The sequence below is a fragment of the Thalassophryne amazonica genome, chromosome 18, assembly GCF_902500255.1.
Source record: "Thalassophryne amazonica chromosome 18, fThaAma1.1, whole genome shotgun sequence".
Classification (NCBI taxonomy): Eukaryota; Metazoa; Chordata; class Actinopteri; order Batrachoidiformes; family Batrachoididae; genus Thalassophryne; species Thalassophryne amazonica.
The window spans coordinates 67,035,805-67,179,983 of NC_047120.1; the positions used below are offsets into that span (position 1 = coordinate 67,035,805).

General features: G+C 41.1%; 4 protein-coding genes across 4 annotated transcripts in view; all 4 read right to left on the reverse strand.

Annotated features, from left to right (window-relative positions):
• The window catches only part of LOC117531281 (retinol-binding protein 3-like), an 8,046-nt gene extending 89 nt beyond the window's left edge, over positions 1-7,957 (reverse strand). Inside the window, exons 1-4 of the mRNA XM_034194307.1 lie at positions 6,568-7,957; positions 2,681-2,871; positions 2,270-2,412; positions 1-656 (exon numbers count right to left, since the gene is read on the reverse strand). The exon at positions 1-656 is cut by the window's left edge and continues 89 nt beyond it. Of these exons, the coding sequence (XP_034050198.1) occupies positions 337-656; positions 2,270-2,412; positions 2,681-2,871; positions 6,568-7,761 (1,848 nt within the window). The 5' untranslated portion in view covers positions 7,762-7,957 and the 3' untranslated portion in view covers positions 1-336. The remainder of the gene's footprint in view (positions 657-2,269; positions 2,413-2,680; positions 2,872-6,567) is intronic.
• Positions 7,958-9,460: 1,503 nt separating this feature from the next.
• LOC117531280 (retinol-binding protein 3-like) lies at positions 9,461-12,360 on the reverse strand. Its single transcript, XM_034194306.1, is given in 2 exon segments — positions 9,461-10,312; positions 10,315-12,360. Coding segments are annotated over 2 exon segments (2,745 nt in total). The 5' UTR covers positions 12,275-12,360; the 3' UTR covers positions 9,461-9,527.
• A 7,939-nt stretch (positions 12,361-20,299) lies between these two features.
• gdf2 (growth differentiation factor 2) lies at positions 20,300-25,145 on the reverse strand. The gene is made up of 2 exons (XM_034194175.1): positions 24,794-25,145; positions 20,300-21,233 (listed from the first exon to the last, which is right to left on the reverse strand). Exons 1-2 carry the CDS (start codon positions 25,143-25,145, stop codon positions 20,314-20,316), a joined length of 1,272 nt encoding a protein of 423 aa, XP_034050066.1. The 3' UTR covers positions 20,300-20,313.
• Positions 25,146-28,981: 3,836 nt separating this feature from the next.
• On the reverse strand, positions 28,982-113,052 carry gdf10b (growth differentiation factor 10b). The gene is made up of 4 exons (XM_034193514.1): positions 112,889-113,052; positions 37,435-37,955; positions 32,023-32,924; positions 28,982-31,026 (listed from the first exon to the last, which is right to left on the reverse strand). Exons 1-4 carry the CDS (start codon positions 113,050-113,052, stop codon positions 30,835-30,837), a joined length of 1,779 nt encoding a protein of 592 aa, XP_034049405.1. The 3' UTR covers positions 28,982-30,834.
• Positions 113,053-144,179: the final 31,127 nt, after the last annotated feature.

Consider the following 144,179-nt stretch of genomic DNA (forward strand, 5'->3'; position numbering starts at 1 on the left):
TCGATTTTGTTCCTTTATACTTTTTAAAGGCTTTCTTAATCACATAATTCAACAGGAGCACATTCACACCCACTTATATAAAGAATTTGCTTTTCTGTGTTATTTTAACTCCCTAACAGCAAATTTTCTCTTTGAGAGTAACATCTAAGAGACAACAGAATATAACTAAATTCAGCTTCAAAACCTTTCCTCTGCATTATTATCTGGCTAAAAGTCTATATATTCAGAGAACAACAGATTACACTTAATGCTTTATTTGTAATACTTCATAAACAACTCTTAGTTCTGATCTTGGAACCATTGGGAAGTTAAATCATTACTGGGTTTGAGATTCACTCAGCCTGTGAGGTGTTTGCTGAGGATGCCTTGAGCAGTTTCTAGGGCAGCGTTAGCTGAAATGGGAATATGGGGCGCCACACCAGCGCCCTCCCAGGCCGGACCAGCTGCAGTATCGGAGTGGACGGTGGGGATGCTGAGGAAGATATCCGTATCGCCAACACGGAATGTCTTGGGTGGGTGGGTTGCCCCGGCGGTGGTTTCGCCGACGATCATTGCGCGGCCGAGCTTCTTCATGATGTAAACAAACTCCTCAGCGGCGCCGGCAGTCGCGCCACTAGTCAGGATGATCAGGCCGTTTTTGGAACCGTAGCTTTTGCCTGAGAAAGAGGATGAAGTCAGAAAAGGGAATAAAATAGCAATGACAACAAGTGGAAATGGTTGAAGAAAGGAGGAGGACGAGGTTGGAGGACATGATGATACAGAACTATAAAAGGCTATGTAAAAATGGGCCAAGAAGATAAAAAGCAAAACCTCAAGGTCAGCCATTCCCAGATGTAAGAACACTGCAGCCAACTTTGAAATTTGAAAATCTTCTCTGGCCCAACCAAACCTTGAATCACAATTTGTATAGAGGGTTTTCAATCACGTGACCGATTTGCTGCAGGACAGGTGCCGTCTCCATTCTGGATTACAAGGAGGCTGACGCGTGATAGAAAAATGAAGAGAATGTCCGGTTATTACGAGGCTTTAAATCCTCGAGATAAAGCTATTTATCGTGATAGATGTGTAGCAGTTGGTTCAGTGGATCCGTATCTTATACCAGATACTGAGTTTAGTGTTAATGTAACGAACTGGCCGACCGTGTCACACTGCGATATTGTGAACTAGGAAGCTGCCGACCAGGTCAGCCTCGCCGGCCTCCTGCAGAGCATCACAGCGGAGCTCTGAAAGCGGAGGTCGTCTTAAAGTCCTGAGTGATTTCTCTCACCAGGCGCTGGAAGGGCAGCTTGTGGATCAGCAGTTTGGTGCTCGAGGACCACAATGCAAATAAGCATCCGTATTGGAAGCGTTCTTGTGTTATCCTCTGCAGTATTTTTATGTATTGTTATATAATTTTATTGCCGAATAAAATAAAATAAAATTCTGGGAGCAGTGGATTTCTGTTAGTGGCGGATCTCTCACAGTGCCACGGTGCCGTGAGGCTTCTTCACACCGACGTTGAAACTTCTGCAATTGTTCGCCAAATGCACAAAGTGTAATCACAGCGGCCACCGCGTCGTAATCCAGAATGGCCGCGGGACACAAAATGACGTGACCGATACGTCACATGAAAACCCTCTATAGTGATCCCCAGGACTGATGGTATCAAGATTCATGCGTGGAGAGCATTCTGATGATTTTCTGACCAAATTGTTCAATGAATGTTTCTGAAATTTGGTAAAGATGATCCTTGGGGCACAGTCTGGACATGGTAAGATGAAATTTTCTGATTAAATACCTGAGGGCCCCCCAGGGCCCCCAAGAAGGGCAAAAATGCCAGACTGTATAATTTATAGAAGAAAACCTTTTTCTCTACTTTTGCATAACAATTATATGGGAAGCTGCCTATAGATTAAAAAACCAAGAAACACATTGTTCCTGAATCATTCATCATCAATCATTCATTGTTTTAATTTTTAATTATTAGCTAGTGATGGTGTGTTGTTTTTATTGTTTTGTTTTGTGCAGCACTTTGTTGGTGTTAAAGTGTTAAAAATGTTTTTATTCATTAATTTTTGATACCCGCTTACTCCAACTAAGGGTCACGAGGGGGGCTGGAGCCTATCCCAGCAGTGACAGGGTGAGAGGCGGGGGACACCCTGGACAGGCTGCTAGTCTTTTGCAGAGCATTATTTATTATTATTATTATTATTATTATTTTTATATCCTCCAGTACTTTCTGCACTTCATTGGCCACTCGTCTTTTTGATTTCATTTCCAGTGAAATTACCAGTGAGTTCAGAGAGGGTCCAGAGCTCAGTGGTGGTTCCAGATGGTCTGTCATACAGCTTGTCCAACAAGACCTGTTTGTCTGTGTCAAAGAAGTAAGAACAGAAGCCTGCGATGGCTGTTGTTGGACCTCCAAGGTTGTTCCTGAAAATACAGTTGGATACAAACAAATTTCAAATTTTCACCTCCATGGAAAATGCCTTGAACATTCCTTTTTTGTTGTTGTTTTGACAGTCATAAAAATGAATAAAATAGAAGTTGCACAAACAAGCAAAAAAGCTAAATCATTGTTAAATCAAATGTAGACTGGTACCACATTGACTGCACGTCCTGTGCACATTTACTGATGAGCTCGAGCCAATTTGTCAGATAGACACAATACGTTTTGGCCTCCGTCAGTAGGATTACCCACCTGAGGTCGATGATCATAGCATCAGTGTTGACAACTTTGTTCCAGACATGCTCAACGATAATCTGTGCAATGGGCTTGACCTCCTCGAAGTCTCCAAACATGTCGAAACGCAGGTAGCCGATGTTGTTCTCGAGCACATCGGTCTGGAAGGAGACTTTGATCAGCTCGATGTACATCTCTGGAGAATAATTCTGGCAAGAAAAACAACCCACAGGTCACATCTCGATACAGATTTCAGCAAGAGGTTTACTTAGGATGCTGCGTTCTATCAGCACCATACACGGCTGTCTGTGTGCACAGAGTGCGCACAGTAATGCACGCGGAAAAATGTGCATGCAGCGTGTACAGATGTGCATGCATCATCCCACATAGACCCCAAGGTGTGTGTGTGTGTGTGTGTCTCATCCACCTGTTACATATGGAGTCATGTGTTCTTAAAGAAATACACAGGAGATAAACCGTTAACATCTTTAAATATGCCCAACAAATTTTAATTCTGTGTACAAGGAGGCTGTGGGTCTCTGCGTTGGTGAAACAACAGTCTGTCAAGCGCAGTAAATTAACACCAAGGTTTTGTTAGATATACGAGGTCTGTGAGAAAAGTATCCAACCTTTTTATTTTATGCAAAAAATATATGGATTTGATTCATATGTTTTTACGTCAGCCAAGCTTGAACCTTTGTGCGCATGTGTGAGTTTTTTCACACCTGTCGGTTGCGTCATTCGCCTGTGGGCAGGCTTTGTGTGAGCACTGGTCCACCCCTCTCGTCGTTTTTTCATTGCGAGGAAAATGGCGGAATGATTTGGGCTTTGTTCCATCAGACTAACTGTTAGAGACAGGCAGGTGGAAACCATCTTGTCCTCTGACACTTGTCCCAACTTGTCCTCTGACACTCCAAAACGGAGGTGTTCTTTGTCTCGCTCCATCAGCGAATCCGTCGTGACGCGCAAAGCCTCCGCACGGCTTTCCATGACAAAATCTCTTATTAAAAGTGAAATCTGCCGGAAAATGGCTGATGTCCAGCTCTTGTGATAACCAGAGAAATTGCACACGATGGTCCCACATCCACACAGCCATCCGTTTAGAAATGAAATGGTCGTTTCTGCCTGTCGATCGCAGCCCGGAGCGCGGCGCGCTGTGCGCCATTGTGGGCCGTCCTTAAAGCGGTAGTAACACTCCTTAATCTCTGTGAAGCCCATTAAAATTTTCACTGAAAGCCATGTGAATTTTCTGAATGGTTTCCAGCTGCCTGTCTCTAACAGTTTCTGAAAAAATTCTGATGGAACAAAGCCCAAATCATTCCGCCATTTCCTCACAATAAAAAGACGACGAGAGGGGTGGACCAGTGCTCACTCAAAGACTGCCCACAGGCGAATGATGCAACCGACAGGCGTGAAAAAACTCACGCATGCGCACGAAGGTTCAAGCTTGGCTGATGTAAAAACATATGAATCAAATCCATATATTTTTTGCATAAAATAAAAAGGTCGGATACTTTTCTCACAGACCTCGTATTTCTGTGTTCAATTCTGGTTTTCTGTATTTGTTTTCTGTACTTGTTTTGGTATTAAGGTAGTTATTTTATTTAGGATTATACTTTTAGTTTTCATTCTTATTCTCACTTTCCTTTGATCTCTCTTGGTATGTGCATGTAGAACCGGATTTAACCACTTAGGTTACAATTATAAATCATATGCATCCTGTTATTGCGGGGCCTCGGGCAGGGGGGTGGACCTCCCTTGAATGCCCACGGGGGGCCAATAAGAGAAGGATTTTGCGAAATAAGGTCCGCCTCTGTCACGCATATGTAATCCTGTATAAAAACTGTTTGCATCCATTGTTCTTGGTTCTGTAAGAGCGGATCTTGTCTGTAAGAGAAGTTCTTGCAGGGCCCAGGCCTGGTTTTTTTTTTTTTTTTTTTTTTGCTGTGACTTTGATTAAATTTAAAAGTGTGGAATAGTACGAGTTTGTACTTTGTTAGGGGCAGTATTACGGAAAGAAATGGGGAAAGAAATAACAGTTTCAAACTTGCAAAATACAGATACAGTCAGCACCTGCTAAATTTCTGTTTCGCCTTGATAAACCATGTTGGGTGTGCAAAGTACCTCACCTATTTACATGCTACCTCCCAGAGTTTTGTGCACTCACATGGACAAACCACCATGGACAAACCCCAAATTGCATATTCATAAAGGCAAATGCGCTAAAGGAATTATACCTGCTATTTTGTATATTTAAAAGATGCAGCCCTCAGCACGCTGTCTTAATAAATTAGGCCTGAAGTCTTTATTGAGAATAAGTCCTACACAGGTCTTGAGGCCCAATGGTTGCTTATAACTGTAGTATGAAGCTGACTTCTCCTGGACAAGATGCCAAGCCATCGCAGGTTCATTCCCCAGCCAAAGCCACAGCTGGGTGGAATAAGACAATGCAGATGAAGTGTCTTTTCCAAGGACACAGACAGGTAGAGTGTCCAAGGACTCAAAGCCAGGTCTACATATTGGTAGCCTAGCTCTTATCCCACTGAGCTATCTGCTCTACATTGGTATTTTGGGATCCTCACCAAGAGAGAAGTCATTTATTTACTGTTTCAGTAAACCAAGAGTCTTAAGTTTTCCAATGAGCCCAAAGTTCACTTTCATTTATTGGAATAATTTGATCTGAACCAAAATGTGGACATAGATGAGTAGCATGACCAGGAATCAAACCCAGAGCTACATATTGGAAGGTTGCCCAACTCCTATCCCACTGATCTACCCACTCTTTATCTCTTTATAGAGGCAGACAATTTACTAAACTTAGCTTTTTGCTTTTGCCTTCATGCCATTTTGATTGTGTTCAATATTGTGGTGAGAGTTATGCCGTATAGTTGAACTGATATTAAATGACAGGTATTTGTGGCGATATGAAAGGCGGAAGTCCCTGCTTGTGCAGTGGGAATGAAATGTCAAAGTCATTGCTGATCACATTGAGATGAGGCTCAGGTTAGTTTAGACCACTTTGACAATAAGTCAAAGCAGGTAGCTGCTTATGAAATGGTATTTTTTATAACGTGATTTAAAGTAATCGAAAGCTCTAACAGACACTACAACTGGGATTCACCCTTTTACCACATTAATAGGCAAATTCATTGATTACGAAACCCAACTACAATTGTCTTTGTTCTTGTATGTTCTACGCCAGTTTTTGTTGTTGATCTACTGTATGTTTGTGGTGTTTAATTCAATATATGTAATTCAACTGCAGTTTTGTCTTGAGTTGCCACATTAAGTTGCTAAAAGCACGTCAGTATGCAGTTCTATCATAAAAAAAACCACTTAAATGTACACAACTAACAAAATAAAACAAAATACTGTGTTAAAACATTAGTGCTGTTCATGTTGTATAGTGAAAAAAAATAAAAGTTGTGAGAGACTTCGGGCCACATGTTGTTTTTGTTCCACTCTGGGTTTTATAGGTGGAGAGCAAATTTTAACTCAATCGGATAAGATTTAGAGGTCCCCCAGAGTGACACATTTTCTTCCCCCTCCGCTGGCAAGGCAACGTCACCCTAATGGGAGAAGACTCTGATGCCATTATTTTTTCTTTTACAGGTACATGTGATGGCTTCTAATTGCAAAAAGTGGTGGTTGACTGGTCACCCAGAGGAGAACATTACTGGAAGTCGTCTTACCGTTTTTGCTTGTTTGGGGAAAATTGTTGTTTTGTGGGGGACCCCTAAACAATATCCAAATACAATAAAATTTGGTTCAGATCTTTTATTTTATTAGTGGAAGAACAACATGTGGCTCAAAATATTTTGTAACATTTGACATTTTGAACAGGTCTATTAAACATAAGCAGTTACTCTCAATGAAAAACAATCATTTATATGCAAAAGTCTCACCAGTGGTGGCAGGGCTGGGGTGTCGCTAGTAGTCTTCAGGGTCTTGACCCCAGACAGCCTCTTCAAGTCATCAGACAACTTTGCCTCTAAACTGTCCTTGGAGACGACCATGCTGTACTCCCCACTTGCCAGAAGCTCTTTCAGCTTTGCGGCAACATCAGCTCCGACATCCTCAAAGGCATAATTTTCTGCAATCAGGGTAGCAGATCCTTCAATGATGGCTGGGACCTGGGTACGGAGGTTGATGAGCTTAATGGCAGTCGCTAGGGCATCTTCTGCATTGACCTCAACATCTGGTGTTACTCCTACAACCTCCCAGGTGGAGCCAGTGATGGGGTTGATGGACATGGCAGTTGGCACTGATACATAGAAATCTGTGCCACCCACTTTGAATTTGTCAAGTTTCACAGAGCCTCCAGCAGTCTTCTCACCCACTATGGTGGCCCTATTGAGGTTCTTGAGGCAATAGACGACATCCTCAGCGATGTCCCTTGTGTTTTTACTGGTAAGGATGATGAGTGGTTTGCTTAAGCTGTATCTCTGCCCCAGCAGAGAGGGTAATGACCAGAGATCAGTGGTGGTGTTTGAGGGACGATCGTAAATAGAGTTGATGTGAATAAGAGGCTCGGCTTCCGTAAAGTAAGACACAATGTAGGGGATTCCTGTTATGTCCCCTGTGCTGGTGTAGCGCAAATCAAAGATCAGGCCGGAAGTGGGTAAGATTTTATTCCATACCAGGTCCAACAGCAAAGCACCAACCTTGTCAGCAGCCTCTTCTCCAAGGATGTGATCAATCCTCAGGTAACCAATGTTGCCCTCGAGAATGTCAAGTTTGATTGAAGTCTGGAGGACAGCGGCAAGCTGCTCAGGTGGCAATGGAGGCATCTTTGGGGGCACCACAGGGGTATAGTTAGGCTCATAGGTGATTTTGAGGCGTGGGTCACCGACCGTTTTTTGGATTCCATCACTGAGGGTGTTAGCAAAGGATTCCAAATCTGCTGTATTTAGAATCTCCACATTATCTTTGACTGCTTCAATTGCCTCTTTCATCGCCTCCAGCTTCTCTGGAGAGCAGTAATTGTCTACGATGATCTTCACCAACTCCACGATGATGCTAGGAGAAACTGCAGCATGGATGATGAGAACATTTCCCAGAACGAGCAGAAATGTTGCCAAAAATAAAGCTTTTGCCATTTCTGATTGTTCAGGCAGACGTGGATCAATGAGGCAGTCGTTGAGCAAAACCTCCTTCTGTACAGAGGTTCTTGTTCAAGTGGTTCCGTTTTGGCTGCAAGGTTTCTGTTAACACACGTAAGAGGATTTAACCCACAATAAACCTCTAATCGTATTATCCTGGCTGCATTTGTAAGTGAGTAACAACCTTGCCAAGGTTTCCAAAGATACTGGGGTTATATTAAAACCAAGTATTTCGAGAACCTTTTTTTAAGCTCCTTGTGTCAATTAAAGTGGACATTGTAATTGACAAATATCTGGAAAGAGATGTTGGGATAATTCACCTTTCCTCCACTGAGACCTGTTGTTGTCAGTATGTAAGTGGAAAAGTCCTAAAATTCTGCCATGTTACAGAAATACTGTGAATCTGATGTGCAACTACTGCAAAACAACTCAAAATAAGCAATGACAGCATGATATGTGGATTCTTTATTGCTTTAAAAAATGTAACATTTAATTGCAATATGTCAACTCAATAGGATATGAGTAGCTGCAACATTTATGTTAGGTTTGTTTGCCAACTATTCCCCCTAGTGGTCATTATTTGTAGGTATGGGGGAAAAAAAAACACCATGGACATAATAAGTGAACAATGACTTTGAAAATTACAATGACTTAATATACATTTACATTTGACATCAAATAATATAATAATCACTAAAATAACTTTAAACTGACAGCATGTAAACAGTAAACTAACGTAGCACAAAAGTGAGAGATGGTTGATATGTTCTTAAGAAAAGATGCAACATTCAGTAATATAAATATATTACATACATAGTCTAATAGACGCATGTGTTCATGCATCTGTAGGTCATTGATTTGTACCTGATTATTAACATGATGATAACATAGCATTTCCACATACTGCATACTTGCATTTTGAGTTTTGCATTTAAAACACATGGAAGCAAATATTGTATTTTGCAAGAATACATTAAAAAGTACAATGTTTCCAAACTATATGATTCTAATGCATCTAAATTATTTTATATTTTCCAAAAATCTATGCTTTTAGAAAGTGAAATCTTGCAGCGCATGCACACTTATTAAAAACTTTCTTTGTTGACTATTAAATGCAAGTTTTATATATTTCAGCTGCAGCAACTAGATGAAGCTTTTGTTGTTGGTGGTGTCTTGAAGAAAAATTGAGCTGATTAGCAATTCCGTATTATTATTAATTAGAGTTTTCCTGGGCCATGGTCAGGTCTGACTGAAAGGATGAGCTGATGCTGCCCTCTGCAGTATTGAACATCTCACTGAGCTGCTTTGGTTCCTGGCTGTACTGGGTTGTGTTGTGTCGCACAAAATAAACTGTACAACTTTCTGCCATGACACCAAATCTATATTATACCCTTCATGTTCACACTACAATCAGCTCTGTTGTTAAGTTGCTACATCCCAACCACCTTCGGTCCTTCGGTTTCTTTTAATACGTCAAAACTTTTCATTTTTCTTTAATTTATAATTATTTTAGTTGTATACAGTTTCATGCACACCAAGTTATTTTAAAATTGGCTTGCTCTCCCCTTCCTATCCAGAAGCTCTTCAAAATGTCACAATCCAAACCTTCCAAGTTACAAAAATCCTGTTGACAAACAAATCTACAATCTTGAGTGGTTTGTGATATTTGCTCTGATGCCAAAGTCATGTGACTCTCAAAATGACTAGATACAAGACAAATCAACTCATCGGTGTTAAAGAAAATAAGGGAACACCGCGAGGAACTATTTCCCTTGTTGTCTCACTGGCAGCCGTGCTGCTGTGATCCTCTGTGCTACGGGAAGAGCATCATTTGCCTGATCAATAATGTGAGGCTCCACCCCTGAAATGCTCCAGGCTTTCCCAGTGATGGCGCTCAAAACAATCTGGTTAGGGATGGAAGCGTATAGGATGGTGTCCTCGATCTGGTAGGTTCCAGTTGATAAAGACCCTCCAGTGGTCGGCTCCCCAATGACCGTGGCCCGATTCAAGTCCTTCATAGTTTGAGTGAACGCTTCAGCCGCAGATCCTATCATATGACTAGTGAGGATGTAGACATCCCTGGAAGAGCCATATCATTGACACCTGACCTGGGGCAGTGTCGTGACCTCTGTCATGGTGGTTGTTGAGCGGTCGAAGATGGTGTAAAGGTGGCATAAAGGTTCGGCATCAAAGAAATAAGAGCACAGGAGTGGAATTGCTGTTGAATATCCACCTGTATTGTACCGCATGTCAATGATCAGGGCATCTGTGTTTACTATCTTGCGCCATACCAGCTTTATGAGCTGGGGACCAATGGCTTTTATCATCTCTATATCTGCCATCATATCAAACCTTAGATAGCCCACATTGCCTGGAAGTATCTCAGTTTTAAACAGAGTATCAATGATGTAACCTGCCTCTTCCACTGTTGGAATTTTTGGGACTTCCTGAAGGGACTCTGGCTCGACTTCACAATAGAATATATGGAGGCGGTGATCACCTGAAGTCTCTTTGATGTCCGCTGTCAACTGTGATGCCAGAGATTCAAACCCTTGGTCCATTTGCTCAACAGTACCTTTCTGACCTTTACTGCCACCTCAGGAATTGCATAATATTTTTCCAGCAGCTGCACTGTTCCTTCTATAAGGGATCCAAGCTGTTGGTGAAAGTCTATAATCTCATGAACGTGAGCTACAGCTTCTTCAGCGAGCACGATAGCATCAGGAACGACACCACCCCCAAGCCAGCACTCCCCACTGTTGTCGATAAAGTTTATGTAAGGAACACTGACGGCAATGTTCCTGCCCTCAACTTGGAATGTCTTTGAGTGCATCGAGATCCCAGACGTAATTTCACCAATGACTGTGGCATGATGCAGTGACTGTGTCAAGTAGGCAAACTCTTCACCAACACTTGCGGTGTAGTAGCTGGTCAACACGTAAACCCCACGGTTGGAGCCATAAGTTGAGCCTGTAATTCCAGGCACAGAGTTATATGCTGTTGTGGTGTTCTGAATTCTGTCGTATATTGTGAAAAAGTGATGTTTCTGTGACGTGTCCTGCAGATAAGAGAGCATAACGGCTAAGAAGGCTGATGACCCACCAATGTTAAAGCATAGATCAATGATCAGGTTTTTAGTATCTTTAAGTGGCTCCCACACCTTTTTAGCCATGAACTCTTCCAAATTATCAACTGCAGATGTTTCAACAAATTTGTCAAATCGGAGATAGCCAGTATTGCCTGCTAAAATTTCCACCTTGAACAGTGTCTCTAATGATTCCAGATCATCTGGCACTTTGTCCTGATCCTCTTCAGTGATGACAGTGCTGTCTTGTACATGTTTGATGACCAGTCATGGGTCTTCAGAGACATTCTGGAGATCTTGGTTGAGTTGGACTGCAAGGTCCTCCTCAGAAACAACAGATAATAAATCTATAGATTGCAGGCATTGAAGAAGAACCGGAACTCTGTCCATAAATGCATAAAACCTCCTAATTACATCTGAGATCCTGTGCACCACCTTTGGAATGGAACTCCTTATAGCCAGAAGGGACTTGGCTTTGCCCAGGGCTTCCTTGGCAATGACATTGACAGATGGAGAAACACCGCTAACTTCCCAGCTCTGGCCGGTGATTGAACTTACAGATCTTGCCACTGGAATTGTTATATAAAAGGTAGAACGGCCAATTTTAATCTTCCGGACTTTTACTGCCCCACCAGCAGTCCTCTCTCCAACTATGACGGCTCTCTTTAAATGTTTTAGTGTGTATGCCACAGCCTCAGCAGCCCCCGCGGTACGCTTGCTTGTCAAAATAATCACATCCTTCTTCATCCCATACCGTTGTCCCATTATTGATGACAGCGTCCACAGTTCCTTGGTTGTATTAGAGGGTCTGTCATAGACTGTGTCAATATGGACGAGGCGCCCGGGGTCTGAAAAATAGGAGATTAGGAAAGGTACTCCAGACAAGTCTCCAGTTGTGCTGTATCGTAGGTCAAAGATCAAAGAAGATGTGTGAGCAACTTTGTCCCAGATGTTATTTCTCAGCAGGGACCCAAGTTTCGCTGTGGTTTCCTCTCCTATGATCCGATCTAGCCGCAGATATCCCACGTTATTTTCCAAGATATCCAGTTTGACAGAGTTCCTCACCAGCCGGATCAGCTGTTCTTGGGGTAAGGACAGCAGCACCGGTGGCATCACTTGGACGAAATTTGGCTCATATGATACAGTCAGCCGTGGATCGTTCAGCGCCCCTTGCACTCCGTCCGTGAGCACTTTTGCCAAGGTTTTCCTGTCAGTAATCTGTAGGATTTCTCCACTGTTAATGGCTTGCTGGATGGCCTCCTGCATCCCAACCAGGTTCTCAGGGAAACAGTAGTTTTCCAGCAGTAGCTTAGCCATATCTAACACCAAGGTAGACTGGAATGTGGAGTTGGCTAAGGTAGTGCACAAGAGAAGCATCACCAGTAGTGATTGGCATCGCACCGCTGCCATTTTCTTCAACTTCATTAATGAATCGAGAACTTCTCCGGCTCCTCTTTTAATGGGCGGTTTCAGTTCATATGTCTGCGTAGAGAGATAGTGGCATTTGGAGGAGGGAGCATTTTCACTGTTGTGGGTTTTTTGGACAGCGTCGGTATAAGAGGCTTTTCTCTCCAATAAACCTTTAATCGCATTAACTGTGGCGCTTCAGCCAGCAGACAATAACAGACATAAAAGAAAATTACAAACGAAACCAATGTAATTTCTAAGTTAGTGTCGCACAGCCATAATACATTTGGGTTCTTACGTTCAGTCGTATTTGTTCAAAAGATACTACAGATATTACTCAAATCACTTGCAGTTTGCATCGTTTGAGTGTCAAATGCGAAATCAAGTACAACCCGCAAAACCGCCCAGTGAGAGTGGTGCAAAGGCCTGATCAAAATCTGAATTTAGCTTTTGTCTGCTGTTGCCGTGGCGGAGTATTTCAGCTCTGTCATTAGGTTTAAGAGGTCATGTCTGGGTCAGTTCACTGACTGCATTGTTACACAATTTGTTGACAAGTGGTGAAGCCATTTGGAAACATGTAGATCGGAATCTGGTTTTAAAAAACACCATTACAGACATGCGTATGTATATTTACTTCTATGCCCATGTGTCACCTGTCGCGGCACATAAATGGTTATTTTAGAGATGTGGGGATGGACCAGACATCAGTGTCATTGTGCTGTTTGATCAAACTGCAACATCTTAGAGTGAGCCTTGACTCTGACCAGTCCGACGCACATCTCTGCAATAATCATGTTGTTTATTCAGCATTTTGATTCGCCAAACCTGCCAGCTGGACAGATTCTCTTTGGCAAAGGTGAAGTGCTCACGAAGATGTATTGTAATAAATTGGTGAACAAAATTTGAGAAGAATACGCCTTTTGTGTGCACAGAAGGAATGTTGTATCTTTTAATTCAATGCATGAAAAATGGAAACAAAACAACAGTTGCTTCAACAAAAACCACACTACTGGGAGAAATCACTTACACCGTTTCACGCTATGAGGAGAAACCGGCACCGCTTACCCTGTTATGTGCTACTAGGAGAAACCGATTACACCATTTCACTACTAGGAGACACCACTTACACCATTTCACGCTACTAGGAGAAATCGCTTACACCGACCATTTCACGCTACGAGGAGAAACCGGCACCGCTTACCCTATTATGTGCTACTAGGAGAAAACGATTACACCGTTTCGCTACTAGGAGAAACCGCTTACACCATTTCACGCTACTAGGAGAAACCGCTTACACCGTTTCATGCTACTAGGAGAAACCGGCACTGCTTACCCTGTTATGTGCTACTAGGAGAAATCAATTACACCATTTCGCTACTAGGAGAAACTGCTTACACCATTTCCCGCTACTAGGAGAAATTGCTTACACCGACCGTTTCACGCTACAAGGAGAAACCGGCACCGCTTACCCTGTTATGTGCTAGTAGGAGAAACCGATTACACCGTTTCGCTACTAGAAGAAACCGCTTACACCATTCACGCTACTAGGAGAAACCGCTTACACCGTTTCACGCTACTAGGAGAAACCGTTTACACCATTTCACGCTACTAGGAGAAACCGCTTACACAGTTTCACGCTACTGGGAGAAACCGTTTACACCGTTTCACACTACTAGGAGAAACCGGCACTGCTTACCCTGTTATGTGCTACTAGGAGAAACCACTTACACAGTTTTGCTACTAGGAGAAACCGGCACTGCTTACCCTGTTATGTGCTACTAGGAGAAACCGCTTACACTGTTTCGCTACTAGGAGGAACCGCTTACACCATTTCACGCTACTAGGAGAAACCGGCACTGCTTACCCTGTTATGTGCTACTAGGAGAAACCGCTTACACTGTTTCACGCTACTAGAAGAAACCGACTGCACAGTTTCATGCTACTAGAAAAAATTTCACTGATTAACATCACTTTGAACAGATGGGATGAGTTCATCAGTGAAATCACCTGCTGAAGTCAGTGGCTGCAAAGAAAACCTGCACCCTCTTCACCCTTTCTGGAATGTCTTTGGCTTATACCTTTTCATGCAACTTGGAGAACCCACTTATACTGGTTCACTCAACCAGGAGAAACTGTTTATACCTTTTCACGCAACTAGTACCCACTTATATTGTTTCACAGAGAAACCGCTTATACTGTTTCACGTGACTAGGAGAAATCCCTTATACATTTTATGCTACAAGGAAAAACCACTTATACCATTTCATGCTACTAGGAGAATATGCTTCTATCATTACATGTTGAAATGATTTACAGCCACTTTTATATAAGTTGTAGTGTCATTAAAAGTGCTTTTATTTAGGGAATAACCCTGTTGAGTCTGATGATTTATGGATGTTTATGCAGTTTATACGGTTGCAAACTGAGCTTGAGGAGTAAAACGGATATTTGTGACCGTATAACAGCATGAACGGCCACAAATCATCAGACACAAGGGGTTATTCCCATTCTAATCCAATTCCATCATTTGCACGGTTTATTTTTCTGTAGGTAATTCGGTCGGCGAGGCTTACTGTGATGCAGCGTCGCTGCAACAGCGGTCAGAGCACGGACTAATCCATAAAATGTGAAAATCCATCAAATCCATCACATGTGAAACAGTGTATTAGAATCCACATCAGTACTTTCACCCATTTCACCCATTTTGGTGGTGGCGGCAGTATGCGACTTTCGCTTGCTGTCAGCTAATAGCGCTAACAGCTAACAGAGCTAACAGCTAGCAGTGCGCACAGCCGGTGTTCTTTCTAATTGTGCATCTCGTCGCATAAATCAACAGTTCTGTGTCCCGACAATATTGCACATGCGTGCGAACGACAGGAATGACATTTGACAGGAATGACATCTCGTCAGAACACAGGTCAGGGCGCGGAGTAATACATCCAAATTTGAAACGGATAAATATTTTGCTACCGTTACTCCAGTATTATACAGTCTGAAATCTCACATGATTAACCAATCAGATTTGTAGAAAAAATGTAATTGGATTAGAATATGGAGTATACAGCAAACATTTACACAACAGGCTCTTTTGTCTGATGTTTTTATAAAATACACTGTGGCCTGACTAAGGAAAGCTGGTTCACCAGGAATAATCACTGTGTTGGAATGAGGTTCAGGTCAATATGGTGTAGTGGATGATAACAGAACTGCAGCTTCTACAAATCCATCCATCCATCCATCCATCCATCCATCCATCCATCCATCCATCCATCCATCCGTCCATCCATCCATCCATCCATCCATCCATCCATTTTCTTCCGCTTTATCTGGAGTCGGGTCGCGGGGGCAGCAGCTCAAGCAAAACCGCCCAGACCTCCCGATCCACACACACCTCCCCCAGCTACTCCAGGGGAACCCCAAGGCGTTCCCAAGCCAGCCGAGAGATGTAGTCCCTCCAGCGTGTCCTGGGTCTTCCCTGGGGCCTCCTCCCAATGTGCCCGGAACACCTCTCCAGCGAGGTGTCCAGGGGGCATCCGGAAGAGATGCCTGAGCCACCTCACCTGACTCCTTTCAATGTGGAGGAGCAGCAGCTCGACTCCGAGCTCCTCCCGAGTGACCGAGCTCCTCACCCTATCTCTAAGGGAGCACCCAGCCACCCTGTGGAGGAAACTCATCTCGGCCGCTTGTACTCGTGATCTCGTTCTTTTGGTCATGAGCCAAATCTCATGACCATAGGTGAGGATCGGAACGTAGATCGATCGGTAAATCGAGAGCTTTGCCCCCCTACTCAGCTCTCTCTTCACCACGACGATCCGATACAGCGACCGCATCACTGCAGATGCTGCACCGATCCGTTTATCGATCTCATGCTCCATCCGTCCCTCACTCGTGAACAAGACCCCGAGATACTTAAACTCCTCCACTTGAGGCAAGGACACTCCACCGACCTGAAGAGAGCAAAGCACCTTTTTCCGGTCGAGAACCATGGCCTCGGATTTGGAGGTGCTGATTTTCATCCCGGACGCTTCACACTCGGCTGCAAACCGCCCCAGTGCATGCTGAAGGTCCTGATTTGACGAAGCCAACAGAACCACATCGTCCGCAAACAGCAGAGACGAGATTTTGTGGTTCCCAAACCAGACCCCCTCTACACCCTGGCTGCGCCTAGAAATTCTGTCCATAAAAATAATGAACAGAACCGGTGACAAAGGGCAGCCCTGGCGGAGGCCAACATGCACTGGAAACAGGTTTGACTTACTACCGGCAATGCGAACCAAGCTCCTGCTGCGGTCGTACAGGGTCCAGATAGCCCTTAGCAAAGGCCCCCAGGACCCCGTACTCCCGGAGCACTCCCCACAGGGTGCCCTGAGGGACACGGTCGAATGCCTTCTCCAGATCCACAAAACACATGTGGACTGGTTGGGCGAACTCCCATGAACCCTCGAGCACCCGATGGAGCGTGTAGAGCTGGTCCAGTGTGCTGTGACCAGGACGAAAACCACACTGCTCCTCCTGAATCCGAAGTTCAACCACTACAAATGACAGACGGAATGACAACAGAAACAGATCCATGGAATTAGACCGTATCATGACACTATATTGAGCCAATTATTTTCTTGGCTGTAAAAATATGTTGAAGTGGATTCTTTTTAAAATACTTGTGTTATTTTTAAACGAGAGCAATTATTTTCAGTTAGATGAAGTACATCCAAGTGTCTTTGTGAATTTCCGCCCTCGTTTGTTTGGTCTGATAAGGATAACTAGAAGACGGTCACTTCAGTTATTTGCACAACACATCATGCCCTGATAAGAAATATGAAAGTATGTGGCAATAATATATAGATTGGAATAATTTATTATTACTTATAACAAACAATAGATTAACATAAGTTACATTTCTGAATTATTATTTCCTTTATTTATTTGGTTCTAGCTTTTGAGTAGAATAAACAATTTAACAAAAGCAACAAGTCACATTTCACACACACACACACACACACACACACACACACACACACACACACACACACACACACATATATATATATATATATATATATATATATATATATATATATATATATATATATATATATATATATATATATATACGACATGATTTTAAAACTGCACATATGTTGCTCAACAGAAGAGAAATACTGAGAGTAAATAGTAAATTTTGAGTGAATTGGCACCAATGTAATGTACAGTCGATCATATTTACAAAGAGACAAGCAGAAGATTTTCACCTGAACTGTAATATTAGTAATAACAGTAATAACATCCTGCCAAGTCAACTGTAAAATTTTGTTCCTGTTATGAAAATACATTGTTACATTGTTGTGAATGCGTGTGTGTGTGTGTGTGTGTATATATATATATATATATATATATATATATATATATATATATATATATATATATATATATACACACTCAACAAAAATATAAACGCAACACTTTTGGTTTTGCTCCCATTTTGTATGAGATGAACTCAAAGATCTAAAACTTTTCCACATACACAATATCACCATTTCCCTCAAATATTGTTCACAAACCAGTCTAAATCTGTGATAGTGAGCACTTCTCCTTTGCTGAGATAATCCATCCCACCTCACAGGTGTGCCATATCAAGATGCTGATTAGACACCATGATTAGTGCACAGGTGTGCCTTAGACTGCCCACAATAAAAGGCCACTCTGAAAGGTGCAGTTTTGTTTTATTGGGGGGGGGGGATACCAGTCAGTATCTGGTGTGACCACCATTTGCCTCATGCAGTGCAACACATCTCCTTCGCATAGAGTTGATCAGGTTGTCAATTGTGGCCTGTGGAATGTTGGTCCACTCCTCTTCAATGGCTGTGTGAAGTTGCTGGATATTGGCAGGAATTGGCACACGCTGTCGTATATGCCGGTCCAGAGCATCCCAAACATGCTCAATGGGTGACATGTCCGGTGAGTATGCCGGCCATGCAAGAACTGGGACATTTTCAGCTTCCAAGAATTGTGTACAGATCCTTGAAACATGGGGCCGTGCATTATCCTGCTGCAACATGAGGTGATGTTCTTGGATGTATGGCACAACAGTGGGCCTCAGGATCTCGTCACGGTATCTCTGTGCATTCAAAATGCCATCAATAAAATGCACCTGTGTTCTTTGTCCATAACAGACGCCTGCCCATACCATAACCCCACCGCCACCATGGGCCACTCGATCCACAACATTGACATCAGAAAACCGCTCACCCACATGACGGCACACACGCTGTCTGCCATCTGCCCTGAACAGTGTGAACCAGGATTCATCTGTGAAGAGAACACCTCTCCAACGTGCCAAACGCCAGCGAATGTGAGCATTTGCCCACTCAAGTCGGTTACGATGACCAACTGGAGTCAGGTCGAGACCCCGATGAGGACGACGAGCATGCAGATGAGCTTCCCTGAGACGGTTTCTGACAGTTTGTGCAGAAATTCTTTGGTTATGCAAACCGATTGTTTCAGCAGCTGTCCGAGTGGTTGGTCTCAGACGATCTTGGAGGTGAATGTGGAGGTCCTGGGCTGGTGTGGTTACACGTGGTCTGCGGTTGTTAAATAAAGGACATGTGCAGAAGAGGTTACAATTTGCCAAAGGACACATCAACTGGCCTAAAGAGAAATGGAGGAATATTTTGTGGACTGATGAGAGTAAAATTGTTCTGGGTCCAAGGGCCACAGACAGTTTGTGAGATGACCCCCAAACTCTGAATTCAAGCCACAGTTCACAGTGAAGACAGTGAAGCATGGTGGTGCAAGCATCATGATATGGGCATGTTTCTCCTACTATGGTGTTGGGCCTATATATCACATACCAGGTATCATGGATCAGTTTGGATATGTCAAAATACTTGAAGAGGTCATGTTGCCTTATGGTGAAGAGGACATGGCCTTGAAATGGGTGTTTCAACAAGACAATGACCCCAAGCACACTAGTAAACCAGCAAAATCTTGGTTCCAAACCAACAAAATTAATGCCTCGCAGATGTGAAGAAATCATGAAAAACTGTGGTTATACAACTAAATACTAGTTTAGTGATTCACAGGATTGCTAAAAAAGCAGTTTGAACATAATAGTTTTGAGTTTGTAGCATCAACAACAGATGCTACTATTATTGTGAACACCCCCTTTTCTACTTTTTTTTACTAATAGCCCAATTTCATAGCCTTAAGAGTGTGCATATCATGAATGCTTGGTCTTGTTGGATTTGTGAGAATCTACTGAATCTACTGGTACCTTGTTTCCCATGTAACAATAAGAAATATACTCAAACCCTGGATTAATCTTTTTAGTCACATAGCACTACTATTATTCTGAACACTACTGTATATTGACAGTTCAGTATTTCTGTGATTCTGCCTTTTTGTGGCGGTAACACGGTGATTTAGTGCTTAGCACTGTTGTCTCACAGCAAGAAGGTTGTGGGACTGCTTCCCGCCCAGTCCTTTCTGTGTGGACTTTGCATGTTCTCCCCATGTTCGTGTGGGTTTGCTCCAGGTGCTCTGGCTTTCCTCCCACTTTCAAAGACATTCAGGTTTGGTGACCTGGGTACTTTAAAGTGTGACTGTTTTTATCTGTCTATATGTGACCCTGCGACAGACTGGCGTCCAGTCCAGGATGTACTCCGCCTCACGCAGTATGACTGCTGGGATAGGCTCCAGCCCCCCGTGACCCTTGATTGGAGTAAGTGGGTACAGGAAATGAATGAATGAATGACTTCTTGTGTTTACAGTGAATTTAAATGCATATTAAAATTACAATAACCCTGAAATTGCACATATAAAATACATGTCCTTCCTTTTACATTTGTCTTAAACTTTGTGTGATGACTGATGACGTATCATTGACATAACAAAGGAATAACTTGGGAATACCATTTGGAAGGTCCTTTCTGTTCGGCCATTGGAGGCTTTGTCTTAGAAGTTGTTATTGTGAACTTCCAAGCTTTAAAATTCTGACTTCCAACACTGAATGAAAAGCAGCATTAAAATGATCACTTTCAGGGAAAAGCAATCATCTCTGACTACCTGCAGCCACATTCTGCCACCTTCATGTCTTCGTATAAGTATCTTATGGTTATGCGACCGTTCTCTTTGTACATGACTGTGATGGGATCCAGTCTGATTGGAACGCAACACGCCATGTTGGTTTGCTTGGGGTTCCTGATGTTCATCAGTGCCTGGATGAGTGCATGTTTGGACGGTGTTGATTCAGCAGTCAGTGGGTAGTAACATTGACCCCGACATTCAAAGGCATCATATTCTGGTGGTGCCACGATCCAGGAGTCCCAGCCAATGTCTCGGAAGTTGACCTTAAGTGAGGTCCGTCGACAGTATTCCCTCTCTGCCCTCCTTTTCTTCCGCTGCGGATTCAGAGCTTTGGGGATCTCCTTTGGCATTTGATATTCTCTGTTCCAGTCTGCGCCCAAGTGTAAGATGCCTTCTTCTTCATGGAGGATCATCTCTTTTATCTCTTTCTTTGTCTCTTTTCTCCTGCTATCCAGATCATTGGAGAAAATGATTAAAGCCGCCGAAGTATTACCGCTAATGGAGATGCTCATATCCAAACAGCCAGCTCCTCCTTTTCCATTTGCATGATTCCCACAGTCCTTCCAAACCACTGCAACATCAAACCCACAAGCACTGTGGCCCACTTTGATCCACCTTTGAATCGCGGCAGTCACATCGAACGTTTCCCACACGCTCTGTGAGGCAGTCACCTCTTTACCAACTAGCAGTTGGGTTGTGGGTTCACACATGTTGTAATCCACTTCATAGACCTTGACAGTGGCCTTGAAAGTACGGGAGATAACCCTTGACCTTACATCCGGAAAGAAGAACAGCTGTAATTCAGCAGTGATGATCTTCTCATGTTTGGGTATGCTGACATTGAACAGGAGTCTGTGTCTTGTCTTTGTACCATTTCTTGCTGACTGAATGGTATCTGTTAAAAATACAAGATAAAAACAATTTACATTAAAACATTACAGAGTTTGAGCCACTATTCAATATGTAACAATTTTCCTGAAAACAAAAATACAAGTATTCTAATCTTTCAAAGCAGAAATTAACATTGAAGTAACGTCGTTCTGTACAATTGCCTATTTAGTCTTCGATCTGCTAGCAAACTTATCACTGCAATTATTTCCATTCTGCCATTATGTTTTTCTTTACCAGTTTTCCTTTGTTACTGACCTGCCTCAAAGTTATTTCCCTATCAAGCTATATTTCCCCATTAGATAAACTATCTGAGCAACCAGTTCATGCAATTGAAAAAGAATCCCAGCTGAAATCTGATTTACAGCTCCAAAAATCTGCTGTTTTATCTGGCAGCATCTACGTTTAAAGATCTATGAACTTTGTCCTTCTGGCTGTAGAACAGCTCTCATAGGGATCTTACAGTTAATGGTAAAACCTACAACTCAAAACAAACTGCTGTTTTCAAGAACACTGTCATTCATACTATATGTAGCTAGCATAGCTTCGCCAATTAGTTGCTATCCTCACAATAGTGGTTGAGTGTTTCCAAATATTTTAACACTATCAAAAAAATGTTGAACAAATTTATGTTGTGCATCCTGCTATTTTTTAAAAATACTATCATTCATAAAATATGTAGCTAGCATAGCACTGCTAACTAGCTATTATCCTCACAATAGTGGTTGATTGTTTCCAAATATTTTAACACTATCAAAAAATGTTGAACAAATTTACGTTGTGCTCCCACTATTTTTTAAGAATACTGTTATTCATGTAATATGTAGCTTGCATAGCATTGCTAATTAGCTGTTATCCTCACAATAGTGGTTGAGTGTTTCGAAATATTTCAGCACTATCAAAAAATGTTGAACAAATTTATGTTGTGCATCGCGCTATTTTTTTTAAGAATACTATCATTCATACAATATGTAGCTAGCATAGCATCGCTAACTAGCTATTATCCACACAATAGTGGTTGATTGTTTCCAAATTTTTTAACACTATGAAAAATGTTGAACAGATGTATGCTGTGCATCTTGCTGTTTTCAAGAATACTGTAATTCATGCAATATGTAGTTAGCATAGCATCACTAATTAGCTGTTATCAAATCAAATCAATTTTATTTATATAGCGCCAAATCACAACAAACAGTTGCCCCAAGGCGCTTTATATTGTAAGGCAAAGCCATACAATAATTACGTAAAAACCCCAACGGTCAAAACGACCCCCTGTGAGCAAGCACTTGGCGACAGTGGGAAGGAAAAACTCCCTTTTAACAGGAAGAAACTTCCAGCAGAACCAGGCTCAGGGAGGGGCAGTCTTCTGCTGGGACTGGTTGGGGCTGAGGGAGAGAACCAGGAAAAAGACATGCTGTGGAGGGGAGCAGAGATCAATCACTAATGATTAAATGCAGAGTGGTGCATACAGAGCAAAAAGAGAAAGAAACACTCAGTGCATCATGGGAACCCACCAGCAGTCTAAGTCTATAGCAGCATAACTAAGGGATGGTTCAGGGTCACTCGATCCAGCCCTAACTATAAGCTTTAGCAAAAAGGAAAGTTTTAAGCCTTATCTTAAAAGTAGAGAGGGTGTCTGTCTCCCTGATCTGAATTGGGAGCTGGTTCCACAGGAGAGGAGCCTGAAAGCTGAAGGCTCTGCCTCCCATTCTACTCTTAAAAACCCTAGGAACTACAAGTAAGCCTGCAGTCTGAGAGCAAAGCGCTCTATTGGGGTGATATGGTACTATGAGGTCCCTAAGATAAGATGGGACCTGATTATTCAAAACCTTATAAGTAAGAAGAAGAATTTTAAATTCTATTCTAGAATTAACAGGAAGCCAATGAAGAGAGGCCAATATGGGTGAGATATGCTCTCTCCTTCTAGTCCCCGTTAGTACTCTAGCTGCAGCATTTTGAATTAACTGAAGGCTTTTCAGGGAACTTTTAGGACAACCTGATAATAATGAATTACAATAGTCCAGCCTAGAGGAAATAAATGCATGAATTAGTTTTTCAGCATCACTCTGAGACAAGACCTTTCTAATTTTAGAGATATTGCGTAAATGCAAAAAAGCAGTCCTACATATTTGTTTAATATGCGCTTTGAATGACATATCCTGATCAAAAATGACTCCAAGATTTCTCACAGTATTACTAGAGGTCAGGGTAATGCCATCCAGAGTAAGGATCTGGTTAGACACCATGTTTCTAAGATTTGTGGGGCCAAGTACAATAACTTCAGTTTTATCTGAGTTTAAAAGCAGGAAATTAGAGGTCATCCATGTCTTTATGTCTGTAAGACAATCCTGCAGTTTAGCTAATTGGTGTGTGTCCTCTGGCTTCATGGATAGATAAAGCTGGGTATCATCTGTGTAACAATGAAAATTTAAGCAATGCCGTCTAATAATACTGCCTAAGGGAAGCATGTATAAAGTGAATAAAATTGGTCCTAGCACAGAACCTTGTGGAACTCCATAATTAATCTTAGTCTTAGAATTTTTGAGAGAAAAGGAAGCTTGGAGATTGGCCTATAATTAGCTAAGATAGCTGGGTCAAGTGATGGCTTTTTAAGTAATGGTTTAATTACTGCCACCTTAAAAGCCTGTGGTACATAGCCAACTAATAAAGATAGATTGATCATATTTAAGATCAAAGCATTAAATAATGGTAGGGCTTCCTTGAGCAGGCTGGTAGGAATGGGGTCTAATAAACATGTTGATGGTTTGGATGAAGTAACTAATGAAAATAACTCAGACAGAACAATCTGAGAGAAAGAGTCTAACCAAATACCGGCATCACTGTAATCCTCACAATAGTAGCTGAGCATTTCCAAATGTTTTAACACTATGAAAAAATATTGAACAAATTTATGATGTGCATAACATGCACGTCAATTAGGTTTGAGGACAAAGACAACAAAACATTGTATCTCAAGGGGTATTCATTAATTGACATAAAGTAGCTTGAATTCAGTTTACATACATTTTGTGAAATTTCAAGTTCCGGATTTTAGAAAATGTTGAAATAATCCACTTTCCAACAGATTGTTTTTTGTGACTTCATGCTATAGTTTTCTTCCCTTTCAAGAACCATCTGCCACCAAACCTCTTTTTTGACCAACTGTAAAAATATGACTGTTGTCAGGTTCTTTTTACTTCTAAATCTGACTCATGGATATTTTTTTATTTTTTAGATCTCTACAGTAAATTGAAGATGACAGTAAATCATCTGGAGCAGCAGTAACATGTCAACAGAAACCAAACTTTCCTTACACGTGTTTTAAACTTTTGTATCTATGATCAGTCAGCAATACTGATAAAGTCAACATGGCTAAGTGTATAACATTATGACCTATATACTGGTAATGTAAGGATGTCCAAAATATGCTTTTAGTTGACATAATCATGAGGAAATGATCACGATCTCCCCAAATGGTTAAGTGTGTATCTTGTACAGCAGGAGTTTGGAACTCTTCCTCCCATCACTTCCACAACAATCACTCATGGCAGATTATATAATGCATACCTTGGACAGCGAAACTTCGTATAACATCTGACTGAGGAACCGCCGAGCTGTCTGAGGCATACTTGTTGTAGAGCTCCATCATGAACTGAGGAGGGTCGATTTTGCTGTGCTTCTGGGGAACATCTGACAGGTTGAGTTTCCTCAGAAAGCCCTCCTTCATGGTTCCCATGAGGCTGTCCAACCATGAATTGGTGTCTTCCTCCTCTAGAAGGTCCTCCTCTGACAGATGCCTGTAAAGTCCATCTGGGTTGTTGCCTTGGACATCATTACTGAGAGGCTTACAAGTAAAGCAGCCTATAGAAACCACTACACTCAAACACATCTGGAAGAAGAATGTTCTGGAGCTCTTCATTTTGAATCAGAGTCTTTCTAAGAAGCTATGCTAGTGTGGACTTTACCTTCTTCCCAGCTTGAAAACAGACTTTGGGATGGTAAGAATTGAAACTGCAGGACCCCCCTGTCAGTATAAGGACCACAGTCCCAAGAGCCTCTCCCATGCTCCCAGAGTAAACAGTGGGACTTATGTTCACCAAAATAGTAGTTTGTCCACGCTTATCACTGCCATTGATGCCTTCTTTTAAGCTTTGTTATCATGAGAGAGCTGGCTGCTAATGAAGACACTGTAAACACTTGTGGGCGATAATGAGGGAGGCCCTGGAAACTGTGGAGTCCAAACAGACATGTCTATAAAATGCCTTTTCCCAGCTTAGGGTGAAAATGTTAAGGCCATTTCAAAAGAAAGTGGAAGCACTCAGTGGAAATACACCCAAAGTATCATAATTACTCAGACAAGTCAGTGCTTTCGCTACTCTTGTCCCAAGCGCACGTCCCGTGTCCGCCGATGACTTTTGTACTAAAGATTTTGATCCTTTTGAAGGTATTAAGGAAAGTTATCTTCCTGATAGCTGGAGATATGGTAGGTATAGAAAAGCAGGCTCATGGTGTTGAGTACAGGCAGAACTAATAAATACTGTCCACAATGACAATGGCTATTATGTTAGCTAACAATGACAGGTAATCTAATTTTATAAAATTTTGCTCTATTAAAATATAAAAAAGATATCCAGCATTGCGTTGATCAGAGGATTACACTCCTTTCACTTAATTTATCTGGCCGGACAAATTATCTGAGCCACTTACATTGCTAAGCTAGCTAACTAGCATGCATCACGCTCTGAACTGTGTGCCAAAAACATTTGCAAGCACATAAAGTATTCTATTCATAATTTTAATGCCCGGCCAAAACCAGAGCAGCTATCTGAGTGGATAAGGAGCTGACCTGCCAATACGTAGACGCGGGTTTGAATCCCACTCATGCTACCTGTCTGTGTCTTTGAGAAAGACACTTATTCTACATTGTCTGAGTCCACCCAGCTGCACATAGTTACTGGCCTATGTTGGGAAAGTAATCAACAATGGACTGGCGTCCCGTCCGAGTGGAGTTGTAAACTCTCCAATGCTACAGATACCAGAGGTAAGCATCAGCACCAACGGGCCTCAGGGTCTACAGAGGACTTTCTTCTACAAACAAGGATCAATCAATACTGGACAACCTGCTCTACCATTGAAGCTGTATACTCCCAAATGAAATGTGATGTTTTCTTATCTAGTTATGTCCGCCAGTTCCACAAAAGTTGGTTGTGTAAATGGGAAAAGTAAACTGGAACAGTTTTGCCACAGTTACTTTGAAAAAGTAATCTGATTACTGATTACTCCTCGAAAAAGTGACTTAGTTACTTTATTATGTAATTTTAGAGGTACCCAAGTTAGATTACTCATTACTTTATTAGTTATATTCAGCAGCTGCCGACAACTGCTGAATATAACTAATAAAGTATCTTAAGTGTGGCAACATATTGTTACAATTAATTGCACGTTAGGTTTTGTGGGACTGGTTGACCTAAATACATTAAGTAAATTCATTTTTATAGTGTAGTTGTGACTTAAAAATCTAACATAAATTCAGTGAAATGGCCCATTGGGTCATTGCACTAGTATTTCTATACTACTTTAAAATTTCCATTTTTTAGTTTTTTTTTTTTTTTTTTGTAACCCCCCCAACTGGCTGGGCAGGCGGGCGGACATTGGGTGGCATCAACAATTGGTTTTCCTTTCCGGATGTGATTGGTCTGGAATGGAGAGACCTACCCTCACCAAATTTATGGAAAAGGTGCATCGGGTCAAGACCTTGGTCAAGTAAAAAAAAAAAGGATGACCTTGATGTTGAAGTCAAGGGCAGAGGCCAAACTTTCAGATTTGATCATTAGCGTGATTGCTGTGGAATCAAGAGGCATACAGTCACAAAGCTTGCAGGAAAGGTGTATCAGGTCAAGACCTTGGTCAACTTTGAAAATGGATGGTCTTGATGAACAAAAGGTCTTGCTAACACCACAGGAATTCTGCCACTTAGGGATTTGACTGCTGTGGAGGCTGATGAGTAGCACGGGCGGCCGCCAGTATTTCTTATTATTTTTTGTAAAATGCCAACACATTTTTATTTCCACAAAGGAAGAACTTTGTTTTTCTCTGCATCAGTCTGTTGTAAGATTGCATGAAGAAATCCAAGTTTTCCCAAACCTTGGGAAAAAAAAAAGATTGGATCTATTTTGAAATATGTACAATTTAATCACAAAAAGGCATAAAACTGGAATTTCTTTTTTGAAATCTTCACAAGAAAAAGAAGTGTATTCTATATGCTCCAGTAAGTGCTCTTCTAGTCACCTGTCATTCAGTTAGGTTTGATTCATTTTAGAAATGATACAGTATTTTTATAATGCAAACTCATCACCTCTCATGAAAACGTGACCACCTTAAAGACAAACGTGGTGACAGCTGACAGGCTTCAAAACACTGATTATTTACCACCATCACCAAGAATAACAGCAATAACCTGGAAGTGTTCCTATGCACTAGGTCCTAGATGGATGATGGGTAGCTGGTGTCTGCCCTATGATCCCGTAGGGGATTTGAGCCAATGTGCTTGGGGACATTGGCCTGAATCTGGCCTCTCTTGTAATTTCTGTCTTTCACACATGCAGTTACTCAGTACTTGGCTCATGCCGGGTTTCATAAAAACACTTTCATTGTGGTTCTGTCATGCTTCTCATGGAGTCAACCTCTGATGAATGAATTTGAAAAAAAAACAAAAAACCATGATGACATGGATACAAGAAATGAGAGAGGAAAACAAACACAGCAGGGATAACTGGAATGAGACACATCCGGTTATTTCTGGCCAAATTTGTGGCTGCAGAAATAATAGTGAAAGCATGTTCAGTTTTATTGGTTTCATTCTTGCCACAATGTAAAAGCCTCTAGAGGAGCGTTTAGGCCATTATCGAATCTTTCCACAGAAACCAAATCAACTCAGTGAAAAATGTGGAAAACAGTGGGGGAGCAGTAGAACATGATTCAGGATCTGCATCCAAGTCAAAACTGAATCAACTCTTCCTTGACATAAAGTCTAGCTCTCAGCCAACATTCACAGAAATATAATTAGCTATTAATGTATTAAATAATAATAATGATAATAATGATAAGAAGCAAGCGACTTACACATATACATTGGTTGTGGATGATCAAAATATCTCCATGTAACATAATTTTTGGATGTATTTCAATTAGGTACATTGAAATGTACCTAATTAAGCTGGGAATTCCAGCTGGTTATATTATTTTTTTTATTATTTGGAGGTCCAAAAAGATTCACTCAAAAAGTTTGTGGCCATCAGATAGACATTGTTACTGTCACCAACCGGCAGATGAGGGCAGTTAAAGTTCTGAACAGGACAGTTGAAACCCTTTTATTCCGTCACTGTGGCCAGTTCAAGGCTGCCCGTGCACCAATGGTCACAAATATCTGCAGTTGCATCAGATCGAGCATCCGGTGTAGTAGAACTTCTGCCCAATCCACTTGTGGATCTGCTGTGGCCACCCTGGGAAAAACATAGGAGGAGGCAAAAGAAAACCATTCTGACTTTGTGGCATCACAATGAGATAAAACGGAAACCCTGTCTTACTATGTTAAAGAAGAAAAAGATAAAAAGAAATATTTGAACCTGCCGGGGGTGAGCCAAGCCGTCATCATCATTACCGAGAACCAGTTTAGGAGTTACAACATCTGAAAAACAATCTCTTTCTGGGGTCACTGCTCAGGTATTTCTAGTCAAGCAATTTATGTCAAATGTACCCATTTGTTATATTTACAATTTGATTTATTTTCCACAGCAAGCATACATTATATAACTGTTCAGTCTTATCGGTAGAAAGATGGATATATACAGTACATCCTCTTTTAGTTACTATGGAAATATACTCTAATTATTGTATATAATACAACAAACTGTACATGTCAGTAACAGCTATACAGTATTTATGGATGACGGGAAAGTAATCAACAGGCACAGGACTGAAGAGAACTTAGTATTGTGAAAGCCTATCAACTTTCCCATCATGCACAGCAGGTGGCAGCACCACACAGGGTTTCCTGTTGCAGAAACAAAACGTTTCTGAATATTAGTCCAAATGTACTCGTTATATACAAGATATAAACATGGATAGTGAAATAAAGATGAACCTTTTTTTTTTTTGCCTGTCATGCAAAAATAACACTTCTAATACATAAAAATACCATTTAGTTTCCATTAGTGCCCACAGTATTTGCATGTAAAGGGTTAATTATCTCTAAAAGTATATTAATTTGATGCAAATCAGGATCAGTGCCCCAAACCATCCTGAATCTGAGTCCATTTATTAGATTGTCCAAATTACAATCTGAAAACCAGATCATCTACGCAAACACAAAAACCACCATAAAAGGCCTAAACAATTATTTTATATATTCCAGCAAAGGCTTTAGTAAAGAGAGATTTTAATACATAGTCTGGGACAAATTCACGTCCGAATCCAGTAATAACCAGAACAGTTTGGGGTCCATCTAATTCTCAAACAAGTAAAAATGCTCAATATGATTAAATAGGAATGTTGCATCAAATCTTCAAGTTCCTTCAGCGGGGCTGGAAACTCTTCTAATAGTTTGGCCGTCGAGGTTAATGGAGTGGTTCCTTGATGTCGCATTGATGTACTATGTGCAGTTTTTAACCAAATGATTTAAAAATAACATCCTTTAAATAGGCAGGATTATATCACAAATGTACAAGTAATTATTTCCAATTATTTCTGAGGTAGTTTTGCTTGTAGATTTTATTGTATTCGGGGTTGAGGCACCAATACACATTTGATGAAAGCTACTTCAGTTTTGTTCATGATTTCCATCCATTAAATAAGTGTGTCTGCTTGAGGTTTCTTCCTCAGAGGGAGATTTTCCTTACCACTGTTGCTCTGAGGGTTAGTAAGGTTGGACCTTACTTGTGTGAAGCATCTTGACGCAACTCTGTTATGATTTGGCGCTATATAAATGAAAATAAATTGAAAAATTGAAATAGAAAAAACTGAAATTGAAAATTGAAACTGAAATTGTGGCCCCAACTTGAACAAAGTACATCTATGCAATATGATTGAATTTAATTCAGATGGGGCTACAAATATTTATTGAATGGAAATCATGAATAAAATTGAACTGAACTCATCCAATGAGGTTTTTTGTTTTTGGATTTTTTTGGGGGGTGCATCATTTAAAAAAAAACAAACAAAACAAATAAAAATGTAAAAAGATTGTAGAAATCTGAAAAACTAACAATGAAATTAAAGAATTTTTTGTTGAAAGAAAAGTTTCACTTTTGTGGACAGTATTCATGCCAATTTATCACAAAAATAGATGGTTATTTTTGGAGGAGTTGTGGAAATAACAGATAAAGACTTGGCAGTAGGTCCATTATGTCAGAGTTAATGACCAGTCCAATAAATCAGAGAAGAGCGCTCAACACCCCGTAGGTGTTATTGGGTGTCCTCGCTGAGCGGCAATACTCATACCATTCTTCTTCAATTTGAAAAAAATCTCTCTCTACGTTTTGTCCACACTTAATCCATCCTCTCTGTGTCTCATCTCTGTAGATCCCAGGTGTGGCTAGTCCTCCCCGGCCCTACCGACAGGCACATGTATCCACAGACATCCCCGGGTAAACTTTGAGCACCATGTTCCTGTTTGGATCGAGGAAAAGCACACTGAGCGGACTCATCTTTTCCGGAACACAGCACGGTTCAGGAACACCCGGAACGATTCCTACGGCTCTGACGATGCTCTGGATGGTGGCGTGATTGGACGGATGTACCATCTAAAGAAGTGAGTAAAAAAGAGGTATTATTATTATTATTATTATTACAAGGATCAGAAAAGAATAATTCTGAAAATGTGCCAAAATCATATAAAATAAGTGTTCATATATTTAAAAAAGACAAAACAGAAAAATCTAATGCTTTACTTTTACTGTAATATCTCTACTACCAGTGTAGCTACAGATTTGACTGAAACCACATATTGATCAGTAAAATATTTGCAATCAATTCAAAGTGATTGAAAGTATTGTGATCGATAAGTGATTTTAGAATGAAGAAGAATCATATAGTATATAATAAAAACAAACAAACATCTTATTGGACTGTGTGTGGTCCCTTAACCCCTTAACGCCTATTGTTGCATATATGCTACAATATTTGACTCAGATATGCAACATACCAAACTGACCAGTATGCCTGTTGTCGCAAATTTGCAACATACCATTATTATTATTATAACATTATAACATAAATTATTACCAAAATACCAGAATTACTATTTATTTGTTGTGCAAAAGTGTAATTAATAATCTCAACATTATTTACCATCTACTTAAAGGCAAAAACACACACAAAACATTTTTTATATACAGCTATATAAATTCAGGCGTTAAGGGGTTAAAGCTCACTGCGTGCTTTGTTAACAATAAGTATTCATTCATTCATCCATTTGCTGCCTCTTATCCAGGTCCAGGTTGCGGTGGGATCAGACTAAGCAGCTCATCCCACACTTCCCTATCCTTGGCCAAGTCCGTTAACTCTAAAAAAAAAAAAAACCCTGTTATGATGGACAAACATGTTGCCCGGTTTATTGCAGTGCAACTGTATTTTGAGGATGTATGTATGTATGTTTTTATGTGTGATCCGCACAGGAGTCCATACAGGATGCCCCGTCTGGGGAATTATGTTAAGAAAAAATTATTGCCTTTATTTTCAACTGGAATGGGGATTCATGTAAAATTAACAGCTAAAAGTTAGCAGGCTTTCTGACTTACTTTTGGAATGGGGAACCCACAGGTACCAGCGCAGTAGTAGGCATCAAATGCTTTTGGTGCCAAAACCCACTCGCTCCAGCCAATATCAGCAAAGTCCACCCTGAGGTAACGCCTGGAGCAGACCCTGGGCTCGCTCCACTGTCTCCTCCTGGCCTTCTTCATTGTCCTTTCATCAAAGCTCAGCACTTGGGGCCTGTTCAGCCCTTCATTCCCTTCTTGGCCTTGTTTTTGCCTCGGCTTAGCCACCGCTTTGGCTTTTGCTGGGAAATACGTGCTCTGCCACAGTTCGTGGTTCTTTAGGGTGTTGAAATGGACCTGTGGAATGTCGTTGGTGTGGATTTGGTGAGGAAGCTCCCTTCTTATCCTTGAAGCTGAGGAGGTTATGTCGTCTCCTAGAGGGAAGGGCCCATAGCGCTGGAGAGAAACCCCCACGCTGTTGGGTTCATCTATGGCTCGGTCATCAGCATATACCAGGATATACGGCAGGTTGGCTGATGAGAGCCGCTCTTGCACTTGAGGATTCTTTTGTTGCATCCAATCTGCACTGAATCCCACATCAAATTCCACTGTGACCACAAGCTCGCTGAGGTCCCGGGCATGTTTCAGTACTGCTGTGACGCCCTTTGTTTGCCAAGATCCTCGTTTTAAAGGAGTCAGAGTTACGTTTCCCAGCGGTGTTGTGAAACCTGGATTTGTGGATGTTCCATGGAAGATAAGATGTGCCGGAGGCGATTGGGGAGGCTGGAGGCTGCTGGAAGGGTGGCGAGGTCTTCGGAAACGCCACGGTTGCTGGTGGTGACGGGGCCGCTGGTAGAGAAAGTGAAAAGAAGCGAAGACGATGAGCTCTGATTGTTGGATGGAGGACAGATTGAACTGGAACAAGTCTTTTCCCTGTGACACTTCTGGGGAATTTTAAAAAGAAGAAGAATGAGAAGGTTTAGAAGAAAATGAAGTTATAACTTCACAGTTGAAACTCTGATGTTGTTGTGTATAAACAGAGAGGTTGGTCACATGACAAGCCGATATTTGTAAATGGTAAATGGACTGCATTTATATAGCGTTTCTCCATCTGCATCTGACGCTCAAAGCGCTTTAATTATGCCTCACATTTACCCCGATGTGGGGGTGCTGCCATACAAGGCACTCGCTACACACCAGGAGCAATAGGGGATTAAAGACCTTGCCCAAGGGTCCTAGTGATTTTTCAGTCAGGCTGGGATTTGAACTGAGGATCTTCTGGTCTCAAGCCCAACACCTTAACCACTAGACCATCACCTCCCCACTATTTTGTTTCTTGTTGGATGCTATTGACATTACTGAGGTCATGTTTTAATGTTACTTGAATCAAAATCGAATTCTTCAGTACCTTCATTGCTTCACTATACCATTTTACCCCTCAGCCCCAACCAACTGCAGGGTATTGTCATCACGCGTGGTGTCCGCCTGTCCGTATCTGTCCATAACTGAAGAACTGCTGCAGGTATTGATCTGAAATTCGTATGATGTATATGGGACGGGTAGAGTATGACACCTATTGAAATTCAGACCCATCATTCAACCAGCCATTTCCAGATGGTAACTAAAAAAACTGCTGGAGGAACTGGTCTGGAATTTCTGTAGAAGGTCTTTGGTGGATAGGGGAAGACATCTAGTGACCACCAGGGCCATCGTTCCACCATCAAGATTGAATTTTATATTACATTCATTAACTCAGAAACACCATCATCGATCAATAGCACTTTTTCTGTGGATGTTCAGGCTCCGTACCAACATGCACCTGTTGGTTTTGGCCGTGCTTTTAACTGTTCCAATACAGACATCTCACACCTTCAACTAAAGGAGGGGCTGAGGGGTACTGCTCACACCCGCGAGGGTATTTTCTTAAACATGTTTGGTATTTTTATACATTGCGGTCATATTTATCAAAACTATATTTTCAAGTATTGTTCAGTTTTTGTTCATGCCAATAAACAAGATTAATTTCAAGCTGCATTATGTCATGTTATCTTGGTGAGGATTCATTCAAACGACCCAAAGCAAATATTGTTGGAAAATCTTATTTTATGGGGTGAAAATGAATACAGGTCGATATTTTGGCATATCAAATTTTAGAATGATCAAATATCAAAATTGCTATTGGTCTTAAAACTCCTGTGTCAGTCGGGCTCTGGCAGAAAGCGTTTGAGGCATGCCACCCCATTGTAGGTTTTTAACTTAATACAGCTTCATCAAAGTAAGTTTATTAACAGAAGGATCATTTTTACTTCTACAGGACACTTTAGGAAAAATAACATTATTGTTTCAAAGTGTTGCTGGGAGGTAAAAACCAACCATTAACACTATCGTTCTACTCCATCGTCAGCCTCATGAGTATCTTTCTGTGAGTTGAAAAGCCAGTTTATCCATCTTTTGTGGAACAGAGAAACAAAATCCTTCATTTCATCTTCAGCTTTTTTCTACTTTGCCTAATGGCTTTGGAAAAACGATTTATAAAGTGAAGAAAGGAACACGTTTAGGGCTCCAATTAGGTGAGAACATGAGAACCTTCAGCATTGAGGTATTAGTTTTCCACTCGTGTGACGTGCTGGACGTTTCAACCATACAGATGTTTTGTTAAACAGATGCTCTGTCCAGAGAAGGAAAGCCCTGAAGGAGAATCTTACTCTGAAACCAACCGTAAAGATGACCGAGGAGATTGAGTTACTGCAGAGAACTGTGTGCTCCCTTTTGCATCTTTGTCTGACGCGTCTGACTGACACGAATAAAAGCATCCACTCAACCTATATCGGACTGACATAAGCAACAGCCTGGAAAATATTAAGTGCAGCATGGTTAAGTGGCCGCCTCACGCATGACCAAAACTTCATCCTAGATCCCTGTCCTCTTGAAGCTCAACTTCGTCCCCCACACTTCCACCACAGCCTGAAAGACAAACACGGGATCAGACCAGTAGGTCTGCAACATATGGAAATGCTTACAGGAGAAGGAGCCCGGCTGAGGTGCTTTGCTGCCAGTGTCTGGGTGTGATAATAGGCTCTTGTCTAACATTGAGACTCTAGCAGCTACTGGGAAACTAATAGTGCTTAAGAGTTAAGTCTCCCGGTTCACTAAATCACAGCGCTGACGGAGCATGGAGGTGAAGACGTCCGGCTCAGAGCGGCGTGAGTGACAAAACACCTGCACGCAGGATGCTAAAGATTACCCAGTGATGAAGGGCTAATGGAGCCAAAATGATAAATTCTTTAACAGTTATTCCTATTATATGTCCACTAACAGATCTGTTCGTCTGTCTTGAGGCAGCAGACTTCAAGATGTGGTGGATGGGTTTCCTCTGCTTTTACCACTTTCTTTATCTTTGTTGCCTTATGCCATCATAAGGCAGAATTCTTCACAGCCCTTCTTTGTTCAATGGCAGAGTCAAAAAAGGTTGGTGGTTATTACCCCTGGTGGAGTAACACAGTCTCCAAGTGCTGTTCTACTTAAATCTTTAAAGTAAGTCCCTTCAGCTTCTCCCTTGTTTTCACTTGGGGGTCGCCACAGTAGATCAAAGGCGGATCTGCATGTTGATTTGGCACAGATTTTGCACCGGATGCCCTTCCTGACGCAACTCTCCATTACATGGAGAAAGGTGGCAGGGGTGGAGTTTGAACCGGGAACCTTCCTTTGAACCGGGAACCTTCTGCACTGAAACAACACTGAGGCGCACTAACCACTTGGCCACCACGCCCGTGTATCTTTTAATGATCTTAATCTGGCTTCTCAAACATGACAATTTGGACTATTTATTCTGTGTTATATCAATGCAAATACAATATATTATGATTTTTGTGGCCAGTGCAAGCCAGTTTTAGAGATTACCTCAAGTTCTGGGAAGGGCAACAGAAGTACAGTGATGGCAAAATCTGGCCATATGAATTACCCAGAAACTGGTAATTGCAATTAATTGAGAAAAAAAAAATGATATTTTGGATCAACTTTAAAAAATTGATGTAATTTGTTACAGCTAATTTTTTTTAGTTTCTCACAATGTATATTTATGATTTTTTAAAGTGATTCCAGCAGATTTAAACTGGAAACCACAATTTTCCATTAGACCAATGTAAAGAAGTACTTTGAATGAAGTGCACTGTGTTTCACTTTTTTCAGTGTGATTAATCTGATATAATTAAATGACAGATTGACCAATTTTGGAATCGTAGCTCCAGTAAACATACCAGGTCTGGTATTTTGGGAAGGTATTAAATGCATTTTCAAGGTTGGCTTGTTTTCTTCTTTGGTTTGTTGGTTGGTTTATTTGTCTATTTTCTGGCAGGTATACTCAAAAAATTTCAGTTGATCTACAGGAACTTGAACACTTTGATAAATTTCCCCATTGTGGGACTAATAAAGGACTAATAAAGGATTATGTTAACAGAATTATCTTAAGTGTGATCTGCATACATATTCTGACTTTCTGTCACATATCAAAAACGAATTTTTCAACAATTCATTCAGTTTATCAAGAAGTATTCCTGTGATCTATGAAGAAAGTTCCACAACAGTCCTACAAACCTCATGAAAATTAACTGAAATGATGTGTTGATGAATCTGTTCCAGTGGCTGAGTTGGTTTATGAAGCAGCTTCCTTATAAGAAACAGTTGTACAACAACACAATAAATGTTATTAATCAGAGGTCAGACTTCCAGGCTTGTTTTGGGGTTGGGTGAAGTCAGTGTGCGCTCTCCTGGTACGTTTCTAGTTCTTTATCTTTCAAAGCAGATTTAATCTTAAGTATAATGTCACGTGTCAAAAAGGGCTGGTCACGTCAAGTGAAATTATCTGCCCATACTTCATATTTATAAGTCTGACTCCTGCACAGTCATTTATACAGTGTTAAATTAACACTGCCAGTGCGTGCCTTCAAAATAGGATCAAATCAACGCTTTCGCACATTATAACTCCATAAGTGTTGATCATCTAACAGAATTGATTAACACTATGATCGGGTTAATATACATTGCAGTGGTAACTAAACACCGCAAAATTTACCTGTATAAATTATACTAAAATGTAATTTAAAGGGTAAATACAAAATATAATGTCTATTCTCCTTTTATTATTTTAAATGCTTATAAAATACGCATTGATGCATAAAATCCATATTTGTTGTTATTCTAGTTATCACTGAATGAATGATTATATCTTGAGTATTATATTTTGTATCATTACTAAAACATAAAATACACTGGAAATTGATTTATCCATGTCGATTCAAACAAGTAATTATATAAAAGACCATGAATATTTGAAACCGTGTCTTAAATAAATCAGTGAAAAGGGAAACGAATTTGTTATTGTTGTTTGTTGGACAAACAGCAGGTTTTTTTTTTTTTTGGTTTTTTTTTTTTGAGTGGGTTGTTGGTCTCACTTACTGTGGACAGCTTTAAAGCTTCTGACGGTGTTCACGTCCCTCTGGCTTTGCGGCTGTTTGCTGAACTTCTCGTACACTTTGAACATGCTGACGGACACCATGTCCCGGTTTGCGCTTTTGTGCGTAAAGACGCGCCGGTCCGCAGGCTGCGGCGCGTCGCTACTCCGCTGACGCACGGCTTCAGTAAAATCCTCAGACACGACTTTCTCCCAGTGGGACTCCAGAATTATCAGAAAATGCAAAATGTGCAAAAACCGTTTCATGGCTGATGTTCTGGGAAACGATTCCACTTTTGCGCAAAAATAACCAAAGAATGCCAAACCAGACTCCACGACCGTATCCAGGTAATCCGTTGTCAGACCCACACTCCAACGCTTCACGGTCCACAGCTGTCTGTACAGTGGAGGGAGGCCCGACACACACGCAAGCTGGATGACACACGGTGACGCACAAGGAGCGCGCAGCCAACGGGAGCCATGGAGCGACTTAACGCAAACTGAACACCAGAAAAAGTTCAGTCGGCTTTAAACATTTACTCTAACTGCAGCAACAGTTAACTCTAGGCTGTGTTCAGCGTCACCACTATCAGTCTGTGATGTTTAAATAAACTTCATCATGAAAAAATATATACATCAGGTACAGCACACAAACCCATGTTGATGAAGACTGTCATCCATTCAGCTAGAAGACGTCTAGATGTTTATTCCAAAGACACCATTTAAAAAAATATAAATAAATGAAATAAAATGACACCAATCAGCATTTTATAATGCTGTCATTTAATTATTTGCCAGGAATATGATGGACACTTCAGACATCCATTCAGGGGAACACAGCCAGTCACCCTGTTGGAGGTGATTTCATCTTAACTCCACAGGACAAAATGAGAAAAAGCTCTTATTGTTGACTTGATGGACGCGGTTTGCGTATCATTGGAGTCATTCTCAGTCTGATGGCTATAACTAAGATACTCAGATAAGTTTTCATAAAACTGAAGACATCACTTGCCAGATGTATGTCTTACAAACAAGAAGTCCAAATACTTTTGTCTAAATGTCTCAATACTCCGAACCACTGGACCATAAAATTCCCCTTCAGTATGTGATTTATTTATTTATTTAATCTGCACCACCACTTTCTCTGACTGGGTTTTTGATGGAGCACAATGACTTACCTGTAAGAGCGAGAGCTGAGCTAAAGTCATGTAGGGTCAGACTGCTATTAAAATACCTCCTACCAGTCCTGAGGGGGATCACAAGGGAGTCTTTGACACCAACGTGTCTTGCAAATGGAGATAATGGACTCTGCTGGAACGCTGATGTGTTTAAAGGTTCTGCTGCTTCAACAAAGATAGAATTAGATAACATCTGTCTCCACACAGGCAGTAATCAAACACCGTTATCACTCTGTAGATGTGTAATTGGCTTTAATAGCCTGAGGAAAACACGTCGCGCCCTTGTGACTTTTTCTTTGATGATTTCATCAATTTCTTTGATTGACATGAAAATGTTGTGCAAGGTGGGGTTCTGTCCTCATCCCAGACAAGCTATGTCTCCCAGTTCCTGTGATATACAACATGTGACCCTGCAGTAAAGGAAAAAAGGGGTCCAAAACCTTATTAATATCTACATCCTCGTGTATGACACGATACAGACCGACTGATCTGTCTGGATCTGGAGGAAAAAAAAACATGTTTCCATTGGTATCACAGCAGTTAGCTGGAACACAACTTCAGTGGAATCAGTGGATTGCAGCACTTGAGAGGCTGAGTGAAGAACGAGGAATGAGAATGTCTGGGTTTATGACTGTCCTGCCCTTACCAAAAAGTAGTATATGCAAATATGTTTCAAGTATACTTCTAGTTTACTTTTTATATACTTATCAGTACTATTTTTTGGTAAGGGTGGACTTAGACTAAGGTCTAGGCTTTCACTTTCTTCTTGCACTTGGCCATCAGAAGTGTATCACTGTGCTGTGAAAGTGTTGAACTTATAGAGAGATTCACTTATCTCAGTCAGCAGAGATGTTTATGTCTCTGGGTCCTCATCCTTTGAGATCAGGAGAACCCTTGGAAGAGCTCATGGAGTAATGAGTTCACTGGACAGAGATGTTTGCCAATGCTAATATATTTGCAGAAGAATGAAGGTCCTTTAGGGTCCTGGTACTTTCTGTATTATTATATGGTTGTGAGACTTTGGTACTAACTGGTAACCTAAGGTGACACTGGATGTCTTTGGTACTAGATAGCGCGCCAACAATAAAGAGTTTTAATTTTGGACAGAATTGATCAAATACTAAGACCACACAGAATGATATATTGTAGTACCATCCATCCATCCATCCATCCATCCATCCATCCATCCATCCATCCATCCATCCATCCATCCATCCATCCATCCATCCATCCATCCATCCGTTTTCTATACCTGCCTATTCCAGTTAAGGGTCACGAGGAGCTGCAGTCTATCCCAGCAGTTATTGGGCGAGAGGCGAGGTAAACCCTGGCCAGGCCATCAGTCTATCGCAGGGCTGACAGATGCAGACAAACAAACTCATTCACATTTATGGTAAATTTAGAGTCCCCAAGTCACCTAAACTGCATGTCTTTGGAGGTGGGAGGAACCCACACAAACATGGAGAGAACATGCAAACTCCACACACAAAGCACCAAAACCTGGGACCTTTTTGCAAGAGTGCTGCCTGAATCAACTCGATCAAAAAGAACAACATGTAAGTTGTTCTTACCAAAGCTTACAAAATAGTTGGTTCCTTTGTGTTTGATAACAATCTTCTCCTGTGATGTCTTGTCCTTCTTAAGTCTTATTACTTATTATATTATATATACCTTTTTCTTGAGCTGCTTGGGTGGGTAGGGAGAGTTCCCATGGGATAAAAAAGCTTTTTAACCTACCATCCCTGGTTCTCAAGACCAGGCACCTGAGTGGCTCTACTCTACTCTTTTCTACTCTCCTATTTTACTCTTCCTTTTTAGATATTTAGATATACCTTTGTATACTGGCATAGTTCCACCTTAGAATTGGAATATAATATATAAGATATACCTTACTGAAGTTTCATGTAAATTTGTGTCAATGTCCAACCACGTGCTGTCTTAAAACTGGCTTTGAAACATCTGTAATACACTCTGTAATACTTTCATGCTAGCTAACTAGCTAGCTAGCTAGCTAGCAAATTACATGCTGCAATATATATTTTTTAATAAAATCCTGTTTTACTGTAATTTGTTGTAAAATGACCCCAGATACAAGTCTTTTCTGATCAAGAAATCTCATTATATGGGCGGTGACCAAGCTAGATAGTTAACTAAATGACTAGCTAGCTCAGTCACAATAAGGGCTCACCAGGCCAGCTAGCTAGCATGGCTACTTAGCATGTAGCTTATTTAAAATCTTGAGTGTTGGTGCTAATTTGTGAGAAAATAGTGAATTTGCAATATGAGTTCAGGCTACCACCCAGTTAGAGATTTTTTTTAAATAAATATTTTTGTTGTAAAGTAAATTTTGTGTATGTGATGATTAGCTTGAAAGTTCCTCGAACCATCTGTTGGACTTCAATGTGAAATATGTTTAAAAAAAACCCCACAATTTTACTTTCCACATCTGTAGTGTTGGAAATATCTCCTCTCGTCGTGCCGTCTGTATTTGGACACCATTCTTTACTCCTTAGTTTGGGAAGATTTATCTTTTGAACACAAACAACTGCGGAGAAGTTCACACGAAGGACACCGTGAGTGAAACTCGCGGCTGTCGTACAGTAATCTTTAAACCAGGAGAAAAATTCATTCTGGCCTTCTTCTCATTGAGAAATAAAAAATTTTCATCCTGTATGACATCACAGATGAGTCGTCGCTGATCGTGGCTTCCTTCCCAGGTGGAAATGGAAGCACTGAAAATATGTTTTCATTAATGAAATATTTGTCTGGGGTTTTCATCAGGATATATGAGCCCACCATGTTCTTTTTTTTTTTTTTTTTTTTGGCCCGAGCTCCCATCCTTCATCCTCCTCGTCTTCCTCCCTTTGACTTGTTTTCATAGTTCTGGCTTCAGCTGAATGACCATTCATACTCGCTGCTGCTGAATATTTGTGTTTGTGTGTGAGAGAGTCTGAGCGCCGTGACAGCGCCCCTCTGACGCCTGCCAAACCCCCACTCCAGTCTGGGTTCTTTGCCATACCTCCCTCATAGAGAGTCACAGTCCTGCCACTTCAACATCACTCAGCCTAAAATGACAAGCCCCGCCCCCTCTTCCCACTGTGAGACATCCGGTTGTCTCGTGCATTAGCATTACGAGTATCCGTAGCAGTGCCAACTGAAAATGAAATGCCTGCTTGCAGTTTGTGAGATTAACTATAATACTTACAAAAAAAAGTCGTTCAGATGGTCCAAGAACCGGTCAGCAGATTTTTCACAGCATCCACCAACAAAGTCACATAACTAGTAAAAGCAGAAAGGGAAAACACAAACTAAAGCTCTCTTATCACCTTCACCGATAAGCATCCTGGAAGCTCCTGGAAATGTTGTCCTTACCTTCTGGGAAGATGTCAGTGATGTACAGGGCTATTCCTGAATTGTGCCATGGTGTTGTTTTAACCGTGATATTTGAAATTTTCTTTTTGTTTTCCTGTACTGACCTTTGTTGCTCCATCCTCAGGCTTTGAGATTAGGAGACATCTGGGAAATGTTTATGGGGCCATGATGTCACTGAACAGAAGTGTTTGGGAGGGCCCATATCTTTGCAGAAGTGCAAAGGTCCAAGTCTTTATGGTCCTGGTGCTTCAAGACTTGAACACTAACCAGTGACCAAAGGTGATGGCTGGATGTCTTTGGCACCAGGTCACTTCGGGGATCTTTGGGTGCCCCTGGAATGACTTTGTGCAGACTGAATGGTTACTGAGAGAGACTCAGATGATGAACATCACTTGCACTGTGGGGGAATGTCGGTGACAACATTTTGGCCATGTGGCGCATTTCTCTGTGCATGATCCAGCACACAGGTGCTCCAGTGTTTGGCTGGAGAAGGTCAAGAGCACGCCCACGTTTCACCTGGGTGCTGCCGATAGATGGTTACTTTTGAGAGGTGGGGATGGACCACTTGTCTGCCTGGTGGTTGCCATCCAGAACCCAGGGCAGTTCCATACTGCAGTGTGTTGGATACGGCATATTGTATTTTCCTTGACCTGAACTTGACCGTTGACATATTCTGGTAATCCCTTAAATGTGTGGGCTCGATTACAGGTTATGGGTTACATGCTGTGCTGTCGCTGGAAGGTTTTCTGCAAACATCAATTGTTTTTCTGCACATTGAATGATGCAAGTCAACGTGCGACACCATCAATCTGCACGCTAGGTCACATTCATTTCCTTCTGTGATGTTCACACATTGGTTTGTCACAGTTATAGATAAAATCCTGGAAGGTCATAACAGGTCTGAACTGTTGAGGATTATCACGTTAAAAACTCTTCCGGTTAGAAATTCAATGTACGTATGATGATGTTGAAGGTTATGGGATCAGTCCTGTTTGTCTATAAGATATTTCAAACGGTCTTGGTCCAAGTTTGTAAAGTTTTTGTACAGTTATGTCCCTTAGGTTAAGGGCCCTGTCCCACTGGCGGTTAGGAGGATTTGCGTATGGAATGCACAAAAAAGTGGCTCACATCCGCCAAACAACTGCAATATCCGTGTAACATTCCTGTATGAGTCGGCCGACATCCGAACACGTCCGTGAACATCCGCAGAGGCACGCATGTCCGCAGCCAGGATTTTTGAGCGGCTCAAAAATCCTGATGCAGATGAGATCCGCATCACTTCCTGAACACATACTGAAGACATACGCAGGACATACACAATCAACGCGCTGCATATCCTCTGTCATCCGCTGATATCCGCAACTGACGGGTTGGTGCGGCTTGGCGGCGGACCGGGACAGCGTGCAAAACAGATATAACGCGTGCCCAGCACGGCCACATCACGGTCGCAAATCGTATGTTGCGCATGCAGACAGAGTGGGCACGGATGAGGCGAGTGCATCACGGCCGCTATGCATCCGATATGTGATCATACGCGGATGCATTACAAAACACATAAATGCCAGACAGCACCAGCCCAGCTGTGGATACTGATCCCGGCAGGCCCGTTTGCGCTTCCTTTGTGTCTGCGATGCAAATGCAAAGTTCCCGCCACGCATGTGCACTGCGTCCCCATTGCAACCGTTGTGCTGCCGTGTTTGTCGCTCTGCGTCCGATCCCTCTCCTCTATCCATGCGTTTTATACATCCGTGTTTGGCCGTTGTGTTTCCGCAATGGCCGCGATACGTTCCACTACATTTACCAGCTGTGCCCCTCATGGGGGCGCCTCTGCGGTCGCCTTCGCTTCTGTTCCCTGTTATATCCGCTTTTCTTCCTCATGTATTCGCTGTGCACTCATGATGTCTACGTGATCCACCCTGGGACATTTGTCATTTCCGCCCACCTTTGTTGTGGACGCTCAGCTTTTCTCTCCTCATTTCATGCGCAAATCCTCCTAACCGCCAGTGGGACAGGGCCCCAAGGAAGAGTTGATAAGACGAAGAGTTGTGTTTGGCCACTCCAAACACAAAAAGGAATAAGAACATCCCAGAGGACACGGCGTGACAGTAAGAAATACTGAGGGAAAATATTTAAACATGGTTCTTGATTACAGATACGCAGCAGGTGTGAGTAGTAAAATGTCAGCGTCAGATTAAAAAGTGAGCTGAGCAGCAAGAGCCAAAAGGTCCAAACCCGCAGGAAACAGGTCCGATCACGACAAAAATATGGAATATTTTTGTCAAGATTACAACTGTCAGACGGTACAATCAGTTCCCAGTCAAAACAAGCAGAGAAACGAGAGTAAGTGAGAACTGTAGAACCTTTGATTTGGATAATTTCCTGCAGTTTAACAGACAATAGACAGGAAACGTCTGCTTTTCTCAAAAAAATTTTTTTAGGGCAAAGCCAAAAAAAAATTCCCCAAACAGAAATAACAAGTAAAAAATGGAATATGAAGGTGTATTTAGTGCAACCTGAGCACATGTGACAGTAGGATTTGTAGCTGTGGAGGAAAAAGTCAGACGTGTATCAGTAAATTTATATGGAGAAAAGATTTTAGATTTTCTAGGGAATTCCACTGATCTCCCCCCCCCCCCCCCCCCCACACACACACAAACACACCTTCTCAAGTTTTTCATTGCCGGTGCACAAATCTTATTCTGTGAATCACAAACGAAGAAACTCACATGCTCACTGCTGCGCCACAGATGTTGCAGTAAATTTGGTGCAAAACACATTTCACACACTCGCATCAAAAAATGTGAAGCTGCAGACAAAATTTGCTCGTCTGCAAATCGGTACATGAGTTCACGCAATGAGAGCTGCATACTCCCCCTCCGCCAAGCAAAAACACACAGCCTACCTCTAAGAGCCTCTTATTAAATTCTGTAGACTCTCACTTTTGCACCAAATATCTCTATTCATGGTGTGTGTTTGCTAACCACGATTTAGATATTACAGCTCAGTCAAGCATTTCCCAAAAGATACTCTACACGTTACAAAATGTTGAAAATTACCCAACTGAATACAGTTATTTCAAAATGTTTTATCCTATCCAGATATGAATTATCCCCCCGGTTCACACACTTTGTATCTCATCCAAAAACCTACTTTGAAGAGAAATCTCATAAAAATCCAGCGTTTCTTTTTGAATGATCCTGTTGACAGATGATGAGATCACATAAGGTTTTTCCCCCCCGAGGGACAAATTAAACACATCAGTTCAGCTTTGCTCTGACAGACTTTGAAGATTTTGCTTCAGAAAGCTTTTTGTAGGGATTCTGCAGCTGAGGAGGATTTGCAGCGCAGCCAGCAGGCTGTATGTTTAAAACCCAGAAAAGCGTCACGGATGCCCTGACATGTTGTTTCTCGCTTGGCCTCCGTTCCGTCTCTGCCACACAGTGGACGTCAGCTTGACCCCGAGCCACATATGAGTGCGAGCCTCGCTCATTTATCATCCCGGCGCAGACACTGAGGTTGATGACTAACCGAGGTAATGAACCGAACTCGACTGTACAAGGGCTTTAGTACCGACATCCAACTAACGTGCAGGATCCAAAACCACAAGAACCCCGACAAGCCCCACACATCAGCACCCCGTGTGCCTCCAAACACACGAGGCCAGCAATCAGCGTGATGGATTTCGGCCTTGACACGCTTCTCCTCGAGCAGCACAATTAGGAAAATAGCTCTGTGGGATGGTTTTCTTTCTTTAAATAAGTTCTCATTGTGACTTACTGTCTGATGTACAGTAAACTAGAAGATAAAGTGACTGTTAGAAGAAAATTTAGATTGATTATGGCCAGGAAAGAATAGACGGGGAATTCCAAGGGAAAGTGAGAACCTTCTTCCTGCGCTAAAAATTACGGTAAAATCAAAATGCAGTGGAAATCGGGCGTAAAATGACTGAAAAATGTACAAACAACAGAAATATTTTTCGAATGAGGAGTTTCAGGATCCTTGCATAGACTTTGAGGCGCTAAATCATCTCTTACTCTTGGCCAAGTTTGGCACCGAGCCTCCCCTGAGAAGTGTGCCAAGGCACAGGCGGGAAAGGCACACAAGATGGGAAGGTCGGTTGAACCCGTGCCACTTGTGTCTATGTTCAAAATCTTCATGAGCTAGACTGCACTCTCAAACTACTACACCACCTTCTTCTCAGCTCAAGAAATCATGTCAGAGTTACACCCCGACCCGAGAAAGAATCACCTCGAGATGTCAAGAGTTGCAGGTGGAGTGGACACCAGGTTCCTCTGGAGTTACAGTGAGTTGCACGGCGCCTTTCCCACCCTGAGCTGAGTACAGATTGAAAGTCCTCTGAGCTCCAGATAAAAACAACTTGTCCTGACTTTTCCGAGTGGTGTGCCTGCTCCTAAGGTCTCTGTAAAAGCTTCTTGGGAAAATCAGCCGAGGTACGATGAGTTGTAGCCTGACTTGTTACGATGCCAAATTCAGTCACATGTACATATTATTTTCATCACATCCAGCCATCATGATAAATGTCAACTGGGATGATATGTAAAAAAAAAAGCACATGGGTTGGAGTGGATTCTGAAAAAAATCTTAGCATCAAGCTTTAATTTGTGTTTAGTTGTATCTTCTTAAACAAGTTAGCCTTAGCTTGCTATGACACGATTATGAGTTAGATTTTTACACATCTTTCACATAACGTTGCACCCATTTACACCCTTTACGCATCTTTGGTGTCTTCTCCAAGACAAGCGGCATGACTGAGAATTGAACCCAGGTCTATACATTGGTAGTCCAAATCCTTAGCTCACTGCGCTACCTGCTGCGAACAAAATTCTGATGTTGTGGCGTTCCGACACTGGCTGAACACAGACCGGTACAAGGCTACAGGTCAAGTCAGATCAAGACAAGTTGGAATTTAAATTGGAAAAAGTACACTGAGATTTTACAGCAACATCATCTGCTTTCAAGATGACATCTTTCCCAGGGATGCCCATGTAGCTTTCAACAAGACAATGCAAAACCACATTCTGCACACTTTACAAAGACATGACTGTGGAAGCAGAGGGTATGGGTACTGGACTGGACTGCCTGCATTCCTGACTTGTCCCCAATGGAGAACATGTGGAGAATTTCAAAACACAAAATGCAGCCACGACGACCCCGTCCTGTTGCACACCTTAAGACGTGTTTGCAAGATGAATGGGACAAAATAACACCTGAAAGGCTTCAACGCTTTTCTGATTTGGGTTGTGGTATTTAAAAGCAGTCGACAGGTTTTTAAAACCAGCTATTGAGTCATTTTAGGAGTAAATCAATTCAGAATAATAGAGCGTATAAACAGATGTTAATTATTAATGTGATGACCATTTTTCTTATTTGCATTTGGTGTCAGAGCGCTGGAACAGATCATTAATACTTGTCCTGAAAATATTCCATTTGTATTACTTTTAGATTTTGCTAACAAAATTTTAACTATTAGAGAAAAAATTACTCATAACCATCCCAAAGACGTATCGTTATCTTTGGCTGCTTTCAGTGATGCCGGTATTTGGTTAGACTCTTTCTCTCCGATTGTTCTGTCTGAGTTATCTTCATTAGTTACTTCATCCAAACCATCAACATGTTTATTAGACCCCATTGCTACCAGACTGCTCAAGGAAGCCCTATATTTGTCTAATAGATTACAATTTGTTCATGTAAATGGGGAATCTTCTTCACAGACTAAAGTTAATTATGGAGTTCCACAAGGTTCTGTGCTAGGACCAATTTTATTCACTTTATACATGCTTCCCTTAGGCAGTATTATTAGATGGTATTGCTTAAATTTTCATTGTTACGCAGATGATACCCAGCTTTATCTATCCATGAAGCCAGAGGACACACAACAATTAGCTAAACTGCAGGATTGTCTTACAGACATAAAGACATGGATGACCTCTAATTTCCTGCTTTTAAACTCAGATAAAACTGAAGTTATTGTACTTGGCCCCACAAATCTTAGAAACATGGTGTCTAACCAGATCCTTACTCTGGATGGCATTACCCTGACCTCTAGTAATATTATGAGAAATCTTGGAGTCATTTTTGATCAGGATATGTCATTCAAAGCGCATATTAAACAAATATGTAGGACTGCTTTTTTGCATTTACGCAATATCTCTAAAATCAGAAAGGTCTTGTCTCAGAGTGATGATGAAAAACTAATTCATGCATTTATTTCCTCTAGGCTGGACTATTGTAATTCATTATTATCAGGTTGTCCTAAAAGTTCCCTAAAAAGCCTTCAGTTAATTCAAAATGCTGCAGCTAGAGTACTGACGGGGACTGGAAGGAGAGAGCATATCTCACCCATATTGGCCTCTCTTCATTGGCTTCCTGTTAATTCTAGAATAGAATTTAAAATTCTTCTTCTTACTTATAAGGTTTTGAATAATCAGGTCCCATCTTATCTTAGGGACCTCGTAGTACCATATCACCCCAATAGAGCGCTTCGCTCTCAGACTGCAGGCTTACTTGTAGTTCCTAGGGTTTGTAAGAGTAGAATGGGAAGCAGAGCCTTCAGCTTTCAGGCTCCTCTCCTGTGGAACCAGCTCCCAATTCAGATCAGGGAGACAGACACCCTCTCTACTTTTAAGATTAGGCTTAAAACTTTCCTTTTTGCTAAAGCTTATAGTTAGGGCTAGATCAGGTGACCCTGAACCATCCCTTAGTTATGCTGCTATAGATGTAGACTGCCTGGGGGTTCCCATGATGCACTGTTTCTTTCTCTTTTTGCTCTGTATGCACCACTCTGCATTTAATCATTAGTGATCGATCTCTGCTCCCCTCCACAGCATGTCTTTTTCCTGGTTCTCTTCCTCAGCCCCAACCAGTCCCAGCAGAAGACTGCCCCTCCCTGAGCCTTGTTCTGCTGGAGGTTTCTTCCTGTTAAAAGGGAGTTTTTCCTTCCCACTGTAGCCAAGTGCTTGCTCACAGGGGGTCGTTTTGACCGTTGGGGTTTTACATAATTATTGTATGGCCTTGCCTTACAATATAAAGCGCCTTGGGGCAACTGTTTGTTGTGATTTGGCGCTATATAAAAAAACTGATTGATTGATTGATTTTTTCAATTTTTTATAGCGGAAAAAATAAACGACACCCAAACTTGCTGCCACCATCGCGGTGACTAGGAGTGATCACGCTCAGTGGTGATCCTAATTTTGAACACTTGGCCCACAAAGACAACTGTATTTTGCCTCCAGGTTCTCTATAAATGCATGAAGTCTTGCGCCTTGGTGTCTAAGAACTCTGGCAGTTTGAGTTCTTTTTCTTAATAGCTTGTCTGCTGTGTGATGGATGGTTCTGAATGTTCTCCCTGGAGAAGGCCTTTCCTTACTAAATGGTGATCACTCTCCTCCAGTGTTTTAAGACTGCAATTTTCTCTCAGCTAAGTTAAGCAAGTCATATTGGCAGTTCCTCCTCAGAGGCCCCCATCTGAGAACAATCATCTACGACGTGTTTGTCAGTTATTTGAAAAATTGACAACGATCTCAAATTGCACCCATAATTCACATCTCGGGGCTTCTGGAACAGCTGTATTTTAGAAGCCAGCCATGATTCCACGTCTTCCTTTGCCAACGAGAATGGTTCACAGCACCAGGCACTCCAGTCCATTTCACACTCGCGTGCTTGTTCTTGGCTTTGACTTGTTAAGTACGTCCAGATTACCCTGTTGTATAAAAGCTCAGTTCGGGTTCGGCACCATGCGCCACACCTGAGAGCTGCTTCATCTACCGCCTCACGGAACTGCTTTGGGTCTCAGCTGACGACCACACAGGCAGAATTATGATCCAGTAGTGGTTAGCACTCTTCATGGGAAGAAGGTCCTGGGTTCGATTCCATCATTGCCCTGTTCCTTTATACATGGAGTTAGTTTCCTCCTACCATCACCATAGCTTTGACTGCAGTTCATCAAGGCAGCATCTCCAGACCTCCTATACCCCAGGTACCAGACTGTGGCTATCCATTGCTCAGATAGATTGTATCAAAATTCAGAGAAACTAATGAATTGTATATAATCTACAAAGGCAATGAAGACATTCCTGCTGGGCTTGCTCATCACAGGTTGATCAGATCATGGAGGTGGATGTAAAAATGAAAGCACCCCCTTGAAAAACCCTGTAAACTACAATTTTTAAATTTTATATATCAAATTTTTACAGGCAACGTAAGTACTATTGCATATACAGAACTACGCTGGCTCTTGAATTTAAATATGAAACAATAAAAAAACAGTTCATTTTCTTGGTCTCTAATATGTTTTGAAACATTTGGCGATGTATTGCGACCTGATTTATCACCCGTTTTGATGCGGACGCCAGAACGTTTCAAATCATGGATGTTGTGAAGGTTTTGAAACATTTCGGAGTAGCGTTTTGACATAGCCGTGACAAATTTACAGTACAGAAAAATAGTTTTGGTACAATGTTCAATCCAGTTTTTGATCCCTTTCTGTTTCGTCTTATATTTTCCCATGATGTGATTGTCACATGTCTTCCCGTGGATGCTAGCATAAATTGTTAGCTGAGCGGTGTTCAGGGATGAGCACATGATGTGACAAACTACATGTGAATTCAGCCACAGCTGTTTGTAATTTTTGACAATTTGTCCAGAATCCACTAAACATCCAGTAGGTGGCAGACATCTCTATGGACTATTACATAGGCAAAACAACGTTTTGGGGTTTCTTTTTTTTTCCAATCAATTGGGTACATCAAAGTTCCCCAGATGCCAAGTGGTTTGGTATGGTAAAATGTACTTTTAAATGTGACCTCCAGGATTTTTCAACCATGTTTTTAATCAGCCCAATATTGAGTTAGCAAAGGGCAAGTGCTCAACAAGTATACAATGTAAGGCCGTGTGACAAGCTAACAACGTCAAAGTAAACCGCTTCTCGTCACCGTGAATAGTGCAAAATGGCTTTAGAAGTGTGTTATCGCATATAGAGGATCCCTTCAATGGTAAACGTGTGTGTTTATGTCAGTAAATGTAAATAAATGTTATAATACAACAGATTATACAGGCAGTGACTTACCTTAGCCTTTTTATTGTTTGGCAACGCCAGGTTGCACTAAATTCATACAAGCCAGTTATCAGCGTGGAGCTCCTTCTTCTGCTTACAACAGGAACAAACCCCTTGTCTCAGTCCTTGGTGTGGAGGGAGTGGAAAAAAGTGTTTTCAACTCCACCATGGAGGTTACATGACCATTGTCAACTGTCTATGTTGTGAGCAGGAAGAGCAGGTGGACAAGGAGCTGGCCTGCCAATATGTAGACCTGGATTTGAATCCAGTTCATGCTACCTGCATAGTCCCGGTCCACCCAGCTATACCAATGGGTACTACCCTTGGTTGAGTAAGAATTTGTGATGCATCATTTTAAAGCATCTGCATGATGGAAAGCACTTTAGAAATGCAGTCCTTTCTGTGTATTAGGTACTCAAGTTACTCAAGGTTTGTATAAGATTTTTTTAGCTTTTGATGGAGCCTTCAAATCCTATCAAGAGATACAACCTGTTAAATTCCAGTGCTGTTTGGAACTGCAGTCATCTTAGTTAAATCTGTCAGTCATATTGATCCCTTAACAGACACTCAGTATTTAGGTGGATAATTCGGAATTACAGCGATACCAAATTCTGGCCACATTTTAGCTCACATTCAAAGATTGCTGATTGTAATTCCAAGGTGGGTGGGGGAATGTTGGAGTAACATTTGGGTTGGGGTTGGAACTGAAGAGTGTCATAATTTTGGTGACTGATCTGGCATTGGTGCAATAGCTGATTGACTGGAGCAGGCGGGACTCTGGGTTGTCCTTTGGACCATCATTGTGAACACTGGACTTTGTACATAAGATAGCTGAGCTGCCAACATTTTTATCACTGCATGTTCTGTCAATTCTGTGATGTATTTGTTATTTTCTTTAGTATGGCCAAAGCAGATGGTCAACTCACTAAGTCTGGTCTGCTTGAGGTTTCTTCCTATATTCAACAAAATGCCTGAGGGACTTTTTCCTGACTACGGTTGCCAATGAGGTTGCTCATGCGGTGGGTAAGATATAAACAGTGCTCATATGTGAGGCCTTGGGAAGACTTTTGTCTGTCATTTGGCTCTGTTGAGTGCTGTATTACATGCAATATACTGTTTAATGCAAATGCAAAACTCCAGGCAGAAGTCACATCGAGCATTCATGGATTTTTAAAGATGGATTGGACAGTTAAAGTGTTGAAACTGTTGAATTTGGTTGGATTGTAACGTGACGGTACTCCAGTCTTTACAGCAAAAGCTCCTTTCATGTTTATGGCAGTGATGAACTGAGCGAAGGATTGACCGCGGAGCGCTGTGCTCTGTCCTCACTACAATCCATCACCTCAAGGACTACCAAACACCAAGACCCATTTTCCCATCATTCCTCAGTCAGCGAGGCTGTTCCCCTCCACATTAATGGACCAAATGGACTGACGACTGGCACCAAGTGCTCTGCATGTTTTCTCTCTTCTTTCTCTCCTGTTCTGCTACTTCTCTCTGCATTCCGATTCTCTCCCGTTCTCTTTGTCCTTTCTTTGGCATTTTGTCTTAGCTGTCCATAAATCACCTGTCATATCACAGTGACACAAAAAGGCAGCCTGTGGCGTGATGCAGACTCATGTTTAATTTTGTGCAAAGTGGAACTTCTTATGTCAGTGCCCAAGTCAGTTGCACACAATTCCAGTTATTCTCTTTTCATGCAAGAGAATGGAATTAAGTCAGTGCATTACAGACTTGAGTTTTTTTGGCCAGGCACATTGTTTTCCTTGGCCTCCACACCTAAAGACTAGTGAAATAGGACTTTTTCATGTCTATAAATGGGGCCTTTTTATAAATCCATGAGGGAATGCTTGCTTTTTAAAGGGATTTAAGAGGATACAGCACTATACTCAGTCAGGGGCCTGAGATTTGTGCCGCATATTCAAATACTCCATCATATTGAAGCTAATGTGGTATGTTGGGGCTCCCCGTATATGAATTGCAGCGGCATTTATCGGAATGGCTTTCAGGAGTTGTTGGAGACGGGAACAACTGGAGTCGCGATGAGAAACTTTAGTGAATTGCTTCCCGTCATGAGAGCTGATGAGTGAAAAAGTGAAGATGGCAGCAGGGGCTCGGAGCGCTGAGAAATGAAATACGCCAGTGGAGTGACGGGAGGACACCAAGAATTTAAGGAGAAAAATGGCAGCTGCTGGTTTTGCAGTAAAAGTTAAATGCTAGGCCTCCAATTGGGAGCAAACAGCAACCACTCCAGGAATTCCTGTGTGTGGCTCCAAACAATAAAATAATTGGCATAAATAAATTGAATTTGCTTCAGCTTACTCTTGTCAACACCCCAAAGTTTAGATATCTAAAGTCAACTGTGGCCAGTACTGAGAGCCAAAACGCAAACTGTTCTGGGCATTCTGACCAGAACAAAAATAAATAAAAAAGCACTTGCACCTGCCAGTAAAAATGTTTTTTTTTAAGTGTTTTTTTGTTTCTTTAAAACCTTGCTTAAATTATATTGCTCGCACGAGAGGCTGAAAAAAGCAAAAATGTTTCGATATTTCAATTCAGTGTGTTTGCACGAGTGCTGCCCTCTAGTTGTGAGTGATGGTCAATAAGAATAAGAATAAAATGCCTTTATTGTCACTATACTCAAGATACAGTGAGGTTGCAGGTGCCCTTCACAGAAAATAGTTCAACACGAACACACGTAAAATAAGATTTAAAAAAAAAAAGTCCTATATACACATACACATAAAAAACAGTCTCATATACATGATAAAAAAATGACTGTGAACGCAGCAGTGATGAGAAATTAGACAAGTTAGTAGGAAATAATTCAGAGTAATTATTTTATTATACATCTGCCTGAAATCCTTTGTTCTGATTGGCTGATTCGCATGTAATAATTGCAATACTTTTCACAATAAATTATCCAAAGTTAAAGCTGGAATATCGGCAATCTTCAATAGGTAAAATATAGTCTGAAGTTTAATATATATAAACTACATCATATTTAGAACCCATTAAAATTTTTGGGGAATTTTTAATTCGTGGGAACATACATAATTTGAGGGAAATCCATAGCGTATTTCGCCCCAGCGAATGTCAAAACCTGCAGACGAATTCAAGCCGGAAGTGTGTTAGAGACAAGTTATCTGGCATCTGAGAAAATAATCTCCAATGAACAGTCCCATTCCCCCACCCTTTTTATATTCAGTGGCTGAAAAATCGTTGTTTTATAGACCTAGATATCAGATAATAACCATAACTGTACACCGTCAGATACCAGTCACCAGGCAACTCACCTGTCCAAAAGCAGCGCTGCAAAATCCTCGTGAGTTCGATCGCCAGTCTTCTGTCGCAGTTGCTCTCAACGATCTCTCACCGCCGTTGATCTTCTCTTTTTCTCTCGCTCCAAATGATGTCTTTTCTTCACACTTTCTGTGTATATCACCGGTCTTCCTCACTTTCTTCCACTTCTGCTGTCTCTCTCCTCCATCTTGCCTTCTTCAATTTGAAATTTCTATTCCAGCATGCATTGCAGCTAGCGGTGAAACCCCCCCCCACGTGACCTGTGATGTCACCCCTATGGCGTCCTGGCTTTTGAATTTTTGGCACGTGCCAATAATTCAGAATTTGCTTCAACGTCACGGTATCTCTGTGCATTCAAAATGCCATCAATAAAATGCACCTATGTTCTTCGTCCATAACAGACGCCTGCCCATACCATAACCCCACCGCCACCATGGGCCACTCAATCCACAACATTGACATCAGAAAACCGCTCACCACACGACGCCACACACGCTGTCTGCCATCTGCCCTGAACAGTGTGAACCGGGATTCATCCGTGAAGAGAACACCTCTCCAACGTGTCAAACGCCAGCGAATGTGAGCATTTGCCCACTCAAGTTGGTTACGACAACGAACTGGAGTCAGGTCGAGACCCCGATGAGGACGACGAGCATGCAGATGAGCTTCCCTGAGACGGTTTCTGACAGTTTGTGCAGAAATTCTTTGGTTATGCAAACCGATTGTTTCAGCAGCTGTCCGAGTGGCTGGTCTCAGACGATCTTGGAGGTGAACATGCTGGATGTGGAGGTCCTGGGCTGGTGTGGTTACACGTGGTCTGTGGTTGTGAGGCTGGTTGGATGTACTGCCAAATTCTCTGAAACGCCTTTGGAGACGGCTTATGGTAGATAAATGAACATTCAATACACGAGTAACAGCTCTGGTTGACATTCCTGCTGTCAGCATGCCAATTGCACGCTCCCTCAAATCTTGCGACATCTGTGGCATTGTGCTGTGTGATAAAACTGCACCTTTCAGAGTGGCCTTTTATTGTGGGCAGTCTAAGGCACACCTGTGCACTAATCATGGTGTCTAATCAGCATCTTGATATGGCACACCTGTGAGGTGGGATGGATTATCTCAGCAAAGGAGAAGTGCTCACTATCACAGATTTAGACTGGTTTGTGAACAATATTTGAGGGAAATGGTGATATTGTGTATGTGGAAACAGTTTTAGATCTTTGAGTTCATCTCATTCAAAATGGGAGCAAAACCAAAAGTGTTGCGTTTATATTTTTGTTGAGTGTATATTCTCTGGTTTTACTTACGATCATTTTTCTGTAAACATAGTTAATGCAGCACATACGAGTTCAATTTGTTCCGAGGGAATGTTATCTTTGTTGCGGTCTGCATGCAACACCGCTAACGGCGCGTGCACTTTGCCATTAATGACCATTTGACCCATTCAGGAACCTTCAACATCAAACCCACCAAATATAATACGATTGTGAAAGGTCGACCGTGACATTTATCAAACCATTGTGAACATTCGCTGTCTATTTTCCCCTTCACTGACACAGAGGAACTCCTCGCTCAAAGCCCACGTTCTCGTCTTTCATTCTTCCTGTCAGTCTGGTTTTCTGTGCATTAGGCCTGTGTTTAGGAGTGAAGTCAGCCTGCTACTTTCTGCCAAACACCTCTCAGTAAGATATTTGACACCGCTACTTCACATTTCCAGGGGAAAGCCAACAGGCGCTTAGCTAAACGTGTCATTTCACAATTAATCTTCATGTCTGTCCTGCCACTAGCTTGATGTGCTGTCATTGCACAAATAATATCATAGTACTTAAAAACTGTTCATTTGCAGCCCCGTTTTTAATGTTAATTAAGAACAATTATTGAGTGTAAATTTAGTAAATGTTAGGTTTTAATTAATCTAACATAAAGGGCCCTATCTTCCAATTAATACAACACAGATGTTATTGATAGTTTACACCTGATGCAGTTGTGGTTTTCACACCCACATATTCTAAACTGAGGAGAACTGCACTCATCTGTGCATCCATGGGTGTGTTAATCTAAAAATGAGGTGTTGTCAGGCACAGTGTCAGTATGTCGGTATTGTCTAGCAGCTGTTGCACCATCCACTAGTAAACACCTGGTCTGAAGTCCAACACCATGTGTTTCCAGCATTTTCAGGGTGCAACACTCGGACGTGCTTTACACAAGCAGGTTCACAACGTATGCACACCCTGCTTGTATACATAGTGAAATGGAGTTGAAAACAGTGGCTAAATGAAATAAAAGTAAGCAATAATGAAAAAATAAAAACTTTACCTTACTGCTTCATTGCTTCACCTCAGGTAGCTTTTGTGGCTGAAGTTTGCACTGATCCACTAACCTCTCACTTGCATGCGTTTTCTCAGTAGCAGAACACTTAAATCTTTTGACAGGTTTCACTATGATTCATTCATTTCTTGTTATGCCCTCAAAACACCCATGACTAATAAAGAGACTAAATCCAACCCCTCCACATCTACTGCCCAACATTGCACTCAGATTATGTGCCCTGTAAGTCAGTCAGACATGCCCCAAACTGATCTGCACTATGTGTTTCAGGCTCCACATTTTTCACTGTCATGATAGGGTTTGAAGAGTCCATATTAAAGTTGTGACAAGAACAGCTGGTATATGTTTTCTACAGCTTTGAACACCATAAATGTTCCAAAAGATTCACCTCATTTGGTGTTTTGTTGGCAGTGGCTGTGTTGAGATCCAGTGACTGACACACAGATTTACCACACAGTTCTTAGGAATTGATGTAAATGAAGAAGACGATATATTCATTGACTTGGAAATGCTCATGTATCCATCCCCTGACTTGTCCAAAAAAAAAATTGGCTGTAAAAGTAATGATTCAACCCTTATATTTAGACTTACATTGTATCTCAATTACTTGTAGCCTCTGAGAATTGAGGGACTGCACATAAAATCATCCATAATTCCTAAATGGAATTAAAAGTGTTTATAACAGTGTTTTTGTTAAACTCCTTCAGTTGAAGCTGAAAGTCTAAATGACAAGCATATCTTGAATGTGTTTCATTTCATGTCTAAAGTGGTGATGTACAGTGTTGGGGAAAGTGTAGTGACACGGACCCACAACAGGGGGCGCAAATGAACGGTCAATAGATGAGCCAAAAGGTAACAATTTAATGTTGTGAATGTGCACAACGAATATACAGACAATCTCAGAATCTGATTATAGTCAATTCACAAAGGTGATGTGTGGGCAGGCTCGAGGATAGAAGACGTCTGTCCTGCCACACAACACAGAGGCAAATTTACAAATTGTGTCAAATCACAGGTGTGTCACTGTCCAAATACCTATAGACCGTGGCAGCTGGCTGCAGCAGATAGATGGTGATTTTAGGAAGATAAGGAAGGACTGTAGGTCTGACTGAGTCGTTACAATTCAGGACCCAAAGCAGTTCAGTGAGGGGTAATGTGCAGGACCACGGCACGCTCCAATGCATGTTCCAGTGCACACTCCAATGCATGTTCCAGTGCACATTCCAATGCATGTTCCAGTGCACACTCCAATGCACACTCCAATGCATGTTCTAGTGCACACTCCAATGCACACTCCAGTGCACACTCTAATGCACACTCCAATGCATGTTCCAGTGCACACTCCAATGCATGTTCCAGTGCACGTTCCAGTGCACACTCCAATGCATGTTCCAGTGCACACTCCAACGCATACTCCAATGCATGTTCCAGTGCACACTCCAATGCATACTCCAATGTATGTTCCAGTGCACGCTCCAGTGCACACTCCAATGCATGTTCCAGTGCACACTCCAATGCACACTCCAATGCATGTTCGAGTGCACACTCCAAGGCATACTCCAATGCATGTTCCAGTGCACACTCCAATGCATGTTCCAGTGCAAGCTCCAGTGCACACTCCAATGCATGTTCCAGTGCACACTCCTACACATACTCCAATGCATGTTCCAGTGCACGCTCCAATGCACATTCCAATGCATGTTCGAGTGCACACTCCAACGCATACGCCAATGCATGTTCCAGTGCACGCTCCAGTGCACACTCCAATGCATGTTCCAGTGCACGCTCAAGTGCACACTCCAATGCATGTTCCAGTGCACACTCCTACGCATACTCCAATGCATGTTCCAGTGCACGCTCAAGTGCACACTCCAATGCATGTTCCAGCCTGATCTGACCTGGGTTCAGGTTGGCTTCTCACTTTCACTTCAGCAGTCATAAAACATGAAACTAACTAACAGAACTGCAATTATGGAAAAAAACAAACAAAAAGTAATGCAGTACCGCAGTGTTTTGCTGCTGCACTGTTAAGTCCATAACAAATCTTTATTCATGAGGACAGGTAGAAAGGACTTAGAAAAACAGCACAAAGGACACAACCTGAATATCAGATATCGACACTAAAGCAGCGCTCTGTAGGCAAAACCAACATCCGTGTGGAAGTGACCCAGACGCACTTTTTCATTTGTTGTCCAAACTGGATGCCAGAACCTGACATCTGAGGGAACGTGAGCTGTGCGCGTGCAGTCGGGGAAGATGGGAAATAATACAAGACCGATAAGAAGGCCTGATTTTTTGGAGCTGTTTAATGATGTTAAATATAAGTGACTGAGAGAAAGAGGTAGAATGAGAGGGGACAGGATGATAAAATGAGACAGTCAAAAGGAAGAGAGACAGAGAGACGGAGAGAGAGAGAGAGAGAGAGAGAGAGAGAGAGAGAGAGAGAGAGAGAGAGAGAGAGGAAAATAGAGGGATGGTTCACAAAACAATCAAACAGGTTGATGAGTGACAGCAGCCAAAGATCGAGCGCCCGCCCTCTGCTTTATTTCATCATGAAAGTTTTATGTGTGGAAAAATAACAAGACATGGAGCCAAGTGGCTCAATGGTGGAGTGAAAGACAGAAAAAGTCAGAGCCCTCTGAGACAAAAGGCTTCTGTTGTTTCTAAATCAATGGTAATTTGCGACTTGGCGAACCCCCGTCTGATGGAAGTTTATGGTCAAAGAAAATGAGTCGGGATATTTTGTTCACGTTTGCCTTCTGAGGTCCAGGGTTGTTTTTTTGTGGAAATGTTGTGGCTCCGTGTCAAAGTTTGGATTTCACCCCCCCCCCCCACACACACACACACACACCCAGGCTCCGCCCACCTGGAACAACTTTTATGACCAGTTTATGTGGAAAATGGAAATTAATCAAAAGTGACATCTTCACCCTGGGATTTGTCCACATCATAAAGAGACGGTCCAACTCTCATATCTATGTCTAGAAAATTTGTTCTTTATGGCCACAAAGCAAGAAAACAACTATTGGAGGCAAAAACTGCAACTAAAGTATGTTCGTAGAGGCTCAGATATCAATTCATTTTTTAATTCAATTTAATACATTGTATTTATATAGCACCAAATCACAACAAAGTTGCCTCAAGGTGCTTCACATAAGTAAGGTCTAACCTTACCAACCTCCGGAGCAAGAACACAGGAGACAGAGGTAAGAAAAAACTCCCTCTGATGATCTGAGGAAGAAACCTCATGCAGACCAGACTCAAAGGGGCGACCCTCTGCTTGGGCCGTGCTACTGACACAATTTACAATTTTGGGAATTTATAGCAAGAAGATCCACGCTGACCTATGAAACAGCACCTGAAAAAATAAAAACACAAGAAAACCAAATAAAGACAGTTTGATCACACTCGTACTCATCTTCAACCACTTAGTCCAATTAAGGGTCGTGGGGGACTGGAGCCTATCCCAGCAGTCATAGAGCGTGAGGCGGGGTACACCTTGGACAGGATGCCAGTCTGCCGCAGGGCCACATATAGACAAATAAACACATTCACACCCGCACACACACCTTCGGACAATTTTTAAAGTTTCCAATCCACAATTTGATCAGTTACTCAAAATTAAATAAATAAATAACTTTTGCCATCTTGACTTGTCAAGAAAGACATGTTGAATGTTGTTCTAAATCCAGTTATCAATTCTGAACAATGTTCTATCAATCTATTAATTTCCTTTTAACATGGTTAAATGATCAATAATATTAAGAAAAAGAATGCATTATATTTTAGTGTTGACCTTATACAAGATTAAATCGGCTTTTTTGTTTGTTTTTGACATTTAAATCAATTTACAAAAAGCTATTTAGCCAAACTTTAGGAAAGATGGTAGAATGATCAATCCTACCAAGAGGAAGCATGCATTAAAATTTAGTGCTGACCGGGATCTGGATTTTAATTCTACCAGAAGACTCAATGGATTAAAAATCAATCAAGTGCTCTGAGCACTGCTCTGCTTTGAGTTATTTGACTTTTTAGCAGCTGTTAGCTTTAAACGACGGTGCCGGAGTGCCGGCTACATGTGACTTAATGAAGCCAACGTGAGCTTCACCTGAGCGCCATCGATCTCCATTTACAGGAAGCATGCGTGCACGAGAACCGGGTCTGGACTTGATCGGGAGGTGAGCGGCGAGGAGGCTAATTTGTCATCATTTGTGTGACAACTTGTCTGACTGACGCACTCCTTCGCTGACCTCACGTTTGCTTTGAACTGATAGCAAAACTGTACGTGTGTGCAGACGGGAAGGCGGACAATAAGAAGGAAACAGATGGAGAAGAGAAAAGTTCAAGTTTTCCCAAACGTTTCCCTGACCTTCAGGTTTTAATTTCATTTGGCCCCACAAATCTTAGAAACATGGTGTCTAACCAGATCCTTACTCTGGATGGCATTTCCCTGACCTCTAGTAATACTGTGAGAAATCTTGGAGTCATTTTTGATCAGGATATGTCATTCAATGCGCATATTAAACAAATATGTAGGACTGCTTTTTTGCATTTGCGCAATATCTCTAAAATTAGAAAGGTCTTGTCTCAGAGTGATGATGAAAAACTAATTCATGCATTTATTTCCTCTAGGCTGGACTATTGTAATTCATTATTATCAGGTTGTCCTAAAAGTTCCCTAAAAAGCCTTCAGTTGGTTCAGAATGCTGCAGCTAGAGTACTGACGGGGACTAGCAGGAGAGAGCATATCTCACCTGTGTTGGCCTCTCTTCATTGGCTTCCTGTTAATTCTAGAATAGAATTTAAAATTCTGATTCTTACTTATAAGGTTTTGAATAATCAGGTCCCATCTTATCTTAGGGACCTCATAGTACCATATTACCCCATTAGAGCGCTTCGCTCTCAGACTGCAGGCTTACTTGTGGTTCCTAGGGTTTGTAAGAGTAGAATGGGAGGCAGAGCCTTCAGCTTTCAGGCTCCTCTCCTGTGGAACCAGCTCCCAATTCAGATCAGGGAGACAGACACCCTCTCTACTTTTAAGATTAGGCTTAAAACTTTCCTTTTCGCTAAGGCTTATAGTTAGGGCTGGATCAGGTGACCCTGGACCATCCCTTGGTTATGTTGCTTTAGACGTAGACTGTGGGGGGTTCCCATGATGCACTGTTTCTTTCTCTTTTTGCTCCGTATGCATCACTCTGCATTTAATCATTAGTGATTGATCTCTGCTCCCCTCCACAGCATGTCTTTTTCCTGGTTCTCTCCCTCAGCCCCAACCAGTCTCAGCAGAAGACTGCCCCTCCCTGAGCCTGGTTCTGCTGGAGGTTTCTTCCTGTTAAAAGGGAGTTTTTCCTTCCCACTGTGGCCAAGTGCTTGCTCACAGGGGGTCGTTTTGACCGTTGGGGTTTTTCATAATTATTGTATGGCCTTGCCTTACAATGTGGAGCGCCTTGGGGCAACTGTTTGTTGTGATTTGGCGCTATATAAGAAAAAAGTTGATTGATTGATTGATTGACTATGCTGCCCCATTTTGAAGTCTCCTTGGACTAAAAAGTAAGACCTTTCAGCTGCTCCCTCGAGTCTTCACAGCAGAGCCAAGGTGGATCTGCATGTTGATTTGACACATATTTTACACTGGCTGCTCTTCCTGACGCAACTCCACATTACGTGGAGAATAGGCACAGGTGGTCTTGAATCGGGAACGTCCGCATTGGAAATAAGCACGCTTGTCCACCACCCTGCCTGGAAGTCTCCTTGGAATGTGAGCGATGAATTCAGCCTTCTTCCCCCCCCCAAAACAAAGGATACAACAGGTGTGTCCTTTGCGACCAAAAAAGAACATTTTTGGGTTCCAATTGTATACCTGTAAATAATTCATGTTTATTATAAGTAAAGTATAAAGAAGTATAGAAAAATGATTACTAAACTAAGGGTTGCACCCACTATGCTAACTTTTCACGTGCAGTTCCTAAAGTTGCTAGGCCACAGGGTAGGCATGTAGAAGTGTATAACACAGTAGCAACATGCTTCATGAGCTAGACCGTCTCATTTCAGAATGGTTGGTTCAGCCTCCATGGTCTCACAAGGCTAGATCTTTATAGAACATAGCCGTCAAAGGATGCAGCCCCTGAATTGAGACACAGCCTACTTCTTCTAATGCTTCTACTACTCCTACTACTTGCTCTTCTTCTACAACTACAAATACTACAAATACTTCTAAGTCTCATTCTTATACTTCTTTAATATAAAGATGAAAATCTACACTACAAGAACCTGTTGATTATTTCATTTTGACTCCAATGTGGTGATGAACAGAGGCAAAATTACACAAATTGCCACTGTCCAAATACTTATTCATGGTTTTAGAGTATCCCAGAATCCTTTGCGCGCTGAGGAGGGAGGCTTGATAATGGCTCAGCTTAATGCTAACTTTAACATTGAAAATGCCATAGACATGCTAACATGTTAGCATCGGTCCCGTTTTTAAGTTCTAAAATACATCTATCAACCGTTTCGGAAGACCATAAGAGGTCAGTTTAACATAGAAAAGGTAAATATTACTCACGACATATGCTCTTTAGGGTTTTAGTGGGGAAAAATTAAGATGAAGCGAAATAAAACAAAGAACCATCGAAGCAGCAGATTGAAGATCAAAGCACTGCTTCATTGGTTAATGGTTCAAAGCAAAGCCGCACTGCAGAAACGGTTGATTATACAGACCCTCTGTAGGGTCTGTAATCAGAAATAGAGAAATGATCATTTTCCTGACAAACACCCCCAAAAACAAGGGCCACTCTGAAGGACCGATAAGGGAATCGTTAAGCAAAAACGTTATTGATGTCGATGGATCGAATCATTTCATAAAACTCACAATAAAGACTCACAATTATCTTAGTTAAACACCTAAATACATATTTTGGTTGAACTCACCTCCATAATGACACAATGTTGCAAACAAGTTGCCGTAAACACTTGTTTACACTGACAATGAAATCTCTGTCTCCCCTGCGAGAACGTGATTACGCGTGAGATTTGACACAGTAAAGGCGTCTATGGGCATGGCAGTATGTGGATATTTTGTGAGGACAAAAAAAAAAATAAAGTGGACCCCCAAAAGGTTAGCCATTCATTTTCAAGGTTAACACCTTTTAAGGTTTTTATTTAACTTTGTGATGAAAGTGAGAAAATCATTAAGGCACATCATGGTTATGGCAAAGTTTATGGAACGTCTTCCAAAGTGCCACAAATAAATGTGTGTTTGTGTGTGCGTGTGTGTGTGTGTGTGTGTGTGTGTGTGTTTGAGCTGTGAGCTGAGGTGTGATTCAAACACTTAACTAATTTGCTCCACTCATACATTCCCAACACTTACCCAAACACGTTAAACCGTCTTTTTCTTTCTTTATATCTCATAATAATTCTACACGAGACAAACTGCGTTTAATCTAGTATAGTTTTTAGACTAATTATATAGTCTGGATTATCTCATTGTGATGGAACGTCTTTGGTATTTCGTATGACGTCTTTTCATCACTGTTGTCCTTTGACATTTTTTCATCTTGCACTCGGCATAAACTCCAATTGTTGAACAGTTTTAGTAGAAGAAACATTATTGAACACAGAAGAAAAGTAAGTTTAACAACCCTGTGAATTGTTTTTAGAATCATAACTATTCCATGTGCTGGCGTGCTGGTGCGTGTTTAAAGCCAGAGCGCGTATCGTGTCGACTGCATGTAATTCCGTCGCCTTGTGTGGCAGCCCTGCAGAGCATTTTGTGATATGGCCCAGATTGAGGCGTCATGTTTCCCCGGCGTGCAGGTTTGTTTCACCCTCGCCTCCGGTCTCAACACTCTGTGGTTTCTCTTTACACTTGCTCAGCTAATTAACGTAACTGTGACAGGCGTGACTCAAACACGTGAAGGTGTCTGAGGTTTTCCAGCTACGTAAGTACTTCTTGCGGAGAGGTACGCACATCCTGCACAACCTCTAGCAAGCCTTATTGATGATGTCTGAAGCATTAACCATTGTGAAGTAAATTTTTGCCAATAAAAATGTTTGCATTTCATACAGGAGACTTTGTAGAAATACTGCCCCCTACTGGTTGTTTTAAAACCATGCAATTTAGCAGCCCTTATTGTTTTTTTGTGCACACCAGTGTTGCCACAGTTACTTTGAAAAAGTAATCCAATTACTGATTACTGATTACTCCTTGAAAAAGTAACTTACGAGTAGTTACTTTACTGATTGCTCAATTGTAAAAGTAACTAAGTTAGATTACTAGTTACTTTTTAGTTACTTTCCCCAGCTCCTGACAACAACCCTCTGCCACCTCAACATGACAATACTTGTTTTGCCAAAACTTACTTTATAGTCACCCTTTCTTGACTTCAATGAAAATAAATACTTGTTTTATAAAAAGTAAAATAAAGACCTCTTTCTTGACCTCATATTTAACTGTTGACAGCACTGTAACAGTAAAACTTTCAATTTCTAACCTACATTGTTTATAAATGTAACTATCAAATTCTTTTAAACATTTTTATAACATTTAAATTCTCTCTAAACATTTTACTTGTCGAAATTATTATAAGTAGTATTAGTAGTTGTAGTAAAAAAAGGCTTTAAAACTGGACCTTTAATCTAGGGGTGTTGTGGGGGGCACATCCTTGCCCCATGCCCCCATTCCATCTATATTCGCCCCTGCTTTGGCATTTGAGCACAAAGAATGGATAACATTTATTTATGCAGAAAACATGACCAGATTTACAGGTAAGAAAGTTTTATTGCGTTTTCAACCAACCAACCAACCAACTTTTTTCTTGTATAGCGCCAAATCACAACAAACAGTTGCCCCAAGGCGCTCCACATTGCAAGGCAAGGCCATACAATAATTATGAAACACAGTCTACGTCTAAAGCAACATAACCAAGGGATGGTCCAGGGTCACCCGATCCAGCCCTAACTATAAGCCTTAGCGAAAAGGAAAGTTTTAAGCCTAATCTTAAAAGTAGAGAGGGTATCTGTCTCCCTGATCTGAATTGGGAGCTGGTTCCACAGGAGAGGAGCCTGAAAGCTGAAGGCTCTGCCTCCCATTCTACTCTTACAAACCCTAGGAACTACAAGTAAGCCCGCAGTCTGAGAGCGAAGCGCTCTAATGGGGTAATATGGTACTATGAGGTCCCTAAGATAAGATGGGACCTGATTATTCAAAACCTTATAAGTAAGAAGAAGAATTTTAAATTCTATTCTAGCATTAACAGGAAGCCAATGAAGGGAGGCCAACACGGGAGAGATATGCTCTCTCCTGCTAGTCCCCGTCAGTACTCTAGCTGCAGCATTCTGAACCAACTGAAGGCTTTTTAGGGAACTTTTAGGACAACCTGATAATAATGAATTACAATAGTCCAGCCTAGAGGAAACAAATGCATGAATTAGTTTTTCAGCATCACTCTGAGACAAGACCTTTCTGATTTTAGAGATATTGCGTAAATGCAAAAAGGCAGTCCTACATATTTGTTTAATATGCGCTTTGAATGACATATCCTGATCAAAAATAACTCCAAGATTTCTCACAGTATTACCAGAGATCAGGGAAATGCCATCCAGAGTAACGATCTGGTTAGACACCATGCTTCTAAGATTTGTGGGGCCAAGTACAATAACTTCAGTTTTATCTGAGTTTAAAAGCAGGAAATTAGAGGTCATCCATGTCTTTATGTCTGTAAGACAATCCTGCAGTTTAGCTAATTGGTGAGTATCCTCTGGCTTCATGGATAGATAAAGCTGGGTATCATCTGCGTAACAATGAAAATTTAAGCAATACCGTCTAATAATACTGCCCAAGGGAAGCATGTATAAAGTGAATAAAATTGGTCCTAGCACAGAACCTTGTGGAACTCCATAATTAACTTTAGTCTGTGAAGAAGATTCCCCATTTACATGAACAAACTGTAATCTATTAGACAAATATGATTCAAACCACCGCAGCGCAATGCCTTTAATACCTATGACATGCTCTAATCTCTGTAATAAAATTTTATGGTCAACAGTATCAAAAGCAGCACTGAGGTCCAACAGAACAAGCACAGAGATAAGTCCACTGTCCGAAGCCATAAGAAGATCATTTGTAACCTTCACTAATGCTGTTTCTGTACTATGATGAATTCTAAAACCTGACTGAAACTCTTCAAATAGACCATTCCTCTGCAGGTGATCAGTTAGCTGTTTTACAACTACCCTCTCAAGAATCTTTGAGAGAAAAGGAAGGTTGGAGATTGGCCTATAATTAGCTAAGATAGCTGGGTCAAGTGATGGCTTTTTAAGTAATGGTTTAATTACTGCCACCTTAAAGGCCTGTGGTACATAACCAACTAACAAAGACAGATTGATCATATTTAAGATTGAAGCATTAAATAATGGTAGGACTTCCTTGAGCAGCCTGGCAGGAATGGGGTCTAATAAGCATGTTGATGGTTTGGATGAAGTAACTAATGAAAATAACTCAGACAGAACAATCGGAGAGAAAGAGTCTAACCAAATACCGGCATCACTGAAAGCAGCCAAAGATAACGATACATCTTTGGGATGGTTATGAGTAATTTTTTCTCTAATAGTCAAAATTTTGTTAGCAAAGAAAGTCATGAAGTCATTACTAGTTAAAGTTAATGGAATACTCAGCTCAATAGAGCTCTGACTCTTTGTCAGCCTGGCTACAGTGCTGAAAAGAAACCTGGGGTTGTTCTTATTTTCTTCAATTAGTGATGAGTAGAAAGATGTCCTAGCTTCACGAAGGGCTTTCTTATAGAGCAACAAACTCTTTTTCCAGGCTAAGTGAAGATCTTCTAAATTAGTGAGACGCCATTTCCTCTCCAACTTACGGGTTATCTGCTTTAAGCTACGAGTTTGTGAGTTATACCACGGAGTCAGACACTTCTGATTTAAAGCTCTCTTTTTCAGAGGAGCTACAGCATCCAAAGTTGTCTTCAATGAGGATGTAAAACTATTGACAAGATACTCTAACTCCCTTACAGAGTTTAGGTAGCTACTCTGCTCTGTGTTGGTATATGACATTAGAGAACATAAAGAAGGAATCATATCCTTAAACCTAGTTACAGCGCTTTCTGAAAGACTTCTAGTGTAATGAAACTTATTCCCCACTGCAGGGTAGTCCATCAGGGTAAATGTAAATGTTATTAAAAAATGATCAGACAAAAGGGAGTTTTCAGGGAATACTGTTAAGTCTTCTATTTCCATACCATAAGTCAGAACAAGATCTAAAATATGATTAAAGTGGTGGGTGGACTCGTTTACTTTTTGAGCAAAGCCGATAGAGTCTAATAATAGATTAAATGCAGTGTTGAGGCTGTCATTCTCAGCATCTGTGTGGATGTTAAAGTCGCCCACTATAATTATCTTATCTGAGCTAAGCACTAAGTCAGACAAAAGGTCTGAAAATTCACAGAGAAACTCACAGTAACGACCAGGTGGACGATAGATAATAACAAATAAAACTGGTTTTTGGGACTTCCAATTTGGATGGACAAGACTAAGATACAAGCTTTCAAATGAATTAAAGCTCTGTCTAGGTTTTTGATTAATTAATAAGCTGGAATGGAAGATTGCTGCTAATCCTCCGCCCCGGCCCGTGCTACGAGCATTCTGACAGTTAGTGTGACTCGGGGGTGTTGACTCATTTAAACTAACATATTCATCCTGCTGTAACCAAGTTTCTGTTAGGCAGAATAAATCAATACGTTGATCAATTATTATATCATTTACCAACAGGGACTTAGAAGAAAGAGACCTAATGTTTAATAGACCACATTTAACTGTTTTAGTCTGTGGTGCAATTGAAGGTGCTATATTATTTTTTCTTTTTGAATTTTTATGCTTAAATATGCTTCACATCATGTGGTCCTCAGAAAGAGAGTTTAGGTGCATTTGAGTGGAAAATAGTGTTAGTTGTTGATGCTTCGCGGAGGATCAGCTGTTTTTAGCGAGCAGATACGGAGCAGCTCAGCTCAGAATTCTAAATAAAGGAGAAAAAAAGCATAAAAATGTCTTTGTAAAGCTCAGTGCAGGTGTGCTGTTGTCACCGCGCTTTAAGAGGTGAGGACGAGTTGTAGCTGCTGCAGAAAACCGCGGATGAAAAGTTCACATCTCGCTTAAAGTGGGCAGTTCAGTCGAACCCCGACCCCCTGCCCACGGACCAAGTTTAATGCTGCTATCGACCCACAATGCAAAAATAATAGTAACGCACAGTGACTTGGAGAAGTAACTTTAATCTGATTACTGATTTGGAAAGATTAACGCGTTAGATTAATCGTTACTAAAAAAAGTGGTTAGATTACTAAGTAACGCGTTACCAGCATCACTGGTGCACACCCAGTGGGAGATATGTTTTAGATCTAATTCAACTTTTCTTTTTTTCCCTGCTAGACGTTACGTATTTGTCGGTGTATCCTGTGCATGGACAGGCTCGTGCACTGACCTGTAGGGGACACAACATGTCCAAATAAAGACAATACTAGCAAATGCAGAAAATGTGTACAAATACACAAAAATGTCTCCATCAGTTCAACAACAGGTAATCAAAAATATCTTTCAAAATGAGAAAACACTTTCAATTGCAAATTCACACAACACACCAAAAAAAAAAAAAAAAAAAAAAGACGTTACAAATAGCCACAACACAACAGAAGTGCTAACAACACAAAAAGAGGTTTCTTACTAGAAGACTTTTAATTGTGTAACGTGGCGCTTTAGATCTACCTGAACTGCAGAGCTGAGTAACTCTGGTTTTCACTTTTAAGATAGCTATATGTTTTTAAAGTTCTATTGTTTTATTATTCTGTGCAATAAATTGAACAGTAAAAGTCAGTAAAAGTCTTCCAAGCAGAAATCTCTTTTTGTGTTATTAGTGCTTCCGTTGTGTTGTGGAGCTTTACAGAGCGTCTGTGAACATTTGGAGGTTATATTTGTGTTCTTTGTGTTTGTTAGATTAGATTAGATTAGATAGAATTTAATTAATCCCTCTGGAAATTAATTTAATTTGAATTTAATTTAATTAGCTTATAATGCGCCAAATCACACCAAAAGCCATCTCAAGGCGCCTTGCATAAAACAAGTCAACATAAAATTGAATAAATAATTAAAAATGAATAAAAAAAAGACTGTTCCACAGGGTAGGTGCACAATATGAAATTGAGGTTCCAGCAGCATTGTTTAACAGCACACAGGGTAAGAAGTACACAGAGCATTATAAGTGGAAGTAAAAAAAATATATATTTTTTTTGTTATGCGGTTACGTGTTGTTGGACTGTTGCATGTATTTATTTATTTATTTTTGTATTTGTAAGAATTCTGTACATTTCAATCAATCAATCAATTTTTTTTTTTATATAGCGCCAAATCACAACAAACAGTTGCCCCAAGGCGCTTTATATTGTAAGGCAAGGCCATACAATAATGATGTAAAACCCCAACGGTCAAAACGACCCCCTGTGAGCAAGCACTTGGCTACAGTGGGAAGGAAAAACTCCCTTTTAACAGGAAGAAACCTCCAGCAGAACCAGGCTCAGGGAGGGGCAGTCTTCTGCTGGGACTGGTTGGGGCTGAGGGAGAGAACCAGGAAAAAGACATGCTGTGGAGGGGAGCAGAGATCGATCACTAATGATTAAATGCAGAGTGGTGCATACAGAGCAAAAAGAGAAAGAAACAGTGCATCATGGGAACCCCCCAGCAGTCTACGTCTATAGCAGCATAACTAAGGGATGGTTCAGGGTCACCTGATCCAGCCCTAACTATAAGCTTTAGCAAAAAGGAAAGTTTTAAGCCTAATCTTAAAAGTAGAGAGGGTGTCTGTCTCCCTGATCTGAATTGGGAGCTGGTTCCACAGGAGAGGAGCCTGAAAGCTGAAGGCTCTGCCTCCCATTCTACTCTTACAAACCCTAGGAACTACAAGTAAGCCTGCAGTCTGAGAGCGAAGCGCTCTATTGGGGTGATATGGTACTACGAGGTCCCTAAGATAAGATGGGACCTGATTATTCAAAACCTTATAAGTAAGAAGAAGAATTTTAAATTCTATTCTAGAATTAACAGGAAGCCAATGAAGAGAGGCCAATATGGGTGAGATATGCTCTCTCCTTCTAGTCCCTGTTAGCACTCTAGCTGCAGCATTTTGAATTAACTGAAGGCTTTTTAGGGAACTTTTAGGACAACCTGATAATAATGAATTACAATAGTCCAGCCTAGAGGAAATAAATGCATGAATTAGTTTTTCAGCATCACTCTGAGACAAGACCTTTCTGATTTTAGAGATATTGCGTAAATGCAAAAAAGCAGTCCTACATATTTGTTTAATATGCGCTTTGAATGACATATCCTGATCAAAAATGACTCCAAGATTTCTCACAGTATTACTAGAGGTCAGGGTAATGCCATCCAGAGTAAGGATCTGGTTAGACACCATGTTTCTAAGATATGTGGGGCCAAGTACAATAACTTCAGTTTTATCTGAGTTTAAAAGCAGGAAATTAGAGGTCATCCATGTCTTTATGTCTGTAAGACAATCCTGCAGTTTAACTAATTGGTGTGTGTCGTCTGGCTTCATGGATAGATAAAGCTGGGTATCATCTGCGTAACAATGAAAATTTAAGCAATACCGTCTAATAATACTGCCTAAGGGAAGCATATATAAAGTGAATAAAATTGGTCCTAGCACAGAACCTTGTGGAACTCCATAATTAACTTTAGTCTGTGAAGAAGATTCCCCATTTACATGAACAAATTGTAATCTATTAGACAAATATGATTCAAACCACCGCAGCGCAGTGCCTTTAATACCTATGGCATGCTCTAATCTCTGTAATAAAATTTTATGGTCAACAGTATCAAAAGCAGCACTGAGGTCTAACAGAACAAGCACAGAGATGAGTCCACTGTCCGAGGCCATAAGAAGATCATTTGTAACCTTCACTAATGCTGTTTCTGTACTATGATGAATTCTAAAACCTGACTGAAACTCTTCAAATAGACCATTCCTCTGCAGATGATCAGTTAGCTGTTTTACAACTACCCTTTCAAGAATTTTTGAGAGAAAAGGAAGGTTGGAGATTGGCCTATAATTAGCTAAGATAGCTGGGTCAAGTGATGGCTTTTTAAGTAATGGTTTAATTACTGCCACCTTAAAAGCCTGTGGTACATAGCCAACTAACAAAGATAGATTGATCATATTTAAGATCGAAGCATTAAATAATGGTAGGGCTTCCTTGAGCAGCCTGGTAGGAATGGGGTCTAATAAACATGTTGATGGTTTGGATGAAGTAACTAATGAAAATAACTCAGACAGAACAATCGGAGAGAAAGAGTCTAACCAAATACCGGCATCACTGAAAGCAGCCAAAGATAACGATACGTCTTTGGGATGGTTATGAGTAATTTTTTCTCTAATAGTTAAAATTTTGTTAGCAAAGAAAGTCATGAACTCATTACTAGTTAAAGTTAATGGAATACTCAGCTCAATAGAGCTCTGACTCTTTGTCAGCCTGGCTACAGTGCTGAAAAGAAACCTGGGGTTGTTCTTATTTTCTTCAATTAGTGATGAGTAGAAAGATGTCCTAGCTTTACGGAGGGCTTTTTTATAGAGCAACAGACTCTTTTTCCAGGTTAAGTGAAGATCTTCTAAATTAGTGAGACGCCATTTCCTCTCCAACTTACGGGTTATCTGCTTTAAGCTACGAGTTTGAGAGTTATACCATGGAGTCAGACACTTCTGATTTAAAGCTCTCTTTTTCAGAGGAGCTACAGCATCCAAAGCTGTCTTCAATGAGGATGTAAAACTATTGACGAGATACTCTATCTCACTTACAGAGTTTAGGTAGCTACTCTGCACTGTGTTGTTATATGGCATTAGAGAACATAAAGAAGGAATCATATCCTTAAACCTAGTTACAGCGCTTTCTGAAAGACTTCTAGTGTAATGAAACTTATTCCCTACTGCTGGGTAGTCCATCAGAGTAAATGTAAATGTTATTAAAAAATGATCAGACAGAAGGGAGTTTTCAGGGAATACTGTTAAGTCTTCTATTTCCATACCATAAGTCAGAACAAGATCTAAGATATGATTAAAGTGGTGGGTGGACTCATTTACTTTTTGAGCAAAGCCAATAGAGTCTAATAATAGATTAAATGCAGTGTTGAGGCTGTCATTCTCAGCATCTGTGTGGATGTTAAAATCGCCCACTATAATTATCTTATCTGAGCTAAGCACTAAGTCAGACAAAAGGTCTGAAAATTCACAGAGAAACTCACAGTAACGACCAGGTGGACGATAGATAATAACAAATAAAACTGTTTTTTGGGACTTCCAATTTGGATGGACAAGACTAAGAGACAAGCTTTCAAATGAATTAAAGCTCTGTCTGGGTTTTTGATTAATTAATAAGCTGGAATGGAAAATTGCTGCTAATCCACCGCCCCGGCCCGTGCTACGAGCATTCTGACAGTTAGTGTGACTCGGGGGTGTTGACTCATTTAAACTAACATATTCATCCTGCTGTAACCAGGTTTCTGTAAGGCAGAATAAATCAATATGTTGATCAATTATTATATCACTTACCAACAGGGACTTAGAAGAGAGAGACCTAATGTTTAATAGACCACATTTAACTGTTTTAGTCTGTGGTGCAGTTGAAGGTGCTATATTATTTTTTCTTTTTGAATTTTTATGCTTAAATAGATTTTTGCTGGTTATTGGTAGTCTGGGAGCAGGCACCGTCTCTACGGGGATGGGGTAATGAGGGGATGGCAGGGGGAGAGAAGCTGCAGAGAGGTGTGTAAGACTACAACTCTGCTTCCTGGTCCCAACCCTGGATAGTCACGGTTTGGAGGATTTAAGAAAATTGGCCAGATTTCTAGAAATGAGAGCTGCTCCATCCAAAGTGGGATGGATGCCGTCTCTCCTAACAAGACCAGGTTTTCCCCAGAAGCTTTGCCAATTATCTATGAAGCCCACCTCATTTTTTGGACACCACTCAGACAGCCAGCAATTCAAGGAGAACATGCGGCTAAACATGTCACTCCCGGTCTGATTGGGGAGGGGCCCAGAGAAAACTACAGAGTCCGACATTGTTTTTGCAAAGTTACACACCGATTTAATGTTAATTTTAGTGACCTCCGATTGGCGTAACCGGGTGTCATTACTGCCGACGTGAATTACAATCTTACCAAATTTACGCTTAGCCTTAACCAGCAGTTTCAAATTTCCTTCAATGTCGCCTGCTCTGGCCCCCGGAAGACAATTGACTATGGTTGCTGGTGTCGCTAACTTCACATTTCTCAAAACAGAGTCGCCAATAACCAGAGTTTGATCCTCGGCGGGTGTGTCGTCGAGTGGGGAAAAACGGTTAGAAATGTGAACGGGTTGGCGGTGTACACGGGGCTTCTGTTTAGGGCTACGCTTCCTCCTCACAGTCACCCAGTCAGCCTGCTTTCCCGGCTGCTCGGGATCTGCCAGGGGGGAACTAACGGCGGCTAAGCTACCTTGGTCCGCACCGACTACAGGGGCCTGGCTAGCTGTAGAATTTTCCACGGTGCGGAGCCGAGTCTCCAATTCGCCCAGCCTGGCCTCCAAAGCTACGAATAAGCTACACTTATTACAAGTACCATTACTGCTAAAGGAGGCCGAGGAACAACTAAACATTTCACACCCAGAGCAGAAAAGTGCGGGAGAGACAGGAGAAGCCGCCATGCTAAATCGGCTAAGAGCTAGTAGCTACGCTAAGCTAGCGGATTCCTAAAAACACGCAAAGTGAATAATGTGTAAATAATTTAGAGGTGATTCAGCAGAAGGAGTGCTTTAGTTAAGGCACGTAAAGATTACACTGGGAAACAAATCGTAATCTAGATAACTAGATCAATCTAACTGCGCAGATTAAACAGCTAACAGATACAGAAAAACACCGCTGTGCTCCGGAACAGGAAGTGATACAATACCGCAGTACTCACATTTGTGAGTGTTGTGTCCTTTTTCGGCCACCGTACCGTTACTGTTTTCATGGATCTATACTGATAACATTCTTGTCTAATTAACTAACTGCCAGTCCTACTGACTTCTCTATAAATATATATATAAATAATAAATACTCTTTGATGTCATTGTGGTATTCATAAAAAAATTGCACTTTAATTTAATTTAATTTGGCTTTTATTTTAAACAGCTGAAAGCCAGTTCTCCCATTTTGGTGATGACCTTTCCATGTTGTGTTGAAATACAGTAACTGTAACTGCAGCGGCCACATTGCCGCCTTTAGTCCCGGCGTGACCTCATCACACAGACCCACCACACGTCCAGGACAGCGGTGGTCCACTCCTGACGATGTGCAGCGCCCTGCGGGAACGCGAATGTGTGCGGAAGACATTGAGAAGTAATCCAAGGTCTCACCTATTAAAACGAAATGGATCACCACCTCAAAGACGGCCTGAAATCCCCACGAATGGCAGTAAAGGCCTGTGGCAGATCCACTCACAGACGGGAGAGACAGACAGTGATGAATTGTAGTGGGAAAATCCCTGCTGCACGCATCCTTCAAAGGCACAGACCTGCAAACCTCTTCAAGGCAGATCCTCAAACAGAGCTCCTCCAGAGTTCACTTTCACCCAGTAAAGAGAATAAGGAGGATACGGGAAAGTCATTCAGACACTTTATTAAGATTTCAGGTCATAAAGTCAGTGGAAAGCCATCGGATCCCCGGGCCATATGGGCACCGTGTCTCATGGACACCAATCAAAATCTCGAGTCTCTGCGTGCATCTGGGATAGTGCTTTAGTGCACAGAGCACAAGCCAACAGTTTTCTGCTCTGCAGGTTTTCATCCCAACCAAACACCACAAACAGCTGACTGCAAACTTTTCCACAGAACCGAACTGAGAAATCGAGCACAAACAGTGTACGAGCAACATATGACACGTTAGAAGGAGATTTTGAAAGATGACAAGAACCTGGCGAGAAGGACTCGGCTTCAGAACATGGAGAAAGTGGAGCTCCAGTGACCCCCACTAACCCTAACCTTAACCCTCACCCCAGCACGAGGGGAGGTCACGTGCTTATGACAGAGGATGGAGGTCCACTTTCTCCACTGGATCTCTGGTGTCTGAAACTCTTGGAGGTGAAATTTAAACTGATACCTACGCCACTGGTTCCCAACCTGGGGTCCAGGCCCCAAGGAGCCCGTCCGGAGGGCCTGAGGTTGTGTCTCCTTGGAGTCAAAATTAGAAATGTGCATGTTAAAGTCAAAACAACACACTTACTGGACATTAAAAAGATCTTTATCCGGACTTCGGATGCCTTCAAATACATTACGCTGCCTTCAAACACATTACGCTGCCTTCAAATACATTACGCTGCCTTCAAATACATTACACTGCCTTCAAATACATTACGCTGCCTTCAAATACATTACACTGCCTTCAAATACATTACGCCACCTTAAAAAACATTACACTGCCTTCAAATACATTACGCTGCCTTCAAATACATTACGCCACCTTAAAAAACATTACACTGCCTTCAAATACATTACACTGCCTTCAAATACATTACGCCACCTTAAAAAACATTACACTGCCTTCAAATACATTACGCTGCCTTCAAATACATTACACTGCCTTAAAATACATTACACTGCCTTCAAATACATTACGCCACCTTAAAAAACATTACACTGCCTTCAAATACATTACACTGCCTTCAAATACATTACGCTGCCTTCAAATACATTACACTGCCTTAAAATACATTACACTGCCTTCAAATACATTACACTGCCTTAAAATACATTATGCTGCATTCACATGCGTTACGCTGCCTTCAAATACATTACGCTAACTTCAAATACATTACACTGCCTTCAAATACATTACACTGCCTTCAAATACATTACGCCACCTTAAAAAACATTACGCTGCCTTCAAATACATTACACTGCCTTCAAATACATTATGCTGCCTTCAAATACATTACGCTGCCTTAAAATACATTACACTGCCTTCAAATACATTACACTGCCTTCAAATACATTACGCTAACTTCAAATACATTACACTGCCTTCAAATACATTACACTGCCTTCAAATACATTACACTGCCTTCAAATACATTACACTGTCTTCAAATACATTACGCTGCCTTAAAATACATTATGCTGCATTCACATGCGTTACGCTGCCTTCAAATACATTACGCTACCTTCAAATGCATTATACTGCATTCACATGCGTTACGCCACCTTCAAATACATTACACTACCTTCAAATACATTACGCTACCTTCAAGTGCATTATACTGCATTCACATGCATTACGCTGCCTTCAAATACATTACGCTGCCTTCAAATGCATTACACTGCATTCACATGCATTACGCTGCCTTCAAATACATTACGCTGCCTTCAAATGCATTACACTGCATTCACATGCATTACGCTGCCTTCAAATACATTACGCTACCTTCAAATGCATTATACTGCCTTCAAATACATTACGCTGCCTTCAAATACATTACGCTGCCTTCAAATACATTACGCCACCTTAAAAAACATTACACTGCCTTCAAATACATTACGCTGCCTTCAAATACATTACACTGCCTTAAAATACATTACACTGCCTTCAAATACATTACACTGCCTTAAAATACATTATGCTGCATTCACATGCGTTACGCTGCCTTCAAATACATTACGCTAACTTCAAATACATTACACTGCCTTCAAATACATTACACTGCCTTCAAATACATTACGCCACCTTAAAAAACATTACGCTGCCTTCAAATACATTACACTGCCTTCAAATACATTATGCTGCCTTCAAATACATTACGCTGCCTTAAAATACATTACACTGCCTTCAAATACATTACACTGCCTTCAAATACATTACGCTAACTTCAAATACATTACACTGCCTTCAAATACATTACACTGCCTTCAAATACATTACACTGTCTTCAAATACATTACGCTGCCTTAAAATACATTATGCTGCATTCACATGCGTTACGCTGCCTTCAAATACATTACGCTACCTTCAAATGCATTATACTGCATTCACATGCGTTACGCCACCTTCAAATACATTACACTACCTTCAAATACATTACGCTACCTTCAAGTGCATTATACTGCATTCACATGCATTACGCTGCCTTCAAATACATTACGCTGCCTTCAAATGCATTACACTGCATTCACATGCATTACGCTGCCTTCAAATACATTACGCTGCCTTCAAATGCATTACACTGCATTCACATGCATTACGCTGCCTTCAAATACATTACGCTACCTTCAAATGCATTATACTGCATTCACATGCATTACGCTGCCTTCAAATACATTACGCTGCCTTCAAATGCATTACACTGCATTCACATGCATTACGCTGCCTTCAAATACATTACGCTACCTTCAAATGCATTACACTGCATTCACATGCATTACGCTGCCTTCAAATACATTACGCTGCCTTCAAATGCATTACACTGCATTCAAATGCATTACGCTACTTTCAAATACATTACGCTGCCTTTAAATACGTTACGCTGCCTTCAAATACATTACGCTGCCTTCAAATACGTTACGCTGCCTTCAAATACATTACACTGCCTTCAAATACGTTACACTACCTTCAAATGCGTTATACTGCATTCACATGCGTTGCGCCGCCTTCAAATACATTACACTACCTTCAAATACATTACGCTACCTTCAAATGCATTATACTGCATTCACATGCATTACGCTGCCTTCAAATACATTACGCTGCCTTCAAATGCATTACACTGCATTCACATGCATTACGCTGCCTTCAAATACATTACGCTACCTTCAAATGCATTATACTGCATTCACATGCATTACGCTGCCTTCAAATACATTACACTGCCTTCAAATGCATTACACTGCATTCAAATGCATTACGCTGCTTTCAAATACATTACGCTGCCTTCAAATACATTACGCTGCCTTCAAATACATTACGCTGCCTTCAAATACATTACGCTGCCTTCAAATACGTTACGCTGCCTTCAAATACATTACGCTGCCTTCAAATACGTTACGCTGCCTTCAAATACATTACGCTGCCTTCAAATACGTTATGCTGCCTTCAAATACGTTACGCTGCCTTCAAATACGTTACGCTGCCTTCAAATACATTACGCTGCCTTAAAATACATTACGCTACCTTCAAATGCATTATACTGCATTCACATGCGTTGCGCCGCCTTCAAATACATTACACTACCTTCAAATACATTACGCTACCTTCAAATACATTACGCTGCCTTCAAATGCATTACACTGCATTCACATGCATTACGCTGCCTTCAAATACATTACGCTACCTTCAAATGCATTATACTGCATTCACATGCATTACGCTGCCTTCAAATACATTACGCTGCCTTCAAATGCATTACACTGCATTCAAATGCATTACGCTGCTTTCAAATACATTACGCTGCCTTCAAATACGTTACACTGCCTTCAAATACATTACGCTGCCTTCAAATACATTACGCTGCCTTCAAATACGTTATGCTGCCTTCAAATACATTACGCTGCCTTCAAATACGTTACGCTGCCTTCAAATACATTACACTGCCTTCAAATACGTTACGCTGCCTTCAAATACGTTACGCTGCCTTCAAATACATTACGCTGCCTTAAAATACATTACGCTACCTTCAAATGCATTATACTGCATTCACATGCGTTGCGCCGCCTTCAAATACATTACACTACCTTCAAATACATTACGCTACCTTGAAATACATTACGCTGCCTTCAAATGCATTACACTGCATTCACATGCATTACGCTGCCTTCAAATACATTACGCTACCTTCAAATGCATTATACTGCATTCACATGCATTACGCTGCCTTCAAATACATTACGCTGCCTTCAAATGCATTACACTGCATTCAAATGCATTACGCTGCTTTCAAATACATTACGCTGCCTTCAAATACGTTACGCTGCCTTCAAATACATTACACTGCCTTCAAATACGTTATGCTGCCTTCAAATACATTACGCTGCCTTCAAATACATTATGCTGCCTTAAAATACATTACGCTACCTTCAAATGCATTACACTGCATTCACATGCATTACGCTGCTTTCACATGCATTACGCCACCTTCAAATACATTACGCTACCTTCAAATGCATTATACTGCATTCACATGAATTACGCTGCCTTCAAATACATTACACTGCCTTCAAATACATTATGCTGCCTTCAAATACATTACACTGCCTTCAAATACATTACGCTGCCTTCAAATACATTACGCCACCTTAAAATACGTTACGCTGCCTTCAAATACATTACACTGCCTTCAAATACATTACACAGCCTTCAAATACATTACACTGCCTTCAAATACATTATGCTGCCTTACAATACATTATGCTGCATTCACATGCGTTACGCTGCCTTCAAATACATTACGCTACCTTCAAATGCATTATACTGCATTCACATGCATTACGCTGCCTTCAAATACATTACTCTGCCTTCAAATGCATTATACTGCATTCACATGCATTACGCCGCCTTCAAATACATTACACTACCTTCAAATACATTATGCTACCTTCAAATGCATTATACTGCATTCACATGCATTACGGTGCCTTCAAATACATTACGCTGCCTTCAAATGCATTACACTGCATTCATATGCATTACGCTGCCTTCAAATACATTACGCTACCTTCAAATGCATTATACTGCATTCACATGCATTACGCTGCCTTCAAATACATTACGCTGCCTTCAAATGCATTACACTGCATTCAAATGCATTACGCTGCTTTCAAATACATTACGCTGCCTTCAAATACGTTACGCTGCCTTCAAATACATTATGCTGCCTTCAAAAACGTTACGCTGCCTTCAAATACATTACGCTGCCTTCAAATATGTTACGCTGCCTTCAAATACATTACACTGCCTTCAAATACGTTACGCTACCTTCAAATGCATTATACTGCATTCACATGCGTTGCGCCGCCTTCAAATACATTACACTACCTTCAAATACATTACGCTACCTTCAAATGCATTATACTGCATTCACATGCATTACGCTGCCTTCAAATACATTACGCTGCCTTCAAATGCATTACACTGCATTCACATGCATTACGCTGCCTTCAAATACATTACGCTACCTTCAAATGCATTATACTGCATTCACATGCATTACGCTGCCTTCAAATACATTACACTGCCTTCAAATGCATTACACTGCATTCAAATGCATTACGCTGCTTTCAAATACATTACGCTGCCTTCAAATACGTTACGCTGCCTTCAAATACATTACGCTGCCTTCAAATACATTACGCTGTCTTCAAATACGTTACGCTGCCTTCAAATACGTTACGCTGCCTTCAAATACGTTACGCTGCCTTCAAATACATTACGCTGCCTTAAAATACATTATGCTACCTTCAAATGCATTACACTGCATTCACATGCATTACGCTGCTTTCACATGCATTACGCCACCTTCAAATACATTACGCTACCTTCAAATGCATTATACTGCATTCACATGAATTACGCTGCCTTCAAATACATTACACTGCATTCACATGCATTACGCTGCCTTCAAATACATTACTCTGCATTCACATGCATTACGCTGCCTTCAAATACATTATGCTGCATTCAAATACATTACGCTGCCTTCAAATACATTACGCTGCCTTCAAATACATTATGCAGCTTTCAAATACATTACGCTGCCTTCAAATACATTACGCTGCATACAAATACATTACGCTGCATTCAAATACATTACGCAGCCTTCAAATACATTATGCTGCCTTACAATACGTTACGCTGCATTCACATGCATTATGCTACCTTCAAATACATTATGCTGCATTCACATGCATTATGCTGCCTTCAAATACATTACGCTGCCTTCAAATACATTACGCTGCCTTCAAATACATTATGCAGCTTTCAAATACATTACGCTGCCTTCAAATACATTACGCTGCATTCAAATACATTACGCTGCATTCAAATACATTACGCAGCCTTCAAATACATTATGCTGCCTTACAATACGTTATACTGCCTTCAAATACATTATGCTGCCTTCAAATATATTATGCTGCATTCACATGCGTTATGCTGCCTTCAAATACATTACGCTACCTTCAAATGCATTACACTGCGTTCACATGCATTACGCTGCCTTCAAATACATTACGCTACCTTAAAATACATTACACTGCATTCAAATGCATTACGCTGCTTTCACATGCATTACGCTACCTTCAAATACATTACACTGCATTCAAATACATTACGCTGCATTCACGTACATTACACTGCCTTCAAATACATTACGCTGCCTTCAAATACATTATACTGCGTTCAAATACATTACGCTGCCTTCAAATACAGTACGCTGCCTTCAAATACGTTATACTGCCTTCAAATACATTAGGCTGCCTTCAAATACATTATGCTGCATTCACATGCGTTATGCTGCCTTCAAATACATTACGCTACCTTCAAATGCATTACACTGCATTCACATGCATTACGCTGCCTTCAAATACATTACGCTACCTTCAAATACATTACACTGCATTCAAATGCATTACGCTGCTTTCACATGCATTACGCTACCTTCAAATACATTACACTGCATTCACATGCATTACGCTACCTTCAAATACATTACACTGCAATTAAAATACATTACGCTGCATTCAAATACATTACACTGCCTTCAAATACATTACGCTGCCTTCAAATACGTTATACTGCCTTCAAATACATTGTGCTGCCTTAAAATACATTATGCTCCATTCACATGCGTTATGCTGCCTTCCAATACATTACGCTACCTTCAAATACATTACACTGCATTCAAATGCATTACGCTGCTTTCACATGCATTACGCCGCCTTCAAATACATTATGCTGCATTCAAATACATCACGCTACCTTCAAATGCATTACACTGCATTCACATGCATTACGCTGCCTTCAAATACATTACGCTGCTTTCACATGCATTACGCTACCTTCAAATACATTACGCTGCCTTCAAATACATTACACTGCATTCAAATGCATTACGCTGCTTTCACATGCATTACGCTACCTTCAAATACATTACACTGCATTCACATGCATTACGCTGCCTTCAAATACATTACACTGCATTCACATGCATTACGCTGCCTTCAAATACATTATGCTGCCTTACAATACGTTACGCTGCATTCACATGCATTATGCTACCTTCAAATACATTATGCTGCATTCACATGCATTATGCTGCCTTCAAATACATTACGCTGCCTTCAAATACATTACGCTGCCTTCAAATACATTATGCAGCTTTCAAATACATTACGCTGCCTTCAAATACATTACGCTGCATTCAAATACATTACGCTGCATTCAAATACATTACGCAGCCTTCAAATACATTATGCTGCCTTACAATACGTTATGCTGCCTTCAAATACATTATGCTGCCTTCAAATATATTATGCTGCATTCACATGCGTTATGCTGCCTTCAAATACATTACGCTACCTTCAAATGCATTACACTGCATTCACATGCATTACGCTGCCTTCAAATACATTACGCTACCTTCAAATACATTACACTGCATTCAAATGCATTACGCTGCTTTCACATGCATTACGCTACCTTCAAATACATTACACTGCATTCAAATACATTACGCTGCATTCACGTACATTACACTGCCTTCAAATACATTACGCTGCCTTCAAATACATTATACTGCCTTCAAATACATTACGCTGCCTTCAAATACAGTACGTTGCCTTCAAATACGTTATACTGCCTTCAAATACATTAGGCTGCCTTCAAATACATTATGCTGCATTCACATGCGTTATGCTGCCTTCAAATACATTACGCTACCTTCAAATGCATTACACTGCATTCACATGCATTACGCTGCCTTCAAATACATTACGCTACCTTCAAATACATTACACTGCATTCAAATGCATTACGCTGCTTTCACATGCATTACGCTACCTTCAAATACATTACACTGCATTCACATGCATTACGCTACCTTCAAATACATTACACTGCAATTAAAATACATTACGCTGCATTCAAATACATTACACTGCCTTCAAATACATTACGCTGCCTTCAAATACGTTATACTGCCTTCAAATACATTGTGCTGCCTTAAAATACATTATGCTCCATTCACATGCGTTATGCTGCCTTCCAATACATTACGCTACCTTCAAATACATTACACTGCATTCAAATGCATTACGCTGCTTTCACATGCATTACGCCGCCTTCAAATACATTATGCTGCATTCAAATACATCACGCTACCTTCAAATGCATTACACTGCATTCACATGCATTACGCTGCCTTCAAATACATTACGCTGCTTTCACATGCATTACGCTACCTTCAAATACATTACGCTGCCTTCAAATACATTACACTGCATTCAAATGCATTACGCTGCTTTCACATGCATTACGCTACCTTCAAATACATTACACTGCATTCACATGCATTACGCTGCCTTCAAATACATTACACTGCATTCACATGCATTACGCTGCCTTCAAATACATTACGCTACCTTCAAATACATTACACTGCATTCAAATACATTACGCTGCCTTCAAATACATTACGCTGCCTTCAAATACGTTATACTGCCTTCAAATACATTATGCTGCCTTCAAATACATTATGCTCCATTCACATGCGGTATGCTGCCTTCAATACATTACGCTACCTTCAAATACATTACGCTGCATTCAAATGCATTATGCTGCTTTCACATGCATTATGCTGCCTTCAAATACATTATGCTGCATTCACATGCATTATGCTACCTTAAAATACATTATGCTGCCTTCACATGCTGGCAGTAGAAGACGATGATGTTAAATGCTATAATTTTGCACTATTGATGAGACAGACAATATATTTCTGAATTGAAAGCTACTGTGGCATTTTAGTGTTTAATTAATGATTAAACAGGAAGACTTTGCTCTAATTGTTGCTAAAAAAAAAAAGGAATTTAACTTTTTATTCCGCTACAGTTTCATTTAGACAATAAGTCCCTTCGGCTGCTCCCTTGTTTGCACTCGGGGTCGCCACAGCAAATCCAAGGTGGACCTGCATGTTTAATTGGCACAGGTTTTACTCTGGATGCCCTTCCTGATGCAAATCCATATTACATGGAGAAATGTGGCAGGGGTGGGATTTGAACTGACAACCTTTTGCACTGAAACCAAGCGCACTAACCACTCGGCTACCACCCGTACCACTTCTGTCTGTAACATCAAGCAATTTATTCCTTTCATTTCCTGATATAAAACCACGTCTGCACTAAAAGAATTAATTTCACCATCATTAAAAGTAAATCAACAGCCGGTTTATTCTTGTTGTTATGGCAACTGGAACAAATTAAAACACTGTACCTTTTGACAGCATGTTTTACCATCTGCCGCTCACCGCTAACATGTGAAGGTAGTGTTAGTGTTTTTATTCGTTGAGTCATTTTGATAAATTGTGTAGTATTGTGCAGGGTTTGAGTTTTAAAATGTATTTTCCATGTTTTTTTCATGTTTAATTTATGAACAAGCCTCAGTGACCTCAGTTGCCACCAGACCTCGGCAAGCTACATGGACGTTCAACCATACGTGCTCCTTTTATCATCCTTCCAGCTAACAATCCAGCAGGTGGCAGTGTTCAGCAGGAGGCAGGCAGGTCTGCAGGATATTATATAAGGGTGATTCTTAGACTACGGGCACTTATTATGTCCTTTGATCATATTGTATGAAAAACAAAAAAAAGGGGAAATTTCACACTTTTATAGTTATCTTTACAATGAAAGTGTGTTAAGAAATTTGTTCTAGTAGTCTATGATGACTTTTTCACCTTTTATCAGCATCATTAAATATTGCCATTTTGTGCTTGTCCCACACCCAGACTTGTGATCTTCAATGAATGGTAAAGAAACGTTTTTTCTAATGTTTTAAAATATGTCTGAATAAAATATCAGTAAAATAATCAAAACATAATTGGGGTATTCAATGTCATACAATTGTGATTTTTTTAAAACAAAATGTAGTTGTCCCACACTATTGCCGTAATTTCCACCACAACACTGTAATGTCCCTAGTTTGTATGAAAGATTGTTTGGGTAGTTTCTATGGAGATAAACAGTGACATCAGAGCACATGTATATAGCGCCAAATCACAACAAACAGTTGCCCCAAGGCGCTTTATATTGTAAGGCAATGGTGTGGTGGAAACTACATTCACAAGGCCAATAGTGCCCATAGTTAAAGAATCACCCATAAGCAAAACAAAGTTACTTTTTGGATTGATCAGGTACATCGAATTTCACCATTTCTTAATAGGTTTCCCCTCATTATATGCCCTTTTAATTTATCAAATCAAATCAAATCAATTTTATTTATATAGCGCCAAATCACAACAAACAGTAGCCCCAAGGCGCTTTATATTGTAAGACAAGGCCATACAATAATTACGTAAAAATCCCAATGGTCAAAACGACCCCCTGTGAGCAAGCACTTGGCGACAGTGGGAAGGAAAAACTCCCTTTTAACAGGAAGAAACCTCCAGCAGAACCAGGCTCAGGGAGGGGCAGTCTTCTGCTGGGACTGGTTGGGGCTGAGGGAGAGAACCAGGAAAAAGACATGCTGTGGAGGGGAGCAGAGATCGATCACTAATGATTAAATGCAGAGTGGTGCATACAGAGCAAAAAGAGAAAGAAACACTCAGTGCATCATGGGAACCCCCCAGCAGTCTAAGTCTATAGCAGCATAACTAAGGGTTGGTTCAGGGTCACCTGATCCAGCCCTAACTATAAGCTTTAGCAAAAAGGAAAGTTTTAAGCCTAATCTTAAAAGTAGAGAGGGTGTCTGTCTCCCTGATCTGAATTGGGAGCTGGTTCCACAGGAGAGGAGCCTGAAAGCTGAAGGCTCTGCCTCCCATTCTACTCTTACAAACCCTAGGAACTACAAGTAAGCCTGCAGTCTGAGAGCGAAGCGCTCTATTGGGGTGATATGGTACTATGAGGTCCCTAAGATAAGATGGGACCTGATTATTCAAACCCTTATAAGTAAGAAGAAGAATTTTAAATTCTATTCTAGAATTAACAGGAAGCCAATGAAGAGAGGCCAATATGGGTGAGATATGCTCTCTCCTTCTAGTTCTAATTTATAGACATAGAAGATGAAATCATTTATTGTTTTTGAGTTATAGTGTTACCTATAGTGCTAGCATCTAGCTAGCTTGAAAAGAAGCCTGCTGATCTTTTGTTGCCCGTAGATGAAGGTTTAAATCTGTAACTTTACAGCCTTCAGGATGAAAGACGTCTTTCTGCGTTCAGTTATGTCTGCTATGCAAATATGTCTGCGTGTTAATTAGTAGTTTTCAACACCAGCGGCACCTTTTGAGCTCGTCGTGCTCGTGCAGACGCTGGCTTTAATCCAAACACATTCACGCTCACAGTCGCCCCGGCGCACACTGTTTTTACAGCAACTTAAGTGATATTTTTACATACTGCACACAGACTGTAAACATTACAGACATGAAAGTTCAGCACAATGCGGCTGAATCCAGGTAGAGAGTCTGAAACCCTTTACAGAACACCATCCTGATGATATTAACTTATTGTTCATCGTCTACACTTTATCCTACATTTGCATCTGCATCTGTGTGTGTGTGTCTATGTGGTCGATACATATACAATATCTTGACAAAGACTTTGGATGTCAAGGTGAAAGTCGGTCCACGGGGTCTCCTCATTAAGACCTCGGACATGTCTGACATTGGGTATGTTTTGATTAGAACTGTGGCCACCAGGGGGATGAGTCCTGGGAATCTTATATTTGTAATATCATGATAAAGATTTTATGTATGAAGGTGAAACTTGGCACACAACTTAGCATATGCAAGAACTTCACAAGATCATGGCGGATTGTGATAACCTCCTACTGTAGATGATAAACCTGTGCATAGGTTTGGCGTCGGGCTCAGTGATGGCGGTTCGGTTCAGCGCTGTGATACATGTGGTGGTCATGGAAGATATTTAAGTGCCTAATTAAGTCTGATCTACGGTTGTTGCTACTCAAATGGCGAATCAACAAACAAGGTAGGCGGAGCTATCAAGTGGTCTGATCTGGAAATTTCATTTTGTTGTAGAAACAACAGTTTTCATGTCTTTTTGACTGTCTGAAAAGTCTGTTCAGTGACGCATGTGTCCAGTTTTATTCCACAGCCGTCAGTCCTTGTGGTGTTTTTCCTGACTTGAGGAGCCTGTTGGGTGGGCCGCCAGAAGAGGAGGTACTGCTGGCCCACCACCAGAGGGCGCCCTGCCTGAAGTGCGGGCTTCAGGCACGAGAGGGCGCTGCCGCCACGGACACAGCCGGGGGTGACAGCTGTCACTCATTATCTCTTGACAGCTGTCACCCATCTACTCTACATCATCTCACTCCATAAAGACCAGACGTCATCTCCACCTCGTTGCCGACATATCATACTTCTATGGAGGTAACATTCTCTGCCTATATTAATTGATTCCAAGTGCTATTGTGTTGCGGCTGTCAACCAGAGGACCGGCGTGGGTCGCGACTGTTTCGTCCTACGTCAGATAAGTGGTTACACAGACGCTGCACGAGTGTGTGTTAGAGGTGGAGGTGGCATTCCCACCATTGTTGTTACGGGGTGTACACACACCCACACTTGACTGTCTTTGCTCTTCGCCAGCAGTACCAGATCCGACAGTCGGGGACGGTGATCACTTGGGAATTCGGGACTTGGCGGCTCCAGTATTCACCAGGTTCGGTGGCGGCGGAAATCGTGTGGTTCCGGCTCTTCTCAGGACAGACGTCTTCTATCCTCGAGCCTGCCCACACGTCACCTTTGTGGATTGACTGTTATCAGATTCTGAGATTGTCTGTATATTCGTTGTGCACCTTCACAACATTAAATTGTTACTTTTTTGGCTCATCTATTCAATCAATCAATCAATCAATTTTTTTATATAGCGCCAAATCACAACAAACAGTTGCCCCAAGGCCCTTTATATTGTAAGGCAAGGCCATACAATAATTATGTAAACCCCAACGGTCAAAACGACCCCCTGTGAGCAAGCACTTGGCTACAGTGGGAAGGAAAAACTCCCTTTTAACAGGAAGAAACCTCCAGCATAACCAGGCTCAGGGAGGGGCAGTCTTCTGCTGGGACTGGTTGGGGCTGAGGGGAGAGAATCAGGAAAAAGACATGCTGTGGAGGGGAGCAAAGATCAATCACTAATGATTAAATGCAGAGTGGTGTATACAGAGCAAAAAGAGAAAGAAACACTCAGTGCATCATGGGAACCCACCAGCAGTCTAAGTCTATAGCAGCATAACTAAGGGATGGTTCAGGGTCACCTGATCCAGCCCTAACTATAAGCTTTAGCAAAAACGAAAGTTTTAAGCCTAATCTTAAAAGTAGAGAGGGTGTCTGTCTCCCTGATCTGAATTGGGAGCTGGTTCCACAGGAGAGGAGCCTGAAAGCTGAAGGCTCTGCCTCCCATTCTACTCTTACAAACCCTAGGAACTACAAGTAAGCCTGCAGTCTGAGAGCGAAGCGCTCTATTGGGGTGATATGGTACTATGAGGTCCCTAAGATAAGATGGGACCTGATTATTCAAAACCTTATAAGTAAGAAGAAGAATTTTAAATTCTATTCTAGAATTAACAGGAAGCCAATGAAGAGAGGCCAATATGGGTGAGATATGCTCTCCTGACCGTTCATTTGCGCCCCCTGTTGTGGGTCCGTGTCACTACACTTTCACAACAGAGCCGGCCTGCTGCTAAAGCAGGGCATTCTCGTTAGCATCACAGAGCTGATTATATGCGCCGATAAAGTGCCCCTTCATCAGAGATTGCCCAGACTAACTACATGTCGCACTGTCAATGTGACGGCTGTTGCCAGGTTGGCTGCAGCTTGTTTGTTGGAATGTGAGTGTTTGATCAGAAGGAAAATGCCGTTTTCTGAGCGGTTTGTTTTTATGGCACAGCGGGGGGGGGGGGGGGGGTATGTCCTTGCCAGTTTGTTATGAGGTTATGTAAACATCAATGCTGTATAGTTTCTGTTGTATATTTGTAACCGTGTGTGTGTATGCACGTGAGAATGTTCCAGAAAACCATTATATGTGCAGCCTGTTTGTGTGCGAGCGCCATTCCGAGGGGCCCAACGTGGCCACCCATGATGACTGTGGGGCCTCGGATCGTCAGGAAGGCAAAACACTTTGTGAACCCTGCTGAGTTCCTCTGCACGGAGCCGGTTAATGGTCCCGTCCTGAAATTACAAACACTGCAAACGAGCGGTGGCAACCACTGAGCATGGCCGCCTTCCTGCATCCAAACCGCTTAAAAACCGCTTAAACCTGGCTCATGGTTCACATGGACATGGGCACGACTAGCTCTGACGGGGCCTGTCAGAGTGTTCTTGGGTCTTGCATTCTTTCATGAGGGCTAATACTTTGAGTCGCTCTATGACACTGTTATTTTGACCTGGTTCTTTTATGTAAAATTCTGCCCCTTACCAAAAACCAAACCATTGTATTCCTCATTTTGAGTTTATTGAAGGTCACGTTAGAAACCAGGCCTGGGACCCTCACAGACAGTGTCCATCTTGTGAAAGGCCCCTAAAATGAGTCATACAACACTTTTTATACCTTGTGGGTGTTAACATGGGTGTGGTTTAGTCTCACATTTCTAATGTTACTGGCTCTCACCAACAGGGGGAGCTCTCCCTGTGTCTGAAACTTGGACAGATGATAGAGTAAAACTTAATATATTTCTCAGAACTTCCAAACAAATAACACAAATACTTAATAGCTAACATAAAACAAAGAGTTAGCACAGATATTATCTAACAGCACAAAGGCGTGTTGGAACTCGCCCAAAAACAGAAGGAACTGGGGATGATGTGGCTCACCACATTTTTATTTTCTATCCATTGCTTTTACTCAGAAATAGGAAAAATAAATGCAGTGTTTCTTAGTATTATTGCTAATGTTCACAACTGTTTCTTAGCACAGCGCCAGTTGGAAAGCAAGCACAAGTAAATAATTCTGTCAAAACCAATGAGGCTTTGAACCAGTTCGGAACAAAAACGAAACCGGAAACTGTTTATTTTTCTACATTTTTATTTTAAATAATGGCAACCAGTTAATCACGCTGCCTTTTTCCATCCTTTCATTATAAACTCACTGATTATCCGTCCCACGGCGGATTTTGAGTCAGAGACTGAAATGAAAGCATCATCTTCACCAAAAAGCTATCACCTCCCACCTATCCTGGATTCCAGAGAACTACTAGAGCGTGACTAAACCTGCCTCCAGAAGAGACAGCTGCTGCTACTACTACTACTACGACTACTACTACTAATACTGCTACTGCTAAAGTGCTTAATAGCCTACGTCACTCCCTGTATATCAACGTATATGTGTGAATGGACTGCATTTTATATATATATATATATATATATATATATATATATATATATATATATATATATATATATATATATATATAGCACTTTTCCATCTGCATCAGACGCTCAAAGTGCTTTACAATTATTCCTCACATTCACCCCGATGTGAGGGTGCTGCCATACAAGGCGCTCACTACACACCGGGAGCAACAGGGGATTAAAGGCCTTGCCCAAGGACCCTTAGTGATTTTCCAGTCAGGCGGGGATTTGAACCCATGATCTTGTGGACTCAAGCCAAACACTGCAGAGGGACACACACACACACACACACACACACACACACACACACACACACACACACACACACACACACACACACACACACACACACACACACACACACACACACACACAGTTGTCTCTTAGAACATACTGTAGATTAAAATATTTTCGGCTTGTAGTAACTTGGCGCTGAGGTCACTTCTTGTCTTTGTTTGAACGTCATGTGAGTCTTTGAGTGTCGACATCAGATGCTGCTAGAACAGGGGTGGGCAATCATGTGCCATAAAGGGCCGAGACACTGCAGGTTTTCCGTGCAACCAATCGCCTCAGCAGGTGATTTCATTAATGATCAGGTGTCTCAGCAGGTGATTTCATTGACAACCAGGTGTTTATGTTCAGAGCAGAAGCTCATCAGCAACCCACCTGCTGAGGTGATTGGTTACATGGAAAACCTGCAGTGTCTCGGCCCTCGATGCCCACCCCTGTGCTAGAAGGTTGTAGCAGCACCTGTTTCTCCAGCCTGATCCCAGGTGAGTCTCATGTCTCAGGTACAGGATCCACAAAGTTTTACAACTAAAATCTGGAACTTTTCACACAAATACATACCTTATTGAAATATTTCTATGGTACTGTGTTATTCATGCAGGTCATGAGGTTGCTGACACGTGGTGATGCCGAAGTCTTTGCAAGAGAATGAAGGTCCATGTCTTTTGGGTCCTGGTACTTCCTGTCTTACTGTATGACTATGAGACTTGAATCCTAGTGACCTTTAGGTGAGAGTTGGACGTCTCTTCGGAGGATCCTTGGCTACCGGTAGAATGATTTAGCCTCAAATGAAGAACCGGTATTTCTGGAGACTCAGATGAGGAGGATCACTTGCATTGTGAGGGAACGTCAGCTTTGATATTTCTCTGAGCGTAATCCAACACGTAGGTTCCTCAGTGCTGAGGACCACAACAGATGCAAAGTGCCAAGGACGCGCGCACCTTCCACTTGGCTGCAGCAGATAGATGGCTACTCTTAAGAGGTGGGGATGGACCAGATGTCTGCCCGTTTGGTTGCCATCCAGGATTCCAAGGTGGCCAGATGTGAGCTGCTTTGTATTATTTTAACAGCTGTACTTTTTTCTACCTTCTGTTAGACTCTGATTTAAAAGCAAAACCACATCTGTGTGCACTGCATTTATTAAGACAAAGAAACAGAAAGTCTAGAAGAAAAATTATAAACAACAACAAACAAACACTCCAATGTTTGTGCAGGATTATTAACTAAGAAGGAACATCTGTGTCTGACAAACCATGTGAGGCTTTTCAAGCTCAGGTTTAGCGGAAAAACCTTCAAATAAAGGAGATTTACGCCGAATTAAAACCCATCAGTGTGATTACTGTATAATAACTCATCTTTTTAAAAAATGTTTATTCCAGTGCTTATGATAAATAAATTTATGGAGGTTTTCCTTAAACACATTCATGTAGTTGGAAGTCGTTCTCCCGACTCATTAAGACTCATTCTCATCTTTTCCCTGCTTACTTTTCCTGCTCGGTTCTTGTTTTGGGTCATAGGGTGTAACTCCGTAATTGTTGATTGGTTTGCTCTGTTTAAGCTCACAGGCTTCTGATGATGACTTATAGAAATAAATAAACATGTTTTCATAACTGGAATTTCAACAAATTCTATTCCAGGTAGGGTTTTAGGGAAAATGTGGATTTAAAGCTGAATATACTGTATAAAGACTGTTTGGCTGATTTGAACTGGACAGAACTCGGCTTTGTCCACAGAGATTCTTTGGTGTTGTTTTTGTTTAGTTTTTTTTCCAGACTGTGATAAAACGTGACACCGGCCCGCAGAGGGCGTCCACTGGAACTGATCTGGGTCAGTCGGGGGTTTGGGAAAGATGGCGGGTTTCTCTCGCTTTACCGCAGCTGTTTGTGTCTTCTCAGTCAGAAGTTCAAAGTTTTTTCACAGGAACGCTCGTTTTCTCGTCTCACTGAGCTCACTGAGCTCGCTCTGAGGCAACACAATCACAAATCGCACCAGTTCAGACAGACACGAAACCATAAAGACTGAGCAGTAAAAACCGCGGGGAATGTGGCGTGAGATTGTTTCTATTTATTTTCAAATAAAAGTCATGAATGAAAGCTTGCTTTAGAAATTCACAGCAATAGTGATTCTGTATGTCTGCTGCATTGGTGTCAAACTTGCGGCCCGAGGGCCGAATGATGTCAGATGGTTAATGCGGTTGTAGGAGATTGCTATTTCCACAGATTGCATCAAGGGTGTTAGGGTCGCTTTATGACAGTTGTCGTAAAGCGTGACTGGTTGGTTGCTGTGGTGACGGTGTGGCTCCTGCAAGATGCTTAACCCTCTGGGGCCGACGCTGTTGTGTACAACGGCTAAGACCAAGCTTTACTAAATTAGAAATAACTTTTGAATGATATGAGATAGAAACTTACTTTTTTTTTTGCCATCGGCCATCTTTGTACTCCTCATAGAAGCTGTGTGATGATGTGTGCATTGTGAGTGTCCAATCGGAATTGGTTCACCATCACATGGTTTTCCAAAATCCAATTGTAGGGCAGATTTACCTCACGTGAAAAGCCAAAGATCGTTTTCAGGAGTGATGTGTTACTAGTTGGCCCGTTTGAATAGCCCCCTGGGTTCTCCAATGACTACATACTGTTAGTACATACTCAGTGCACCCTGCGCCATTACACACAGCGATCAGTGAAAGCAGGAGCAGATGGAGAGCCTCTGATGACAATCTCACATGCTCAAACAAAGAGTGTGTAACTATCAGGATTGCTCCACTAGTTTGCATGTGATTGTTACTGGATAACTCCGTTGCTTTCTCTGTGTAAAGCACTGTTTACCATATCAATGGACAACAAAACGCATAGACCATTTTGTATATATTGTTCAAAATATGTATTTGTGTTTATTGTTTGAACTTTTTGTTGGACAGTCTTTCACACAAGACCTCAAATTACCTTTATAAAGTGTCAAAACAGTTGTTTATTATAGTTTGCTGTGTTTTGAATAAATGTGTGGAAAATTATTTTTCTCTTTATTTTTTCCATGCCTGTTTGTGAGTGTAAACCTTTATTACACTTATAAAACACAACAAAAACATATATATTCTGAAAGCACAGGTTGTCCTGAAAAAAAAAAAAGACATAAAACGTGATTGTGGGATGCAGGGAGAGCTGTTAACAGCAATAATAAAACATGTATGCCAGGCGAGTGAACTGTCCAAAAAAATGCCCTCGGACCCCAGAGGGTTAAGCTAAATGTAGCATGTGGACATCGCAAACTTTTAGAGCTCTCAAGTTTTTAAAAGAAGAATTTTGCAGCATGTCTGTGTCACGGAGTGACATCATACAGAGCAAAAATGGTGAGAAGTACTGTTTAAAAAAGTTTGGAATTGTCGCTGGCTTCATGAACATACCTGAAAGATAAAAGAAACGGAAAAAGCGAACTGTGCCATCAGGAAACACGATAAGAATGTTTCTCTCCCTGGAAAATAAACATTGTGCTGTTCAAACAGGATTTTAGACAAAATTATGTGGCTCTGAATGGATTTACATGAATTTACACAAGAATGTAAATTACTTTTTATTTATGTAGACTTTTTTCATGGGAAAAAGACACTGTGGCTTTGAGTGGATTTACAGGAATTTACACAACAATATGTGACTTTTTTACTATAAGGTGTGTTATTGATATTTTACCATGATTTTCAAACTATTCTCCAAGCTTTAGCTGTGGTTTTTGAAATGCTTAACCAGTCTTTTCATGAAATTTCATGTAGTTTAATTGTTCTGAGTTAATGCATAATTTGTTTTACAATTAAAAGGAAAATCATTCCAAGTCCTACTTCCACGTCATATTCTGTTATTTCAACATTATCATTGACAGTTTAAATGAAAGGGTGAGTCTAGGATCATTTAAATATGCACTAATTTTGAAATTTTTTTTCTTCCAAGAGATGCTGAAAATGTATGATTAGATACAAAATTAATTTGGTTTCTGTGGCCCTACGGCCCTAGACCCTGGCTTGAAACCCTGCAAATTTTCCTCGGATTTCACAGTTTTCATTTCACAGCCATGATATTTACAAAAATAATAATAATTAAAAAAAATTATATCATAAAAAGGATTTTATTTTTTGGGGGTGGGGATATATGTGTAATTGTTTTGTTTTATCACAAGCTTCTGTGAGCTATTCGTACAGGTCTCACCCAGTAATGGGTCAAAACACGGTAGCAGTTACCCATGTTGAGTGATCAACAAGCGACAACCAGCCAACGCAGAAATGCCAAAAACACATAGTTCCATAAATGGCCGCTTGATGCTGGCTCCAAAACTGAGTCAAACCCATGTTAAAATATCTAACTTTACAGCAGAAATAAACATGTTTGCAGCCTGGTAAAATAGTTTGGCCTATATTGGTATAGTTTACCTGTTCATTGCAAATGTATCATTAGCTTAATTTATTTTAAGTCAAGTTACAACTAATTAGGGTGTGGTCACTCTGAGTGACTAGCTGCTTTGGATTTGACCATATTTGTCTTTTTTGAGCATTTTATCACAAATATCTGAGATAAAATGACGTGCTGTGCGGACCATCTAAGACGTCAGTGTTCCAGTGTTTCCTTTGAGCGAATGTTAGTATTCTTTAATTTGTATGTTAGCACCGTTAACTCTGATTATTAGGTATCAGTAGATTTATGATATTAGCTATAGCGATAGTGCCGCTGTTACTGAGGCAATATGCATAATGTTTACAACCCGATCTCATGCCAATTTCATGATGGTGGCAAAAAAAGTGATTTAATCTATTAATCCGTGATAGCGTCACAAAATATGTTACATTTTTATGACGATATCAAGAAATTATTTTGTGATGGTATCATTACATTTGGGGTTATGGTTATGGTTCGGTTTAGGATCAGGGCTTAAGGGTGTGACTGAAACTTGACCGTGTCACGAAATGTGGTCCATTTCATGACGGTATCACAAAAAACAAAAGTGAGATGGCTGAGTTTAAATACCTGCACCCGAGCCACCTGTTATAAGAACCATCTGTAAAATCATGCTTGAAACAAACCCACACCAAGGTTACCTAAACTGTTAGCCTTAGTTAGCTTGGTAACTTTAAGCTAGGTCAACGGCGTCTTCAGACTCCATTCGTCTCACGTGGGTCACGCTGGACTTACCCATGCTCCACCCCTTTACCCATTTATGGGTTGGCCAGGAGTTGGGTGGAGTCAGGCACCGCCAATATGGCGGCATCCAAAACCAACCCGCTCTACAGAAAACCTCTGTGTGATGTCACAAAGGGTTTATCTACTATATGCACAATCTATGGTGATCAATGACGAGGAGAAAAATTGGAAATATTCAGAGAAAAAAATAGAAAAAGACTAGTTTTGTTGTGCTTTTAATACCCAATAATACTTCATAAATTTTAATGCATTTTTAATAACCTGCAGTGAAAGGGTTTGTGGCACTGCCCGTTTTGTGCTTTTCAGGTAGAATATGTTGATTTGTTTTTTATTAAAATAATGGTTTAATTTTTTTTTGTAATTGTCATTGTTCAAGGCAAGTTAAATTATTAGAGGTTCACTAATATAATATCTGGAAACAATAACTCAGGTTTCTTTAATTTCAACATTTTCATGGATGGTGACATTACATTGTTTTTATCAGGAAAACCACATGCACATGTGGTCGAGCTCATATCTAAAGACAGTAAAGACAAGCTTCCGAGTGCGGCGCCATAGTCAGAAGTTCATGTCCTATTTAGCGGTTTGGGGGGGAAAAAATCAAAGAAGTGGAAACAAAGCTCATCTGTCTCTCATCGTTTCTGTTTTGACAGGAGGAAGAAAAAAAAACTGTCTGAGGGTTGTGATTAATGAAATTACGGCATGACTGCTGTAAGTCAGGAAACACATGCAAACGGGCACCTGGAGGAGACATAAATATAAAATCCATCACAGAGAGAGAAAAGAGGCCAGGAGGAGGCTCAGCTGCTTGTCCTCCAGCGTTTGTCTCTCAAACATCACACCCGGGAGCTGGACGAGTGTCAAGTCTGTTCTAAAGTCAGCGTGGAGTCAGAGTAGAATAACCGGAAAAAATAAACTTATTAACAAACAAACTTGACAGTAACAATTAACCCACTGGTTATTTTTAACAAATCATTGCAAAATGCCATCGTGACTTCTCTAAGCAACCGCAAAAATAAAGTGTGGCTTCGACAATCAACCAAAACCAGTTTAACTCAAATATAAAAATTCCGTTAAACTGTTTGATGGTCTAATCCAGATGCCTCTGAGACCAGAGAACTTGGTGTTGCTTCTGGACAACATTAACATGAAGCTTCTTTTTTGCAACAAAGCATTTGTGATTGTAACTCCGTATTGTACTGCTTGACAAGGTTTTGTCCATGTGGTTATATCATCTATTGATGAATGATTGTTCTTGATGGAGTACTGTCTAAGGCATCAGAGATCACTGGTGTTCAGCTTGGGCTCACACCCTTGCACTCAAGTTATCCTTCTGTAGAACAGCCTAGAACAATTTAAGCCCAGATTCAGGCTTAATGTCAACAGCCTGTTTAAAGGGGTCAAGTTATACACATTTTCTTCAAGCTAAAAGTTAAAATCTGAAATCAAAAACAGATAATGCTGAGGATTAATTTCTTTCAGATCTTGTAAAAACACCCTGTTTGTGTCACTTCTTACTTTAAATTGAGACTAATTGCTCAGAGTAAGTAGCAGGCCAGATATGGAGTTCTGTGACAAAAGTCACTGGGTTCCATGATGAGCTGTTGCAGCCCTACACTCTAAGAAATAAAACATTGAATTTAATTGATAAAGTTAAGGTAACTTTTTTCACATAACATTGTCAATTAAGTGCAAAACAATATTGTAGGTGAAATTAATTAAATCAAATGAAACATTATTACTTAAATCCCTAAAATTAACGATTGCAAGTATATTTAAAATAATAGTCTTAATTACATTTAAAACCCCTGTGTTTCATTTCTTAGAGTGTAAAATCTGCTTACAGCCAAAGAGTTTCTGCATTTACAGTCAGTATTATGGGACTTTGAGGACATTAACAAGAAACATAAACCATATCTAATTAACCCCTTAAGCCCTAGAGCCTATTTCACCAAAATCACATACCCAAACATTATGATTTATTTCTCAGCTTGTACAAGGTCAAAAATGCAAACGTGTGGATCAGCTAAAAGACAGGTCCTAGGGGATGTTGTGGATGCAAAAAAAATTGAAAATAAAGAATACTTGGTAGGAGTAAATGAGTTTGTTTTTTTTTTTTTTGTCCCAAAAAATGAATTCCGATTTATGCCTTTATTTGCTTGGCGTTTCAGCTGTGGTTAGTTGATATGTGATTGAAGTGGATACTTTTGTAGAGGAGACTTTGCTTGACATTTTGATGTATAATAAGTGTATGTTGGTGTCAGCATTGGTTAGTTATGAGTGTTCAAATGTTCCAAAACAGGGCAAGTCCCCAAATTTGGGGACTCTAGGGTTTAAGAGGTTAATAGTAAAAGTAGATAAAACTGATTTTTCGTTCTGGTTATTTGGATGCTGGATCCTCATACATATAATTAGCACGTGTTATATTACTGCCAACCATTTGTCAAACCATAATAACAAAGACGGCAACTGAAATCTACTCTGTTGCTTTTTAAGGGCTTTTAGGTGATCCTAGATCCAAGTGCCTAGGACCACACGTCTGACCGCCGTACTCAGAGGTCATCACAGACTCTTATGTTGTTTTGATGCTGCAGGTTGAAATCAAAAAGTCCACAGTGGTGAAGAATCAGAAGAGAAATGTTGACTGACAGAAGCTCGGCACTGCCACCTTCTGGGACTCAGCGCTGTGATGCTAAACAGTAGGGACATAAATGAACACAAACATTTGGACACACGATGACTAAATGAATCTTAAAGTGTATCTTGTAGAGTACAACAAATACATACGGTGGAACATGTGTGCAATACCAGCAGATAAACCTTCACAACACCAACGAACCTGGAGTTATAATCAGTCACATCCAGAAGAAGAATCTATTAAATTTGGGTGTCGATTGGAATCCATATGTGGATTCTGTAACTTTTTCTTTAAATTTCTTTTGATGTATGCATGCTTTTAACAATTTTTAAAGAGACAATACACTAATGTGTTTAAACAGCGATAGTTATTTTGTCAAAATGTTCATGTAAAAATTGTGATTATCTCGATAAATGGCTATAAAAATATAGAATGCAATGCTAAAGTACCCTCGGCCGTATGGGCGTGTAATCAGTGAAAGAGTGTGCAGAAAGAATGTGACCTTTTAACCCCTTAAAATAGGTCAAAGTTAGCCATCTTTGAACATATCCAAGGTCTGTGTCCCAAGAATGCTCCCTGTGAATTTGAAGACCCTGGCAGTAATAGGACTGGAGTTATGCTGAGCACAGACAGACAGACAGATGGACGTAAAGTCTTCATAATACCGGATGCTAATAATACTTCGTGGCTTAAATGTGCACACCTGAAATATGTAAATTCAATATTAGTGGAAAAGGGAAAAAGTCATTTTACTTGTATAGCTTCCTCAAATTGATGTTTGGTCTGAAAATAATCTGTGTTGGCTATTTGAAATCGGTAGATGTTGGGTATTTATTAAAGGGGTCACGTTTTAAGGTCAGAGGGGATCATAGAAACAGAAGAAAGTTAGTTGACAGAACTACCCCATGCACTGTGTGTGTGTGTGTGTGTATATATATATATATATATATATATATATATATATATATATATATGAAGACTTTGAATTTGAAAGTCTTTCACTGCAGTTTGAGAGTATATTAGCATAGGATTTGATTGAGGGGACAATCGGCCTATCAGCTTTTGTTTAGCCATGGCAACAGCCATGTGTTCCAGTGTATAAAATAAGTGTAGCAATGGAGTGAAACATGACATGACTGACCTGTGTGTGTGTGTGTGTGTGTGTGTGTGTGTGTGTGTGTGTGTGTGTGTGTGTGTGTGTGTGTGTGTGTGTGTGTGTGTGTGTGCGCGCGCGCAAAAATTCTGTTTTAACACAAAATCAACACCGTTTTGGCAGAAATTGCTCAAAGCCACCCATAAAGGGGTATAAAAGGTTCAACATCTCAAATATATTTTACAACCAAGTTCCACTCGGTTCCATTTTGGTTCTCTTGGTACAAATGATCAGGAGTCATAAAGGATTCAAAACATGCAAAAGTAAACAGGTGTTGACCTTCAGGTCAAGATCCATGATGCACTCAGTCTACCTGCACCCAGTGTGTGCACGCTGTGCGTTACGTCATCCCTGCGAGGGTGATTAGTTAAAATACACCCCAACAAATTATTTACAGGGAACTTCACCAACCAAAAACATTTATGAGAGAAGCAGCTCGAGTCTTTACTGGGACCAATAAGGACTTTGTGAGACGTGATGGACAGCTAGAACGCAGAGATTTACAACCCTGGAAGGGCGCGCTGGAGCTCAGGGACACTTTACGGAAAAGACGGGAGGGAGAGATCCATGCAGTAAAAGGAAAAAGCACGAAGAGATGGAAACAGAGTGAAGGTAGACAAAGGACGGTAAAAAATTCCTTTCTTTGTGGTTATAACAAAGTCAAATAAAAGAGCAGTGAGGAGTGGTCGTGGTGAATTCCATGTCAGAAAATGGAGGCAAAGTCAAGTTATTAGGAGTTTATTAGAGTTGTGGCTGTGCTTCAGATTCAGTTAGTTTTGTTTAGGCAGTGGTTAGCCCGACGTGAGTCACATGACTCCAGGAAGGTCAGCTGTAAGTGATTCTTATATTTTAATATGGTATAATCTACAGTACTAAGTATCATCATGTTCCATCAAGTCCTCAGTTTCAGAGGCTTCTCCCCCTGGTGGCCACAATTAGAATTGATACATGAGGTATTTGTCAAGCTATCGTTTGCTCAAGATAATGAGGACTCTGCCCCCTGTTGGTCACATTGAAAATTAAAGCATGCCCAATATCGACCTTATCCGTGGTCTTAATGAGGTGATCTTGTGCCCCACGTTTCATCCTGATACCTGAGGCATTTGTCAAAATATCGTTTACTCAAGATTTTGAGGACTCTGCCCCCTGTTGGTCACATTGAACATTAAAGCATGCCCAATATCGACCTTATCCGTGGTCTGAATGCGGTGATCTTGTGCCCCACGTTTCATCCTGATACATGAGGCATTTGTCAAAATATCGTTTACTCAAGATTTTGAGGACTCTGCCCCCTGTTGGTCACATTGAACATTAAAGCATGCCCAATATCGACCTTATCCGTGGTCTGAATGCGGTGATCTTGTACCTCAAGTTTCATCCCAATACATGATGATGGATCCTGGTATCCATCCATTTCCCAGCATGCCGCTGCCATGTTTAGTTCACTGTCACTTTCCGTTAACGTGACCATCATGTTACTATGTTGGTACCTTATTTCTTGGGTCCTTGATGGCAACCACCACCCTGGCAGACAACAAGTCCATCTCCACATCTCATAAGCAACCCAGGTCCCAAGATGGTTCTGTGATGTGGTAGATGCAGCGTGCTCCATGACCTGACTTGACCCTGTGAATAAATGGGTTTGTCACATTCATGAACCTTCTCAGGAACTAGAAACGGGCCCACTGGGGGCCACTTAGCTTTTCAAAAGGGCAGCTACCTCTGCAGGTGTGTCTCTGGACCTGCCCTTGCAGTTGGACCACAGGGGCAGTAACCACCCCTTGATGGCGCCACTGTTATGAAGGCTGTTATTATTATTGGTAACAAGTAAACCCCCTGACATTTACCGTCGTTGCTTAATAAAACACACTCGGCCTCTGAGAGCTGATGGAACTCTTCGTTCAAGTCAAGTGTGAGATCAAAGAGCTCATCCTCAACAGGAAGATCCACCCACCCACACACACACACACACACACACACACCGGATCCTGAACCGGAGAGTTTAATGGACCGGCACCGTGCTGTCGAATCAAACACGCTCCATCACTCCTACATGGTGCGGATCCTGTTCTGGCACCGCCCACCACCAGAAAACACGGGAGGAAAATGAATCAAGGTCGTGGTTGTTGATTTACAGTCGGAGGAGGACACAAAGTCAAATATTTGGAGGCACCGTGTTTTTCTTTATTTTTTACGGTTTCCCACATTTTAAAGTCACCGCAGTGATGAAGTAGAACAAATGAAGCTGTTTAATGAGGACAATGTGTTTAAAAAACATTAAATTCTCCCATTTACAGCTGTTTTAAAATTGTGAAGTGGACTTACAGGCATTGACTGTTACAGCTGTACGGCCTTTCAGATTTCACAAAACTGACAAAATTAGTTTCTGCTGAAATCCAAGTGTTATAACGCTGTCTTATTTTTGAAACATGTTGCAAAATTTCAACAAACTTTATTGAAGGGAACATAAAATCATTATGGAATGAATATTTTATTTTCCTTTGACCTTTGGCCTCTCTTGATGCGCGCTCTCGGGGCGTGCTCGCTAATATCCATAAAATGTCTGGTAAATCACTTCAGAGGTGTTATCTGGTTTCAAAAACAGAGTTGGAAAATTTCAGCAAATTTTATTGAAGGGAACATAAAATCATTATGGAATGAATATTTTATTTTCCTTTGACCTTTGGCCTCTCTTGATGCGCGCTCTCGGGGCGTGCTCGCTAATATCCATAAAATGTCTGGTAAATCACTTCAGAGGTGTTATCTGGTTTCAAAAACAGAGTTGGAAAATTTCAGCAAATTTTATTGAAGGGAACATAAAATCATTATGGAATGAATATTTTATTTTCCTTTGACCTTTGACCTCTCTTGATGCGCGCTCTCGGGGCGTGCTCGCTAATATCCATAAAATGTCTGGTAAATCACTTCAGAGGTGTTATCTGGTTTCAAAAACAGAGTTGCAAAATTTCAGCAAATTTTATTGAAGGGAACATAAAATCATTATGGAATGAATATTTTATTTTCCTTTGACCTTTGACCTCTCTTGATGCGCGCTCTCGGGGCGTGCTCGCTAATATCCATAAAATGTCTGGTAAATCACTTCAGAGGTGTTATCTGGTTTCAAAAACAGAGTTGCAAAATTTCAACAAATTTTATTGAAGGGAACATAAAATTATTATGGAATGAATATTTTATTTTCCTTTGACCTTTGGCCTCTCTTGATGCGCGCTCTCGGGGCGTGCTCGCTAATATCCATAAAATGTCTGGTAAATCACTTCAGAGGTGTTATCTGGTTTCAAAAACAGAGTTGGAAAATTTCAGCAAATTTTATTGAAGGGAACATAAAATCATTATGGAATGAATATTTTATTTTCCTTTGACCTTTGACCTCTCTTGATGCGCGCTCTCGGGGCGTGCTCGCTAATATCCATAAAATGTCTGGTAAATCACTTCAGAGGTGTTATCTGGTTTCAAAAACAGAGTTGCAAAATTTCAGCAAATTTTATTGAAGGGAACATAAAATCATTATGGAATGAATATTTTATTTTCCTTTGACCTTTGACCTCTCTTGATGCGCGCTCTCGGGGCGTGCTCGCTAATATCCATAAAATGTCTGGTAAATCACTTCAGAGGTGTTATCTGGTTTCAAAAACAGAGTTGCAAAATTTCAACAAATTTTATTGAAGGGAACATAAAATTATTATGGAATGAATATTTTATTTTCCTTTGACCTTTGACCTCTCTTGATGCGCGCTCTCGGGGCGTGCTCGCTAATATCCATAAAATGTCTGGTAAATCACTTCAGAGGTGTTATCTGGTTTCAAAAACAGAGTTGCAAAATTTCAACAAATTTTATTGAAGGGAACATAAAATCATTATGGAATGAATATTTTATTTTCGTTTGACCTCACTTGATGCGCGCTCTCGGGGCGTGCTCCCTAATATCCATAAGATGTCTGGTAAATCACTTCAGAGGTGTTATCTGGTTTCAAAAACAGTGTTTTTAGATTTAGAAGTGTTTATTTCTGTTTATAAAATATATGAGAAACATTAGATTTATACAGAAATATGCTGTTTAGGTGTGTTTTATGCCATCTTAGATTATTTTATTTGAGTGAGCAGCCAGCTGATGTCACCGTGCATCTCTACTCTGATTGGCTGTTGCTGTGTGCTTCCCAGCATCCCTTGCGCAAGGTGGGGGAAGCCTCCACATGATCTATGACATCACTATGGTCCCTGTCATAGTCTGCACAGGTCGCTAGCGGATGTAGTTCAAGGCCATCTATTTGTTTGAATTTCATCCCTTCGGGGGAACTTTTTTTTTTTTCTTCCAGACAGCACAAATTTGGATCTTACTGGACATATCATCTTATGAATCCCCTATTTAAAGACTAATAAATAAAATTATATTGGTGCCACAGAAAATTCTTTTCATGACTTAAATCTTAAAAACCCTAAAAGCAGTACACTTTTAATTACAATAAGTAATTATACATTATTGCGTAACTATGATATGTTTTAAAATTTGTCAAATTCAAGGCTCCTTGAAATAGACAAATTGTGTTAAGGAAAGCATTTTTTTTTTTTTTTTTTTTTTTACTTGAACACATTGGCATCAAGCAAAGAACAAATCACACAGCCAGGATTTAGGCTCGATGGCACAGTCCTCCTTAATTCTTTCTGAATGTTTGAATGCTATTCCCCTGTTTCTCAAGTTCACCCGGTAGTTCCTGGACTGAATTTTTCAACAAGGAAATAATCCATTTTCAATAATGCTGGCATACCAAAGCAAACAGAACAACAACAATAATAACAATAATAACAACAATAATAATAATAATAATATAAAATTACATACCTACCTACCATCCCTGGTTCTCAAGACCAGGCACCTAAGTGGCTCTACTCTACTCTTTTCTACTCTCCTATTTTACTCTTCCTTTTTAGATATTTAGATATACGTTTGTATACTGGCATAGTTCCACCTTAGAACTGGAATTTTCATACAGTGGATCCCAGTGCAGCGCATCATATGGATGCTTTGGCAGCTGGAGGCACTATAGAACAGGATCAGAATGGTAGTGGTGAGAAAATGAGGTTGAAAATGGCATTTGAATGGGGGGGGGCTCGAGCCCCATATAACCCTACTCTTGAGCTAGCAAACAAAATTGCTGTTAATCCTGAATGTGATGTGAATACTGCACAAATGAATAAAATCACTGTAAGCAATGATATAATATTGTTGAAAAATAGGGAAAAAAAAATCTTAGTGCTCATCCTTGCAGGTGCTGCTTCGTTCACATGTAATTTAAGTTGGAAGCAGCTCTCAGATGTTTCTTTGCAGTTGTGTCAGATGGCTTTCTGGAGAGATTTTGCAAATATTTTTGGTATTAAATGACGATTTTTTTATTGTGCGTCTGCAGTGAACGTCCCTGAGGGATGTATGTATGTGCATTTAATCAGTCATAAGTCATTTGCATGAATGAACGAACACACACACACACAATAAAGACCATCTGCAGAGAGCGTCTTGATCACCAAGCCGTCTCTCTCTCTCCCTCTGTCCAGTATAAACAGAGCCGGGCTCGGACCCTCCGCTGCACTGCAGCCATTAACATCAGCCTCCGTGAAACGTGGTGAGAGCTCCTCAGGCTCGAACAGCTTTTACAAGCCTCCCGCTCTCTGTCAGGCCGCCGTGTTTCCCTCAGAGGTCCTGTTGCTGCTCCTCGAGCGCCCTCCGAGGCCCCATTACCTTGAGCAGGTTTTCAGTTTTACAGTAAAAAACATTCCTGGGAGGCTCCAGAGGTAGAAAATCATCTCGGGAATCACAAGCCAAAGTTTAATGTTTTCAAGCCTGCAATCTTAAAATCTTAAAGCACCGAGAAAGAACTCTGGTCTGACAAACAAAACATTGTGAATTTGGACGTTCTTTCTCTGATTTACAGTTCCTAAATGTTAAAAAGCTTCACACGCTGAACTTTAATTCGGTAACCCACCTCCACTGTCACCATCTGGTCAAACACTTAATCCTTGTGACACTGATGCAGCATTTTTATCTCCACTTTTCAGTTACATGTGACCAGAGTTACACCTCTAATTTTCTCCTCACAGTCTCACAATTTTATGGAAACAACCAGCTCCTTTTCACTTAAAGTGACAGGCACAGAGCTTTTGCTATTTTTGGGTCCTCTACACTGAGGCACATGCATGATGAATAGTGCCGAGAAATGTGCCACATGACCAAAGCTGACATTCCTGCACAATTCTGGTGATTCTCCTCAACAGAGTTCCCCAAAGTAATCATTCGTTTGACACAGATGGTTTGTTTGTTTTACTCCAATGGTCCAAAGAGCCCAAAAGCTAAAGATAATCAAAGGTTGCAGGCTAACATTCAAGTCTCACACTCACCACACTATGGAACTACCTTGGGTCCTGGATGGCAACCACAAAGCCAGACGACCGGTCCGTCCCCACCCCTTGAAAAGATATCGCTCAACTGCAGACAGGTGAAATATTGGGCGTCTCCACTTGCCTGGATCCACAATACTGAGGCACCTGGCTGCTGGATTACACCCAGAGAAACATGCCACATGGTCAAAATGTCACAACTGACAGTCCCACACAATACAAGAGGTAAATCTCACCTTAGTCTCCCTAATTAACTCTTCATTTGAAACAAAGTCATTGCACTATTCCAAGGATTCTCCAAAGAGTCATAATACAAATCAATGCCTTGGTCACGAGTTAATGCCCAAGTCTCACAACCATACAGTGAGACAGAAAGCATCAGGACTCTCAAGACTTGGACCAATGTTCTGCAAAGGTATCGCCAAATACCTCTGTCCAGGTACTTCATGACTCTATAAACTATTCTCAGGCATCTCTTGATCTCAAAGGTCGATGGACAAAGAGAGATGAATGGACGGTCACAAACCTGGACACTGACTCCAGTCCCAAAATCAGGACATCTATCGATTCCACGAAAATCACAGCATCATCTGCAAAGTCAAGGTCAGTAAACCTTTCCTCTCTGACAAAAGGAACTCGAGTCGCTGGACTCCACAAGCTTTAGGAGCCAGAACACATCATTGGGAGTAAATTCCTACAATTTCTTTCAAACAAGATGTGAAAGTGGAAATTGAGTTGGTGAAGGAAGCACTCTGCAGGGAAAGTGAGTCTCTTTGTATCTGATGGTTTGGACAGAGGGTTCTCTTCAGGAAAGGGTGTTGAGTGAAAGCTGAAACACCAACTTTTTGATATCCAATGAGGCCATGGCCATTCCTGTTCTCCTGCCAAGACCTGCTCCAGCAAACCAAAATGTCCGGATTGCAGGAAAAGATCGTCATTATTCAGAGACCTGAGTCATAATTGTGCTGCATATAAAATTTCACTATTCTTGTGTGATTCACCGGCTTGACATTTTCCAAACAGTGCTTTAAGAGAAGGCAATAAAGATGTCTCAAGGTAACAGAAGAAGCTTTATTTTTCTTCAAGCAAACAATGAAAGGTAATAAAGTGTTCATCTGCAGGCTATAACTTAACATCCACCACCATATTAACATCCATCAACAGCAATCTAGTTTGTGCACATTAGGACTGGGGAGTTTTGGCACAGCTCTGTTTTGTCTTAAGAAGTCCAGCTTTAAGATTCTGAGGTTTTAGGACGTGGATTCGTCTGAAGATGTCGCCGTACTTCCCTCAACAATTGTTGGAAAGAGTCCAAAGGAAGGTGTGAGCGCCTGAAAAATCTGTAACTTTTCGATTTGTCAATCAATCAACCAAGTGTGCAGTTGCAACAATAAGTCAGTAACTTATCTTTTCTTTCTGGACCGTCGTGGCAATCCCTCGGTGGTGAGGAGGATAGTGACTTGATCGATTCCTGCCCAGTCTTGATGCAAACTGTTTCTTACAAAAGCTGTATGTGGTTTCTGCGGGAAGCTTCTGCTGGTCAGGATCTTGCTCTCTCTTTCTCCTCTGTGTTGCTTGCTCATTGCTCACCAGCTGGCCTGTTCCTTCGCATGTTCTTGAGATGCCTGTGAGTGGGTTTGTTTAACGTGGGAATCTTGTTGCACGCAGACATAACCAGACCCTTAGCCTGGTTTGAACGATGGGAAGTTGCAGACGATCGGGGTCTGAGGACCTGCTGCAGCCTTCATCTGCCTTCACAGCTGTTGGGTGATGAGCCATCACCCCATCCGCATGATCCGCTGTTGAGGACGTTTCAGGACCATCTTGAACTTGATTCATGTTGTTCCTTCAACACAAACATGAGGCAAAAACAACAACAAAAAAGGATCATAATGATGACAAACCTGATGAATTTGTGCACATGCAGTTAAATGAACCTTGGTGATGGGTCAGGGGTGCAGCTAGCTTCAAGTGGGGGGTGGGGAGAGAATAGGGTCCCTCGCCCCAGAACATTTAAAAAATCTACAGCCTTTCTCCTGCATTCTAAGACACTTTAGAAAGCCCACTGTAACATCTGTTTCTTGTTCTTGGCTGGCAGGAAGTGGCACCCAGTGTGGTCTTCAACGTTTGACGTGTTGTGGGTTCAGAGTTGGTTGTACCGAGTGGCTATTTGAGTTACTGCTACTGTTCTATCAATGTAGACCACGCTGACTGTTCTTCCCTGACGACTTCTTTCAACAAGGCATTTTTACCCAGAGATCTGCCGCTTGCTGATTGTTTCTTCTTCTCAGACGGTTCTCTGTAGACCCAAGAGATGGTTGTGTGTGATACTCCTGGTAGATCAAAAGAAAAAATGAGTACATACCACAGGTCCTGGTGCTTATCCATGAATCCCCCCCCGGACACCAGTCCAGGTTAATTCCACAACCAAGGCTGGTACCCATTCACAGCTGGGTGGACTAAGACAATGCAGGTGAAATGTCTTGTCCTAGGACATCAACAGGTACCGTGACCAGATATCAAACCCAGGTCTACATATTGGTGCCCCATCTCCTTATACACTGAGCTACCTGCCCTTTAGTAGATCAGCAGGTTCTCCAACTACCACACCACCTTCAAAGTCACACTTCTTCTTAGTTCTGATGCTTGGTTTAAACTTTAGCAGATCCTCTTGACCAGGTCTACGAGGTCTATTAGATAAGAAACCAACACTTTTATTTTTTTTTTTTTAACTATATGGATTTGAATGACGTGCGATTACACCAATCATGCTTGAACCCTCGTGTGCATGCGTGAGTTTTTTCATGCGTCGGTGACGTCATTTCCCTGTGGGCAGGCCTTGAGTGAGATGTGGTCCCACCCTCTCAGCTGAATTCCTTTGTTTCACACGCTGCTCGAGACGGCGCGCGTTGCTTTATCAAAATTTTTTCTGGACCTGTGAGGAATATCAGAGTGGACACTATTTGAGAAATTTAGCTGGTTTTCGGTGAAAAGTTTAACGGCTGATGAGAGATTATGGGGTGTTTCTGTCGCTGTAAGGACTTCCCACGGAGCGGGACGTCCTGCAGCGCTTCCAGGCGCCGTCATCGGCCTGTTTCGACCTGAAAACATCCTAATTTAAGGCTTAATTCACCCAGGACGTCGTGAGAGAACAGAGAAGATTCAGAAGAGGCCGGCATGAGGACTTTATGCGGACATTCCACTGTTTAAGGACATTTTGTAACGAAAGACGTGCGCGCAAATTCGCCGAGTCGTTTCCGTGACAACTCGGCAAATCTGTGTGCGCCGCGACAGGAAAAACACCTCCGTGTTGAAAACCATTTGTAAAATTCAGGTGGCTTTTGATGGCTTTCAACAAGTGAGTAACTGAGAAATTGTTTAACAGCTTGGGCATGTTCCAACTTGTCCGTTAAGGTTTCCAACGGAGCTGTTTTTCCTGTCGCGACCCCCCGCAGTCGGGTCCGGCCTGACATGCAACTCTGCCCGCACGTTCTTTCATTACAAAATGTCCGTTAACAATGGAATGTCCGAATAAACTCCTCATGCCGACTTCTTCTGAAAGTTCTCTGTTCTCTGACGACTTACTGGGTCAACAGAGCCTGAAATGTGGAAGTTTTCAACTTGAAACGGCGAGACGCTGCCGCCTCGAAGCGCAGATCGCCGTCAGGCGCCGTGGGCCGTCCTTACGGCGACACTACCAGACCAAAATCTCTCATCACCCGTTAGAATTTTTACCGAAAACCAGCTGAATTTATCGAATGGTGTCCACTCAGTTGTGCCTTACAGTTTTGAAAAAATTTTGATCAAACAAAGCAGCAGTCTCTGAGCCATTCCTAAACAATGAAAAAATCAACGAGAGGGTGGGCGACTTCTCACTCAAAGACTGCCCACAGGCGAGAAAAAACTCTCGCATGCTCACGAGGGTTCAAGCATGTCTGATGTAATCACACGTGATTCAAATCCATATGGTTTTTGAAAAAAATAATAAGGTCGGATACTTTTCTAACAGAACTCGTACATGCCAAAACACAGAGTTTCTGCCATGTGATTGGCTGATTTAGATATCCGCTTTAAAGAGCAGCGGAACCGGCATACCTGAGGAAGTGGCTGGTTTGTGTAGTTCTAGTATTAAAGGGCACGTTAACTTTTTTGGAATCTTTGTCATACGAAAACAGTGTCGGCAATCACGCCTCTGAGTCCACTCACTTTTGACAACTGTGTCACATGAGCGACATCCTGTTTTGAGAATAATTACAAAAAAGCTAAATATATGTGTACTAATGGGGCACTTGTAGTGCAGCGCCAAAAGGAAGTGAACCATGTTTTTCTGGGTTTTAAAATTTTTAAATACATTCAATGCATTTTTTATTATAATATATATACAGTAGTGTTCAGAATAATAGTAGTGTAGCATTCAGTCAGTGAGTTTGTCAGTTTTGTGGAACAAACAGGTGTGAATCAGGTGTCCCCTATTTAAGGATGAAGCAGCACCTGTTGAACATGCTTTTCTCTTTGAAAGCCTGAGGAAAATGGGACGTTCAAGACATTGTTCAAAAGAACAGCGTAGTTTGATTAAAAAGTTGATTGGAGAGGGGAAAACTTATACGCAGGTGCAAAAAATTATAGGCTGTTCATCTACAATGATCTCCAATGCTTTATAATGGACAAAAAAAAAAAAAACAGAGACGTGTGGAAGAAAATGGAAAACAACCATCAAAATGGATAGAAGAATAACCAGAATGGCAAAGGCTCACCCATTGATCAGCTCCAGGATGATCAAAGACAGTCTGGAGTTACCTGTAAGTGCTGTGACAGTTAGAAGACGCCTGTGTGAAGCTAATTTATTTGCAAGAATCCCCCGCAAAGTCCCTCTGTTAAATAAAAGACATGTGGAGAGGAGGTTACAATTTGCCAAAGAACACATCAACTGGCCAAAAGAGAAATGGAGGAATATTTTGTGGACTGATGAGAGTAAAATTGTTCTTTTTGGGTCCAAGGGCCGCAGACAGTTTGTGAGACGATCCCCAAACTCTGAATTCAAGCCACAGTTCACAGTGAAGACAGTGAAGCGTGGTGGTGCAAGCATCATGATATGGGCATGTTTCTCCTACTATGGTGTTGGGCCTATATATCATATACCAGGTATCATGGATCAGTTTGGATATATCAAAATACTTTAAGAGGTCATGTTGCCTTATGCTGAAGAGGACATGCCCTTGAAATGGGTGTTTCAACAAGACAATGACCCCAAACACACTAGTAAATCAGCAAAATCTTGGTTCCAAACCAACAAAATTAATGCCTCGCAGATGTGAAGAAATCATGAAAAACTGTGGTTATACAACTAAATACTAGTTTAGTGATTCACAGGATTGCTAAAAAAGCAGTTTGAACATAATAGTTTTGAGTTTGTAGCGTCAACAGCAGATGTTACTATTATTGTGAACACCCTCTTTTCTACTTTTTTTTTTTTTTTTACTAATAGCCCAATTTCATAGCCTTAAAAGTGTGAATATCATGAATGCTTGGTCTTGTTGGATTTGTGAGAATCTACTGGTACCTTGTTTCCCATGTAACAATAAGAAATATACTCAAAACCTGGATTAATCTTTTTAGTCACATAGCACTACTATTATTCTGAACACTACTGTATTGCTGGTGATATTATTAAATTTCTACAGGGCCACAACAATACCTGACATACTACTGATCCAATCAGTAGTGAAGGTCTTTGCACCGTGAAACGTTCACTAAAGTTTCGGCGTCTGCCTTTATTGTTCATTGTTCAATAAAGTTTGGAAAACAAACCTGTTTGCTAGCTAGTTTGGGGAACAGAAAAAGTGCAAATGCTTCTTTTTGAGCTGTCACATTCACGGTGACTTTGGTCTGTGGCTCCGCGCCGCTCTCACCTTCTCCTTTTGTTTCCCCAAAGTGGCGGGAATTCGGCGTGATGAGGATTTCCGCTGAAGGAGCTGTTGAACTCGTGCCTGTCGTGTTCGGGAGCGTTCCCGCCGTTGGACCGCCCAAACCCAATGGCAAACTCTTCCCTTTGATTCTCTCTGTGCACGTGCATGTGCACTTCCCCCTTTCATCCATCTATTCGACGTATTGAACTTTTACTCTGTTTTGACTCTGCTTCCTTTTCACTGTCGCCTCCGTTTCAGGCTCTGCCGCCTCCTCGACTCCCTCAGAAAGGTGGAATTCTTTGGCCGGCCATTTGAGTAAAAAGTGTAATTACCATTGTTTTCATTTTTAAATATCACCCATTTTGTTCAGGATATAATTATAATTAGGATATCCTTTTCCACTCCACGGTAATAAGTCACGTTTGGCGAGTTTCCATCACGTTTCACAGAGCTGGAGGCCTTTTGGGGGGGGTGTTTTTGCATTGCAGCCATGGCAATGGGTTTGAAGCACTTCTCAAAAACAACAGTTTTAATCGTGCCAGTCGTCTTTTGCACATTAACACAATCAATTTGACTGGGTTAGAGCGAGAGGCAACATCAAATGCACACGCCGTCAGCCAGTATCGCTGTGCTGTGGACAGACAGAACCGTGTGTCACGGTGGCGGCGGTGGAAAAAGTGAATCTTTCACAGCGTCATTTAAAGTTTTCAGCAGCCGCCAAACGGCATCACTGGAGCCGTTTGTCTGGACGGCGTTATTGTGTTATTCTGGGGGTCGTGGCGTTGAGCTGATGGTCCACACCCACGTGTTGGAGACGAGGGTGTGAAAAAGTCAGAGTTGCAGCGTGCATGTTTCCAAATGCCAAATTGTCACCAAAGCACTGTAAAGGTCACACCAGAGTGCTGCTTCGGGTTCCAAGTGACTGTATAATGAAGGTCTTTATAAAAGTCTGTGTGTGGGAAATCGTGGCGCCACGTCTGCCAGTCAGACGCCGTCAGGTGCAACACGCCGCTCAGTCTTTATGGTTATGAGCTAACAGTACCCAGCAAGGGCTTTGGGAATCTGACATTTAATCCTAACGACCCTGGCCTTCACCCAAATGACTGACATCTGGCTGACCTTGCCAGGACAATTCTGGAAGTGTGTGGCACATTTAGTCCAAATCAGGTTGGAAATCAAATTCAATGACCTTGATCTTTGCCTAAATGAACTCTTTAAGGCCAATCGCAGGGTCAGTCATCACTGATATACTAAGTTTGGTAGAAATCAGCAAAAGGACCTGGAAGGAGCCAGAGAACAGGCAGCTAGGCATGACCTTGGCCACAGTGACTGACCTTTGGCAAATTTGACCTTGTTTGGGCAATTCTAGAACCCATCTGCTTATGTGCTTCGAAATTGGTGCAAATCAGAGGGAAAAAAGCTCATTTGTAACCTTTAACCCCAATGACCTTGACCCCAGTGACTGACCTATGATAATTTTGATCTTCCATGGGCAATTCCAGAACAGAACCCCCTGCATATGTGCTCCATGTCTGCGGACATTGGAATGAAAAATCTAAATTTTGACCTTTAATCCCAATGATCTTGATGTTTTTCCAAAAACAAACCCTGAATGACAGTTTTTGAAGTTGTCCTTCATTCAGATAGCAAGTTTGGTGGAAATTGGCCATAGGACCAAGCAGGAGCAGAACAACTCGAAAGACAGTAGTGTTGTTGTTATTATTATTATATTATTATTATTATTTTATTTTCTGTGATCTGCAGGTTGAAGAAGACTCAGTCTTGGAGGTAAAATTTGACCCAAGTGGGCCACAATTTTGGCTCGCATTCACAGACTTTTGAGCCTCAAGTGGGCCCAACAGGAAGCGGCCATCACACTTTTCTCTGTATTTAAATAAATTCTTCCCTACCAAACTGTTCAAAAGTATTAATTAAACTTAATAATCCAAATGCATTCCCTTCTCTGGTTGTCACCAACTAATTAGTATGCTATTTATTATAGCACAGTTGCTAAAACAGTGAGTTAAACTAGCAAACTTGGCTGGTTATCTTAGCGCTGGATTGAATTTAAACTTGTTGATCTTGTCAGCAAGCAAATGTGTCGATGTCTTTTCACTGAATTTGTTAGCCTGCCAACTGTGCTTGGTGATGTCAGCAAATAATTTAACGCTACAGTTGTGATGTTAGCTATGTTGCGCAACGAGAAGCCGGCACTACACCCCCTCCAACTATCCCTTGCCCTTCCCGTCCTCGTCTCTTCTACTCGCATCTCGGTCTATTCTCTCATACCAAACGGAAACACCCCTGATTCCAGTTACTAGCCTCGATTATCGAGTGATGCCAACGATGATGACGATAGCTATGTTGATTATTTGTACTTATATAAAATACAGCCGACATAACCAAGGTTCTAGTCCTGACTGATTCATCAAACTGAGTGGATAAAACCATTTTGTTCTGTTATTATATTACGATATTACAAGTAGTTAAGAGCAATTTGTACCTGCATTAATGGTAAATGTCCAGCAGGTGGTGATATTGCTCCATTTCAAGAGCCTTGGCTGCTGTGGAACACAACAGTGACCAACCTGCTATTTTAGCAGATTATAATATTATTGTAGCTACTATTACTATTAACATGTATATTGTGGCTAAGGACTATCCTTTATTATTACCACTTTACCGGGGCGTTGCTAGGCCGGTATCGACGCTATCTGGCTATACCTGGCCGCTGTGCATAAAAAAAATAATGTCATAGTGTGCAGCCCAAGAACTGTCCGCAGAGGGGAAAAAACTGTCCGCAGAGGAAAAGATGAAAAGGTGAGAAGTGTGTTTTGGTCCCAATATGGATATTCCAGATGATTTTCTCATGGATAGTACAACAATGAACAACAGCTAATGCAGCTAGCGTGATGAGGACGCACTGGCGAATTTGGAGAGCAGCGCGCGCGCCAGGCGACACGACAAAAGTGAGCCAACTTTTAATGTACACGTTACGTGTTGTGTATCTCAGTAAAAAGTGATAATAATGCAAATAACATGTTGTTGTCGTGCGATATGCATTTTTCTGAGTCCCTACGTCCATGCCCAGTCGCCCAAAATGACAGCTATCTGAGGGCAAATAGCTGTCATTTTGGGCGACTGGGCATGGACATAAAAAATGCATACCGCCCTCCAAAAGCATACTGTTAGAAAAGTATCTGACCTTTTTATTTTTTTCAAAAACCTGATGGATTTGAATCATGTGTGCTTGCATGAGCCAACCTTGAACCTTCGTGCGCATGCGTGAATTTTTTCACGCCTGTCGATTGCGTCATTTGTTTGTAAGCAGCCTTTGTGTGAGGATCACAACATGTCCTGTGAGGCTTCAACACAGTGGCTCTTTTGTTCCACCATCAGCTTCGTGCTGAAGCCTTCGTCATGAATTTCACAGCCACTCTTTTCATGGCCAAATCTTCTGTCACAGTGGAATGTGCCAAAAAAGTGCTGATGTCCACCTCTTCCACAATTTCTCGGATAGTCACACGACGGTCCCGCATCACCACAGAGTTCACTTTGGAAATGATCTGGTCGTTTCAGCATGTTGATGGCCGCCCGGAGCGTGGCTCGCTCTCCATCGTTGTGCGGACGTCTTTAAACCGGTTGTACTGCTCCTTAATCTGTGTGATGCCCAGTGTTGCCACAGTTACTTTGAAAAAGTAACTTAGTTACTTTACTGATTACTCAATTGTAAAAGTAACTAAGTTAGATTACTAGTTACTTTTTTAGTTACTTTTCCCAGCTGCCGACAACAACCCTCTGCCACCTCAACATGACAATGATACCTGTTTTGCCAAAACTCACTTTATAGTCACCCTTTCTTGACTTCAATGAAAATAAATACTTGTTTTATAAAAAGTAAAATAAAGACGTCTTTCTTGACCTCATATTTAACTGTTGACAGCACTGTAACAGTAAAACTTGCAATTTCGAGCCTACATTGTTTATAAAGGTAACTATTAAATTCTAACATTTTTCTAACATTTAAATTCTCTATAAACATTTTACTTGTCGAAATTATTATTATTTTAAGCAATATTAGTTGTAGTAAAAAACGGCTTCAAAATTGCACCTTTAATCTTGGGGTGTTGTGGGGGGGGCACATCCTTGCCCCACGCCCCCATTCCATCTGGATTCGCCCCTGCTTTGGCGTTTGAGCACAAAGAATGGATAACATTTATTTATGCAGAAAACATGACCAGATTTACAGGTAAGAAAGTTTTATTGCGTTTTCACATCACGTGGTCCTCAGAAAGAGAGTTTAGGTGCATTTGAGTGGAAAATAGTGTTAGTTGTTGACGCGTCGCGGAGGATCAGCTGTTTTTAACGAGACGATACGGAGCAGCTCAGCTCAGAATTCTAAATAAAGGAGGGAAAAAAGTATAAAAATGTCTTTGTAAAGCTCAGTGCAGGTGTGCTGTTATCACTGCGCTTTAAGAGGTGAGGACGAGTCGAGCAGCTGCAAAAAACCGCGGATTAAAAGATCACAGCTCACTTAAAGTGGGCAGTTCAGTCGAACCCCGACCTCCTGCCCACAGACCAAGTTTAATGCTGCTATCGACCCACAATGAAAAATAATAGTAACGCACAGTGACATGGAGAAGTAACTTTAATCTGATTACTGATTTGGAAAGATTAACGCGTTAGATTAATCGTTACTAAAAAAAGTGGTCAGATTAGAGTAACGCGTTACCGGCATCACTGGTGATGCCCATAGGATCGTCACCAAAAGCCTCTGAATAATCCGAATGGTTTCCAGCTGGCTGTCGCCCAGTTTCTGGCAAAATTTGATGCAGTCGCGCTGCTCGTTGTTCTGCCATTTTCTTTGCAAAGAAAAAAAAACGACGAGACTCCACCCATCCTCACACAAAGGCTGCTTACAAGCAAATGATGCAATCGACAGGCGTGAAAAAAATCACGCATGCGCACGAAGGTTCAAGGTTGGCTCATGCAAGCACACGTGATTCAAATCCATCAGGTTTTTGAAAAAAATAAAAAGGTCCGATACTTTTCTAACAGACCTCATATTATTGTATTATTATTATTATTGTTGTTATTAAATTATGAACAATTAAAATCAGGTTTTGAATATCCAAAGAAATGTCTTTAAATAATTGTGACTGACACTTCTGATATTCTGTTTCTTAAATTCTACCAATTTACACACAAGAAATGCAGGTGGGGGCGCTGTTCTTCTAATATTAAAGATGGAATGGAAATCAGTGGGAGGTACCAAAAGAAATAGTAATTTAAAATGTATTATAGATGCTGTTTTAACTCAAAACTTACTCAACTCTTCCTTGACCAACGGTCTACAGCTCCACTTGATTTTTCTGGAATCTGTTTGTGTTTTTTTTTTTTTTTATCCTGTTACTAATAAGAGAAACTAACTTTGATGAGTTCATTGTTGCAAAAGAGCTGATTTCCAACCTATTTCAAATCTGTTAACTAATCCACTGTGTCAGAAAACCAGCCAAAAAATACGATGAAAAACGAGATCCTATCCTGTTTAAATCCATTAAAAACAGCCAAAAACTAGCTGTTTAAAGTGATTTAAACTATTCTGTCCTCACTGGGAATTTTCAGATTCATTTTCTCAAATAAAACAGAAGAAGGAATAAAATCTGACATTTAACAAGGATGGAAAAATTCATGTTTGGCTTTTTTTTTCTTCTTGAAAAATGACCAGTTGATGATCAATAGAGATGATTATTTTCTCTGGAGGTATATAGTTTGTAATGTGCTGAAGAGGAGCGGCTGTTGATCCGTCTCCACCTCGTCTTTCACACATTAGGGACCACCCCTCACACTGACCACTGCAGAGGTCACAGAGGTCAACGCCGTGCTGTCTGTCTCCGTTACTCCGTTCGTTAATAGACAGGGGCCAGTGTCCGGGTGTGCGGCGGCCTCGTGCCGACTCCGCTAGAATAATTAGTTACATTTGGGATTATGTGCAAAGGGAACATAAGCTCTGATGGGATCCAGATGCACCTCCAGGTTTCACTGGAATACAGGAACGCTTGTTTACGAGGGAATGTTCTGAGGGTTCGTGTGCAGATCGTCCATGTCTATGACAGCGATTAATGGCCTTTAATTGTGTTAAGAAAATGACACATTGTTATGTTGCTGTTTATTCCTGATCAGGAAGATCTTTGTTTTACGAGGCATGGAAAACCTTTTATTGATGTAAAAATGTCACTCACACCTCTGGTCCATCATCCATAGACTATTAACTATTTGCTTGATTTTTTTTTAATTTATTATTATTTTTGTGTTGATTTTTGGTATTTGATGTTGTCAAAGTCTGCTTTAGCTTTTCACATTTTTAGAATTTTTCATGATTTACAAATGAAATGGTATTAATTGAAGTGTGCGGAAATTAGGATGCCAGTGGTGGTGTTGCTATAGATGGTGCTTTGCTGCCACCTTGTGGCTTTGATGAGTCGACCACGTTATGGATTTCATACCATGTGGCTCACAGCTATTAAATTAGACCTTTAAACAAGTTTCAATTAAATAAAAAGGCACTTTTTCAGAAATCACAGTATCTGCTGCATGCATGTTTGATAGCAGGTGCACATAGTCTGTTATTAAAGAAGACGTTTGGTTTTCAGTAGAAACAAAATATTTCTGCAGGTTGCAGGTTTCCACTTTCATAACCAAAATGACTAATATGATTGCAAGCATGTTGAAACATTGATACTGACATTACTGTCCCTCTAAAAAGAGACTAAACACCATACACTGTAAGTACTGTGGCCCTGAAGTGAAAGGCACAATAGCATTGAAAGCTGTCAAAGTACACAACATAACATTTCAGAAAAAAAAAAAAAAAAAAAAAAAAAGAATATTTCACAGTCTGGAAATATATAAGATAGGGATCATATTTCTGATCCCAAATGTGGTATGTCAGACTAACAGATGTTTTATATGTTCTGGATGTCATGTTTTGTGTTATTTTGTTTTTTCCTTACTATTTTATGAGCTGCAGTTTCCAAAATGGTGAAATGTGTTTTGAAACATCTGTGTTTCTAAAATATGTCATGTAAAATCTTCATCATCATAAATGTGACTTCTAAAAATGTTTTCTCAATGTTGCAGTTTCTGATATAATGTTGTGTTTTCTGTTTTCTTATATAGTTTTGGTGTAACTTGTTAGCGCCATTGCCCTCCAAAAGGTTGCCCTCCGAAAGGTGCCGGTTCTGCCAATCACAGATCCATAGCAGATCTCGTTTGGAGCCTCAAGCAAAATAGGCAGCCAGACAAAATTATGAAATGTTGAAGTTTTGTGCACCCCAGGGTCCACTGTACTAATGGGACCAAAAAAAGGTAAACCATTTAAAAGTTTTAAGATTACGTTTTAAGATTTCAAACACTGTCATTAATGGTATTACATCGTGTTATTTTCGTGCCACTCATCTTTTTGATTGAGTTCTCCAAAACTTCACACATTTCCATAAATTTTGGCGGGCATTTGAAGTTTTTGCTAAATTTGTTCCACCATTCTTCGGTTCTCTGGGGAAAAAACAAACAGGTGGCACACATTATGAAACAGTCATGTTGGCGTGGATCAGGTGAACACCAGAGTTCACAGTGTGGAACTTCACCGACCTTTTTGGTGTGTTTAAATCTTTGGGTTGAGACCGCGTGTTCGCTCAGTTCACACACGGCCTCCATTACCACCTCCTGGTCAATGATGGCGTACAGTGTCAGTCCTGCTGTGATGCTGCTCATGTGCCAGTGAACTTATCAATGGACGGAAGGATCCCTGCAGGGAAACGTCTCACATTTAGCCCAGAATTTGATGATAAATATTAGCTCCATATTAGCTTTATAGGTCGAAACTGTATTTGGGTGTAAAATTTCAGCAGTAATTTCATGCCAGTTCACAAGCTGCAAATTCGGGACAAAATGTGATCTTGAGTCATCCACAAGATAGTTTAAGGTTAAGATCAGTTTTGTTGGACTTTGAAGCACAAATTAGCATCAACATTCAATCAGCAGCTGTCTTGATTTTGCCGCCCTTAGCAGCGGCTAACATCAGCTAGCTGCATCGCATCATGTCATTTTATAAAATTCTGCCTTTCTAAAGTATGAACTGTTGCAAAAACAGACTGATATAAGACCGTGTGTCAAAGGAAGTATGTCAAACATAGCGAGCTAGCCTAGCCCAGATAAAAGCTGACTACGTCAGCTAGCTTAGACAGCTAGCATATAGCTGGTACAAAAATGGACTTGTTAAACTTGTTTGTGAGTAAACGTCCTGCTAATATGATATCAGCGTCATAACACGTTATCCAGCAGGTGAGCAGTAAACAGTTTAATCTTCCAGCTGCAGTTACACTGACTGCTCTAAGTCAATACTGCCATTATTGCTAACAGCTACATGACTAGACGTGATTGTGGAGTCATTAATCACATTTTTAATCCTTTTAAATTCACCTCAACTTTCAATGTTGATATAGCTTGATTTTGCACTCATTATTTTAAATTATTGTAAACCTGCTGTGTATGTGTTTGACACTGTAGATATTTATTTTATTTTATTGTACCTGCTGCAGGCCGACAGAGAACCAGTTGGACTTCAGGGGCTGACGTCTCAAACAGCTTTATGACATTCTACAGAAAGAAAACAGCGAGATCCTGAGGTCCATTGTTGTGCCATACATCCAAGAACATCACCTCATGTTGCAGCAGGATAATGCATGGTCCCATGTTGCAAGGATCTGTACACAATTCTTGGAAGCTGAAAATGTCCCAGTTCTTGCATGGCCGGCATACTCACCTCTGTATGATGATCAAGGTGTCTCAGGTGTCGTCAGAGAGCTGCGTGTCGTCAGAGCAAGCTGCAAAAAGTTTGTACCTGAGTTTTCAGAGGTGGTGTTTGTAGTTGCCATCTGCCACGCCGGTGTTTGCCAACCCGGACAGTGGGAATACCACCTCAACCGGCAACTTAGCCCCGCGACTGGACAGCAACAACGTCCGAGGCCCGCCCAACGTGGTGAATTCACTGAGGCCGCGCGCTGCGTCATTAAAGCCGCGCGTCACGAGTGCCGCTTCCCCGAGGCCTCGTGCAGCCACCGCGGATCCATCAGCGCGGAAACACCGAGGCCGCGCGGCACCAGCGCAGTGCAGATCCATCCCGGTGACAAACAACGCATGCTGTTAACATCGGCGATCGTCAAGCTGCCCATAAGCCGACCATGGGGCCTAAGAAGGTTCTGACAGCGGAGGAAGGTGACGATATTAAAAAATCTCTGGACTTTCTATCAGAGGAGATTTCTGTTGTGAAGCAGCAACAGAAATCAATCATGGATCTGGTGGAGGAGGTGAAGGCATTACGGCTCCAGAACGCCGAGAAAGACCGGCATCTGGGGCAGCTGGAAAATAGAGTGGCTGAACTGGAGCAGTACACCAGAATCAACGACGTCATCATCACAGGTCTTCACATCAAACCACGGTCCTATGCACAGGCGGTAACAGATGAGAGCGGAGGGGATCCCAGTGAACAGGAGGTCAGCTCTGTGGAAAAACAGGTTGTTGATTTCCTCCTATCTAAAGGTATAGAAATGGATTTAAATAACATTGAAGCGTGCCACCCTCTGCCCCGGAGAAATGACGGTGATAAACGAACCGTCATCATGAGATTCATCAACAGAAAACACAAAACAGCACTGTTAAAACAAGGAAGAAAACTGAAAGGGACAAACGTATTCATCAATGAACATCTCACCAAACGGAATGCCGACATCGCCAGGAAAGCACGCTTCTTAAAGAAACAGGGAAAAATCCAGCACACATGGACTTCAAACTGTGAAATATTCATCAAACTGAACGGATCACCAGAACAAGCAAAGGTTATGGCAATAAGGAACATCGAGGAGCTGGACAAATATGAACAATAGGTATGATGACTCAAACACATCACAGCACCATGATGCAGACTGGAGCCTCCCACTCATCCACATCATCTACACCCGGCGACAAGAGAGAGATAATGACTAAGGATAATGATCCGTTTATTTCTGCCCAGGAGCTCTGTCTAGATACATTTAATTATAATAATTCTGCTAACCACCCCTTCGAATCTGAAAATGATCCTGATACCTTTTTCAGTGAGAATATTGTGAGACAGTGCAAATATTTTACAGAAGAACAATTCAAAAATTATAAAATCAATGATGAAGATTTTTCAATTATACATTTCAACAGCAGAAGTCTTTCTCGTAATCTGTCCACTATTAATGATTGTTTGAAAACATCCAAAAAACGTTTTTCAGTTATTGCAATTTCAGAAACATGGTTAAATGAGGATAATAAAGATCTAGTATATCTTGATGGTTATGAATTGTTCCTGGTTAATAGGCAGAGGCGTTGCATTGTTTGTAAGGTCAGATTATAACTGTAAACTCATTAAAAACATGTCATTTACAGTGGACAACATCATGGAATGTGTTACCATAGAAATTACATCTATAAACTCCAAAAACATAGTTGTTAGTTGCATTTACAGAGCTCCTGGGACAAATATTGACACCTTTGAAGACATTATCTTAGGAATGTACAACAAAATCAACAGAAATAAGCATTTATTTGTCTGTGGAGATTTCAATATAGATTTTTTAAACCCTCACAATCATCCACAAATTACCTCATTTATAAACACCTTGTACTGTTTAGGACTGTTTCCAACCATCATTCATCTTAGCAGAATAACTATGGATACAACAACTCTCATTGACAATATTTTAACTAACGTTATATCCGGTAATCTTAGTGGGGGACTACTGGTCAGTGATATCAGTGATCACTTGCCAGTTTTCTCAGTCTTTGCATTGGAGGGTTGTTTTATGTATCGAAGCAATATCAAATTCATGAGTAGAAAAGTAACACCTGAAACAACTGATAATTTAAGGGAGGATTTATCAAGTCAGAATTGGTCAGATGTTTTTGTTGATGATGTTGACAGGTCATATGATGCTTTCATTTCCATCTTTTCCAGTTTGTATAATAAACACTGTCCATTTGTTGACAAAATATATAGAAATCAATATAGCAACAAACCATGGATAACTAAGGGACTTCAGAGGGCATGTAAAAAGAAAAATGTACTATATAAACAATTCATAAAACTACGAACTAAGGAAGCTGAAAGTAAGTATAAAACATATAAGAATAAGTTAATCAATATCATGAGACTCAGTAAAAAAAGATATTATAATGAGTTACTTGTCAAAAATAGAAACATCAAAAACACATGGAACATATTAAATGAAATAGTAAAAAAGAATAGAGTAACTAGAGATTATCCTTCATTTTTTCAGAGTAACAACTACATCACGATTGATAACGACGAGTCTATTGCTGAACACTTTAATGAATACTTCGTTAATGTGGGTAAAAATCTTGCCAGTAAAATTGACTCATCAACTAATAACTTCTGGGTAAATAATTCAACGTTTAACAAATCTGTTTCAATGTTCATTGGTGGTACTCATGAAAGGGAAATACTTGATCTGGTTCATGGTTCAAAAAGTAAGAAATCGACTGATTTTAATAATTTGGAGATGGCTTTATTAAAAAAAAGTTATTGATTGTATAGTAAAACCGTTCAATTATATTTGCAATATGTCACTAAGTACGGGTAAATTTCCTTCTCAAATGAAAATAGCCAAAGTAATTCCTCTGTTTAAAACTGGTGACAAACACACATTTTCTAATTATAGACCTATATCACTCCTGCCACAATTTTCCAAAATTTTGGAAAAAATATTTGCTAAAAGATTAAATGATTATTTACTGAAGCATAACATCATTTGTGAAGAACAATATGGATTCAGAAGGTCTCGAACTACATCACATGCTTTGATGGACTTTGTGGAAAGTATAGCAACTGCAATTGACAATAAACAATACACAATAGGTGTTTTTTTTTTATTTACAGAAAGCGTTTTACACAATTAACCATGGAATACTATTGATTAAACTGCAGAAATATGGAATCAGAGGTCTGGCATATGAATGGATAGCTAGTTATTTACAAGGCAGATTTCAGTATGTTCAATTCAATAATACAAATTCTGAACTCAGGGATGTCACATGTGGGGTGCCGCAGGGCTCAGTGCTGGGTCCTTTGTTGTTTATAATCTATATAAATGATATAAGTTGGGTGTCGAGTTCACTGAGATGTGTACTTTTTGCGGATGATACAACTGTGTTCTGTAGCGGTGAAAATCTTGAACAGCTTCTGGACATAGTGGAGAAAGAACTGGAAAAATTTAAGGTTTGGTTTGACGCTAATAAGTTGTCACTCAACCTTGGGAAAACTAAATGTATTATATTTGGAAATAAACAGGCACCCAAATGTAAAAATTTAACTATAAACAATAAGGAAATTGAGTTAGTAACAGAGAATAAATTTTTAGGTGTTATAATTGATAATAAACTTAGCTGGAAACCACATATAAATTATGTGAAATCAAAATTGTCAAAAACTATAGCCATTTTGTATAAAGCCAAAGACCTACTGCCGCAAGAAGGGTTACTTACTTTATATCATTCTCTGATGGTACCATATATGACATATTGTGTTGAGTCATGGGGAAACACTTACAAATCAAATACCAATCCAATATTCCTTTTGCAAAAACGAGCCATACGAATCATCCGCAATAAACAATATCGTGAACCAACTCATTCTCTATTTGTGTCTTTAAATTTATTAAAATTCATAGATTTGGTCGATTACATTACAATTCAAACTTTATTTCGAGCGAAAAACCAAGCCTTACTGAGACATGTCCAGAGTCTGTTCCGATTGAGGGAATCCAGATATAGTTTAAGAGGTTGTGCAATTTTTATGAAACCACCAGTAAGAACAAATGTAAAGGGTTTTTGTGTGTCTGTGGTTGGGGTGAGGAAATGGAACAAATGTTCAACAGAGGTTAGAATGAGTAGTACCTTAGTAAGATTTAAGAAACTACTCAAAAAGAACATCATGTCTAAGTATCATAAAGAAGCAAATATAATTTGATTTATATGGAATGTTCAATTTATAAGTGGGACTTATTGTATATTTGAATGTGTGGGTATGTATATGCGTATGTAGATATACAGATATGGGTAGGTGTATATGTATATAAGTGACTGTGTATATGTATGTATATATTTATGTTTGTAAAGTATATACGTATGTATATAGGTATATATGGCACAGCCCAAGCAGAGGGTCACCCCCAAGAGCCTGGTCTGCTTGAGGTTTCTTCCTTATAGGGAGTTTTTCCTCACCACAGTTGCCTAGTGCTCGCTCTGGGGGTTGGTAAGGTTAGTCCTTACTGGCGTAAAGTGCCTTGATTCGACTTTCTTGTGATCTGGTACTATATAAATATAATTATAAGTGAATAGTATATTGATGTGTATGCCTGTGTGTCGACATGTAGTAGTGAATTTGTATTTATGTAAATATGACTGATTAGAATTGTTGGACTTGTACTAGCAGGGGTGGGCGCTAATAAGCTTTGCTTCAGCCCACACCCTTTCAGACTCACTAGTTTTGTCTGTGTTTGTTTGTGGAATTGTTAATTTTTTTCTATTTGAATATTTTGTGTGCCGAATAAAAAACTTTGTCACACTTTGTCACTTGTCACATGTCACCCATTGAGCATGTTTGGGATGCTCTGGACCGGCGTATACGACAGCGTGTACCAGTTCCTGCCAATATCCAGCAACTTCGCACAGCCATTGAAGAGGAGTGGACCAACATTCCACAGGCCACAATTGACAACCTGATCAACTCTATGCGAAGGAGATGTATTGCACTGCATGAGGCAAATGGTGGTCACACCAGATACTAACTGGTATCCCCCCCCAATAAAACAAAACTGCACCTTTCAGAGTGGCCTTTTATTGTGGGCAGTCTAAGGCACACCTGTGCACTAATCATGGTGTCTAATCAGCATCTTGATATGGCACACCTGTGAGGTGGGATGGATTATCTCAGCAAAGGAGAAGTGCTCACTATCACAGATTTAGACTGGTTTGTGAACAATATTTGAGGGAAATGGTGATATTGTGTATGTGGAAAAAGTTTTAGATCTTTGAGTTCATCTCATACAAAATGGCAGCAAAACCAAAAGTTTTGCATTTATATTTTTGTTAAGTGTATATATATATATATATATATATATATATATATATATATATATATATATATATATATATATATATATATATATATATATATATATATATATATATATAATGAATACTGGAGTACTTGGCACTATACAATGTTAAAGTCCACTGATAACCTTCATCAGGAACTCAATGGGAATGTGGAAGATGTCACTGGAGGCCAACTCAAGGCAATTGTGCAAGTCACCATCAAGTGTGGAAAACACCAAGGTTATGCCCTGTCTCTCTGCTGTACTGCAGAGGCCTCAATCCACTCAACCAATTCATCACAAACAGCGGCTACAGATATCAATTTAGGAGTGGAGTAACCATCAGCCATCTCCTGTACATGGACAACATCAAGCTGTATGCCACGAGTGAGCGAGACATTGAGTCACCACAGTGATGATATTAGGATGCTATTTGGATTGGTTAAGTGTGGCCTAATGTTGGCAAAGAGAAGGAAAGTGATCTGGACTGAGGGGGTGGAGTTGCCATAAGGTTAACGGACATACAGGACAGCTACAAATTCCGGGGAATCCCAAAAGCCAATGGCAACCATGATGAAGATACAAGAAGGTCAGCCATAGCCAAATACCTCTAGAAGGTAAGACAGGTGCTGAGCAGCTAGTTTAATAGTAGGAATAATATCCATCAATACATGCACCCTACCAGTCATCAGATACCCTGCTAGGATACTAAGTTGGCCACAGGAGGAGACAGGAGGAGATGCCACTGTTGTCAAGACATGAAAACTCCTCACAATGCACGAAGGTTTCAATCCAAAGTCCAGCACCCTGAGGGTCTATAAGCAACAGAGAGAGGGAGGGTGACGATTAGTGAGTGTCAGAGCCACAATCCAGGATGAGACGAGACGCATCCATGAACACATCAGAAAGATGGACCCCCGAGATCAGCTGCTACAAGAATGCCTCAGACAGCTGAAGCCAGACAGTGATAAGGAACATTACTTCTGTGTTTGAACTACATTCACTTCACCTGACAGCAGCTGACATTATGTTTCTAAAAGTGTCAAGCTACACTTGAATAAATATAGCTCGTTTTAGCATCTTTAACTGAATAAAAGACACCATTGAAGCTCAAGGTCGTACTGCTGTTTCTGCTGTTTCATATGAAATAATATTGTATTCCAACAATATCAAGCTACACTTGTTTCAGAATAGCTTGTCATTCAATAATCGTGAATGTAATTGAGGCTCAAGGTCATACGGCTGTTTTTGACCGACTTAAAAAACAAGCTTTGTTTTGTAAATTGGTCATTTTGAAATTAATTTGAATTCATTAGGATGCTATCAAAGGTCGATGTGTTATTCCTCATATTGGCCAGCAGATGATAAATAACATTTGCAGAAATAAAATTTGCTTCTGAATAAGTTAATTATCAACATGTTTACTCCCAAAATGAATTGCATGTGTTGTGTGTTGGGGGTTTGGCTGGATGTTTTTGTGTTGTTTTCTTTTCTTTGCTCTCCAGGTGGTATGCAAACTGGTTTTTGTCTGTGGAGATGGTGCTGGCACAAGAGTCCTTCACCCTCATCAGCATTATTAGCTACACCTGTGGAGGATGTTCACGTGCAAGCCTACTGACTCGCAGCACCTGTGGATGATGCTCACGTGTAAACTTAAAGACTTTCAGCTGAAGCAGATAATGAGATGGCGTTCTGCATTTAAGCCATGAGTGGTTCAAGCAGAATTGCCGGGAACTCGACTTTGTGACGTTCGGTTGTGAGACGCTGAGGACCGCGCCTGGGTTTGACACATCGTGCCTGTGAAGGAGGACGGGTGAGGGACACATGCTGTCAGCACACATCAGAGGTGATTATTGTCTGAATGATCGTTAATAGTAATTTGGTATTTTGTTACGTAGTATATTTGAACATTGATGAGAATTGTGCAGTTTGCTTCTCACTGCCGTGGCGTACGGACTGATGATCCTCCACCTGTTGTGAGAAGCTGCTCATTTACATAAAGCTTAAATTCAGACCTGAATGTGTTGCTGATAGTGTGTGCCTCTGAAAGATATTTGCTGTAGCTCTGTTGACTTACCTCACCTTTTCCATTCTTCACAGAATCAGTCAGAATCAGGTCTGATTGTTTTATTGACGCAGGGAGATCATTCCACAGAACAGGGGCATACATAATTACATCACAAATTACCATATTGTCTGGAGTATAAGTTGCATTTTTGTTTTTTTTGCAATAGTTTGGGAGGTCGTGCGATTTACACTCTGGTGTGACATATTATATATATAAAAATTGTTCTTAATATGACATAAGTTGCTCCTAAGGGTGAGGGACACAATGATAAATTGATATATTGAGTATCAGCCCTTAACCTGTACTAAAACACTAGTGAAGGAAATAAATATAATTTTTTTTAAAGAATAAGCAGTCAGTTTTATGATGAAAATATATTACAATTAATCCGAATAATAATCATCATAATAATGATTATTATTATTAAGAATGAATGGCACGCAATTTGGCACATAATTCAACAATAACAAAAAAACTCTAAAATGAACCCATGTGACCGAAAGGGTGAAGGCAGAAGCAAAGTTTATAAATACACACCCCCATATGATGATGATGATTATTATTATTAATATTACATTTATTTGTTTAGTTTTTTTTGGGGGGGGGGGGAGCAATTTCTCTTGACAAGCACAACTTACAATTGTGCATAATAATTATAATGACTTCCCAGGACTCAAAGCACTAAACAAAATAATCTCTAATAAAAATAATATATGCCAGTAATAAAAAGAACACAGCAACAATCTACAAAAAAAAACAAATTAAGGATCTGATAATACAGAAAAAAGGGGTGATTTATATATAGAAAGTCATCTATAGTGAAGCGCTTACATACAAGAGAAGCTGGTCTCGGGTGTGAACTGGCCTCGGGTATAATAACTCGACCCCTAACTGGACCCTAACCTGGGCCAAGTTTTCATGTTATCAAATGTTTACCTTTTAAAAAACAAATTATTCTGAAGTGTAAATCATCATGCTTGATGTTATCTCTTCCATATGTCGTGGATAGATCAGCCGTAGATTAATGCGCTAAGCGGCTGTAATCATGCGTCACCAGCAGTTAGTTAGCTGGGTGTTGATTTGCGTCCTCTTACCCAGGCCGAGCTTCGGGTCTTTCTTTAAGGACAAACACAAGACTTCTCTCTCTGACGGCGACCTCGGACTCGTCAGCGTTTCTGTGAGACAGACAGAGTGATGTCACAAACATCTGGCTGCACCACCACCAACCGTTAATATCACCAAATCAGGACTTCAGTTTGACCCCAACTATCCCACAAAGACTTTGGGGGTCACCGTGTGTTTGGAGAAAACCTCTGGCAGCTGGAGAACTGGAGCCAACTTCTGATCCACACTACTGAGAGCAGGCTGGGGATCGGATAGCGGTGCTGCAGAACCAAACCGGAGAGACAAATGAAGGAGTGCGTCTTCACACTGACCTCAGCTGATGCGGGACTCGGTACCTGTCGTGATTCAGGCTCTGTCGCCGCTGTTTCAAGCGGACCTCAAGCTTTGCCGTAAAATCCTCACAGAGCTTGTTCGCCAAGTCGTGCTGCGGCGTGGTCTCCCCGCTGTTGTCTTGCGCCATCTCCGAACAGGAGAAAGACTTCCGGCGGGCGTCCTGAGCACGGCACGCTGCCGCATACTGCGCCATGTTTTCCTCTGGAAGTAAAAACGTACAAGGTCACTGAGTGACATCATCCAATCAGCCGGCTTTGATTTGCCTCGGTGAACTCTGTGATGTCATCTTTCTCTTCTTCTAGATGACGTCTTTATTTAGTTTTTTAAAAGCTGAATGTCAAAACTAAGTCAGGACATCACCAATTTGACCTGCGACTTTAACCCCTGACCTTTGACATATTACTGGGCATTCTTGTCTTGTCATTTAGCGCAAACAAAATATGCAAGAGTTTCCATTTAACATGTTGATGTCAAAGGTCAAATTTGTATTTTTTTTTTCTACATCTTGGTGGACAGACAAACAAAACAGAGAATTTTGATCGGCTGACAGAAATTCTGCCCAGACAGGATGTGGTCAAAGAACTGGTCTGGGACCAGCTGTAAACAGCCCATGAAGCCAAACCAACTTTTAAAAGAAGTGGAACTGTGACAAAAAAAAACAGCACTTTTTAAAAAGGTTGCCCTTAAAACTTTGACCTTTGGCCTTAACCTCAAAGAAGAAAAGTCAGGATAAAAATGTTGTAGATGATGTTTGTGGATGTTGTTGCTTCAGTTTGGGTGTTGAACCTCATTACGGGGTCACAGCCACAAACTGCAGCTTTAATTAAAAGGTTGACGGTCAGGGGTGAAAAAGTAGAAGCACGAGTGTGCACTAACTGACCTGAGACCAGGCTGTGGCTCAGCTGACAAGAGTTCATCTCATTGTTAAACTTGTGCTGAGCAGAGCAGAGGTTACACAAGTATCTGGCGACCTTTGACCTCTCCGTGATGACGCTGTACTTCTTGCCGCCTCGATTCTCTATTACAAACTTCTGCCTCTGCAGCAACATTAAAAAAAAGGGGTTTTTTTTAGTATTGACTTTGACCTTTCAATGTCACTCAAGTTCAAAAGTCATCTGAACAGGAAGAATTTGATATAAGCCTTGATGTTCGTGCCTACTAGTAACCATAGGTTTATCATTAACCAGTTCCTCAGAATAACTTGTCTAAATTAATTTAACCTTTCAAGAGCACACAAGGTCAAATGTTATGTGATGAACAGAAAGGTATCATGACTTCATATTAGTATTTATCAGTCACCACACTTATATCTATGACCAACTCCTCAGAAAATCCACTCTACAGTAAATATCCCCCATTTATAAGTATTTCACCCAGATTTTGACCTTGGCCAGTGACCTTGACTTTGAACCATCAAATCACTTTGTCCTTGCCTGACCCTCAGTGATGCCACCAAGTTTGGTCCAAAATGGAGCTAAATTCTTCTACTTGTTTTGTTCACATCTGAACTGATGTGCAGGACTAAAATCATCATCTCCCAGCATGCTCTACTGCTGTGTGCGTGTATAATAATGAGCAGGTTTAAAGTTCATGAACTTTAAATGGAGTTCTCATAATCAGACAAGGGTCAGGATTTACGACAATCCAAATCCAGACGGGTTGAGAGGATTTGCAGAAAGGTTCTGGGAGGTCTGCAGGACCACAGTCAAAACAAAAGCTTAAGGTCGGGTGATTAGGAAATGCTGAGGGTTGGCACGGGTAGTTAGAGAATTCAGAATTCAGGCAAATCATTGACCGTACAATGTTTTTATCGTACGGATCTTCGGTTTTCCAAAGTGTCTGAAATAGATGACAGATAACTCCTACATTTGTCCGTTCATTCCCGAGTCCTCCCGGCTCCTTTGCCTCGATTTCAACTACACTTGGTATGTGGTTGAAGGTTGACACCGGAATTTTCCTTAAAAGGTTTGTTTCTTCACATGAAAGGGTCAAAATTTTGACCTCCCTCAACAACTCCCTCTCCATGGGGTCCAATTTCCACCAAGGTCAAGGTCCTTGGGGTCAAGGAATTAAATTTTTGACCTGATTCTGTTCAAAAATGGCCTATGTAGTCCCAGCAAACATCAGCAAAAGAACAATCATTCAAAGGTCAGATTTCAACGAGTTGTGTTGTTTACCAAGAAATTTGTGAAGGAGGTAATCACATTGTTACCTCCGCCAAGGAGGTTATGTTTTCGATCGCGTTTGTCTGTTTGTCTGTCTGTCAGCAGGATAACTCAAAAAGTTTTGAACGGATTTTGATGAAATTTTGTGGAGTGGTTGGAAATGACAAGAGGAACAAGTGATTAAATTTTAGTGGATCCCGATGCTAACACATTAGCATGTCTATGGCATTTTCAGTGTTAAAAGTTAGCATTAAGCAGTTGCAGCTGTCATCACGTTCAGGTGCATTTGTTTTCAAATTGTAATATTTCTTACATTTATTTTTGTTTATATATTAATGATCTAATGATTATTATATACAATTTTAGAGAAAGAGACAAAAAGAAATAGATCACTGTGCCAAGGAGGGAATCTCTTTAGGGTCAGTGACCCTATGGCCTTGTTTAGAGAAGTGTTTCATAAATGTTAAAAAATTCATATATTTGCAGTTTAGTTGAATAATAAATTGTATTTTGTCTCTTATTTGTTTTTGTCTATAAGCACATGGAATATCAATATCAGTGCTCAGATGACAGTAGCTTCTGGGAAAGGTGCAAGTTGCAATAAACTGTGATGCCAAGCGCTAAGGATACATGCTATCCAGTCACAGCAGATGAAACTTTTTTTACTACTGAGCAAACATCATTGTTAGACTTTTTTAGGTTCAATGATTCCACGACGTGTAGATGTTATGGCATCAGTGACCCCATGGCCTTGGCGGAGGTTTGCACTCTCTGAGTGCTTCTAGTTTTTGATGTTTTACATCCACTACCCGCTGTATCGGCCATAGTTCTTAGAGTCTTCATGCCTACAGGTGCCATTGCTGAGTTTATGTTTGTTTGTTTGTTACATTACAAAGTTCAACACTGGCAGAAGATCGAACTGTAAATAGGTCCTTCAAGTTCCTGCACTGAGTTATGTTCAGATTTCATAAACAAACAAAACAGTGCAAAGCAGAACGTGGAACTGAGTCGCAACATGAGTATACTGAAGTCTGCACTCACGTTAGAGGAGACGCGCTCGCATTAGGTGAGATGCGCTCGCGTTAGAGGAGATGCGCTCGCATTAGAGGAGATGCACTCGCATTAGGTGAGATGCGCTCGCATTAGGTGAGATGCGCTCACGTTAGAGGAGATGCGCTCGCATTAGAGGAGATGCACTCGCATTAGGTGAGATGCGCTCGCATTAGGTGAGATGCGCTCACGTTAGAGGAGATGCGCTCGCATTAGAGGAGATGCGCTCGCATTAGGTGAGATGCGCTCGCGTTAGAGGAGATGCGCTCGCATTAGAGGAGATGCACTCGCATTAGGTGAGATGCGCTCGCATTAGGTGAGATGCGCTCACGTTAGAGGAGATGCGCTCGCATTAGAGGCACTCGCGTTAGGAGAGATGTGCTCGCATTAGAGGAGATGCACTCGCGTTAGGCGAGATGTGCTCGCATTAGAGGAGATGCACTCGCGTTAGGAGAGATGTGCTCGCATTAGAGGAGAAGCGCTCGCGTTAGGCGAGATGCACTCGCGTTAGGAGAGATGTGCTCGCATTAGAGGAGATGCACTCGCGTTAGGCGAGATGTGCTCGCATTAGAGGAGAAGCGCTCGCGTTAGGCGAGATGTGCTCGCGTTAGAGGAGATGCCCTCGCGTTAGGAGAGATGCACTCGCATTAGAGGAGAAGCGCTCGCGTTAGGCGAGATGCACTCGCGTTAGGAGAGATGTGCTCGCATTAGAGGAGATGCACTCGCGTTAGGAGAGATGCACTCGCATTAGAGGAGAAGCGCTCGCGTTAGGCGAGATGCACTCGCGTTAGGAGAGATGTGCTCGCATTAGAGGAGATGCACTCGCGTTAGGCGAGATGTGCTCGCATTAGAGGAGAAGCGCTCGCGTTAGGCGAGATGTGCTCGCGTTAGAGGAGATGCCCTCGCGTTAGGAGAGATGTGCTCGCGTTAGAGGAGATGCACTCGCGTTAGGAGAGATGTGCTCGCGTTAGAGGAGATGCACTCGCGTTAGGAGAGATGTGCTCGCATTAGAGGAGAAGCGCTCGCGTTAGGAGAGATGTGCTCGCATTAGAGGAGAAGCGCTCGCGTTAGGCGAGATGTGCTCGCGTTAGAGGAGATGCCCTCGCGTTAGGAGAGATGTGCTCGCGTTAGAGGAAATGCCCTCGCGTTAGGAGAGATGTGCTCGCGTTAGAGGAGATGCCCTCGCGTTAGGAGAGATGTGCTCGCATTAGAGGAAATGCCCTCACGTTACGAGAGATGTGCTCGTGTTAGAGGAGATGCCCTCGCGTTAGGAGAGATGTGCTCGCGTTAGAGGAGATGCCCTCGCGTTAGGAGAGATGTGCTCGCGTTATAGGAGATGCCCTCGCGTTAGGAGAGATGTGCTCGCGTTAGAGGAAATGCCCTCGCGTTAGGAGAGATGTGCTCGCGTTAGAGGAGATGCCCTCGCGTTAGGCGAGATGTGCTCGCGTTAGAGGAGATGCCCTCGCGTTAGGCGAGATGTGCTCGCGTTAGAGGAGATGCCCTCGCGTTAGGCGAGATGTGCTCGCGTTAGAGGAGATGCCCTCGCGTTAGGCGAGATGTGCTCGCGTTAGAGGAGATGCCCTCGCGTTAGGTGAGATGTGCTCGCGTTAGAGGAGATGCCCTCGCGTTAGGCGAGATGTGCTCGCGTTAGAGGAAATGCCCTCGCGTTAGGTGAGATGTGCTCGCGTTAGAGGAAATGCCCTCGCGTTAGGCGAGATGTGCTCGCGTTAGAGGAAATGCCCTCGCGTTAGGAGAGATGTGCTCGCGTTAGAGGAAATGCCCTCGCGTTAGGTGAGATGTGCTCGCGTTAGAGGAGATGCCCTCGCGTTAGGCGAGATGTGCTCGCGTTAGAGGAAATGCCCTCGCGTTAGGCGAGATGTGCTCGCGTTAGAGGAGATGCCCTCGCGTTAGGCGAGATGTGCTCGCGTTAGAGGAAATGCCCTCGCGTTAGGTGAGATGTGCTCGCGTTAGAGGAAATGCACTTGCATTAGAGATGCGCTCGCATTAGAGGAGATGCACTCGCGTATATGTATATGTGAGATCCGACAACATGATGGTTCAGCTTTAATGGTTGTTATTAAAACTGGACCTCCAACAAGCTTAAAACAGTTTGACTGATGACATTTTTTTCTGTTTGAGTCTAAAACTGTTTGATTCATGTTCTCACATGTGGACTGTCCCGTTGTCTACATTGTGAGATCCAACAACCTGCTGGTTCGGCTTTAATGATACTTAATAAAACTGGACTTCCAACAGGCTAAAAACAGTCTAAAACTGTTTGATTCATGTTCTCACATGTGGACTGTCCCGTTGTCTACATTGTGAGATCCAACAACCTGCTGGTTCGGCTTTAATGATACTTAATAAAACTGGACTTCCAACAGGCTAAAAACAGTCTAAAACTGTTTGATTCATGTTCTCACATGTGGACTGTCCTGTTGTCTACATTGTGAGATCCAACAACCTGCTGGTTCAGCTTTAATGATACTTAATAAAACTGGACTTCCAACAGGCTAAAAACAGTCTAAAACTGTTTGATTCATGTTCTCACATGTGGACTGTCCCGTTGTCTACATTGTGAGATCCAACAATCTGCTGGTTCAGCTTTAATGGTTGTTATTAAAACTGGATCTCCAACAAGCTTAAAACAGTTTGACTGATGACATTTTTTTCTGTTTGAGTTTAAAACTGTTTGATTCATGTTCTCACATGTGGACTGTCCCGTCGTACACATTGTGAGATGCAACAACCTGCTGGTTCGGCTTTAATGATAGTCAGTAAAACCAGATTTCCAACAGGCTAAACACAGTCAAAAACTGTTTGATTCATGTTCTCACATGTGGACTGTCCATTCTCCAGTGAGACGGTGACTTAGGGTCTAGCAGCCCACAGCAGTCTTCTTTGCGTATCAGACCAGCGGAGCCTTTCAGTGCCTTGGTTTTGTGATCGGTACCCATGTCAGACGGAGTTTGAGTGAACTCTCCTCTCCTCCGGTTGTGTCTGCGTGGCCGTAACCTGATGGTGGCAGTGCAGTACGGTGCAACAGAAAACGTCTCTCAGCTGCGGCTCCGTGCACATGCGTGTTTACAGTTATGGGTGCACGGCTGTGTTTTGATAACCTTTCTTCACAGAACAGCCTCCGGAAAAACTGCTCGCTCGGTTTACACACACACACACACACACACACACACACACACACACACACACACACACACACACACACACACACACACACACACACACACACACACACACACACACACACACACACACACACACACACAGAGAGAGCTATGAATGGAGGAAGTCTGAGACAACCATCAAAGTGACCAGAGGACAACTGAGGGCCGTAATCACCGAGTCCGGCCGCAGACGGGCTGGCAGAGGAAACCTCGTCATGGGAGGGAGCCAAAGAAGAGCTTATCAGATGGCACTTCACAGCCAGACCTTCAGAACTACACTTTTACATTTTCACGTTGGCTGCCTGATGGTTCAGGCAGCTTTTGATGTGATGAAGTCCATTATTCTGAACGTGGACAGCGTTTGGTACCAAAGTTAAACCTGTTCCCTACCTCAGCAAGTCGAGTGTCGTCACACCGAGCTGACGTGAGACTACCAGAAGGTTCTGACCTGTCTGCCTCATGCGTGCGCACAACCGTGAGCTCTCACCCTGCTGGATGTGCACCAACTGACGTCTGTCAAAGAATTTGTAAATTTATGGGATGTCTACTTGCTCTACATCTGCTGTTTTCTGTCTAATTTGTTGGTTTGTTTGTTGGCAGAATTTTGCAAAAACTTGGTGGACTGATGGCGCACATGACAAAAAAAAAATTCTTACATTGCGGAGCAGACTTAGAATTTTGCTCTGTGGAGCTGGACTACCGTCCTACAGACTGAGGTTCAATTCCAGATGTGTCCTTCAGGCTTCCTGTCATTGTCCTGAAACAAAAGACTTCATCTGCATGGTCCTGGTCCACCTGCCTGTAACTGGGTATCTGTGATGGACTGGAGTCTCCAGGCACAAGATGGGCCTGTAGGACTTTGTTTTTGTTGTTGTTGGGTAACCCGATGTCGTGGCACAGCGTCCGTCGTAGTCGTTGTCCATTTATTGCAAATCTCAAAAACTCTGATAACATTTTTCTAATTTGTCAAAGGAGTAATATGGGTCATTGACATACTTCACATCAAAAAAGTATAGTCATAGATTCGTTCTTTGGAAATGGCAGCTTTTTTTTTTAATTCAAAAACAGTCAATTTGGGTATTTGGATCTAATTTTCTCAAAAACTGTCCAATAACTTTTCTTTTAATGTTAAAAAGGCACAATAAGGGTCATTGACATTGTTCCCGTCTAGAAATCATGATCGTAGATTCATTCATTTGGAAATGGTGGCCATTTTTATGCCAAAAAAAACCAGCCGTTTTGAGCACTTAAAGTAAATTTTATCAAAAACTGGTAACTTTTTCTAATTTGTCAAAGGCGTAATGTGGTTTGTTGACATACACAATATTGGTCATTGACATTGTTCCTGTCCTACAATAATTTGCATAGATTCGTTGGTTAGCTAATTATAGGCCAATCTCCAACCTTCCTTTTCTCTCAAAAATTCTTGAAAGGGTAGTTGTAAAACAGCTAACTGATCATCTGCAGAGGAATGGTCTATTTGAAGAGTTTCAGTCAGGTTTTAGAATTCATCATAGTACAGAAACAGCATTAGTGAAGGTTACAAATGATCTTCTTATGGCCTCAGACAGTGGACTCATCTCTGTGCTTGTCCTGTTAGACCTCAGTGCAGCTTTTGATACTGTTGACCATAAAATTTTATTACAGCGATTAGAGCATGCCATAGGTATTAAAGGCACTGCGCTGCGGTGGTTTGAATCATATTTATCTAATAGATTACAATTTGTTCATGTAAATCTTCTTCACAGACTAAGGTTAATTATGGAGTTCCACAACATTCTGTGCTAGGACCAATTTTATTCACTTTATACATGCTTCCCTTAGGCAGTATTATTAGACGGCATTGCTTAAATTTTCATTGTTACGCAGATGATACCCAGCTTTATCTATCCATGAAGCCAGAGGACACACACCAATTAGTTAAACTGCAGGATTGTCTTACAGACATAAAGACATGGATGACCTCTAATTTCCTGCTTTTAAATTCAGATAAAACTGAAGTTATTGTACTTGGCCCCACAAATCTTAGAAACATGGTGTCTAACCAGATCCTTACTCTGGATGGCATTACCCTGACCTCTAGTAATACTGTGAGAAATCTTGGAGTCATTTTTGATCAGGATATGTCATTCAAAGCGCATATTAAACAAATATGTAGGACTGCTTTTATGCATTTGCGCAATATCTCTAAAATCAGAAAGGTCTTGTCTCAGAGTGATGATGAAAAACTAATTCATGCATTTATTTCCTCTAGGCTGGACTATTGTAATTCATTATTATCAGGTTGTCCTAAAAGTTCCCTGAAAAGCCTTCAGTTAATTCAAAATGCTGTAGCTAGAGTACTGATGGGGACTAGTAGGAGAGAGCATATCTCACCCATATTGGCCTCTCTTCATTGGCTTCCTGTTAATTCCAGAATAGAATTTAAAATTCTTCTTCTTACTTATAAGGTTTTGAATAATCAGGTCCCATCTTATCTTAGGGACCTCATAGTACCATATCACCCCAATAGAGCGCTTCGCTCTCAGACTGCAGGCTTACTTGTAGTTCCTAGGGTTTGTAAGAGTAGAATGGGAGGCAGAGCCTTCAGCTTTCAGGCTCCTCTCCTGTGGAACCAGCTCCCAATTCAGATCAGGGAGACAGACACCCTCTCTACTTTTAAGATTAGGCTTAAAACTTTGCTTTTTGCTAAAGCTTATAGTTAGGGCTGGATCAGGTGACCCTGAACCATCCCTCAGTTATGCTGCTATAGACTTAGACTGCTGGGGGGTTCCCATGATGCACTGTTTCTTTCTCTTTTTGCTCTGTATGCACCACTCTGCATTTAATCATTACTGATTGATCTCTGCTCCCCTCCACAGCATGTCTTTTTCCTGGTTCTCTCCCTCAGCCCCAACCAGTCCCAGCAGAAGACTGCCCCTCCCTGAGCCTGGTTCTGCTGGAGGTTTCTTCCTGTTAAAAGGGAGTTTTTCCTTCCCACTGTAGCCAAGTGCTTGCTCACAGGGGGTCGTTTTGACCGTTGGGGTTTTTCTGTAATTATTGTATGGCTTATTTTGCCTTACAATATAAAGCGCCTTGGGGCAGCTGTTTGTTGTGATTTGGCGCTATATAAATAAAAGTGATTTGATTTGGTTTGGAAATGGCGGCCATTTTTATGCCAAAAATGGCCATTTTGCCTTGGGCTTTAACTGAGCCGGTAACCCACAGGGCCCTGATGGCACTCTCGGTTTTTTTTTATGGGGGTGGGGTTGGGGGGGGGGGGGGGTCATTTTCTTATATTTCTCAGGAATTACAATAGGGAGTCACTCACTTGTTCCCACTACAATAACCTTTCCTGCAAATAATTTAAAACATATATTATGTTGTTCACTACAACATCTATGTGTAATTTTTATTTATTTATTATTTAACAATTTAATTTGTACCAGCTATATATTGACTTTTCAGTCCACATGGCTTGAATTATTTTTAACTCTGCATTTGTGGCTTTAAAATTCACAGTTGATTCAAATTTGTATGTTGTTGAACAGCCGCACCCCCCCCCCCCCCCCCCCCCATACAATCTATTTTGAAATAAACCTAAGAAGAACTCTGAAGAGCGTTAAGAGCCCTGTAAATGTATTTGTTGTCATTATTTATTCATTTGTACATCAGTAAAAGATAAAATTGAAGATTTCTGAATTTGACATAAATAAATAAAAATAAATAAATAAAAAATAATAATAAAACCATAGATAACCTAGTCTGTTTTATGAGAGGGGGAAAACTGAAATATAGAAGAATAATGAAGAAAAAAAAAAACTTTTACAGCCCAGTGTATGACTGCATAATATTCAAATAATGATTTTTTTTTCCATTTTTTGCAATGGAAAGAATATTTCATGAGGTGAAAGAGGAAATGTACCATACAACGAGGCTGTGCAGAATAAAAAAAAAAAAAAAAATCATTATTTGTTTTATATAACATCTAAAATACATCCTTGTCATTTGATATTTTATTATTATTTAATTTAATTGATAAACAACAACAAAAAAAGGGACTTAAGATTTTGGTGTGGTTCCAAACAGTCCAACACAAACTTTAAATACCAATCCAATCCAAAACTGTTCTTAAAATAAGCGTCGCCACTGTGTCACAAATTGCTAGAGTGCGAGTGTGAGCACGTGGTCTGTCAATGCTAGATTGCTGTATGCACCAAAATGCAATACGTCGTGTTTCATGTTAAGGTGGTCATGGCGTGTAATGGTGCAAAACGTATGGAACCAAAACTGCAAATGGGACAAATGAAACAAGGACCTATTTAGGTGTTATATGATAATACAATAACATGCTTTTAGAGGGCGGTATGCATTTTCAGAGGCCCAACATCCATGCCCAGTCGCCCAAAATGACCGATATTTGCCCAAGTTAGACGAGGGCAAATATCAAGCTGGCTGCTTTGGCTGCTGTTCATTGTCAGACTATCCATGATAAAATCATCTGGAATATCCATATTGGGACCAACACACACTTCTCGCCTTTTCATGTTATCGTCTGCGGACAGTTTTTGGGTTGCGCATGCTATGACGTCTTCACTTTACGCACAGCGGGCAGGTATTGCGATACCCGCCCGTTACTTCGGGCAGGTATTGCGATACCCGCCCGTTACTTCGGGCAGGTATAGACAGGTAGCATAAATGTAAATCTATGCTACCGGCCCAGCAACGCCTCAGTAAGTGATAGTAATGACAGATAATCAATTAATCAACTGATCGGTGTGATGTTCTTGCTGAACTCTAGAATGAGTCACCCCAAATAATTCAGTTTTAATGGTAAATTAAAGTTGCACAATATGTATAATTTGTTTAGTGTTTCACAAACTCTTTCAGCAAAAATAATTTAAAATTTAGAAGCTTTTACATTATTTCTGCCACATAATTTCTTCATAAAAGTATTTACACAATAAACTAAACACAAAATACAGAAACAAGCGATGTCATTACGGCTTTTTCTTTGTTAATTGAGATTAAATAGTCTTGAGTGACTTAAAAAAGCAAGACAAAAAAAAGGTGTGTAAAATAGAGTTTGACCTTTAAGAAGTAAGGAGACGTTCACTTTGTGTGCATTAAAAGCTGTACGATGTGAATACGGATCATGAACAGAGTAATAAGTGATTGTGTGCACCGAGGCCACACACGGCGGCCTAACGCACAGTGACACCGCGGGCTGTTTATCTGACTTCTGCTGCCTCACGGGAAACCTCTAGTTGCCCCATTAAGAGTACTTCAAAATACGCATCTCCTGTTTTATAGACGCGGAAACAATTTGCAGCCATTAAGGGGAATTATAGATAAACATCTACAAAACTTCCCGTTGTTGATTAAGTCTGCCAGAGTGCACGCGCACCCCAAAGAGTTAGCGTGGAGCGAAACAAAACAAAGATACAAAGGATTGTGTTTACTGGTTTGTAGCTGTTTTAAGCACAATTGCTGAGATTGAGCTATAAATAGAAGAAAATAAAACATTTCAGGTGGACTTTGAGCCCAGTGGACCACCCAGAAACCTGCTCGAGGTGCACACGCACCAGCTCCAGGCAACCTGTGGGACATGTTCACATTATAGCCTGAAGTGGCCCAAAGGATTTATTTTTCATTCTTTTCTTTGATTTTTGTGAACAAACACACAGACACTGGAGGAGAGCCTCGGGATCCAACTTAACCAGTCTACATGTGGTTTATGTTTTAACTTGGAAATGTTCTATGACTAGGTACCCAAAATGTCTTCCTGAAGGTGCTGCAGGAGTAGGGATGGGTATCTAAAACCTGTTGCTGTTAAGAATCAACAAGAAATTATTTGATCCACAGACATCAATAGCCTTTTTGCTTAATGATTTCCCTTATTGGTTCTTCCACATTACGCCGGAGCTGGCCATGACAAAAGCATGTTTGTTACAGTCATGTTCAGAATAATAGTAGTGCTATGTGACTAAAAAGATTAATCCAGGTTTTGAGTATATTTCTTATTGTTACATGGGAAACAAGGTACCAGTAGATTCAGTAGATTCTCACGAATCCAACAAGACCAAGCATTCATGATATTCACACTCTTAAGGCTATGAAATTGGGCTATTAGTAAAAAAAAAGTAGAAAAGGGGGTGTTCACAATAATAGTAGTGTGGCATTCAGTCAGTGAGTTTGTCAATTTTGTGGAACAAACAGGTGTGAATCAGGTGTCCCCTATTTAAGGATGAAGCCAGCACCTGTTGAACATGCTTTTCTCTTTGACAGACTGAGGAAAATGGGACGTTCAAGACATTGTTCAGAAGAACAGCGTAGTTTGATTAAAAAGTTGATTGGAGAGGGGAAAACTTATACGCAGGTGCAAAAAATTATAGGCTGTTCATCTACAATGATCTCCAATGCTTTAAAATGGACAAAAACAAAACAAAAAAAAACAAACCAAAAAACAAAACAGAGATGTGTGGAAGAAAACGGAAAACAACCATCAAAATGGATAGAAGAATAACCAGAATGGCAAAGGCTCACCCATTGATCAGCTCCAGGATGATCAAAGACAGTCTGGAGTTACCTGTAAGTGCTGTGGCAGTTAGAAGACGCCTGTGTGAAGCTAATTTATTTGCAAGAATCCCCCGCAAAGTCCCTCTGTTAAGTAAAAGACGTGCAGAAGAGGTTACAATTTGCCAAAGAACACATCAACTGGCCTAAAGAGAAATGGAGGAATATTTTGTGGACTGATGAGAGTAAAACTGGTCTTTTTGAGTCCAAGGGCCGCAGACAGTTTGTGAGACGTCCCTCAAACTCTGAATTCAAGCCACAGTTCACAGTGAAGACAGTGAAGCATGGTGGTGCAAGCATCATGATATGGGCATGTTTCTCCTACTATGGTGTTGGGCCTATATATCGCATACCAGGTATCATGGATCAGTTTTGATATGTCAAAATACTTGAAGAGGTCATGTTGCCTTATGCTGAAGAGGACATGGCCTTGAAATGGGTGTTTCAACAAGACAATGACCCCAAGCACACTAGTAAACCAGCAAAATCTTGGTTCCAAACCAACAAAATTAATGCCTCGCAGATGTGAAGAAATCACAAAAAACTGTGCTTATACAACTAAATACTACAACCCCTGGCAAAAATTATGGAATCACCGGCCTCGGAGGATGTTCA

Bases quoted from the DNA above. Each gene is read 5' to 3' on its own strand.
- gdf2 (XM_034194175.1), bottom strand. From the start codon at position 25,145: ATGAAGAGCTCCAGAACATTCTTCTTCCAGATGTGTTTGAGTGTAGTG. The intron at 21,234-24,793 runs GTATGCATTATA...TATTTTTAACAG, and splicing joins ACGAAGTTTCGCTGTCCAAG to ATACCATTCAGTCAGCAAGA.
- gdf10b (XM_034193514.1), bottom strand. From the start codon at position 113,052: ATGCACGTGCACAGAGAGAATCAAAGGGAAGAGTTTGCCATTGGGTTT. The intron at 37,956-112,888 runs GTGAGAGCGGCG...AAATGTTTAAAG, and splicing joins TGGGGAAACAAAAGGAGAAG to CCGACTGAACTTTTTCTGGT. The intron at 31,027-32,022 runs GTAAGTCAGAAA...TCACTTCTTTAG, and splicing joins GTGGGTTCCCCATTCCAAAA to ATGGTACATCCGTCCAATCA.